Source organism: Anomaloglossus baeobatrachus, chromosome 3, assembly GCF_048569485.1.
Source record: "Anomaloglossus baeobatrachus isolate aAnoBae1 chromosome 3, aAnoBae1.hap1, whole genome shotgun sequence".
Taxonomy (NCBI): Eukaryota; Metazoa; Chordata; class Amphibia; order Anura; family Aromobatidae; genus Anomaloglossus; species Anomaloglossus baeobatrachus.
The window spans coordinates 329642975-329787153 of NC_134355.1; the positions used below are offsets into that span (position 1 = coordinate 329642975).

Below are 144179 nucleotides of genomic sequence, written 5' to 3' on the forward strand. Positions count from 1 at the left end.
GCTCCGAACAGCTTATAAAAATCCGGAGTGAATTCATCCGGTCCCGGACATTTACCAGAGGGGGTGTGTCGAATAGCGGCACTGATCTCTGTTTCCGAAATGTCCTCCTCCAAAGCCCCAGCAAGCAAGACATCCAGAGGGGGAAGGGCAGTATCTCTTACATATTTTCTCATTTTTTCCCCTAACTCCGTAGGGGCGAGGTCCGCAAACTGTCCCTTGATGTTATATAACTTGTCATAATATGATTTGAAGACTTCAAGGATCTCCCCTGGATCGTGTGCGTTCCTGTCTCTCTGCGTCTTAATATATGGAATGTATGAAACGGCAGCCCTAGGATGCAGCAGGCGTGCCAGGGGCGTCCGCATTTATCTGCTGCTTCATAATAGAATCGCTTCATACTTTCTCTCTGATACAAATACCTCCGGTCCAGAAGGTTCTTAAGTGCGGCTCGCTTTTGAATAAGGTCCGCCATGTCCATTGGGGCGAGCGTCTGCTTATGCCTAAGCTCCAATCGGTGAATCTGCTGCAATAATCCGTTCACCTCCTCTGTCCTTTCTTTTTTAAGTCTGGAGCCATGCTTAATCAGCACTCCCCTCAGGACGCATTTCAATGTTTCCCACTGGACCGGAGGAGATGTTGGATCTCCTTTATGTACCTGAACGAAGGACTCTATTGTGTCCTGCAACTCTTTCTGGCATATGTTATCTTTGAGAAGATTGCTATTTAGCCTCCATGTCCATGGGCGCTGGGTGATGGGGGGAATCTGTAGGAACAGGTAGATTGGGGCATGGTCAGACCAAAATATGTCTCCAATTTTAGCTATCGGTTGCCAAGAAAGGGCTCGCTGTCCCACCAGAAAGAAGTCAATTCTAGTGTATGTGTTATGTGGAGGAGAGAAGTAAGTATAGTCCTTACCCTGTGGATTCAGAATGCGCCAGATGTCAATCAGTTGGAGGGCGTGGAGGTCCCGCCTCAAAGAACCCATCTCGCGATGCCGACCTGGCCCCTCCCAGAGGAGGAGTCTACTGCTGGATTTAGGGTAAAATTAAAGTCCCCTCCAATAAGCAGCGTCCCCTCTGCGAAGTCCGCCAGTGTCTTCAGGAGAGATCTGCACGTAGAAACCTGGTTATTGTTTGGAAGATACCAATTTGCAATGCTAAACACCATATTGAAGACCCTCAATTTGAGGAACACGTATCTACCTTGGCTATCTATGCATGTGTCAATGACCATATGCGCAAGCTGTTTATGTATTGCTACTGAAACTCCCTTAGACTTAGCCTCTGGGTTAGTACTGTGGTACCATACGGGGTAAAATCTATCTTTAAATGCTGGTATATTGCCGGTTTTAAAATGTGTCTCCTGCAATAGGAGGATTTGTATCCTCTGCTTGTGCATGGAGTAAAGAACCTGCGAGCGCTGAGGGATATTGAATCCCCTTACATTGAGTGAACATAATCTAAGAGCCTCCATTTCCCCGTCTACAGGTCCCCCAAGGAAAAAAAAAAACAAAAAAAAGGGGGGGGGGAGTGGTGGTGGTGGTGTGTGTAGGGAGAGAGAGAAGGAAGGGTAGTACCGCTACCAAGTAGGGTTAGCGATAAAAAGGGAACTAGTTATAGGTGGGAAGAAAGAAGGGAGGAAAGAAAGAAAAAGGGGGAAAAAAGGAGGAAGAGAAAAGGAATAGGAAAGAGAGAAAAAGAAGAGGAAAAAGAGAAAGAAAAAGAAAAAGAGAGGCCCTCAACAATAGTATCAGGCAGCGATCGTGGGGTCAGTATAACCTACACCTGCCCGCAGCGTGTAGAACCCCGGTGGGGAATAGACTTTCAATAGAAGCCCGTCTCCCCCGGACTGGCCCCAGACCCCCTAAAATGAAGTATTTAAATCTAGAACAATATTTGATGACGACACACCTCCATCCCACTTATCATTGGAATTCAAATAACTGTTATTATTTAACTAGAAAGACATCACAATAGCTATTACGTTCCTGACATTGATGACTCAGGTCATAGCTTGGCCGGTATAAACTCTAAGTTAACTCTAAACTGGCCTGCGAGATCTCAATTCAACAATATGTCCAGACTAGAAAGGACTGATAGATCTCACTCCCCCTCACGTTCCGCCGGTGTCATCTCCACTACTTTCTTTCGCTGTGGGCCCCGATTTCTCCTGCGAGTATTCTCTCGTCGCGGGAGAGGGTTGGTGCTTGACTCTCCGGGGAAACTGTGTACTCGTGGCCACTCCTTGTCCGGGATATGGACGACAGGTAATCCAAGGGCTGCACAAAAGGATGGGAGATCCAGTAGAGAATGGAGCACATGAAAACCTCCAGCATGTCGGACCTGTAATTTAAAGGGGAATCCCCAAGAATACAGAATATTTCTCTGTCGTAGAATGTCCAGTATAGGTCTTAGGGCCCTGCGCTTCTGTAGAGTGTGCCTAGACAAATCCGGAAGTAATTGGACTGGTGTATTCTTAAACATAACAGCGTCCCTTTGCCTAGCTTTGGCCAGGATTTCTTCCTTCTTTTTATACTTATGTACTCTACAGATTACATCCCGAGGATTAGCATTTTCCAATGGTTTGGGGCCCAGTGATCTATGTGCTCTGTTCAATTCCAGGTGGGTATCCCTTGGTAGGTCCAGAATGGAGTTGAACAGACGTCCCAAGGAAGCATCCAGGTCCTGGGGGGCTATGGACTCGGGGACACCCTGTATCCTGATGTTATTACGTCTGCCCCTGTTCTCCAAATCGTCCAATAGGTTCGTCAGGTTCTCTATTTGGATAGCTTGTGCAGCTAGGGTCTGTGCCTGTTGGGAAAGCTGTGCAGACATAGCAGCTGAGCATGTTTCGGAAGTTGTCATGCGTACGTTTAACTGCTGCATTTCTACTTTCATGGACTTAGACTCTACTTTGTATGAAGCCTCCATTCTGGTGATGTACTCCTCCATTTCTTCTCTAGTTGGAATAGCTCTGATACGGGCTTTAAGATCATCCCAGACACATATTTCTGGTCCCCCCTCCCCAGTGTCTCCATCTCCCGGACTGTGTGGAAGAGACCTGAAGGCAGCTGGCATCTTTCCCCTTTCAGGGGATGAGAGGGTTTCGTTTATATAGGAATCCCCCAGCGTGTCCAAGGCATTTACAGGGGGTCTCCTTTCCATCTGTTTAGGCTGGGTAATAGAAGGAGCTGAGCTTATAGGGGCTTCCAATGAGCTATGTACATCAGTATTAAATGGATCATCCCTAAGGCACTTGACCCCTAACTGCTCTGCACTGAGCAATGCCTCCCTGTAAGTCTCCATTGTCTCCTGCGCAGAAGGCACTATGTGGGGGATGTCATTATTATATTCTTGCTGCTGATTACCCGTGTAGGTCTGTTGGGCTGGCTTTAACATCAGGGGTTTCCCCAGTGCCTTACCCCCATCCTGGCCGTCAGCGCCCTGCTCTGCGTTCAGCTCCGTTTCATCCCGGTCTCTCGGGTGGTGATTCCCAGGTGCTGCCGCTGCCGCCATGATGTGAGTGGAAGGGGTCCCCCTGGGCTGCACTTCCTCACCGCGTCCGAGCCTGTCACCGCCGCTGCTCCGCTCTCTCATCACCGTCGCCGTCTGTAGGGCCCTGGGCAGCTGAGGCTGTGTGATAGTGCCGCTCTCCTCCATGCTGCCGGGTAGCGTGGATGTCCCCCGGAGTGCTGCGGCCGCCATTTTAGGTGGGGATGAGGCTCGGCCTGGTCCGGTGGAGCTCCTAAGATATCTTGTAATGCGCGCAGGAGCCGGCGTCCGAAGTTCAGTTTTTGCCCTGCCGCTGTAACTCTTTCTCTTAGCCGGCATTGGCTGTTGTATAGCCGGGTGTGTGTCTCTTAAATTGGGCCTAGGGCCTGTCCGGGCCTGAGAGCAGGGAAGAGCAGCGTCCTCACTCCTCCATTGCCAGGCTCCGCCCTTACATGTAACTTTTTGATTGCATTTTATTCCACTTTTTTGTCAGCTGTATGATGAAAAGACAGTTTTTGCTACATTTTTTGTTTACGGTGTTCACTGCAGGGGTTAACTAGTGTGACAGTTTTATAGATTAGGTTGCTCAAGTAGCAGCGATACTAAATATGTGTATTTTTTTTCCATATAGTTATTGGTATAATTATTTTCATTCTTTATTTTCTAGATATTTTTATCATTGTTGTAAGCTTTTTCCCTACATGGGAAATTACCTTTAATTGCCCTGATCTCTGATATAATTGCAATACATTATATCTGTCAATGCTGCTCTGACAGACGCATTTTTAGATCATGCTTGTAGTATGGTCTAAAAGTCTTTCTGTAACTGGGTGACTTGGTCCGAATTTCCATAGCAATAATAGGGCTCTAACGATGACACCACGGGGGCACCAATTGGATGGGAGTGCAGTCCCTCTTCCAACCTCCTAAATGCCGCAATTGCTATCGATTCAGGCATTTAGTGGGTTAAACAGCCTGGGACGGCACGGGGACCATCCCTGGCTGTGAGAGCCGGGTGTCGGCTGTCATGGAAACTGAGTTCCCTGTGCCCGCACAATCATGAGGATGTACCGGTACGTCCAAGTTCGGGATGTCCAAGGTCGTGAAGGGGAACACTAGAAGTCCCAGAGAGGGGTCATTTAACATTTCTACCTTTTGGAACCCAGAGACGGGTCGAATGACCTGAAGGATTTTAGCTAACATCCTGTAATCACCATCTTTTGTTCTGTAATTAAGGCCATTACTATCGCACCACAGGAGGTTGTTGTTTTCCATTGAGTTTAGCCATTTACTTTCTAGTGAGTTCTATTCAGTTTATTGTATGTCATTTGACCCTCTTTCGGGACTTCAGGGGGGAGTTCGAAATTTCTGGGACTTCTAGTGTTAAAGCACCACTTAAGCTTTTTTTAATTGCACCGCTGGAGTGGCACTTTAAATCTAAGCCCCATGTCTTATACTCACCATCCACCACCTTTGTTTTTTTCCAGCATCGCTCCAGTCGGTCTCCCCAGCTTCAGTGTTTCATGAAGCGCTCCGGATTTGTCAACTCAATACAAGTCTATGAGAGCCTCGATCTGGCTCTCATTGAGATGCACTGAGCGCTGGTGACGTAACTTCAAACTTCTGGTCAGTTATGGGCACAAGATGGCGCCGTGGGATCGAAGCGGCGTCTGTAAAAAATTAAGCTGGTGGAAAGTGAGCATATGACAGGGCAAGGGGATTAATATGCCACTTCAGGGTGGAAAAATATAGCTCAAACAGCCGGAGTGGTGCTTCAAAGGGGTGTGTATGACTTTCTAACATTTTCTTTACGTGGATGGGGTAGAATGAAATGGTAAATGTGTGTGGTAAAAAGCGTGGCCTACACTGTTGTAGTAGAGCACTGCTCACTGTGCCCATCTTTGTAGGTACAGGGGTATCCTCTGGAGCTGGTTAGTGTCGAGGTGGTCTCTCCCCAGGCGGTCCCCACATGCAGGGCCGCTACTGCCCAGTACAGGCGCCCTCTCCGGACAGCCCTGTGCACTGCAGAGCAACTGCTAATCACGTGACTGCGCGCTCAGATGTCTCTGGTCACGTGTTCGCGGCAGTTTTCCGCCTCCTGCGCGCCACCGCCCCCATCCCTGTCACCTGATTGAGTTCGGCCGCCACTTCCGGCAGTAACTGGACAGCTCCTGATTCGTTCCGCCTGGGTCACCGGTCCTGAGCTTGTCAATGGCAGAAACCGTGGCAGATACCCGCCGCCTGCACAGCAAACCACAGAATCTGAATGACGCGTACGGGCCGCCAAGCAATTTCCTAGAGATAGATGTGAGCAACCCGCAGACGGTCGGGGTGGGCCGGAACCGCTTCACCACATATGAAGTCCGGCTGAAGGTGAGCAGAGCTGTGTGGTGTTACCCGGGGAGCACTACCGGAATGTGCAGTCACGTGACCGTGTCCTGTCAGTGCAACCGAGCTGTACAGAGCTGTGTGCAGTGCCACATACCAGCGTGAGGTACCATCCTATACCCCATGGGCACAGTGTACAGACCCATGTGTGCTGTGCCACCTATCACCCTGAGGTTAGTAAGGTGCCATCCTATACCCCATGGGCACAGTGTACAGACCCATGTGTGCAGTGCCTCCTATCACCCCTCTGAGGTTAGTAATGTGCCATCCTATACCCCATGGGCACAGTGTACAGACCTATGTGTGCAGTGCCTTCTATCACCCTGAGGTTAGTAATGTGCCATCCTATACGCCATGGGCACAGTGTACAGACCTATCTATGTGTGCAGTGCCTCCTATCACCCTGAGGTTAGTAAGGTGCCATCCTATACGCCATGGGCACAGTGTACAGATCTATGTGTGCAGTGCCTTCTATCACCCTGAGGTTAGTAAGGTGCCATCCTATACGCCATGGGCACAGTGTGTACAGACCTATGTGTGCAGTGCCTTCTATCACCCTGAGGTTAGTAAGTTGCCATCCTATACCTCCATGGGCACAGTGTACAGACCCATGTGTGCAGTGCCTCCTATCACCCTGAGGTTAGTAAGGTGCCATCCTATACGCCATGGGCACAGTGTACAGATTTATGTGTGCAGTGCCTTCTATCACCCTGAGGTTAGTAAGGTGCCATCCAATAACCCCATGTGCACAGTGTACAGACCTATGTCGGCTGTGCCTCCTATCACCCCTCTGAGGTTAGTAAGGTGCCATCCTGTACCCCCATAGGCACAGTGTACAGACCCATGTGTGCTGTGCCTCCTATCACCCTGAGGTTAGTAAGGTGCCATCCTATACCCCCTTAGGCACAGTGTACAGACCTACGTGTGCTGTGCCACCTATCACCCCTCTGAGGTTAGTAAGGTGCCATCCAATAACCCCATGTGCACAGTGTACAGACCTATGTCGGCTGTGCCTCCTATCACCCCTCTGAGGTTAGTAAGGTGCCATCCTATACCCCCATAGGCACAGTGTACAGACCCATGTGTGCTGTGCCTCCTATCACCCTGAGGTTAGTAAGGTGCCATCCTATACCCTCATGTGCACAGTGTACAGACCCATGTGTGTTGTGCCTCTTATCACCCCTCTGAGGTTAGTAAGGTGCCATCCTATACCCCCTTAGGCACAGTGTACAGACCTACGTGTGCTGTGCCTCCTATCACCCCTCTGAGGTTAGTAAGGTGCCATCCAATAACCCCATGTGCACAGTGTACAGACTTGTGTACTGTGCCACCTAGCCCCTTGAGGCTATGGTGCAGGTTTAAAAATTTGCCACATGCCAATTCTTTCATTATGGGTTTTAACCTTTGCAATACATAAAGTCAATCCACTGAGAATCTGTAACAAAATCCAAAATGAAATTCACACTTAAAAGGAATCTGTCACCAGGTTTTTGCTCATCTGAGAGCAGCATGATGTAGGCAAAGAGATTCTGAATCCAATGATCTATCACTTAGATTACGGGGTGCAATGATTCTAAAGGGGGCTTTACACGCAGCGATATCGCTGGTGAAAGCACCCGCCCCCGTCGGTTGTGCATCACAGGCAAATCGCTGCCCGTGGTGCACAATATCGTTGGGAGCAGTCACAAGGACTTACCTGCCTAGCGACGTTGATGTGGCCGGCGAACCGCCTCCTTTCTAAGGGGGCGGTTCGTTCGGCGTCACTAATCGGCCGCCCAATAGAAGCGCAGGGGCGGAGATGAGCGGCCGTAACATCCCGCCCATCTCCTTCCTTCCTCATTGCCGGCGGCCGCAGCTAAGCTGTAGTTTATCGTTCCTGAGGTGTCACACATAGCGATGTGTACTGCCTCGGGAACGATGAACAACCTGTGTCCTCAGCAATCAACAATTTTTTTGAAAATGAACAACGTGTCAACGATGGACGATATGGTGAGTATTTTCCATAGTTAATGGCCGCTCGTTGGTGTCACACGCAACGACGTCTCTAACTATGTCGGATGTGCTTCACTGAATCCGTGACCCCGGTGATATATCGTTAGATACTTCGCTGCGTGTAACGGGGTCTTTACACAGAGTATTTTCATTTAGCCGAGCAAGAGAGCGGAGAAAGCTGCCCACACCAGGCTTTGTGTGTACATTGTCTACAGACAGTGAACTTCTAATCAGAGGAGGGGGGTGGAGTCAGATGAGTGCCCTATGCACCAGCTAGTCACAGCAATAGCAATAATAATCAATGGGATGATAAAGCCTTCAGTTTAGATAAATAGCAGCACACAATGTGACATGTGACACATCCATTAAGGTCCAGTCACACTAAGCAACTTACCAGCGATCCCAACAACGATAGGGATCGCTGGTAAGTTGCTAGGAGGTTGCTGGTGAGATGTCACACTGCGACGCTCCAGCGATCCCACCAGCAACCTGACCTGGCAGGGATCGCTGGAGCGTCGCTACACGAGTTGCTGGTGAGCTCACCAGCAACCAGTGACCAGCCCCCAGCGCAGCGTGGAAGATGCTGCGCTTGGTAACTAAGGTAAATATCGGGTAACCAACCCGATATTTACCTTGGTTACCACTGCACGGAGCTACACGTGCAGAGAGCAGGGAGCAGCGCACACTGAGCGCTGGCTCCTTGCTCTCCTAGTTACAGCACACATGGGGTTAATTTCCCGATGTGTGCTGTAGCTACATGTGCAGAGATCAGGGAGCAGCGCACACTGAGCGCTGGCTCCTTGCTCTCCTAGTTACAGCACACATGGGGTTAATTTCCCGATGTGTGCTGCAGCTAAATGTGCACAGAGCAGGGAGCAGCGCACAATGCTTAGTGCTGGCTCCTTGCTCTCCTAGTTACAGCACACATCGGGTTAATTAACCCGATGTGTGCTGCAGCTAAATGTGCACAGCGCAGGAGCCGGCACTGACAGTGAGAGCGGAGGAGGCTGGTATCAAAGGTAAATATCGGGTAACCAAGGACAGGGCTTCTTGGTTACCCGATGTTTACATTGGTTACCAGCCTCCGCAGAAGCCGGCTCCTGCTGCCTGCACATTTAGTTGTTGCTGTCTCGCTGTCACACACAGCGATCTGTGCTTCACAGCGGGACAGCAACAACTAAAAAATGGCCCAGGACATTCAGCAACAACCAACGACCTCACAGCAGGGGCCAGGTTGTTGCTGGATGTCACACACACCAACATCGCTAGCAACGTCACAAAAGTTGTTCGTTAGCAGCGATGTTGCTAGCGATGTTGCTTAGTGTGACGGGGCCTTTAGTTCTGTTTTAACCCCTACAGCCTGCTGTACTCAGATAACATAGCAAAAACCTGCCGACAGATTCCCTTTTACACCCTGGTTTTTGATGGGAATTTTTTTTTTCGGTGCTGATATTCCATAATTAACATTTTATGTGGGCATACAACCATAGTGTGAGCAGAGGATACATGTATTGAATTGCGTGTAGATAAAAAAAAACAAAAAAAAGCTTTCCTTGTAAACTGTACCATACATACGGTATGTAGTATAGTTTCCCCCCACGGCAGAAATCTCCAACCTGATTCTCTTCCCTACCTCCCATTTTTCCTTTTGGTCAGTGGCAGTTTAAGGCTATATGCACACGTTGCGTACAGTCACTGCAGACATTTCTGCAGTGATCTGAAGAGCACACGTGCGCTTCAAGTCGCTGCAGAAAATGTCCGTAGTGAAAAAAAAAAAAAGCCGATTCCATGCGCTCTGCCTGCAGCTCCTGCCATAGACAGAGCAGGAGCTGCCGGCAGAGCGCAGGAAAGACGTGACATGTCACTTCTAGAACGCAGCGCTTCGGGCAGCAGCCGAAGCGCTGCGCTCTAAAACGCCACGTGCGCACGGCCCCTGCACAATCTCCATAGACTGTGCAGGGGACGCAGGACGCATGCAGTTACGCTGCGCTACAAAGCGCAGCGTAACTGCATGTATTTACGCAACGTGCGCACATAGCCTAATAACCCAATACTCATGTATTGTACTATAAATTGTCACTGTTCTTTGGTGCCTCATCCCTGAAGATGTCAGCAGATACTTGCTATGGTATAAAGGTTTCTTTCTCCAGGAACTCTTCTATAAATCGGCCAAATCTTTTGCTGCCAGAGAAGTCCAAAAGACTATTTCGGTTTTGTCATATTCACCAATAGAATGTGAAGCCATCATTAGATTGGGACTGTATCAGAAAATCAGTGTCGGGGATACCGTGCGAAGTTCACTTGTATAGTGCGGAATGTGTCAGGCACATGTTATAGAATCCTGACAACAGCGGATATGCTTCTTATATCGCAGACAGGAGAAACCAAAAATCCAACAGGTACCGGTACATATTGAATTATCAGGGGTGGGTATTACAAATAAAATACCAGTGTATTTCTAACCCCATATAAGACACAAAATGTAATTAAAAAAACCCTGAAAAAATGGGAATTTTTATGGCTAAAGTACAAAAAACTTTTATTGTTTACAAGTTAAAAAAACCACTTAAGAAAAATGTTCATAGACACCGGCACTTCTGGGTTCCAAGAAAAGACATAGTTAAGGTACATACAGTTTAGTACCAAAAAATTGCACTGTGAACATGTACCATTGGTGCATACAATTTACTTACTGGAAGGAAAAGTTAGGTGTGAATATACACGATTGAGTATAGTTAAACAACCAGATTTAGATGGACAGAGTACACCACCAGTGTGTGTGTGTGTGTGTATAATATATATATATATATATATATATATATATATATATATATATATATATATATATATATATATATATATATATATATATATATTATACACACACACACACGAGTATTTGCTGTTATAGCGAGAGTGTATATGATACAGAGGAAAAATAAGGAGTCTTTTAACATAAAAAAGACAAAACGGGGTCACACTGATCAAAGTCAATACAATTTACGTGCACAAGACATATTCAAGTGTGAATATGCACCTATTGGTTATAGCAAAACAAATAGTATAAATAGGCATAGAGTGCTTCATAACTCACAATTTTTGCCTATTGTAACATACTTCCACCACTACTGTGGTAAAGCTTCTATTACAAATTCAAACACACAAAAATCTGTTATAGATATACAGATTTTTAAGAAAGCTCAAGGAAGTCAGAAGTAAAAATACTTTTTCTTTATTGAAATATCTTCTCTATTAAAAAATACATAGATACAAAACTCCACTGTATAATACCCATGGACTGGTCAAAACAGGTCAAAAATTAAACAATGATCCCGCATTAACATATGGATTCCAGGATTCATGATGCCCCATAGTTGAAATAAACATATATAAGGCTCTAATGAAAATTCAAACTTCCTTTTTTCCAAATGCAGGGTTACTTAGTAAACAATAGACATAGCTACATCTCATGTGGTAAGTAATTAAGTGCAAAATACCATATAACAATTCCCTATGCCACTATGGGATTCTCAATCTATTTAATACATTCCCAATTATGCAAACGGAATGTAATAGTGTTAGGGTTGCACCATAATACGCCACCCAGCTTTCAATGAGAGTAGTGACCCCACTGAACCACCACAGAGATCACTAATGTCCGTTACCTATTAGGAGACCTGAGATCCACGTCCTGCGACCCCCAACACGTGTTTCGCCTTTTCTTCTTCAGGGGGCGTCAAGAAGAAGAAAAGGCGAAACACGTGTTGGGGTCGCAGGACGTGGATCTCAGGTCTCCTAATAGGTAACGGACATTAGTGATCTCTGTGGTGGTTCAGTGGGGTCACTACTCTCATTGAAAGCTGGGTGGCGTATTATGGTGCAACCCTAACACTATTACATTCCGTTTGCATAATTGGGAATGTATTAAATAGATTGAGAATCCCATAGTGGCATAGGGAATTGTTGTATGGTATTTTGCACTTAATTATTACTTACCACATGAGATGTAGCTATGTCTATTGTTTACTAAGTAACCCTGCATTTGGAAAAAAGGAAGTTTGAATTTTCATTAGAGCCTTATATATGTTTATTTCAACTATGGGGCATCATGAATCCTGGAATCCATATGTTAATGCGGGATCATTGTTTAATTTTTGACCTGTTTTGACCAGTCCATGGGTATTATACAGTGGAGTTTTGTATCTATGTATTTTTTAATAGAGAAGATATTTCAATAAAGAAAAAGTATTTTTACTTCTGACTTCCTTGAGCTTTCTTAAAAATCTGTATATCTATAACAGATTTTTGTGTGTTTGAATAGAGTGCTTCATGTATATAAATGAGTGCTTCTGTAAAAATAATTTTACGTATAAAGCACGTAGCAAAAATATTTTATTATTCTTTTTTTTAAAAGTGGCATAAATTAGGACATAAATGTACTCCAGAACTTTACAGCAGCTAAAGTGTCATTCTTAACATGCCTCTTACTACAGCGGACTCTTATCAAGACTGGCCAGTCTTTATAAATTGGGGCCTTAGGGTGCATTGACACGGAAAGATTATTGTGCACATGTGCTCGTTCTTAAAGGTAACCTGTCACTTGAAAAAGTGCTATTAACCTGCAGATGTGGGGTTAAGCTGCAGGTTAATAGTGCTTGGAACCTGCCCAACACCTGCATATCAAACCGCGCTACCAGGAGGAAATTAACTTTGCTCCTCCCAGCAACTTCCGGATTTCAGTGACTGATCCCAGCACTGACTGACAGCCGGTTCTAATGCTGAGAGGCTGTAAATCAATGTGGAAGGTGCTGTTACATCTGCCGCTCTCGATACACTGAGCGGCAGTCGGTCAGTGAGGGGGGCACGGTTACAGCCACCGCTCTCCATACACAGTGCGGTGACTGATGACGCATCGGTGCCCCCCGATGTCTGAATGCTGCCGGGAAGAAAAAAGTTCATTACTTCCCAGCAACTGGATGTGATGTGGAGGCGCTGAGCAGATTCCAAATGCTATTACCCAACACATTAACCCCATATCTGCAGGTTAATAGCTTTTTTTTTAAATTTATTTATTTTTTTTTCCCACGTGACCGGTTAGGCCGGGTACACATATCCAGCTTTTTGCCAGTTCGACTGATGCGGCGCATGCCAGTACAGTGTATACAGTACACTGGCAGCGCAACAAGCGCCGGTCACATGCTGTCATGTGAACATGTGACCCAGAAGTTGCGGCGCTGCCACTGTACTGTATCGTACTGTACTGGCGTGCACCGCATCCGTCAAACCGGCGAAAAGCCGGATATGTGTACCCGGCCTTACCTTTTTAAAGGTAATCTGACACCAGGTTTTTGCAACCTAATCTAAGAGCAGCATAATGTAGGGGTAGAGATCTTGATTCCAGCGGTGTTTCAGTTACTGGGCTGCTTAGTGTAGTTTTGATAATTACTGCTGATTAATCAGTGATTTTATCATTAGAGGACTACTTGGCGTGCTGCCAGGTAGTCCAGCATATTCATATGCTCTGTATAACTGCTAGATCTGCAGCAGAGAAAACATTGATTTTTATCAAAATGACAACAGGCAGCTCAGTAAGTGATACATCGCTGGAATTAGGTTTTCTGACTCTACATTAAGCTGCTCTTAGAGATGAGATTCACAATTAATGTTTCCATGTGACTAGACCGATGATGAACGACCAAAACATTTGTTCGTCAGGGGAAATGATCTTTTGCGGAACAGTGGCAGTGCGCACTGAAAGATCTATTAACCCCTTTACGACCGCCGATACGCCTTTTAACGGCGGTAAATAAGGGTACTTTTTCCGATCCGCCGCTTTTTAACGGCGGTCGGAAAAAAGGGTCTAGCGCCCCCCAGAGTCAGAAAATTTCCGGGGTCTCAGCTGCCGGGGGTAGCTGAGACCCTGGAGATCATGATTCTGGCCGGTTTTTCCGGTCCCCGCTCACCTGATGACCGGTATACACCGTATACCGATGATCAGGTTACAGTAAATGACCGCGCCGGTAAAAAATCATTTATCTCCCATCTGGCATGATCAAACATGCCAGATGGGAGATAAATCTTTTTCCCGGTTCCCTCCGGTCCCCCGGTGTCCCCAAAGTGCCCCCCCCGACCCCCAACCCCCTCCCGAAAATCCAAGATGGCCGCGCGCACCGGCGATCACAGCAGCGCGCCGGCCGCATTTCCACTGTTCCTATGGTTTCTGTCGCATGTGCCATCACACATGCGACAGAAACCTGCTCCCTAGGCCCTGCCGGGATCCCCCCTACCCTCCCCCTGGTGTCCCCCGGTGTCCCCCGGTGTCATACATACCGGAGCGCTGATCCCCCGCGGCCCCCTCCTCCTTCTCTGCAGACTCCGGTCACATGTGCCGAGCAGATGACAGCTTCCTGTGTTCAGAGAGCTGTGCTGGCTGCTGCTGCACAGAGTCTGCAGCTGTGACCCGGGGAGAGTGGGTGCAGATTCTTTGCACCCACTCTCCTCAAATGGAGGGTCTGCCCTCCTAGAAAATGGGGGATACGTTCCCTGAACGTGTCCCCCATATTCTAGAAGGTCCAGAGGCGACGTGGGACATCCAAATGGATTATTGTGGATTTTTTTTTTTCTTTTCAATAAATTGGTCAATCAGGGAATGTTTGGGGAGTGTTTTTTCAAATAAATTTTTTTTTGTTGTCAATTTTTTTTTTATTACTGTCAATTAGTTATGTCGGGTATCTGATAGACGCCGTGACATAACTAATTGCTGGGCTTGATGCCAGGTGACATTACACACCTAGTATCAACCCCATTCATTACCCCGTTAGCCAACGCACCAGGGCGCGGGATGAGCTGGGGCGAAGCGCCAGAATTGGCGCATCTAATGGATGCGCCACTTCTGGGGCGGCTGCGGCCTGCTATTTTTAGGCTGGGAAGAGTCCAATAACCGTGGCTCTTCCCATCCTGAGAATACCAGACCCCAGCTGTCAGCTTCACCTTGGCTGGTGATCTAATTTGGGGGGACCCCACGTTTGTTTTTTTTTTTTAATTATTTATTTATAAATAATTAAAAAAAAAAAACAGCTTGGGGAGCCCTCCAAATTGATCACCAGACAAGGTGAAGCTGTCAGCTGTGGTTTGCAGGCTACAGCTGTCTGCTTTACCCTAGCTGGCTATCAAAAATAGGGGGGACCCCACGTCATTTATTTTAATTATTTTTTTTTTTTTGGGCTAAATACAAGGCTAGGCATCCTTTAGTGTCACATGAAAGGCACTAAAGGGCGCCAGCTTAGAATATGCAGGGGGGTGGGACGTTATATATGTTTGACATCTATCCATTCATCCATTGTAGCATTTTACGCTGTGTGCCCACAATCAGGGTTTGCAACATTTTGGGCGCAGAGTGTTTTCCCTGCGTCCATAACGCTGCGTTGTGCAGTAGAAGCACAGTGGCAGGATTTTTAGAAATCCCGTGCCCACTGTGTTTCTTTTCTCCGCAGCATAAATCGACCTGTGGCGCAGCTTCCCGAGCCTCAGGATGTCAATTTATGCTGCGGAGATGAGTGTTCTTTGCAGGTAGAATAGAACTAAAGTCCACAGCAGCCTGAACCCAAATCGTGGGCATGGGCAGCTGCGTTCTCCCGTGGACAACACTCACATTTCTGCAGGAGGCTGACACTGGGTACTAGACGCCGTGTCGCTGGATCATGGCCACATAGCCTAAAGGCTACTTTACACGCTGCGATATCGGTCCCGATATCGCTAGCGTGGGTACCCGCCCCCATCTGTTGTGCGACATGGGCAATCGCTGCCCATGCCGCACAACATCGCGCACATGCGTCACACATACTTACCTGCCCGGCGACGTCGCTGTGACCGGCAAACCGCCTCCTTTCTAAGGGGGCGGTCCGTGTGGCGTCACAGTGACGTCACTGAGCGGCCGCCCAATAGAAGCGGAGGGGCGGAGATGAGTGGCCGGAACATCCCGCCCACCTCCTTCCTTCCTCATAGCGGCCGGGAGGCAGGTAAGGGGAGCTTCCTCGTTCCTGCGGCGTCACACATAGCGATGTGTGCTGCCGCAGGAGCGACGAACTACATCGTTACTGCTGCAGTAACGATAATCGAGAATGGACCCCCATGTCACCGATGAGCGATTTTGCACGTTTTTGCAACGATGCAAAATCGCTCATCGGTGTCACACGCAGCAACATCGCTAATGCGGCCGGATGTGCGTCACCAATTCCGTGACCCTAACGACTCCGCATTAGCGATGTCGCAGCGTGTAAAGCCCCCTTAACAGTGAGAAATTTTTTGCTACAGCAACAGTTTTGTGAAGTACCTGTGGATTCAAAATGTTTACTATACTCCTGAATAAAATCCTTGAGGGGTCCAGTTTCCAAAATGAGGTCACTTGTGGGGGGTTTCTGATGTATAGGTGCCCAAGGGGCCCTGCTAATGTGACATGGTGCGCGCAATTTACTTCAACTTTTCCAAAATTCAAATGGTGCTCCTTCCATTCCAAGCCCTCCCATTTATCCAAACAAAGGTTTTTGGCCACATGTGTGGTATCCCTGCGCTCACAAGAAATTAGATAACAACCTGTGGGGTACACGTTTTGTTGTTGCCTCTTGAAAAAGTGAAAAATGTGTCGCTAAATCAACATTTTTGTGAAAAAAATGAAAATTTCAATATGGCAACCTAAGCTTATCAAATTCTGTGAAGTATTCGTGTATTCAAAATGCTCAATATACACCTAGATTAAAGCCTTGAGGGGTCTTATTTCCAGAATGGGGTCACTTGTGGGGGACCTCCACTGCTTAGGCACCTCAGGGGTTCTCCTAATGCAACATGGCGTCCGCTATTGATTCCAGCCAATTTTGCAGTCAAATTGCACTCCTTCTCTTCTGAGCCCTGTAGTGTGCCCAAACAGTTGATTTCCACCACATACAAGATATCAACAAACTCAGGAGAAATTGCGCAATAAATTTCATGGTGATTTTTTTCCTGTTACCCTTGTGAAAAAAAAAGCTACCTGGTTGAAGTAACAATTTTGTGGTAAAATTTTATTTTTTTATTTTCATGGCTCAACGTTATAAACTTCTGTAAAGCACCTGGGGGTTCAGGGTACTCACCAAACATCAAGATAAATTCCTTGAGGGGCCTAGTTTCCAATATGGGGTCACTTGTGGTGTTTTTTTGCTGTTTACGTACCTTAGGGGTCCTCCAAATGCGACATGGTGCCCGCAATCTTTTTCAGCCAAATTTCCTTTCCAAAATTCAAATATTGCTCCTTCCGTTCCAAGCCCTCCCATTTCTCCAAACAAAGGTTTCAGACCACATGTGAGGTATCACCGCGCTCATAAAAAAGTGGGTAACAAACATTGGGGTCACATTTTTGGAATTACCTCTTGAAAAAGTGAAAAAATTGATGCTAAAGCAACATTTTTGAGAAAAAAATGAAAATTTTCAATGTGACAACGTAACGTTATCAAAATCTGTGAAGTACCTGTGTATCCAAAATGCTCACTATACCCCTAGATAGAAGCCTTAAGGGGTCTAGTTTCCAAAATGGTGTCACTTGTGAGGGGTTTCTGCTGTTTAGGTACCTTGGCGGACATGTAAATGCAACATGGTGCCCGCAATCTATTTCAGCCAAATTTGCTTTCCAAAATTCAAATATTGCTCCTTCTGTTCCGAGCCCTCCCATTTGTCCAAACAAAGGTTTCTGACCACATGTGGGGTATTGGCGCGTTCATAAGAAAGTGGGTAACAAGTTTTGGGGTTCATTTTGTTGTGTTATTTCTTCTAAAAGTGAATAAATTTGGGGTAGAGCAACATTTTAGGTAAAATTTTATTTTTTGCTTTTTTTCATTCCACTTTGCTTTAGTTCCTGTGAAGCACCTGAAGGGTTAATAAACTTCTTGGATGTGGTTTTGAGTACTTTGAGGCGTGCTGTTTTGAGAATGGTGTCACTTTTAGGTATTTTCTGTCACTTAGGCCTCTCAAAGTCACTTCAAATGTGATGTGGTCCCTAAAAAAATGGTTTTGTGAATTTTGTTGAAAAAATGGGAAATTGCTGATGAACTTTGACCCCTTCTAACTTCCTAACCCCAAAACATTTTGTTTCAGAAATTGCGCTAATGTAAAGTAGACATGTGGGAAATGTTATTTATTAACTGTTTTGTGTGACATAACTCTCTGGGTTAAGGGCATAAAAATTAAAAGTTTGAAAATTGCAAAATTTTCAAAATTTTCATCAAATTTCCGATTTTTTCACAAATAAAAGCAAAAAATATCGTTCTAAATTTATAACTATCATGAAGTACAATATGTCACGAAAAAACAATGTCAGAATCACCGGGATCCGTTGAAGCGTTCCAGAGTTATGACCTCATAAAGTGACACTGGTCAGAATTGCAAAAAATGGCCTGGTCATTAAGTACAAAACTGGCTTCGTCCTAAAGGGGTTAAACAAACGCTGATTTTTAAGTTTGCTGATCAGCGATTGTTTGTGCCATCGATCGTCCCTTACTCTATTGTAAACCCGAGAAATGGGGGTGAGCTCCTGCATTAGTCAGTTGACTTTCAGGAAAAAATGTGCCTCCTCTAAAGTATGTAGGAAGGGCTTGGTGGAAATTGCTGATATTCTGGATCACATATAAGGCTGTGTGCGCACGGTGTGTTTATTCATGCGTTTTAAACTGCAGCGTAAATGCATGTGTTCTGCTTCCTCAGCAAAGTCTATGAGAAGTCAGCAAATTCCATGCGCACGATGCTTTTTTAAATGCAGCGTTTTGGATACCAAATATTTGACAAAATCGATGCGTTTAAAATAGCAGAATGTCACTTCTTTTGTGCGTTTTGGTTGCATTTTGCACCCATTGACATCGATGTCGGTCTCTGTCTGTCTGTCGGTCTCTCCCTCTCTCTTTCATACTCACAGATCACCGGCGTGGCGCTGCACGGCGTTCACACTGCTTTGGTGGCTTCTCCTGCTTTTGAAAATGCCGCTCATTATTCCATCTTGTATTCACTGCTTCCCCTGCCCACCGGCGCCTATGATTGGTTGCATTCAGACGCGCCCCCACACTGAGTGACAGCTGTCTCACTGCAACCAATCACAGCCGCCGGTGAGTGGGCCTATATCGTGCAGTGAAATAAATAAATAATAAAAAAAAAACGACGTGCGGTTTCCCCAATTTTGATACCAGCCAAGATAAAGTCACACAGCTGAAGGCTGGTATTCTCAGGATGGGGAGCCCCACATTATGGGGAGCCCCCCCAGCCTAAAAATATCAGCCAGCAGCCGCCCGGAATTGCCGCATCCATTAGATGCGACAGTCCCGGAACTCTACCCAGCTCATTCCGAATTGCCCTGGTGCGGTGGCATTCGGGGTGATAAGGAGTTAATGGTAGCCCATAGCTGCCACTAAGTCCTAGGTTAATTATAGCAGTCGTCTGAGACACCCCCAATGATTAACCTGTAAATTAAACAAAATAAACACCTACGCCCAAAAAAATCCTTTATTTGGAATAAAAGACAAAAAAAACACCCTCACGTTCACTACTTTATTAATCCCCAAACAGCCCTCCAGGTCTGACGTAATCCACAAGAGGTCCCACGATGCTTTCAGCTCTTCTACATCGGAAGCTGACAGTGAGCGGCCACAGACCAGGACCGCTCTCTGTGAGCTTCACGCAGCAACTGAAGTGAGTCGCGCCATCAGCGATGACGTCAGTCAGGTTACCCGCGGCTACAGCTGGATCCTCCAACTGTGACAGCAAGTCGCCTGAGTGACTGAAGTGATCAGCGGTGCCGTCACTGAAGAGATTTGCGGTCTCGGGTCGAGGACTCCAGCTGGCCGCGGATCACCTGAGTGACGGCACCGCTGATCTTGCAGCTCACTTCAGTCACTTGGGATTTGCGGTCACCGGTGAGTCCTTCACCGGTGACCACAAATCGGGCCCCGACACACAGACAGCTGCGCAATGACAATGTAGTCGGGTGAAGTTCATCCGAGTTCATTCTGATCGCGTGGCTCTGTCTCGCAGCCAGCCATGCTCTATGGGGATGTAGCAGAGCCGAGTGGGTACGCACTGTCAAAAATGCATCCAAAATGTATTCAAAATGCATGCATTTTGGATATATTTTTTTTTGTCAAACGCAGTGTTTACACTTGTCAAAAACGCTGCAGTTTGTCATTTCAGAAGGCAGTGTGGGCACATAGATCGTATCGTGTGACGCCCGCATTAGGCTATCGTGCGATCGCACAAACGATTGTACCTGCCCCTGTCGTTTGTGCGTCACGAGCAATTAGTTACTCGTGGCGCACAGTCGTTAAACCGCCATCACACGTACTTACCTGCTGAGCGACGTCGCTGTGGGCGGCGAACATCCACTTCCTGAAGGGGGTGGGACGTTCGGCGTCACAGCGACGTCACACAGCCGCCGGCCAATAGAAGCGGAGGGGCGGAGATGAGCGGGACGTAAACAAAGCGCCCACCTCCTTCCTTCCACATAGCCGCGGGACGCAGGTAAGCTGTGTTCATCTTTCCCGGGGTGTCACACGGAGCGATGTGTGCTGCCCCGGGTACGATGAACAACCGGCGCAAAGAAAAATAAACGACTTTTTAAAAATGGGCGACGTGTTAACGATACACGATTTGTAACCGATTTGCGAACGTTCAGAGTCGCTTGGAGGTGTCACACGAAACGACGTCGCAAACTATGCCGGATGTGCGTCACGAAAACCGTGACCCCCGACGACATATCGCACGATAGATCATCTCGTGTGACGCCCGCATTAGAGTATTTTTGTACAGTTTTGATTGCAAAGTGGGAGAGAGAGAAGGGAAATAGGGGAGGTCTGCTATTCCTTAAGACCCCCCCCATGCTTGTTTTCCCTATCGGGAGACTGAGTTGCTGCCAAATCTCTGATGCCGGTTTATCTCTTGTGAGAACACAGAATGAAGCTTTTGAAATCCACCATGCATAATCCTTCGCTCATACACATTTAATGGTTGGTCGGTTCCACAGAAATCGGCACATTTAGTTGACGTTTATCTAATCTGATTTCACCTTCTTAACTTTCTGTGAATCATTGCATTACCCGTAAAGCCATAAATATACTTGTAGTTTGGCATTGTTTCAATCCACGCTATTGCTCCAGTGAATGGGTGACTGTTCCCACTGACGGCAGTCACTGAGACTGGTCGTGATCTCACACTAGTAAGATCCAGCAGTGTGAGATTTTTATTAGGCTGAGGCTATACAATGACATGTGCAACAGTAAATATTTATGTAACTTGTCTGTGACTGGAGCTGGTTTTGTTTTGTTTTGTTTTTTATGTTAAAGGGGTTTTCCAACAAACTACATTTTAATCAATGGATCTTGGAATAATAATTTCTACAATTGGATGTGTTTTAAAAAAAAAAACCAAAAACCTCTGCTGAGATCTTATATACAGTGCCTTGCGAAAGTATTCGGCCCCCTTGAATTTTTCAACCTTTTTCTCACATTTCAGGCTTCAAACAAAGATAAAAAATGTTAATGTTGTGGTGAAGAATCAACAACAAGTGGGACACAATTGTGAAGTTGAACGAAATTTATTGCTTATTTTAAACTTTAATAAAAAATAATAAACTGAAAAGTGGGGCGTGCAATATTATTCGGCCCCTTTAAGTTAATACGTTGTAGCGCCACCTTTTGCTGCGATTACAGCTGCAGTCACTTGGGGTATTGTCTATCAGTTTTGCACATCGAGAGACTGAAATTCTTGCCCATTCTTCCTTTGTAAACAGCTGGAGCTGAGTGAGGTTGGATGTAGAGCGTTTGTGAACAGCAGTTTTCAGCTCTTTCCACAGATTCTCGATTGGATTCAGGTCTGGACTTTGACTTGGCCATTTTAACACCTCGATACGTTTATTTGTGAACCATTCCATTGTAGATTTTGCTTTATGTTTGGGATCATTGTCTTGTTGGAAGACAAATCTCCGTCCCAGCCTCAGGTCTTTTGCAGACTCCAACAGGTTTTCTTCAAGAATGGTCCTGTATTTGGCTCCATCAATCTTGCCATCAATTTTAACCATCTTCCCTGTCCCTGCTGAAGAAAAGCAGGCACAAACCATGATGCTACCACCACCATGTTTGACAGTGGGGATGGTGTGTTCAGGGAGATGAGCTGCGTTGCTTTTACGCCAAACATATCGTTTGGCATTGTGCCCAAAAAGTTCGATTTTGGTTTCATCTGACCAGAGCACCTTCTTCCACATGTTTGTTGTGTCTCCCAGGTGGCTTGTGGCAAACTTTAAACAACACTTTTTATGGATATTTTTGAGAAATGGCTTTCTTCCTGCCACTCTTCCATAGAGGCCAGATTTATGCAGTGTACAACTAGTTGATTGTTGTCCTATGGACAGACTCTCCCACATCAGCTGTAGATCTCTGCAATTCATCCAGAGTGATCATGGGCCTCTTGGCTGCATCTCTGATCAGTCTTCTCCTTATTTGAAATGAAAGTTTGCATGAACGGCCGGGTCTTGGTAGATTTGCAGTGGTATGCTACTCCTTCCATTTCAATATGATCGCTTGCACAGTGCTTCTTGGGATGTTTAAAGTTTTGGAAAAGTTTTTGTAACCAAATCCGGCTTTAAACTTCTCCACAACAGTATCACTGACCTTCCTGTTGTGTTCCTTGGTCTTCATGATGCTATCTGTGCTTTAAACAGAACACTGAGACTATCCCAGTGCAGGTGCATTTTTTCGGAGAATAGATAACACACAGGTGGCTTATATTTATCATCATCAGTCATTTAGGACAACATTGGATCATTCAGAGATCCTCAATGAACTTCTGGAGTGAGTTTTAAAAGTAAAATGGCCGAATAATATTGCACGTCCCATTTTCAGTTTTTTCTTTTCTACAAAAGTTTAAAATAAGCAATAAGTATAGTTCACCTTCACAATTGTGTCCCACTTGTTGTTGATTATTCACCATAACATTAAAATTGCTATCTTTATGTTTGAAGCCTGAAATGTGGGAAAAAGTTGAAAAATTCAAGAGGGCCGAATACTATCGGAAGGCACTGTATGTGCCCCTGCTATCTACTGTATAATTGCAGCGTCTGACCGAACAGCGACATGGTCTAATCAAACCACATCTCCTTGGCCGGGGAGGAACCAAAAGAGTGCACAGACATTACAGCACGGGAATCATACAGACAGTGCCTGATACATGCTACCCTCAGATTGGTAGGTTCTCTTTAAAAAAGACACACACAGTGGTCTATGTCAAGTATGTCGCATGTGACTTGGGACCAGCGACACAAACTCCAACTCAGATGGAAACCTTTTCCGCTGTCGCAGTTCACAACGTGATTCCATAGGAAATCACCATGCGACACTGAACTGTAGCCCTAAGAGAAATAGATTGCTGACGGCAGAGTGAATTCTCTTAAATGGAGCAGATCTGATATATCACAGATTTATTTATACAGATCACTTATAATTTCAGGACCAAATTGTCGTCTGTGGGATCATCCATCTCTTCCCTATAACCACCAGCTGATCAAAGTTGTTTCAGGCCAGCGAAGATTGTCATCTCATCATCACCAGTTTTACTGAGAATTCACAATTCATAGCCAATGTTCAACTTCAATCACTTACCAGGAGAATTAACATCTTACTCTCTCATAAGTGAATTCAGCTTAATATGAGCAGAGAAAGAAAGTTCTGTGGAACTGGTTAATCATCTATTTCTGTTCTGCTTTCCAGAGGGGACTGCAGTACATGTAGGTGAGGTTGCTCTTCAACCAGTGAGCTGCATGCCCTCGCCAATGGCAAGCTCTATTTCACCCAGGAGAAAGGGGAACACAATGGCTGTCATAATTTATCTGTGGGCTCCTGAATTGGTCCATGTTTACAGACGCCCACAATGTACGGTACAGACTTTCACTAAGTGGCTGACAATAGGAAATTTTACGTAGCTGTGTAGTAGGTGATTTCTTGTTAGAACTTTTGCTGTGATTTCTTGGAACAAAAGATGGTGGTGTTCTTGGTCACTAAAGGTGAAGTATTATTGGCGAACTACTTTTGACTACTAGAGGTATGTGCTAAGAAGCTGCTACACAACCCTGGAAGTGAGTAGTTGGAGGATGGAATTGTCAAAATGTAATGTTAGATAGAAAGTGTATGAAAAAAGTATTTAACATGTCACCAATTTTCTTAGTACAGTGGAACCTTGGTTAACGAGAACAATCTGTTCTGGGACTGTGCTTGTTAACCAAGTTACTCGTTCAGCAAAGCAAGATTTCCCATAGGAAATGATTGCAATGCAGACAATTCGTTCCATAACTTGTTAAATGTCCTATCCTGGTCCCATATTGTGCCATTCTACACACGCACATACACGCACGCACACACACATATTATGCTCACCTTACCTTCCGTTCCATCGCTGGCCTCCTGGATCTTGCAGTTCCCCGGTGCAGGATGTGTATCGGGTAACAATCGCGACGAGGGACGAACGTCTGCTGCCAGAGCGCGCACGTCAAAGGCAGGAGCTGCTTGCCTCTGATTGGCCAGCGCACTGACTTTGAGTAACGGCTGACAGCGAAAGTTCCTCCATCGTCGCGATGGTTACCCGATACACATCCTGTAGCGGCGAACTACAAGAACCATGAGGCCGGCAACGGGAAGGTAAGGTGAACATAAAATATGTGCTTGTGCGTGCTTGTGTGTGTTTGTGCGGAGTGCAAGAGCAGGTTAGAGCGCGATGGATGTACGGAACCGTAAGTGTGTGCGGTGAGTATTTTGCTCATACGGAAGCTTGCTCGTAAACTGAGTTACAAATTTACAGCAAGCTTTGCTCGTTAAGCGAAATACTTGCTAACTGTGTTACTCGTTAAGCGAGGTTCCACTGTAAATATATTTCTAAAGGTGCTATTGATATGAATTTCTCACCAGATGTTTATAGCAACCCATCCAATCCATATAGGCAATTAAGTCAAAGCATAGATGTCCATAAATTACGAAGTGATGTGTAATAATGAAAAATAACATGGAAAAAGTAGTGAAAAAACGAAGAGATGTGCAAAAAGTTATGACATTACTGAAATCTAGTAGTAATTAAAAAGCAATCCAGCCACTTACTGAAAAATAGCTGGTTCAAATGACGGTCTATAGAAAGGTGTCTCGTTACCAAGGTGCCACATAAAAAACCTCTTGTGATGGGTAAAGCTAGCGAGCTGTATCAAGACACTTTCAACCTTATTGTTGCAAAACATACCGAAGACATTGGTTACAGAAGAATTTCTAAACTACTGGAGGCTCCAGTAAGCAATGTTTGGGCCATAATCCACAAGTGGAAAGAACAAAATTTCACAGTTACCAGGTGCTCCTCGCAAGATTTCATAAAGAGGAGTGAAAAGAAGTATCAGAACAGTTGTCCAAGAGTTAAGGACCACCCGTGGAGAGCTACAGAGAGACCTGGAATCAGCAAAATAACAATAATACACTCAACCTCCATGGCCTGTATGCATGCTCACCACGCAAGACTTTATTTTCCAATAGAAAATGTATGGAAGAAATTAAGGTTCAAAGATCATAGAAGGAGCCCATGAAACCTTCAGGATTTGAAAAGTGTTTGTGTGGAAGAATAGACCAAAATCACAACTGAGCAATGCATGTGACTAGTTTCTCCATCCAGGAGGAGTCTTGAAGTTTTACTCGCCAAAAAGGCTTTTGTACAAAGTATTACATTTCAGTATGTGTTCAATACTTTTTAATGTCTCATTATTACACGTTTCTTTACATCTATGGTTTGATTTCATTGCCTGTGTGAATTGGATGGGTTGTTACTGACATTAAGTGAGAAATTCATGCCAGTAGTATTTTTACAAACATATTTACTTAGAAAATTGGTGATGTGTTCAATACACTCTTGCCTGCTGTATATAGTAAAAAAAAACAAAAAAAAACTTTGTGAAGAACACGTTTTCTACAGCAGATTTTCAGTTTTATGAATTGGTATGTATGCAGGTCATCTTCTCTGAGAGCATCTTGCAGAATCTAGAATACCAGTTTTAATGCAGTTTTAGGTGGCCATCTGAAATAAGAATTATTCTTACCGATAATTCGGTTTCTAGGACCTTCCACGACAGCATAGGAGGTTGTCTCTCCACGCCCTAATTGGGACAGGAAGTTCAAGAGGTTTAAAAGGACCCTCCCACAGCCAGTGTCTTACAAAGAATCCATAGCATATGAGAAGTACTACACATTCAGGAATACATGAATACATAGGGGAGGGAATTACCTGCTGTCGTGGAAGGTCCTAGAAACCGAATTATCGGTAAGAATAATTCTTATTTCTCTAGTCCCTTCCACGACAGCATAGGAGGAATACCAAAGAATTGATACCTAGGGGGGGACCACAGCCTGCAGGACTTTCCTGCCAAAGGCCAAATCCCTGTTGGAATCCAGATCCAGACGATAATGCTTCGTGAAAGTATGGAGCGAAGACCACGTAGCCACCTTGCAGATCTGCTCAGGGGAGGCCCCTGCCCGTTCGGCCCAGGAGGCAGAGGTAGCCCTGGTGGAGTGCGCCGTGAATCCAGTAGGCGGAGAGAGATGCTGAGCGAGGTAGGCATCTCTAATTGCTCGCACAATCCAGTTGGCGACTGTACTCTTAGCCACCTTCTTGCCCTTATTGCGGCCAAAGGGCTGGATGAACAGGTTAGAATCAAGGCGCCAAGAAGCAGTAACCTCTAGGTAGTGCAACACTATCCGACGGACATCCAAAGAATGAAACACTTCCTCACCCGGAGTCCGAGGATTCTGACAGAAGGAAGGCAGGACGATGGACTGCGAACGGTGAAAATCCGAAACCACCTTGGGAAGGAAGGAAGGGTCCAGCTGAAAAACAATGCTGTCATCTCTGATGGTCAGGTAAGGTTCCCTAACGGACAAAGCCTGAAGTTCGCCGACTCTGCGAGCAGATGTAATAGCCACAAGAAAAGCAGTCTTGTGAGAAAGGGAACGAATGTTACAAGAGCACAGAGGTTCAAACGGAGACTGAGATAGTCCTGTAAGGACCACATTGAGATCCCAGCGAGGCGTCAGGACCCTCTGACGTGGACAGAGTCTACTAGCGGACACAAAGAACCGACGGATCCAACGATGATCTGCCAGAGCCGTGTCAAAGACTGCACTGAGTGCTGACACCTGAACTTTCAGGGTGCTAGGCCTAAGACCTAAGTCTAAACCACTTTGGAGAAAGTCCAGAATCTGCGCAATATTAGGCCGAAGAGGGTCAGGAGGCCGAGAACCACACCAGGAGGAAAATCTCTTCCAGATTTTGTTGTATATACTATTAGTCACAGGTTTACGGTTCTTCTGCAGCGTAGCCACAACTTTGTCAGAAAGCCCTTGGGCCTTCAGTGCCCGGGCCTCAGAAGCCAGGCAGCCAGGTTGAGTTTCTGAGGAGCCGGATGGAAAATCGGACCCTGCGACAGTAAGCTTGGGTCAGAACCTAAGAGGATTGGGCCGTCGATTCCTAGCGTCAGGACCAGGCTGTACCAACTCCTCCGGGGCCACAGAGGGGCCACCAGTATAGTTGGGACCCCCTCGTCTCTGATCTTCCTCAGGGCCCGTGCGAGAAGAGGAAGAGGGGGGAACGCGTAAGCGAGGCGAAAGGACCAACTGTGGCAGAAAGCGTCTACCCCTAACGTCTCGTCCCTTGGGTTCAGGGAGAAATATGTTGCGACCTTGCGATTCCCTGCCGAGGCAAAGAGGTCCACCTCTGGTGTACCCCACCTCGCCACTAGAGAGCAGAACACCGCCTGATCCAGGCTCCATTCCCCCGGATGAACATCCCGACGACTCAGGAAATCCGCCTGAAGATTGAGGGAGCCCTTCAGATGGACCGCAGAAAGGGAGAGCAGAGATTGTTCTGCCCATTGAAAGATTCGGGAGGACACTGATTTCAGGGCGCCCGAGCGTGTACTGCCCTGATGGCGGAGATGTGCCACCGTAGTGACATTGTCTGAATATACCAGGACGTGAGAGTCCCGGACGAGGTCCTGAGCCGCAAGGAGGGCTTCCCTGACTGCCCTGAGCTCCCGGTAGTTGGAGGATTGGGAACTGATGTAAGGACTCCAGACCCCTTGAAATGGGGAATTTGCCACCATTGCCCCCCATCCTCGTAGGCTGGCATCTGTGGTCAGTGTAACCAGGGGACTCTGAGTCCAGGCAACCCCCACCTGCAGGTTGGCGGGACTCAGCCACCAGAGAAGGGAAGAGGAGACGGACCCCGAGAGGCGAAACCTTCTGTTTAGGGATGACGGGAGTCTGTCCCAATGTGCCAGGATATGATCCTGGAGACACTGAGAATGGGCCTGAGCCCACCTGACCGAGGGAATGCAGGATGTCATGGAACCCAGGGCCGACATAGCCGCTCGAAGCGTCGGGCGAGCCTGCCTGCGGAGTTTTGATATTTTGGATAACAGAGCTAACCTGTGGCCCTCTGGGAGAAAGGATGCCTGTCTGTCGGAGTCCAGCAGCACTCCGAGAAACTGCCGAGTGGAGGAGGGGGTTAACTGTGATTTTTTGAGATTGGGAATCCATCCCAGAGACCGAAGGATTCCCAAAGACCTCTCCACATGGTTCCGGAGGGTTGGAGCAGATGGAGCCATGAGAAGAAAGTCGTCCAGATACGGAACTAGACAGATACCCTGCAATCTTATGAAGGCGACCACCTCTGCCATGATCTTGGAAAAGATTCTTGGAGCTGAGGAGATCCCGAAGGGAAGTACATTGAATTGGAAATTAAGTACTTCCTCCCCGTGAAGTACCGCAAACCTGAGGTATTGTCTGTGTCCCGGATGGACGGGTACATGGAAGTAGGCATCTTTCAGATCGATAGAGGCCATCTGATGGTGTAGACCTATCAGGGGAATAGCTGATTTCACTGACTCCATCTTGAACCGCCGGTACCTGACCTGACGGTTTAGACTTTTTAAATTGATAATTATACGGACGTCGCCGGATGGCTTCTTGACCAGGAAGAGACGGGAGTAGTGTCCTACCCCTTCTTCCTGACTCGGGACTGGGGAAACGACCCCCGAGTGTACTAGCTCTATAATCTTTGTGTACAACAGAGTCTGTGAACCCGGTGACGCCAGCGCAGTGACTCGGAGACCCGGAAGAGGGGGGGAAAGGAATTCTATGAGAAGACCGTCCGAGATGATCTTCAGAACCCATTGGCAAGAGGTTATGGACTGCCACTGGGTAAGAAACGCTGAGAGTCTTCCCCCCACCCGGGCCGAGTCACTGTTTGTCCTGCTGAGGACGTTGCTGATGTGGAGGGATGAGGATGTTTCTCCCTCTACCTTTGGGATAGCTCCACCTGCCTGCCTTCCCTTTCCCTCTGGGCTGGGAGGCCTGAGGCATCGAGGGACGAAAGGACCGCTTCCTGTTAGGTCTAGGATCGGGCAAGGCCTTACGATCAGTCGCCTTGTCCAGGATATCATCCAGGGCAGGCCCAAATACTAAATCCCCTTTAAACGGAAGGGAACAAAGCCTCATTTTAGAGGTGGAGTCTCCACTCCAGGCCTTAAGCCAGAGGGCACGTCGGGCAGAGTTAGAAAGCACCGAGGTCCTGGCTGCCAGGCGGACAGATTCCACCGAGGTATCTGCCAGAAAACAGGTAGCCTTCCTAAGCAAGGGAAGGGATTCTAGTAATTCCTCCCTAGGGGTCCCTTGTGAAATATGAGCCTCCAACTGGTCTAACCACCTAATTAGGGACCTGGATACGCAGGTGGAGGCAATGTTGGCTTGAATAGAGGAAGACGATGCCTCCCAGGACCGCTTCATCAAGCCCTCTACCTTCCTATCCATTTGATCCTTCAGTTGGGAAGTATCCTCAAAAGGAAGAGCCGTTTGCTTAGCTACCCTAGCCACCTGAACGTCCACCCTTGGGATCTCCCAATGTAGTCCCGAAGGTTCCAGAGGAAACCGGCGTCTAAGGTCACTCCGTACCCGCCTCTCAGGACATTCCCATTCCTGAGAGACAATATCCAATATATTGGCATGAACTGGGAATCCCAATCGTTTGACTGACTTCAGGCCAGCAAACATTTCGTCCTGGATTGAAGGAAGAGACTGCACTTCCTCTAAACCCATCGTGCTCCGAACTGCCTCAATAAGATCCCCCAACTCTTCTGAGTGAAAGAGAAAGGACAGGTCAGACCCCCCAGATGGAATCCCGTCATCAGGACCCTCAGAGGTGGAATCAGCGTCCTCCTGATCAGAAGGGGTTGACTGGAGTCTCCTCTTTTTTGGAGGAGAGGGTCCAGTAGCAGGGCCAGGAACAGGGCCAGGAACAGGGCCAGGAACAGGGAGAGAAGCCAGTGAGGCCCTAATCTCCTGTTTCATCATGGACCGCAACTCATCTATCAGAGATGGTTGTTCGGCCCTAATAATCTGGTCCGTACATTGCTGGCAAAGCTTTTTATCCCATACTGCAGGGAGCTTCTTTATACAGATGGGACATTTTTTAATTTTGTCCACTCTGTCAGGTCTATCAGGCTTATCGGACTTGTCAGTTTTTTCTGACTTCTCAGGCTTCTCTGATTTCTCATTTCTGTCAGTTTTCTTGGTGGCCTTGTCCTCCTAGAAAACACAGAGCAGAGAGCCATAAATCAACTGATGAGACCTATGTCCGAGGGACCATTCCCCTCCATACTCACAGTAGCAGGGGGCACACTGGGTTCTGCAGAGGCAGCTGCAGCGGAAGACATGACAGGGAGCACGGTCTTACCATGATCTGATGTCTTCGTGGCAGCCCTTATGGAAAAGGGCCTGCCACCCCAGTGACGGTGCACGTTTTCCCCGCCTCCCGCATCCGGTCCTGGGCAGGCCGAGTCACTGTCGGCGTGCCTCCACGCTGCCTCCGCAAACCGGAAGCGCTCGACCGGAAGTCCGCAAGACCGGAAGTCCCGCCCCCGGGAGCACTTCCGGATCGCTCCGGCAGCGTGCATGCGGGAAGCGGCCGGTGGCTCAGGGAGGACGCCGGCCGGGGAGCTCAACAGCCTGCATCACCCCTCAGGAGGATCCGGAAGGCTGGAGTAGCGGTCCCCCACAGCGTGAGGGAACAGCAAGGGAGGAGCGGCGAAGGCCCGACCGATGCTGTCCGGCTGAAGGTAATAGGGGGAAAAAAAAAAAAATATATACTGCAGGTCGCCGGCCACCACAGCATAGGAGAAAAACAAAACCTCTCCATGCCCCATGGGGACAGGAAAGACACTGGCTGTGGGAGGTGGGAGGGTCCTTTTAAACCTCTTGAACTTCCTGTCCCAATTAGGGCGTGGAGAGACAACCTCCTATGCTGTCGTGGAAGGGACTAGAGAAAGAGAGATGCTGACTTGTTATGTACATAGTATATTATGACCTCCAATAGTCACAATTTCCTGACTGCCTGATATAAAACATGACACGACAACTTTCCTATTTCAGGAAACTGAATTGCTGTTCTTAGCCATAAATCTACACAGAGCCATGAATGCTTTCTTTAGTCCACAGGATAGCTAGACACTGTAAGGCCTGCTTAGATTTCGAAATTTTGAATTGCAGGACTACGCACTAAATACAGTTAAAAATTTTGAAATCCTTAAAAATAATTACTGGAACCCCCATCAATCTCAAGATAAGGGTCTGCAGAATTTAGTCTAAAAATGGAGTATTAGTTTAGCATGCTCTCCTGTGCTCTAGTCATTATCTTTATAACTGCTGTGGCTAGCCAAACCCTCCACTCATCCTTCGGCAGTGCCATAGTCACTGAATTTAGTAATGGCATTCTTGACCACAGCTTTATTTAGATCAGAGGTCTCAAACACGCGGGCTGCATGTGGCCCCTAAGGCTGCTTCTTGCAGCCCACAGGCCCATGCCCCCATTGACTATCGTGGCCAGTGCAGGAGCCACAGCTGTCAGCACTTTATTTTAGATTAAGGTTTTGCTGGTGTTGCGCACGCAGAGGCAAGCTCTCTGTGCACTATTCCTCCAATGGAAGCTGCCAGCCAATCAGAGGCAAGCAACTGATGTGTATGACCTCACCTGCTTGCCTCTGATTGCGGACGGCTGCATTGGAAAAATTGTGCAGAGAGAGCTTGACTCTGCACGCACAACGCTCATGTAATACAGTCAGGGCCAGAAATATTTGGACAGTGACACAAGTTTTGTTATTTTAGCTGTTTACAAAAACTTGTTCAGAAATACAATTATATATATAATATGGGCTGAAAGTGCACACTCCCAGCTGCAATATGAGAGTTTTCACATCCAAATCGGAGAAAGGGTTTAGGAATCATAGCTCTGTAATGCATAGCCTCCTCTTTTTCAAGGGACCAAAAGTAATTGGACAAGGGACTCTAAGGGCTGCAATTAACTCTGAAGGCGTCTCCCTCGTTAACCTGTAATCAATGAAGTAGTTAAAAGGTCTGGGGTTGATTACAGGTGTGTGGTTTTGCATTTGGAAGCTGTTGCTGTGACCAGACAACATGCGGTCTAAGGAACTCTCAATTGATGTGAAGCAGAACATCCTGAGGCTGAAAAAAAAGAAAAAATCCATCAGAGAGATAGCAGACATGCTTGGAGTAGCAAAATCAACAGTCGGGTACATTCTGAGAAAAAAGGAATTGACTGGTGAGCTTGGGAACTCAAAAAGGCCTGGGCGTCCACGGATGACAACAGTGGTGGATGATCGCCGCATACTTTCTTTGGTGAAGAAGAACCCGTTCACAACATCAACTGAAGTCCAGAACACTCTCAGTGAAGTAGGTGTATCTGTCTCTAAGTCAACAGTAAAGAGAAGACTCCATGAAAGTAAATACAAAGGGTTCACATCTAGATGCAAACCATTCATCAATTCCAAAAATAGACAGGCCAGAGTTAAATTTGCTGAAAAACACCTCATGAAGCCAGCTCAGTTCTGGAAAAGTATTCTATGGACAGATGAGACAAAGATCAACCTGTACCAGAATGATGGAAAGAAAAAAGTTTGGAGAAGAAAGGGAACGGCACATGATCCAAGGCACACCACATCCTCTGTAAAACATGGTGGAGGCAACGTGATGGCATGGGCATGCATGGCTTTCAATGGCACTGGGTCACTTGTGTTTATTGATGACATAACAGCAGACAAGAGTAGCCGGATGAATTCTGAAGTGTACCGGGATATACTTTCAGCCCAGATTCAGCCAAATGCCGCAAAGTTGATCGGACGGCGCTTCATAGTACAGATGGACAATGACCCCAAGCATACAGCCAAAGCTACCCAGGAGTTCATGAGTGCAAAAAAGTGGAACATTCTGCAATGGCCAAGTCAATCACCAGATCTTAACCCAATTGAGCATGCATTTCACTTGCTCAAATCCAGACTTAAGACGGAAAGACCCACAAACAAGCAAGACCTGAAGGCTGCGGCTGTAAAGGCCTGGCAAAGCATTAAGAAGGAGGAAACCCAGCGTTTGGTGATGTCCATGGGTTCCAGACTTAAGACAGTGATTTGCCTCCAAAGGATTCGCAACAAAATATTGAAAAAAAAATATTTTGTTTGGGTTTGGTTTATTTGTCCAATTACTTTTGACCTCCTAAAATGTGGAGTGTTTGTAAAGAAATGTGTACAATTCCTACAATTTCTATCAGATATTTTTGTTCAAACCTTCAAATTAAACGTTACAATCTGCACTTGAATTCTGTTGTAGAGGTTTCATTTCAAATCCAATGTGGTGGCATGCAGAGCCCAACTTGCGAAAATTGTCACTGTCCAAATATTTCTGGACCTAACTGTAAATAAAGTGCTGACAGCTGTTGCCCCCTGCATCGGCCGCGATAGTCAACGGGGGCACGGGCCGCAAGAAGCGGTGAAGAGGCAGCCGAGGGAACGGGGGACAGCTGAGAAGAATGGTGTGCGTTTTTTTGGGTTTTTTTTTTTTTTTGTTTTTTTTAAAACGGCATATAAGGGGACCGGGATGGGACATTACTACAAGAAGAGGACCAGGAAAGGGCACAATACTACTAAAGAGACCTGCATGAGCAGATTAGTAAAAGGGGACAATGATGGGACACATTACTATAGGATGGGAACATTACTATAGGATGGGGACAGGGCTGGGCACATTACTATAGGATGGGGACAGGGCTGGGCACATTATTATAGGATGGGGACAGGGCTGGGCACATTACTATAGGATGGGGACAGGGCTGGGCACATTACTATAGGATGGGGACAGGGCTGGGCACATTACTATAGGATGGGGACAGGGCTGGGCACTTTACTATAGGATGGGGACAGGGCTGGGCACTTTACTATATTATAGGATGGGGACAGGGCTGGGCACTTTACTATATTATAGGATGGGGACAGGGCTGGGCACATTACTATACTATAGGATGGGGACAGGGCTGGGCACATTACTATACTATAGGATGGGGACATAACTAAAACATGTTGGCCAAAATTACTATATGGTGCTAATTGTAAAACTTGGTTACAAGAAAGGGATAAAATGTAAAAAATAAAAATAAGGCATGACTGTTTTTATCATCAAAAATATTTCTTTTTTTGGGTGAAATCCTGCAATGGTGGTGTAATCTATCAACCACTTGGATGCTGCTGTCACAAATGACAACTAGAGGGTTAAACCGCTGTGGTTATTGCAAAAACTCACTGTGGCCAAACTCACTGTGGCGCCTCCATGCTGAGTGACAGCTGACTCTTCCCGACTCATCCCGAATTGCCCTGGTGCGGTGGCAATCTGGGTAATAAGGAGTTAATGGCAGCCCATAGCTGCCACTAAGCCTTATGTTAATCATTGCAGGCGTCTGAGACACCCCCAATGATTAACCTGTTAGTGAAAGTAAATAAACACATACACCCAAAAAAATCCTTCTTTTGAAATAAAAGACAAAAAAACACCCTCTTTCACCACTTTATTAAAATCCCCAAACACCCCTCCAGGTCTGGCGTAATCCACACGATGTCCCACGACGCATCCAGCTCTGCTACATGAAGCTGACAAGATTAGAACGAAACCAAATAATTGAAATTTATTATTAAATATTTTATTTAAATATGAAGAATAGTGACAAATTAGAAAAACACTAAAATCAGATACAATGAAAGCCAAGTTGCATAACAAACTGCACCATATGAGACAGGAAGGAAGGAATTGCTTCTCAGAGTATTGCTGCACGCCATGTAATGTCCACATGGAAAACGCCCACGGAGAGTCCTTCACCTGTGATCGCAAATCAAGCCGCGGCACACGCACAGAGCCGCGCGATCACAATGAAGTCCGGTGAAGTTCATTCTGATCGCGCAGCTCTCTCTCTCGCAGCCATCCATGCTCTTTTTGAGAGTCCCACTCGGCTCTGCTGCAAGTCTATGGGGATGCTGCAGAGCCGAGTGGGAGTGCACTGTGAAAAATGTGCGTTCTGGATGCTTGCTTTTCCCACTCTGTCTAGGGCAGAGCAAGCATCCCGATTGCTTGAATTCTGCAGGAATTCTCCAGTAACTATGCGTCTCAGAATGCAGCTTTTCGGCTGCGTTCTGAGACGCACATGCAGTGACTTACACTCTGCGGAATAGAACGCAACGTGCGCACATAGCCTTAGGATGTCAGCTGTCATGTACAACTGATACCTACTGGGGATACTATTTATTTAAAAGGAATTTGTTAGCAGGTTTTTGTTATTCAATCTGAAATCAGCAAGATGGAGGAGATATGATGATTCCAGCAATCTCACTTATTAGGCGGAGTATTGTGGGTTCAATAAAATCAGTTTTTTATCACAAGGATATTGTGACTAGAGGTCCAGTTGTCTTGTGCCATATCATCTTCCTGCTCTGTGTAATCTTGCCCCACCACTGATTAGTTTAACAAGAGAATATACCCCAAAAATTTGTAAAAATATAATTTTATTGCTAAAATTTCCCACAAAAACACACCATTTGTATCACAAATGGGCAAAACAATACATATCACCCTAATGTTTTGTACAGGGGTGCTAAAATGAAGCCTCTCTAAATAGACCGCTTCACCATTTTAATCCCCCCATCGACATATATTCAATTCTCTAGTAATGGATAATCCTCTCCCTAAATATTTCAGCCTCCATAAATATAGAATATAAATATTCACATATAACCTAGGAAGCAAAAATTAGAGGACACAGAAAGAAGGAAGAGAAGCCAGAAGATATGAAATGATGGGAGACAGCCCTGTATAATAATCTCACATATATGTGAACATGTATATACAGATATCACAGCCCAAAAGGGAGGAGATTACTCACCTGGGCTGTACATATCTGTGCTAGCAATGCCCAATTAATAACACACAGATACATAAGTACATAGTTGAGAGGCCCCTCTCCAATCCCAAACTATGTAGCAGGGTCCATTGATAGCAATTGGCTACTGATATTATTAATTCAATAAAGCTCGCTACAGTTAAATTATTAACAGCCCCCTAACTTCCAATAACTCCTTCATGCGAAAAAAACTTATTTGCCAGACCATTAGTATAATAATACAGACTATAATACCGAGGCTTATTGCGATCTGAAGAAGGAATGAACAAATCAACAGCAGTTCAAGAATTGCTTTTATTTATTTTTTTTTTTACGCCATCTATGATGTGGTATAAGTGATAAGGCAGATTTATTCTTTCAGTTACAGTAATACCAGATTCAGATAGTTGGGCTTTTTTTTTGGGGGGGGGGAGGTTGATGCTTTTACACACTAAAAACATTTACAAATTTAAAAATATGGTGATGCAAAAATATTTTTTAAGCTGTACTTTTTCTATTTTTTTTTCCCAATGGAGTCATGTGAGGATTGTTTATTCGAGGGATAAGTTGATGTTTTTATTGTTAAAATTTTAAGTTATGTAACTTTTTTTTTTCTGATTTTTGGTAGGCAGAATGAACAAAAACAGCAGGTCAGGTTTATATACCGTATTTTTCGCTTTATAAGACGCACTTTTGTTCCCCCAAATTTTGGAGGAAAGTAGGGGGTGCGTCTTATAAACCGAATATACGGGGGGGGGGTGTACATCAGGGTCCGCTCTGGAGCGCTGGTGACAGCTGCGGGCGGCAGCGTTAGATCTCCTGCTCCCGCTCATATAATATGCACAGCCGCTGTCCATCAGCAGCGTAGTGCTGAAACTGCATCACGCTGAGGGGCTGGTGCAGCGGGGCATATTATATCTGCCTGCGCCCTCCTTTGATCGCACATGATCCCCCCTTTGTTAGATATGGCCCCCGTGCTGCTGCCCCTAGTAAAATAAAAAAAGCTTTACTTACCACCCGCGCTGATCTCCCGGTGTCCTGCTGCTGCTGTCTGTGATAAGGCATGCAGAGATGATATCACTCTGCCGTGCCGATCACATGACCAGCAGCAAGAACCAGGAAGTGAAGGAGGGAGGACTCTGAGCTCAACTGCGAGGAGGCAGACACAGGGATTACAGCGCTGAGAAGGTAAGGAAAGTGTTATATTTTATTATGGGCAGCAGCATGGGGGGCATATCTAACACAGGGGAGATGTGCCATCTATAGTGGCCATGGGCAGCACACATTGGGGCCATATCTAACACAGGGGAGATGTGCCATCTATAGGGGCCATGGGCAGCACACATGGGGGCCATATCTAACACAGTGGAGATGTGCCATCTATAGTGGCCATGGGCAGCACACATGGGGGCCATATCTAACACAGGGGAGATGTGCCATCTATAGGGGCCATGGGCAGCACACATGGGGGGCATATCTAATACAGGCGAGGTGTGCCATCTATAGGGGCCATGGGCAGCACAGGGGGACGTGTCCCAGCACAAGGGGGCTATATTCAATATAAGGGGGCCATATCCAGATTAAGGGGGGCTAATTTTAGGATGGGGGGGGCTATGAGGGACATATATCCTATATGATTTGTTAGACGGACACTGGCATTATAAGATGGACCCCATTTAACATTAAAAAAAAATAATTCTCTTTTCCTTCACCAAATTTGGGGGTGCGTCTTATAAAGTGAAAAATACGGTATATTTTTATGCCATTCTCTGGTATGTTTGACAAGGTAGCTTTATGGTAGCTTTATTCTTTGGGTCAGTGTGATTACAGAGATACTACATTTATATGGTTTTATGTTTTGCAGCTTTTACACACAAACCCAATCAATATATATAATTTGTTGCTTTGCATTGCCATAGTTTGTTATAGATTTTATTTTTCCACTGACGGAGTTGAGTGGGGCTTGTTCTTTTGAAGAACAAGATGTCAATTTTAGGGATACTATTTCTGTAAGAATAAAACACTAGTGTCTTTTGAGGCAAAGATGGTTGCTAATCCCTGCCTAACTGTCCCCGTATACACCCCCATATATAAAGAGATCTTTAGAAAAAGTATTTCTAAAGATCTTTTACCGTATGCTAATGAGAAAGGGCAGTAACCCCCTGGGCGTTAGTTCCCCGGCCAGTTGCCCCCATTAGCATGTTAGTACACCCCTGTGGGCGTGCTATCATGCTAATGAATGCGCAGCGTCAGAGGAGATCTTACTCGCCTATCCGCCACCAGTGCACATAACTCCGGAGTTTGGGTCGTGCGCACTATGAAGCCGGGTGTATGCATCCTGGCTTTAAACTGAAGTAGTGCGCAGGATCGAAACTCCGGTGTCATGCGCAGTGAGCAGAGATCCAGCATCTGACACGATGGCGGCAGAGAGGTGAGTGAGATTATCCTGTGACGCGGCGTATTCATTCGTATGTTAGCACGCCCACAGGGGTGTACTAACATGCTAATGGGGGAGACTGGCCGAGGAACTAACGTTAGCCCAGGGGACTAGTGCCCTCCGTCATTGGCATACAGTAAAAGATCTTAGATACACTTTTTCTGAAGATCCTTTTATCTATGCTAGTGTATACAGGGACGGTTAGGCAGGGATTAGCAATATGCACCCAGAACACTGCGCCTGGCTCGAAGTGCATATTGCACCTGACAGGTTCCCTTTAAGATTTTACTTGAGTTCTATTGTAAAGTATGGCGTTTCTTCATAGGGAAAATGGCTGAAGAATGGTCCGCTCACTTCTGTTTACCACTTGGCATCTTGGAAACCTGAAGCTGTTAAATGTTTAAAAGCCTGACTGTATGAAATACAAAGGGATGTTAAAATAGAATAGTAAGAGTGATTCAAGCTTTTTCTGAGGTTTTTTTTTTTTCTTTTTCAGGCGTTTTTTGGATTTGTTAAAAAAACAAAAAACAAAAAAAACCCGTGAAAAATAAGCTATGTTTACTCAGCCCCTATCAGTGGACATGGCGTGGCTAGGATTGTGGGTCTTAGGATAGTGACCGCTCCTGGCCTCCAGCCATGTGGATCTTGGTGCTGTATATTAGCCGCGTACATTAAATGCACAGTCAGTTTTGTGCGCCGGTACTATTTGTTTTGCTTGGCCCTCGGTTTTCAGTGCCGAGCCTTCTCCATGAATGGCGCTCGGAGGTTGTGCAGCTGTAACACAGTGTGCTTCTTGCTTCACATATTCCACCTCTTTTGTTTGTTTTCCCAAGCTCACTTCTGATGCTCACAGCATTGAGATGCCCTTTTGAAAGTTAATTGGATATTAACATAAGCAATAAACAGTAAGCCAAAGTGAATAGCTTCTTTTTAAACTTTCAAACAACTATTTTAATGGAAATGTAAACCCAGCTGTATCAAGGCTACCTTGGCCTACTTGAAATGGCAATATAAAAGTAGGCTCCATGGCAACCAGGCAGCTTTATGTTTATGTCTATGACTAGTAAAGCAGGATGAAAGAAGCCCCGCAGTATTATTCATTATGTTCATTGGCTTCTAAAAAGCATCCAGCAACAACATAAAGTGGTACTTGACTCTCTTCTAATTTCCAGTGTCTTTACTCTGTTTTCCTTTATGTGGAGAGGCTGGGAGGGAAGGATTTTGGGGACATGCAATTTACGGTGACTTCCTGCAAATTATAAATATTATTTAAAAGCTATATTCAGCCATTTCTTCCTGCGATATAGCCTGCAGTAGTTTATCGGTTTACAGCAGGTATGTTTTACAAGCAGTAAATTAATGGTGAGTTGGTTGTGTACTACAACAAAGCAAAGAATGTCCTAAACAAGACGTTCAGTGAAGAGGGCTTCAGAAAAGAGCTCCGATACCAAGTAGCTGTGTAATCCTCGCTGCATTGTTTCTGGGCAGCTTTTTCCCACACAGGATCCTATACTCTCTACAAGCATTCGAGTGGGTTATTGTGTTTCAATAACAATATATTGAAATGTATGTCATATTATATACATAACACATTTCTGACATTTCCTGCTTAAATTCAAATTTGTCTATACATTTGTATTGTTTTCTCTTTTTTTCCACAACCATAAGGTTATTAGCATCTACCTGCTCATTCTCTAAAGGAAATCTGACAGCAGCATCTACCCCTATTAACTGACAGTGCTGCATTCATCATTAAGCACTGATTTTTACCAAACCCAATGTTAAAGAATTTCTCCCATTAAAGTTTTTATCCTCTTTAAAGAGATTGTCCCATCTAAACTGATAAGTTTACTTATGTATCCTCCTACTGTACACACAGCGCACTGCTATGATTCACCGGTTTCTGAGCCAGAGCGGCGGACATGTAACCTCAATTTGGAGGTTTTTTTTGTTTGTTTTTTTTCAACCAGAACCTGACTAGTGGGCACGGCCTCACTTAATGCAAGTGTATTGTGCAAGGCTGTGCTCACTAGACTGCAATGCCTACTAGTCAGACGTGACCATTCCATATACACATGTATTAAATGAGGCAGCGGCCATTAGTTGGCTCCTGGCTGGGAGCGTACATATTTCAAAATTGGAGTCACATGTCTACCATTCTCTGCTCAGAAACTGGCGAATCCTTGCAGGCCATGATGTGTGCTCTGGGAGAATTCATAAGTTGGCAGTCACATAGAGTGACTGCCGACTTATCATTTTAGACTGGACAACCCCTTTTTAATATAGTTCAATAATCATATTATATAGCATTTTGTACTTACAATTGCTCATTTTAGCCCTTCTCCCCAATTAATTCTTCTCTTTTCCATTAGGTTTATGGCATCAAGTGATTAAAAACAAACTATCTGAATCCTTCTAAGCTCAATGTAGAAACAGGAAGTCTTTTACCTGCATGAGTCATCACTGCAAAGTCCCTGTATGGGCAGATGAGCAGAGTAGCTGGGTCAGAACTTTGAAGAGGGGGGTGACTCATGTAGGGAAAAGAGACTTCCAGTTTTTATGTAGATCTATATTGATTGCAATCTATTAAGAGGATAACTTTGGAAATGCTTCTTTAAGGACATGTTGCCAGCATAGTTGTAAAATCTGTGTTTTAATCTTGTGGTGCTGAATATTCTAGTCAAAAAGGCGACAACTTAGTACAGAGCAGTCTAGTCTTTAAAGCGCACCAATCACCAGGATTTTCCTATATAACCTAAAGCCAGTGCTATACTGGCACTATAGGGCTGATTCTATACATACCTTTAGTTGTCAGCTCGGATGTATAGGTTTTGAAACACAAGCAAATAAAGTTTGTAAAATGAGCAGCTTTTTGAGTGGCGGCACAGCTGTCGATCAGCTGATAGCTGGGGTGGGTATTCATAGTGATTCCTACCTGTCTGTCCTCCCCGTTATTTATGCTAATTATATTATAGAATCGTTCTACTAAGTGACAATTTGGACCTGTGCTGATGTCATGTGACCAGAAGGAGCGGGGCCTCAGCCAACAAAAATAACGTTGCATCCTGGTATCAGCTATGTTGGCTGAGGCCCTTCCCGTTCTGCTCAAAAATCTGCCTCTTGGGAGAAGGGGAGGAAAAAACGGAAAACCGCCCGGGGTGAAGGGTTTAAAGTAACACTGGCTATATAATACTTTACATGGTAGAAAGAAGAAGCGATGACCAGCTGCCACCAGATTCCAGAGAAAGCAGGTGGTCAAAACCCCACAAATGACAGCAAAAGACAAGCACAAGATTTGGTGGCAGCAGGTACTGCAGTTTCAGTTTGCACTGTAAGCCATATAGTAAGTGCTGAAGTTCTACATGTTAGAACTATAAAACATACAACTTTGATGATCAAAAGCTCAAAAACTGAACGCAAACTCTGTTGGGGTTTTTTTTCGTGGGGGGGGGGTTAATGTGTATTCGGTACGAACTCCAAACATTAAACCTCGGGTTCGCTCATCTATAGCAATAAGATGCAGTACTTGGCAGCAGCCACTATACAATGTAGAGGTATGTTGTATTGTATTTCATCACATACCACCACTGATCTAATATTGATGACCTAAGTCATGGCCAATCCTGGTAATGAGAACCTGTGACCAGGTTAAGTGTCCGGATTTTTTTTCTCCTCTTTTAATCAGATTTCTATCCTGAGTAATAATTTTTTTGCTATTTTCAAATCTTCCCTATGGTGTCAATGAGATGGGTCTTTCTATTTAGTGCAAATTTTTTCTTTATCAAGGTGGCGTGGCTCACAGGATTGTGCAGGTTTGTTTCTCTTGGCCGTTCTACATTATTTTATTCTGTGCCATGTCCCCCTCATAAAGACCATAAAAATTATCACCAGATATAAAGACTCGTATCTGTAGAGCTGTATGGCGGATTTGAAAAAGTTGATTGGGAGCAGTAACCTCTTACCGACATTGGACGTACTAGGTACGTCCTGCCTCATGTCAGTATACTCGCTGTCGGGGGCAGCCGGTGGTGAGTTCTGAACATGTCAGCTGATTTGAACAGCTGACCTGTGCGGCCATCAGGCACAAGTGGATCCGCGTTTCACTTGTGCCTGTTAACCCCTTGCACCGCAATGTCAAAATGTGACAGCGCGGTGTACATCGCAGCCATGGTAAGCACTCACCTGGCTCCATCGGAAGTCACGTGACCTGATCACGTGGAGCCGATGGTTACCATGGTAGCACAGAGTCATGTGATGACTCCTGTAGCTATCATAAGTCAGTTCCTTTTACAGCTGGCAGAGCACCGACTCTAAGAGGAGAGCAGATTTTCTGCAGATCAGAACAATGCAGCTGTGATCTACAGAAATGAACCAGCGATCAGACTGCAGATTCTTATAGTCTAGTAAAATAAAAAAGTTAAAAAAAGTTTAAAAAAAAAAACCCCCAAAAACCTAAAAGTTCAAATTACCCCTCATTCACCCCACTGAAAAATAAAGGGTTGAAATTCTTATATATGTGTGTGTGTGTGTGTGTGTGTGTGTGTGTGTATATGTATTTATGTATGATATATATATATATCTCATACATACATACATACACACACACACACACACACACACACACACACACACACACACACACATACATACATACATACATACATACATACATACATACATACATACATACATACATACATACATACATACACACACACACACACACACACACACACACACACACACACACACACACACACACACACACACACACACACACACACACACACACATCATAAACATATTTTTCGGTAGATGGCGTTGCGGCAAAAAAATTCCAAACCCCAAAATTACATTTTTTTTTTTGTCACCACAAATTTCGTGCAAAATGCAATAACTGGTGATCAAAACATAGCATGTATGCAAACATGGTACCTTTTAAAAAATGTCAGCTCGAGACACAAAAAGTAAGTTGTCACTGAGCCCCAGATCCCAAAATATGAGAATGTTACGGGCTTCGGAAAATGCCACTTTTTTTGGACAAACATCTGAAATTTTTTTAACCCCTTAGATAACAGTAAACGTATACATGTTTGGTGTCTACGAACTCGTACAGACCTGTATCATCACAGCGACACATCAGTTTTACCATATAGTGAACACGTTAAATAATATATCCTAAAAAATAATTGTGCAATTGCACTTTTTTGCAATTTTTCCGTACTTGGAATTTTTTTGACTTTATCCAGTACACTATATGGTAAAACTTTATGGTTTCATTTAAAAGTACAACTCTTCCTGCAAAAAATAAGCTCTCATATGGTAAGCTTGACGGAAAAATAAATAAGGTTTGGCTCTCGGAAGAAGGGGAGCAAAAAACAAAAAATGGAAAATCGCCCGGAGGTTAAGGGCTAACTTGTACACTTTTGATGTGATCCCAGGACCTCTTTAAAAACTGTCTAAATAGGATTTGATGGAACTGTTACATATTTGGTCTTCATGTATAGCCATCTTTCATACACTGCCTTGCGAAAAGTATTCGGCCCCCTTGAAATTTTCAACCTTTTCCCACATTTCAAACATAAAGATAAAAATTTTAATGTTATGGTGAAGAATCAACAAGTGGGACACAATTGTGAAGTTGAACAAAATTTATTGCTTATTTTAAACTTTTTTTTTTTTAAATAAGTAACTGAAAATTGTGGTGTGCAATATTATTCGGTCCCTTTCCTTTCAGTGCAGCAAACTCACTCCAGAAGTTCATTGAGGCTTTCTGAGTGATCAAATGTTGTCCTAAAAGACTGATGATAAATATAAGCCACCTGTGTGTAATCAAGTCTCCGTATAAACTGTATCTCCCAAGAATTCTTCATTTGTACCAGGACAATTTGCGGAGAAGACCGGAAGCTCCAAGACTGTAAAAGTTTGGTAGCAATGTGACTATAAATTTCCAATCCCCAAAAAAAGAAAAAGCCTACTATGACTATTAATATGTTAAAAGTTCAGAATAAGGGAAATGCACGGTAAAATGAGATCAATTGGCACTTCTACCTCCTTGTATTGTACTCTTAAACTTGATCTGTTATTTCAGAGATTAACTTTATAGACTTCCGTACTCAGTGTATGAAAATTCTTCTAAACGGTTTTCACAAGCTTGATCTTTGCAGGGTCACTAGAAGAGAGCAGCTAATCCCCTTTTGTAAAGTAATTTGAGAGGAGCGAATTTGAAATGCAAAATATCACCTGCAGAAAAGCTTGAGCCGCGACGCTCTCCATCCTTTACACCCTTCCCCAGCACTGGATGTATAGAGTTGAAGTCGGGTAAAAAGCCAATAGAGATGTAATAAGAGAGACCCGATACCATTCTTAATACCTGATTTGCTATCCTAAGATCTTGGTGACCTCTCTTCTGGAAAGAAATCGGTTATACTGAGCTGCGTATGTCCAGGTTTGACTTCACCTTAATGAGTGGCTTGCTGCTTGTAATTAATCCTGACTCATGTTTTCACAGTTGGAGGGTTTAATAATCCATAAAGAATGTGTACTTGGATTTAGTTTGGGTTTATTTCTTAATTCTTCCCTGGGATAATATTGCAGTTTTGTGTAATTTTAGCATACAAACTAGCACAGAGTTTCATCCAGCAAATCTTCAATTGATATTTGTATTCGCATCCATTGCAGTAAGTGCAGACAAATAGATGCTTTCCATCTCCACAGTATATAGCAAGGTTTGTAAACAGATAAAGCATGATATATGTTGTTCAACTAGAATACCCTAAATAAAAAAATGGGATTGTCTAGATATTGCTTTTATGATTTTTTTTTTTTTGTGGGGGTCACACATGCTTAATAGCTCAGTCCTACCACCTGGATCTACTTGTTGCAGATAGTTGCTGTTTCTGTACAGACCAGCCAGTAAGAATCTTTGCACTAGCACTGAGAAGGCTTGGGCTCCTTTCACATTGCGTTTCAGTGGCTCCGTTGGGGCATATGCCTGAAATCCCGCCCCTCCCCCCACAGAACGTGTTTCGGACATATGCGCTGACAAGGCTATTGAGTATAATGGAGCAGACAAAGCAAGCGTATGCTCTTTCTTGCACCATTTTCGGGTGTATACGTTTTTTGCAGGCGGACACCCGAGCGTAGTCTGCTATGTCTGGGCATCAGCCTTCATAAAGCGTATAGACCCGAAAATGGTGCAAGACAGAGCATACGCTTGCTCTGTCTGCTCCTTTATACTTAATTTCCCTCTTGGCGCATACGTACAAAACACGTTTTGTTGGGGGGGGGGGCGGGATTTCGGACGTATGCCTCAACGGAGCCACTGAAATGCAATGTGAAAGGAGCCTACAAGTGGTTGTTCCATAATGGACAATCTCAACTTAAAGAGAATCTGTCACCAGATTTTTGCAACTTAAGGCTATGTGCGCCTTAGGCTTTTTTCATGCCGTTTTTGCGCTTTTTTTCGGGTGCATATTTGTTTACAAAACTGCATGACTTTGCTTCACCAGCAAAGTCTGAGTTTTCATTTTTGCTGTCTGCACACAGCGTTTTGTTTTTCTTTTTTTGTTTTTTTTAGCTGCGTTTTTGTGGTGCCCACAAAAAACGCAGCATGTCAATTATTCCTGTGTCTTTCACTGCGTTTTTCACCCATTGAGTTCAATGAGATGTTCAAAAACACAATTAAAAACTCAAATTGCAAATATAGCTGCGTTTCTATTACTAAAAACGCAGCTATAAACGCAAGGGGTAAGTAGTACAGTGACGTGTACAGGAAGAGGAGTCCTTCTGTTGGTAAACACAGAAGCGTGAATCCTTCCGATACCGCCATCCCTGCTTTCACCTCCCGTCCGGTGCCATGCCGCTCCCGTCCTGCGCCATGTCTGGACAGGAGGTGGAAGCAGCTGCAAAATCAAAAGTGAACATTAAAAATAAAATGTCATACTCACCTGTCTGCAGACTCCCGGTACATGTCCCCTCCCAGCTCCTCTTCCCGGTACCGCCACCCCTGCTCAGACTGTGTGCAGACTCCCGGGACACGTCTGATCGCTGCAGGACCTGCTGGTGATCAGCTGATGCTATCACCTGACCACATCAGCTGACCGTATAAGTCTCGCGGTGAGGCCGGCTTTTTACCGCCCGGCCAGGTTAAACTATCAGCTGATGTGATCAGGTGACCACATCACTGATTACCGGCAGCGATCGGACGGGAGTCTGCACAGAGGTGTGTAGTTTTGTTTTTTTCTGATTCATCAGCTGATTGTATAAACGGCATTTATACAATCAGCTGATGTGTCATGTGATTCACATCCTTGAACCTGACACATCATCTGATCGCTTTGCTTTCCAGCAAACCGATCAGATGATATTGGATCCGGATTGGACGGCGCGGGACCCTTGACCCAGGATTACTGCGGGGGGGGGGGGGTCTTTATTTCAATAAAGATGGAGTCACTAATTGTGGTGTTTTATTTCTAATAAAAATATTCTGTGTTTTTTGGGGGTTTTTTTTTCTTTACTAGAAATTCATGGTGGCCATGTCTAATATTGGCGTGACACCATGAATTTCGAGCTTAGGGCCAGTTGATCATACACTGCTATCTCTAACCCCATTATTACCCAGCGAGCCACCCGGCATCAGGGCTGCTGAAAGAGTTGGCTACAGCGCCAGAAGATGGCGCTTCTATGAAAGCGCCATTTTCTGGGGCGGCTGCGGACTGCAGTTCGCAGCGGGGGTGCCCAGAAAGCATGGGCACCCTGCGCTGAAGATTCCAATCCCCAGTTGCCTAGCTGTACCAGGCTGGACACAAAAATTGGGCGAAGCCCACGTCTTTTTTTTTTTTTTTTTTTTATAAATTATTTCATGAAATTCATGAAATAATTAAAGGGCTTCCCTATATTTTTGGTTTCCAGCCAAGTACAAATGGGCAGCTGGGGGTTGGGGGCACCCATACCTGCTTGCTGTACCTGGCTAGCATACAAAAAATATGGTCAAGCCAACGTCGGGTTTTTTGTTTGTTTTTTTTACATTTTTGGGCAAAAAACTCCTGCATACAGTCCTGGATGGAGGATGCTGAGCCTAGTAGTTCTGCAGCTGCTGTCTGCTCTCCTGAATACACTAGTGGATGGAGAAAGAGGTTTTTTGCCCAGCTCACCTGTGTGATGGAAGCCAGTAATCCTGGGCTGTGCACGGAGAAGAGGTTTGGAGAGCCAGTCCATGTGCATTGAAATTGGTTGAAGGATTTCACCAGCACAAAACTCCAGGCATTTTGTTCTTTAAAATAAAAATTCCTTTATTTTCTTATTAAAAAGTCCATGCTATGGTGGTCAAGCCCATGTCAGAGAGGACGCGTTTCGAACATCCAGTTCTTATTCAGTCTCTAAACCATCTAGTCACAGAACTGTTTAAAAAGGGCTGAACCCAAACATGTGATCAAATGCAAGGAGAGAGCAAGACAATTACAAAAACATTAACCCCTTGAGTTATATCACTCCATAATTGCTTATAACACTTATATATATACAAAGTTTTTTTAGCCAGATTAATATGCAATTAATATGGGAATTAGAAAAAGTGATGTCAGCGAGAATTCGTACCTGGTGGGACAGTGAAACCTTGCAAGCATATCTTGACAAAAATATGGTTCCCAGGGGACTTCGGCTGAACAAAAGACCCACAGTTGAATTTAATCAAGAATTTGTTGCAAAATGGGACACTATCTTATCTGAATGCTCCAAAAAACTTATTCAATTAATTATAGAACAAGAACGAAATAAAATAGGTGTGTTGGAGAATAAGATTAAAGAAATTGAAGTTTCCCTTGCACAATATTCAGGTCTGGATGCTTATAAGACCACGAAAGACCAGATAAACACTAAAATCATTGCCCTTGAGGATACAATCACTGCATTCAAAGAGAAAAAGTTTGTTCGTGATTTAAGGGACTATGAGGATAATAAAATCTACAATTGGCATAATTCCAGGAGATTTTTCCAAGCTGGTCCCAGATCCATATTGAAAAATCATAAAAGACGTAACAATTCTACTCGTGTCAATTTTTCTTCTACGGACTTTGAAACGACTGATGTGGACTCTACAGACTATAATACTGACACGTCCGATAATAATTTTGACGCCCCATCCACTTCTTCAAGTGTGTCAAAAAACTTGAAAAACCAGCCGTTTTTTCAAAAAAATCGAAAAAAACAAGGAGGAGCGGCCGCAAACATAGAAAGCCATGTGTATCAACACAATCATTACACGAGGGGGAAAAGGAAATGAATATTGATAATAATAATTTTTCTGTTATAAATATGTCGGCATGCATTTTAAACAGCAGTGAAATTAGTGTTTTGAAAAGGGGTTTAAATTTTGTTCCCAACAAGAGGTTTGATCTTTTTAAAACAATACTAGATGTTAATAAGTTTATCCGAAAATTAACAGTAAAAAAACACTTCTTTCACTATGAAAATGAGGTTAATGTTCCTAATGTTTCAAATGCATCAGCTGACATTTTTTTCTCTCCTATGTCATTTAAAGAACAAATGGCTTTACAAGATTTGCATGATTTGTCAAGTGATAGTGGTGCCGGACCCAATCCACATTGTGCGGTTTCCCACTTTAATGTTCCTAATCCCAGTTTTTATCCCATACCTTCGAGGTGTGATCAGATGACTGATTTCCAGAACATAGTAGAAAAGGAATTAACTGCTCTTTCTCATTCACAAGAACCTATGGTTCAAAATTTGTCTAAGACTGAGAAGGATGCGATTATTTCCTTGCAAAAAAACTCTAACATCATAATAAAAAATTCTGACAAGGGGGGGGCAGTCGTAGTTTTGGATACTGGACTTTATGAAAGGGAGGTATTGACTATGTTACAGGATTGTGATACCTACAGGAGAGTCGATCATGACCCCTCTGCAGATATAAAAAAAATCCTTGGAAAAAATTCTAGAAGAAGGCTTACATTTGGGTTTAATTGATGAAAAATTGAGAGATTATCTTAATCCATCTTATTGTTTAATACCACTATTACATGCCTTACCCAAGTCACATAAAAACCAATTTCCCCCAAAAATGAGACCGATTGTCTCAGGTATAGATTCTTATACTGAACATCTAGCAGAGTGGTTGGACAACCACCTTCAATTTCTTCCTAAAATGTCTCCTGGCTATGTCCTGGATAGCAAACATGTGTTGAATATTATTTCTCAGATGAAATGGCAAGATAATTTTAGTTGGTTAACTTGTGATGTGCAATCATTGTATACATCCATTCCACATTCTCTTGCCATTTTAGCGTTGAAAGATTTGCTAAAAAAATATTCTGACTACTCACTTGAATTACAGGACTATTTGATTGACGTAACTGAGTTTTTACTCAAAAACAACTATTTTACCTTTTTAAATAAAGGGTATATTCAGTTACAGGGATGTTCAATGGGCGCACGGTTTTCCCCCTCTCTAGCAGGCATATTTATGTTTTGGTGGGAAGAACAATATATTTTTAATCAGTGCAATCCTTTTTTCTCGGATATAGCACTATATCTGAGATTTATAGATGATTTACTTATTGTATGGCAAAATCCAAACAAAAAAATTGAGGATTTCATATCATATATTAATAATAATGCCCATAATCTTTTTTTCACTTTTTTTCATGATGTATCAAAAATTAATTTTTTGGATATACAATTCCATGGGAAGGGTGATAATGGAGAAATTAATTGCAGTCTTTATAGAAAACCCATATCAGGCAACTCACTATTACATGCGGGAAGTTGCCATCCAAAGCATGTTATAAATAACATCCCTACAGGTGAATATGTCCGTGCTAGGAGATGTTGCAACACCCAAAATGGTTTTGAGGTAGAATGCAGCACTATTGAAAAAAGGTTTTTGGCAAGAGGGTATAAAATGACAAATCTCCAGAAAGCCAAAACCAAGGCAATCAAAGTGAGTAGGTCACAATATTTGGACATGAATAAAACCAGAGATAATCCCCAGAAAGAATTGTCAGTTGTTTTTTCAACAACATACAGTAAGAATTATTATGATGTAATTAAAATTATTAAAAAATATTTACCCATTTTATCTACAGATGACACATTACACAAAATCTTAAAAAATGGAGTTAAATTTGTTTCAAAAAGGAACATTACATTGGGATCCATGTTATCACCTAGTGATCATATGAATAGGTGCGGTTCCACTAAAAAAGAAAAAAACACTGGCAATTGGTTACCTAGCACAGGCTCTTTCAAATGTGGCCACAGATCGTGTGGACTATGCGGTTATATGTCAAATGTGAAGGAATTTTCTTCATTTTACAGATAAAAAAACGTATAAAATAATGTCACTCATAAACTGCAGTTCAGACCATGTGGTTTATTTAATATCGTGTACTATTTGCCAGTTACAATATATAGGCAGCACTTGTCGTTCTCTCAGAAAGAGGATATCTGAACACATTTATCATGTTAATAATGCCACCACCAGAAAATTATCAGGAGCGTCTCAACATTTTCGCGACGCACATGCAGGTGATTTAACAGGCATGAAAGTCAATGCCATTGAAAAAATTCAACTACCTAGAAGAGGTGGAAATTTGAAAGATATCCTCTTTCAGAGAGAAATAAAATGGATGTTTTTAATGGGCACAAGATTTCCGAAAGGTTTAAATAAAAGAAATGAATTGATGTTTGCATATTAATCTGGCTAAAAAAACTTTGTATATATATATATAAGTGTTATAAGCAATTATGGAGTGATATAACTCAAGGGGTTAATGTTTTTGTAATTGTCTTGCTCTCTCCTTGCATTTGATCACATGTTTGGGTTCAGCCCTTTTTAAACAGTTCTGTGACTAGATGGTTTAGAGACTGAATAAGAACTGGATGTTCGAAACGCGTCCTCTCTGACATGGGCTTGACCACCATAGCATGGACTTTTTAATGATAAGAAAATAAAGGAATTTTTATTTTAAAGAACAAAATGCCTGGAGTTTTGTGCTGGTGAAATCCTTCAACCAACTAGTGGATGGAGTATGCTGAGCCTTGTAGTTCTGCTCCCCCTTCCTCTAGCATACAGTCCTGGATGCAGGATGCTGAGCCTAGTAGTTGTGCAGCTGCTGTCTGCTCTCCTGCATACACTAGTGGATGGAGGATGCTGAGCCTTGTAGTTCTGCTCCCCCTTCCTCTAGCATACAGTCCTGGATGGGGGATGCTGAGCCTAGTAGTTCTGCAGTTGCTGTCTGCTCTCCTGCATACACTAGTGGATTGAGTATGCTGAGCCTTGTAGTTCTGCTCCCCTTCCTCTCCCTCCAGCATACAATATTGGATGGAGCATGCTGAGCCTTGTAGTTCTCCAGCTGTCTGCTCTCCTGCATACACTAGTGGAGAATGAAGGAGAACAGATTGACGCAGGAACTAATCAGATTTTTTTTTTTTTCACCAATCTTTAATGGCATTGTTCAGTGATAAAAAAAAAAACCCACAGAAAAACGCAGCAAAGCGCGGTAAAAATGCATGCGCTTTTTCAATGCGTTTTGCGTTTGTGCGTTTTTTAGTGGCCATAAACGCAGCGTTTTTGATGCCACAAAAAGTCTAGTGCGCACATACCCTAGGAGTGCAGCAAAATATAGACCGAGATCCTGATGTCAAAAATGTTTCATGTGCTGCTCGGTTTGACGTAGTTTTGATAAGATCTCTATTTGATCAGTGTGAGGTCTGTATAATTCTGCTCCCACCACTGATTGGCAGCTTTCTGCCTATGCACAGTGTGCTCCGAAAGCTTCTACACTGTGTTCCAAAATATTATGCAAAAAGAGTTTAGGAGTGATAAGGTTAGACATTTTTTGTTTGTCATTTAAACTCATTGATGGTGATGTGTGTCAGGGCTCTTTATATCACTGAAAGCAATTGCAGATACCTGTGCAAGTTAGTTTGGAAGGTGTCCAGATAAAGGCAAGACTACTTAAGGCTGTTCCACATTATTAAGCAGCCTACATTTTTGGCCAAAATGGGAAAGAAAAAGGATGTCGGCTGCTGAGAAGCAACAAATTGTGGCGTATTTAGGTCCAGGCATGACTACAATCATCATTGCCAAGACACTTCATCCTGATCATCGCACAATCAAGAAGTATGTAGCTGATTCACATCACACACGTGTGTGTGCTGATAAGGAAAAATTGAGGACTCTTTCCAACAGGCAATTGCGTCAGGTTAAAAGAGCAGCTGCTAAAATGCCTTGTTATAGCAGCAGACAAGTTTTTGAAGCTTCTGGTGCCTCCAACGTCCCCCGAACAACAAGATGCAGGGTCCTTCAGAGCTTTGCATCTGTGCGTAAGCCATCCTGTCGACCACCTCTATCCACTGCACACAAGCAGAAACGGCTCCAGTGGGCCAAACAATACATGAAGACTGGCTTCCAAACGGTTTTGTTCACCGTGCCATGCAACGCTCGATGGTCCAGATGGATGGAGTAGAGGATGGCTGGTTGATGGACACCCCATGAAAACACGGCTAAGGCGCCAACAAGGAGGAGGTGGAGTAATGTTTTGGGCTGGAATCATGGGGAGAGAGATTGTCGGCCCCTTTAGGATCCCTGAAGGGGTAAAGATGAACTCCATAATCTATGTGGAGTTTCTAAAACAGCACTTCCTGCCATGGTTCAGGAGGAAGAACCGTGCATTCCGCAGCAAGATCATTTTTATGCATGATAATGCACCGTCTCATGCTGCAAATAACACATCTGCATCTCTGGCTGCTATGGGTATAAAAGAGGACAAACTTATGGTGTAGCCACCGTGTTCCCCTGACCTCAACCTCATTGAGAACCTCTGCAGCATCATCAAAAGGATTGTCTATGATGGTGGGGGCAGTTCACATCTAAGCAACAGCTCTGGGAGCGTATTCTGTCCACATGCAAAACAATTGAAGCACAAACCATCCAAAAACTGACAAATTCAATGGACAAAAGAGTTCAGAAGCTTCTTTCAAACAAGGGGTCCTATGTGCAAATGTAACATCACCTAGAATTAAGTTTTGACTTGAAAACTGTTTGATTTCATTTTGTAATAAGCTGATAATGCTTATAATTTCACAAATGACCGTTTTGTTTTTCAAAATAAAAAGGTTAAACTCTGCTGTGCATAATAATTTGGAACATGCATTTTGAGTGTTTAATATTTTTAAAAATATACTGTTTTCATAGGCATTTTGATCAAAACCATTTCAATTATACTCGAATAGTAGATGACTGGAAAATAACAATGACTGCAATTCATAAAGTTAATTTAGGAAAATATGAAAAAATATTTTTTGCATAATAATTTGGAACACAGTGTAGTCAGTGGTGTAGGCGGCATTATTTAGGGCTCCGCATTCAGAGAACCGGTAGGTCTGCAGCAGAAAAAAAACAATGCTTTTTTTTATTTTATAGTCTTTTTGATTTTATCAAAGATGACGTACGATTTTATCAAAGTTGACATAGTTACTTACTGAATATTGAAGAACTGTAACCAAAAAGCAGCTGATCATTTTTCTGCAGGTAATATAGTCATATCTCGGCATGGCTAGTAATGGTACGGGGGTTTAACATTGCTATTCCTGCGCTGCTGCTGGCGGTTTCTCAGCAATTTTTCATTTTTCCAACAAAATTTACAAAACCCATTTTTTTATGGACTACAAAACATTTCAAGTTGGCGTCAAAGACTTGGTGACAGAAAATACCCAAAAGTTACACCATTTTAAAAACTGCACCCCCCAAAGTACTCAAAACCTTATTAACTCTTTAAGTGCATCACAGGAATTTAAAGCAATGTTAAAGGAAAAAATGTAAACTTTTTTTTTTTTTAAACAAAAAATGTTCATTTAGCTTACAATTTATTTTTTTTCACAAGGGTAACAGGAGAAAATGCATTGTACAATTTGTTGTGCAATTTCTCCTTAGTATGCCAATACCCTATATGCGGTGGAAAACTACTGCTTGGCTACACAGCAGGGCTCCGAAAGGAAGGAACGCTATTTGACTTTTGGAGCACAAAATCGTCTGGAATTGATAGTGGACCCCAGAGCCCCTGATGTGCCTAAACAGTGGAAACTCCCCACATGTATCCCCATTTTGGAAACTAGACCCCTCAAGGAATTTATCTCGATGTTTGGTGAGCAGCTTGAACCCACAGGTGCTCCATAGCATTTTATAACGTTGAGCTGTGAAAATAAAAAGTAAAAATTTTCCCACAAAAATGTTGCTTTAGCCCCCAATTTTTTTCAACAGTGTAAGAGGAGAATATGCACCTTACAATTTGTTCTGCAATTTTTCCTGACTACACCAATACCTCATATGTGATGAAAAGCTACTGTCTTGGTTTTACGGCTCAGAAGCGAAGGAGCACCATTTTGACTGGAATAGATTGTGATTGCTGTGTCACATTTGAAGAGCCCCTGACATGACAAAATATCAGAAAACCCCACGTGACCTCATTTCAGAAACAACACCTCTTAAAGAATTTATCTATGGGATTAGTGAGCATTTTTAACCCTCAAGCGATCCATGGAATTGTATAATTATGGACTGAGTAAAAATTACCTTTTTTTTTTTTCACCAGGAAGTTGCTTTGGCCCCAAGTTCTTTAATTTTCAAAAGAGGTTGTCGGGGAAAATGAACAATGCAATTTTTCCTGAGTATGCCAATGTTCTATATGTAGTCAAATACTACTGTTGAGGCAAATTGCAAAGCTCAGAAAGTAAGGAGCGTCATATTGGACTTCGTATTTTGATATAATGATTTGAGGGTGCTATGTCACATTGGCAAAGCCTCTGTGGTACCAGAGCAGCAGAACCACCATAACTGATCCTGACACGCCCAGCTCCAGGGCTGGGGGGTACTCGTTACCAGGCCGGACTAGTTTGGTGATGTCACGGTAGCGTGACCCTCACTGTGTCTTTCAATAATAAAAGGATGATGATTATGATGATGGGAGTTGTAGTTAAAAGTAAAAGTTTGTGATGCCACCTGTGGTACTGTGGCTATGTGGGCCGCCGCTGCTCTGTGTATTTCCCGTGGCAGATCATGATGGCGCAGCTGAGGGGATATTGCTCCCCACAGATGGAGCAGGACCCCAGAGCAACCGTGGGAGAGTCTATTTTTGGGCAACTGATGGGCTTCAGGGTGCAGGGCCAGGATTGTGGACCATAACTGACAAGGACTGCAGTTTCGTTACCTTTTACTTTACTTGATAACCGATGAGGAAGTCCTGGGAGACTGGTACAGGTGGTGATGTTAGTGGTCCGAATAGCCTAGAAGCAGTCGGGGAAGCCTCCCTGGCCAGGTGGGTGTGAGGGCCTATCCACTACGCTCTTTCCTAGTTTTCAGGGCCCCTGCTGCGTTAGCTAGACTGAGGCCCTCTCCTCTGTAATTTGTGGTAATTTTCTCACCCGTATGGCAGGCTGCGCTAGCATCGCAGGTACCGCTTTACTGACAGCGGCTCCCGGTTCCTTATCTGCAGCTTTGCCTTCAGGTAGTCTGTGGGGGCCAGGAGACTTGTAATCCTCCTGCCCTCCAGCTTTAGCTTCCAGGGCTCGAGTACCTGAGCAGCCACAGACTTCGGTGTCTGGTTTCTAGTGTGCCCTTCTGGGGTGAGCTGGCTTAGCCTCACCCCCCAGAGTCTTCCTCTCTTTTTGCCTCTTTGTCAGACTCTGTCCCCCTAGGCCGATCTTCTCTCGGCTCCCCGACCTCAATAAAATCCGGTCTGCTCTCCTCAAACTCCTGGCTCGGACTCCTCTCTCCAACGGTCAACTCCCAACTGTCATTCCTCTAACTCCTCCCCCAGGTCAGAGCTTCTGGGAAGCTTCCTAGAACACCAGGTTTAGAGCTCCCTCTGCTGACTCGGAGTAGGAACTGTGTTGAATGGGTTTTTGTTCTGTGGTATATTATAAAGCACACTAACTGGGTGCCAACTGTTTACAATTACAGTTCTGGATATTCACCGTCCATACCCTACAGTCTTTTCTCAACATATTTGTTTGCATTCAAATAAACAAGTATATTTACAATTTTAACCAATTTACATTTCTTCATGCACTGCTTCACTATTCTTTGTAATGAATGGTAATTTGTCCCTTAGTGCTACATTGGGACCTACGTAGTACTGGTGGTGATCCCTCACTACCCGGTGTGTATACTACCTCAATGTTGCAGGTATGCCTAGCTGGTAGGGTTGACAATCTCCTACGAGTTCTTAAGCATGCTTTACACGGGACGACAGATTGTGCGATTTCACAATCGATCGTACCCGCCCCCGACGTTTTTGCGTCACGGGCAAATCGCTGCCTGTGGCGCACAAACTCGTTTAACCCCCGTCACACGCACTTACCTTCCGGACGACCTCGCTGTGGGCGACGAACGTCCACTTCCTGAAGTGGGAGGGATGTTCGGCGTCACAGCGACGTCACACGGCAGCCGGCCAATAGAAGCGGAGGGGTGGAGATGAGCGGGATGTAAACATCCCGCCCACCTCCTTCCTTCCATTAAGCCGGCGGGTGCCGTGGGACGCAGGTACGCTGTGTTCATCGTTACCGTGGTGTCACACGGAGCAACGTGTGATGCCACGGAAACGATGAACAATCTGCACCCATGAAAATAAACAAGATTATGAATGTTAACGACGAGTACACTACTCACGATTTGTGAGCGATACTGCGTCGCTCAGAGGTGTCACACGAGACGACGACATGCGCTATGCCGGATGTGCGTCACGAAAACCGTGACCCCCGACGACATATTGCACAATATATCGTCTCGTGTAAAGCCCGCATTAGATTCACCATAGGCATGACAGATTTGCCGTTGGCGGGGGGTTGATTCTACGGGTCCACTGCTGATGGGGCATCTGTTTCTGTAGCTGCTTGTTCTTCAGGTTGGTCTTGAGGTTCTACTGCTTCAGATAAGACTATTTGAGGGAAGGTTAAAACAGGTACCACTATGGCTTGGTTCACCTGAGTCCATATTTTGGGGAATTCTCAGAGGATGGTTTGGATTGTCTCTACTTCCTTTTCTATAGGTTGGGGAATTTTATTGGTCTTCTTTCTTAATCTTGTATTGGTTTGGGCATGTCTTCAGGTGATCCCTTGAAACACCTTGTGAAGTTCTTCCTCCATCTTTGCTGATGAGACACACCTTGTGATTGTCAAAGTTTGAAGACATTACTGTGTAGGGCTCAGCTTCCCACTGGTTGTCTAATTTGTGTATCCTCCGCTTTCTTTTGAGGACCTGTTCTCCAGGTGCTAAGGGAGTTGCTGGGGCTGTCTGATTGTAATTCTTTTCTTGTCTCAGTCTGGCTTGGGATAAACTTTTCTCGACACATTCTTGGACATTGCGGTACTATTGCTGCCGCTCAGTATCTCAATCTCCATGTGGTTGGATTGCTTCAGGTGCTAAGACTCCCATGTCTAAGTCTATGGGTAATTTGCCAGGTCTGGCTCGCATCATGTAGGCTGGAGTACAGTTAGTGGAGTTCACCTGTATATGGTTGCATAAGTCTACCAGATCCGGCAACTTCTCTGCCCACAAATTTCTTTCTTCAATGAGCAAAATCTTTAGCAAGTCTATGACCACCTGGTTCATTTTCTCACATAATCCATTGGTTCGGGGATGGTACGGCATCGGTCTGATCTTTTTGCAGCCGTACAGTTGACAAAACTCCTGGAACATTTCCACTTCAAATGCTGGTCCCTGGTCGGTTAGCACTCTTTCAGGGTAACCATAAGGCCGAGTGATTCAAGCATTACCTGGCTTCAGCAAAGTTTACCATCTTCACGGACAACAATCTGCTGACCCACTTGGAGACAGCAAGGTTACAAACTACACCCCTCAATGAATTAATCTAGAAGTGCAGTGATCATATTGACATCACAGGTGTGTCATAGAATTTTATACTATTGGGCAGTGAAGAAAATATTACATTTGTACCCCCAAAATGTTTGTTTTAGCCCCAGATTTTATATTTTCACACAGGGATTGAGTAAAAATGAAGCCAAAATTTGTCACAATTTCTGCAGAACATGGCATTACCCGATATGTGGCTGTACAGTACTGCTTAGCTACAAGGTGAGACTCAAGGGGGAAGGAGAGACATTTTGATTCTTGAAGTATAAATTTTCATACAATAGTTTGCGGACTCTATACATAGCCCCTAAGTGCCAAAAGATCAGAATGCCCCCTCAAGTGACCCCATTTTGGAAATTAAACCCCACTGGGAATTTATCTACATGTGTAGTGAAGATTTTGACTAAATGGGTGTTTTCCAGAATGGATGTTGCTGAGTGAAAAATTGCAAATCTGCCATTGTAGTGCCCATATATTGTGCCCCACTGGTGCTTCTAGGGACAGACACCGTGTAAATTAAATGGGCTCTCCTCACTAGAGAAATTCCAAACTTGTGGATGTTATATGTCGTTTAGGTACACTGTGGGGCTCAGATGGGAGGGAGGCATTTGCATTTGGGGGGACAATTTTGCTGGGTTTCTGTTTTAGGGGGGAATAGTTGTGCTTTTCCAGAGTCTTTGTGCTACCAGTAACATAGAAGCCCCCTATATTTCTGTTTACTATGGATCTCAAAAGAATAGAGGGAAAAAGAAAATGAATTGTGGTAACTAGTTATGCGTGACCCCTACCATGCTCAGGTGCTTGGTACTCAGCCATCAGTTGGATGTTCAGATGGGTTCGACTTGTGTACAGAGTATAATGCAAGTCAATGGGAAACGCAAGCATTTTTCTGTAATTTATAGTCTTTATTCATTTTATTTTTTTTTTCTCTCCTCCACTGATAAATTATATTTTTTAACTCACTGGTGGACACAGACAGAATAAGGCCCCATGTGCAAGAAAAGTATATGCGCCCTTTTTAGTCCAATAACCCCTTTTTATAATGCACAATTTTCCCTGTTTTTGAGGTGGAAATGTGTCCCCTCACCTCTTGGCCCCTGTGTGGTTGCACCAATTGTATGTTCGCCCCTGCTTAAACCCCTTAACACAATACGAAATAACTACGTCATTGCAAGGGTGCTTGTGTATGAAAGAAGGCTCAGGAGTTGAGCTCTCGCCACATGCACTAGATGCCGGCTATAATATATTGCTGTCATCAGTGTCTAACAGCAGCAGCCAGAGCTGAGCTCTGATCGCTTTTGTTAACAATTTAAATGCCACTGTCAATCTCCACTGCAGCATCTAAATAGAGTGGTTGCTCTTGATTGCAATCACCTGTTTCCATTGGCTGGGGGGGTTAATTTAAGAGTTAATGAATTCACCATCATGGTCGTGTTCGAAGGCTGTCTTTGTGCTGATTTAAGAAGATAGTTGCTTTAAAGTAAGTGATGGTTAATATTTTGTGTTACAGACTAATCTGCCAATTTTTAAACTGAAGGAATCTTGTGTCCGCAGAAGATACAGTGATTTTGAGTGGTTAAGGAGTGAACTTGAAAGAGAGAGCAAGGTAAGAAATAAGATTACCCAATGTACATTTCATTACCTGTGTTTAAAGCAGATCTATTACTAGATTTCACAACACAAACCGAATACTATAAATCATAGACTTTGAGAATCCTTAAAATTATGAAGTTTCCCTTCCAAATATTTACATGAGCATCTTGGCAGTGTGAGATTTATTTTGTTTGCTTCATGAAATTTAGTGAATTTTGACACTTATAATTATAATACAATACAAGAGCCATAAGCTGTAAATGTCCGGATCCGCGCAGTTTCAGCACTATTCCCGGGCCCGTTCCGGGCCCGGGATTCCGGCTGCACGATCCGGAATCTGCAATTAATAAAAATGTTAAAAATCAATAAATAAATAGCGTTTCATACTTACCAGACTCTGTCATGGCGGCACACTTGCTTCCGGGTCGCGCTTTCACTTCCTGTGCTGTGCACGCAGTCTCACAGCTTTCCGTGTTTTCCCCGCCCACCGGCCGTCCTCTCAGCTGTGATTGGTTCCTGGCTGATGCGCCCCCCAGCCTGTGACAGTCTCTGCCGCGGTCATCGCTTATCGCGGCTCAGTAATAGACTGCACTCAGAGCGGGCGGTCGTGCTCTATAGCTGCTCACTCTGAGATGTAGCAGAGCCGGATGTGTCGCCGCGGGACTTCTCCTGTGGATCACGTCGGAGCTGCAGGGTGTTTCGGGTTAATAAAATGGTGAAGGAGGAGTGTTTTGTATTTTATTTCAAATAAAGGATTTTTTCTGTGTCTGTGTTTATTTATTGTCACTTACAGGTTTTTGTGATGCAGGTATCTGATAGACGCCTGTACCATCACAAACCTAGGGTTTAGCAGCAGCTATGTGCCGCTATTAACCCCTGCTATTACCCCGACTGGCACCGCATCACGCCAGCGGGAAGAGCCGGTATCGCACACCGGTATGTCGCATCTAACAGATGCGACATACCAGACGGCTGCGGGCTGAGGATATACCAGCCTCCAGCCGGCGTTATCTTGGCTGGATATGAAGATTAGGGGGACCGCACGTTTTTTTTGTTTTAAACTTTCACCGGAATCACACGTGCGAGGGGCTCTGGCAGCACCCGGCAGCCTCGCACGTGAGACTCCGGGCACTGGATAAACAGCACAGATACTGCACGATGGCTGGGGCTGCAGCCGAGCGCTATAACTGTGCTGCCGAGTGTGTTTACCACCGTGACCGACAGTGCACTGCTTTCCCCGCCCACCGGCCGTCCTGGCGCCTGTGATTGGTTGCAGTTAGCTGACACGCTGCCACTCAGGATGGGGGCGTGTCTAGCTGCAACCAACACACGCCGGTGGGCGGGGAGAACCATGAATATTGAATTGTCGGCTCCGGAAGGTAACCGCGTGACCCGGAAGGAGTGTGCCGCCATGACAGCGCCTCGGTGAGTATGCCGCGCTCGCTCCTAGCCCCTCCACAAACGTTTTTAACCCTCCGGATTCCGGTCCCCATTGACTTATATACCGGAGCGAACTTATTTTTAAGTCTGTTAACGACCCGCCAGCCCCGGATTATTGCCATCCCGCTCAACTCTATCATTGAGCATTGAAAAGGAAGATTTGACATTAGACTACAGCTCCTGTATGAAGACATATTGCAGTCATTACATGTGGTCTAAGGATGTCTTCTTTTTAGATCATCCACAGCATAAATCCACAGGTAAAACTATTGATTTTTTTTCAGTGGATCTGCATTCAGATCAACATTGTAATCGAGTGGTGCTAAACAGAGGCTTTTCAGCACTAAAGTTGTAGTAGCAATTGATGTACTATGGACTTTAAAATATACAGCACATTCTTTTTACTATAGTGGAATATACAATACAGGTATAACCCTGCGTAACAAAATTTCATCAAAGTCGAATTTCATCAAAGAAAGGCTGTGTTTAATTAAGTGAATATGTGAATTTGAACATCCCAGTTCACAAGACAATTATTCAATTGATTAATGTATTTCTATATCGGACAATGAAGCAGTCGCAAATGTCAAAAATGAGTGCTTGAGCGTCATTTTCGGTTATACTGACCAGAAACCTCACAAACAAAACCCCACACATTGTCCCCCATCATAGTCTCAGTCTCATTATAATGTTACCAGATTCTGTCAGCATTTAGGTGAGCTATCTGTGCTTATATCCTGATGAGATCTTTAATATGTAAATGGGGATTAAAGGGTCAGTCTGGCACCTAAAAAGTCCTCCTTAAATATTTATCTTTAGCCCCTAACCGCTTGTGTAATTAGCTTTATTGTAAAATGGCCAAACCTTCCTGGACCCATTCAGACGGGGACGATACAGGAAACTACTGTATTTTTTTGGACTATAAGACGCACCCTTTTTTTAGAGGAGGAAAAAATAGAAAAAATAAATAAATTAAAAACGTGGTCATGACACACTGTTATGGGGGGGGGGGGGGGGTCTGCTGCTGCCATTATTATGGAGGTAATAATCTCCCCAAATTCTGTACTCCTATCCCCAATTCTGGGCCCCCATCGTGTGTGTGTGTGTGTGTGTGTGTGTATATATATATATATATATATATATATATATATATATATATATATATATATATATATATATATATATATATATATATATATATATATATATATATATATATATATATATATATATATATATATATATCTCTCCAACCCTGTCCAGGTGTACAGGAATGCCTTTATATACTAAATTTATTTATTGCCTTAATTTTACAGATGTGATGCTCACCTACCTTTGTTTGGTTCTTTCTCTGCACTAGAAGCAAAGTCTCCCATATCTGAAGAGGACCTGCAGTGGTGTAATGAAGAGGCGCAGCTCTGTGCTGCTCTGGTCCACCCCTCTTCATTACATCACTGCAGGTCCTTGTTCAGCTACGGGAGACTTTGTTTCTAGTGCAGAGGAAGGATCAAACTGAAAGCAATGTGAGCACTCAGTACAGAGACTGCGGGCTGTGCTGTGATGGTATGCCGTGCTCTGGCTCTGACACTGCAGTGATCTGCACTTCCTCTGGGCCAGACATAACTGCAGCGGCACCCTGCTCCTGCCTCCTAAAAAGCGGACACAGTCTATCCAGCCACTGCAGGAAGCCGGTGGCTGGAGCACCCATGTGTGTCCACTGTTTACATTAAACAAGTATTGATTTGCTGCTGCTCACATCCGCTTCTAGTCACTGACAGAAGGGCACACGTGGTTTCTCCAGCCGTCTGCTTCCTGCATCAGCGACCCTCCCTACCTACTGTGATCCCACTCCACAGCTGCTCCCTCCCCACAGCTCCCTACCCCGCAGGTACCCCGCTTTGACATTCAGACCATAAGACGCACCCCACACTTTCATCCCAAATTTGGAGGAAAAAAAGTGCGTTTTATTGTCCGAAAAATACGGTAGTAAGTAACTGCAGCGCTGTCCCCTGATGACGACTTGTTTCAGGAGGGGCGATAGATACTGCAGGGAAGTGAGTACAGCCCCAGCCTCCTGTAATGTCATGTTTGAGACTTTTCTCAAATTAAAACATCACAGGAAATACAGTAAAAAGACACATATAGGGAGAAGGGTAGGGTAGTCTAATATATAAAGCTGAATGTACAGTATGTGTGTGTGTATGTATGTCCGCTAAAGGAATCCGCACCGTCGCATTTACAATCACGAAATTTTGCACAGATGCCTCATGTGACCCAGGGAGCGTCGTAGACTATGTTTTGACAGAAAAATTTAACCCTGTGCTTTACAGTTAGTCTCTAAAATCCTGCTGCCATTAAACTGAATGGAGGTGGGAGCTATAGGTTATTAATAGCAACTGTCAGTGGTTGCTATAGGAACACAAACTGTTAGTTGAAGCTTATGCGTGAGGTTATATGATGTCGGTGGAGGGATGAATAGAGAGACAGAAAAAGACAGACAGCCCGGTGAAAGAGACAGCCCGGTGAAAGAGACAGCCCGGTGAAAGAGACAGCCCGGTGAAAGAGACAGCCCGACCGACAGGCAGACAAGGAAAGAGACAGCCCGACCGACAGGCAGACAAGGAAAGAGACAGTTACTATCCCGGGCAATGCCCGGGTACTACAGCTACTCTATAATAAAGTTAAGCACAAAAGTGTTAGAGTTTAAAGATAGAAAGGACATTTTAGGTATCGATCCACCCCTTTAACCCTGCAAAACCAGTGTTTTGACTTAATAAATAGACGTTTTTACACCGTGTGCGCATTCATGGAAAATGGTTCAGGTAGGAAAAGTAGTGTGTGTGTGTGTGTATATGTGTGTATATAATATATATATATATATATATATTTATTTTACTGGTTAGCGTCTGATGTCATATAATTGGCCAGTGGAGTAAGTGTAATGCTCCCTATAGTTTTACAGTTAAATTCAATTTTTTTTTTTCCCTAAAATATCATGTAAATGTATTTTAATTTGAATTTAAAATATGGCAGCCAGCTTTGTCATGTGAGTGAAGAAGTCTAAAAAAAAAAAACCTTCAGGATTGGTGACTCCTAAAGCTTGTTACCAAATAACACAACCTTCTTCCTGAAGTGGTAGAGTTGTAGCTGTTCAGCAAATAATGGGTTATGCTACTTATATTTATATTGCTGCAATAACTAAGTTATAGTTTTAGAATTTTTTAAGATTCTCTGAAAGTGATTCTTTCCATCTATTGGCCTTATTTTGTACTGTAGACATATTGGGTACCATATTGGAAAGACTCAGGACCCCAGAGATGCTGCTGAATAAATTCTGTCCTCCTGATTTCTTTATTTCCTCCGCTTTTTCTTAGGTTGTGGTGCCCCCTCTACCTGGCAAGGCTCTTTTTCGACAGCTTCCATTCAGAGGAGATGAAGGAATCTTTGATGACTGTTTCATTGAGGAAAGAAAGCTAGGACTTGAGCAATTTATAAACAAGTAAGTGTGATCCACTGTGTCTCAAGTGCTAGGAAATGATTCTGCAATGTATAAAAGACTCTGTTACAGGGGGGCACAGTTTAATCCCTGCACTGAATGAGTTAAAACAAATCCTCCTTATTGCTGACCTTCTGTTTGTTGTGTATAGTTAATGTATGCAGATTGCCTGCGAAATTGATGGCGCTGAAACAAATAGTTACGTGCTATACCATAGCTTTCCCTGGTTTCAACATATGCCCTATTGCTGGAACAATGCCGCTTACAAAGCCTGGGTAATCATTTGCATTGATTGCAGATTGTGGTATTATCTCTAGTTGTGAAATGTGCCCAGTGTATTTAATCACCTTCTTCTTTACATCACTGCTGATTTCATGCGATACCTTAATATTTTCATATAATATGTAGGATTTAGGTGTAAATGGATTCATAGAGCAGAATTGCCCTTGAAATATAAGTCATAGTAGTGATGATGGCATTGTAAGACTGTGTCTTAAATTTGTTGTAATTTAATTTTTTTTTTTTTTTAATGTTCTGCAGAGTTGCTGGCCACCCGTTGGCACAAAATGAACGTTGCCTTCATATCTTTCTTCAAGATGAAATTATCGACAGGAACTACACACCGTCCAAAATAAGACATGCTTGACAACCGGAAGCAAGTGAAATCCTATGACTGTAAAACATTATTTTATTATATTGTTGGCATGTTACAATCTGCTGTAATAAATGTAACATTACTAACCTCCATATTACTCCACAATGTTACTTTTCATTTCAGCTCCGGAAGCGGGTTCAATTGCCACTAAAGAATATGATCACACACACTGAACCTCAAGGTGCTTGGACAGGATTCTCTGATGTTGTTTTTTGTTTTTCTTTCTTTTTTTCTTTTTTTTTTTAATACTTGTTCTACGCCAAATTGAAACATGACAACATGTATTTCCAGCACTACAGTAATGATTCAGGCAGTGACAAGAGGCTTGTGTTCATAAAGGGTTCCCTAAATCAGCATGTATGTTGTAAAAGAAGTCATTCGTGATGGAAAGACAAAAGTGTTAACTGAGTTATATTCAGTTGTGTTCAGGTCTTCCATGAAAAGTCCATCTCTGTGGGCTTCGTAGCTTGCCTGACATGAGCCTCTCGCACTAAGAAATGTGAAAGTCCTTATAGTCCGTCTCCCCACGTCAGGAATCTTTCAGCATCTTTGTGGATAATGTCTTATTATTTTGCCATGTCTTCTCTTTTAGTGTTTGTTCATGTTTAGCGTGATCTGGGTTTTTGTTTTTGTTTTTTTTTTTTCATTTGGAAAGTCATTTTTCAATTTCTGCCTTTCCCAGCTGAGGACTTGGATGAAGTAATGTTTGTTGAGGACCAAGATCACTTTTCAGTAATCACTGATTTGATTGTAATGGATGCTCACTATAGTTGCCTTTTTTTCTTTTTATCATAAAAGCTGCTTTCACCTTGGCAGTGATGCTACTTGTGGGATTACTGGCAGTTTGTTCTTAATTGGAAAACAATCTAGCAACTACTTTCTCCCCACACATTATTTATCATATATATCTAGGAATAATTAGATTGGCAGCTAACTAGCACTAACAAAGACTTTCACTAGAATGGTTCTGCTTCATATTATCTTGTGCCACTATCGTACTCTTTATATCTTCACGTGTAATCTTTACATACTGAAATTCCTCAAAGCTTGCAAAAGACTTTATAATAAATGTTACAAAGAAATTTATACAAGTATTAAACATCTTTATATGACTTGTTTGAATTTTTGAAATACAAGTATGAAAATAAAAATCTTTTATTTACAATGTTTTTGCACATTTACTTTTCTGGTGTACCCTGTACTTCTTTCTTTTTTTTTTTTTTTTTTTTAATTCTGTAGCATTTGTTTCTGCTGGCTAACTAATCTTCTGAAGATCACTAGTTAGTTTCTGGCTTTGCAGGTTGTCTGAGTTTTGCATAGATTGTTGCTTAGGCAGACTAATTTAGTTTTGTTCTACTATCCTACACTAAAAAAAATGTATTGGCACGAATTTTTTTTTATATACCGTATTTTTCACTTTTTAAGACACACTTTTGTTCCCCCCAAATTTCGGGGGAAATTAGGGGTGCATCTTATAATCCGGGTTTATATATATATATATATATATATAAGTCCAGGGTAGGTGGGGGCAGCTCTGGAGTGCTGCTAGGGGCTGGTGAAAGCTGCAGGAGAGGCAGCGGGAGATCTCCTGCTCACGCTCATATAATATGCACTGCCGCTGTCCATCACCGTGGTGCTGAAACCGCACCACGGTGATGGGCTGGGGCAGTGGCTGATATTATATGTGCCTGCGCCTCCCTTTGATGGCACATGCCCTCCCGTGTTACATATGGCCCCCATGCTGCTGCTCATAGTAAAATAAAAAACTCTTTTGATCTCCCGGTGTCTCTCTGGTCTACTGCTGCCGCTATGATCAGGCATGCAGAGATGATATCACTCTGCTGTGCCGATCACATGACCGGCACTGAGAACCAGGACGTGCAGGATCTCGGGAGCATGGAGGGAGACACGAGAGAGGACAGCACTGGAGAAAAGGAAAGAGTTTATATTTTTACTACGGGCAGCAGCATGGGGGCGATATCTAACACAGGGGGAAGTGTGCCATCCATAGGGGGCCATGGGCAGCACAGGGGGACGTGTGTCATCCATAGGAGACCTGTGCCAGCTGTGGGAGACGTGTGCCATCTATAGGAGACCTGTGCCAGCTGTAGGGGATATGTGCCAGCAAGAGGGGATGTGTTCCATCAATAGGGGACATGTGCCAGCAATGGGGGACATATGGCATCACTGGGGGACGTGTGCCAGCACAAGGGGGCTATATTCAATATAAGGGGCCATATCCAGATTAAGGGGGCTAATTTTAGGATGGGGGGCTATGAGGGACATATACCCTATATGATTTGTTAGATGGATACTGGCATTATAAGATGGACCCCATTTAACATTAAAAAAAAAGTTATCTTTTCCTTCACCAAATTTGGGGGTGCGTCTTATAATTAGTTGCGTCTTACAAAAAATATGGTATAAACTTAACAATGTTGGCAGTGCAACAGCAAGATAAGAAATAGTGGAATTATCGAAATTACAGGATTACTAGACATGTTAACGATTTGTAAATCATGAAAGGGTGGTAATACAATTTTCAAAACATTTTGACTAGTGATTATTATTGAGCTCTAAAATGCATGAGTGCTCAGCACTCGAATCGAGCAGGTCGGACGCTTATACAGGCTCGACTTCAGTAACAAATATAATGGAAGTAAATGGGAAACTTCAGCATTTTTCCAGAAGACCGTAACAGGAGGGTTGAAGAGGCAGGAAAATCACTGAGATGGTTGGAAACCGCACTCGGAGCAAATGGGAACAGCATGGGGAAGACTTCTGGACACATCTGACTCCCAAATTGCTGCTGGGATCAAAGTCGGAGTATTCACTTTTACGGACTGACAAACATACACAACCGAAGATAGAAAAATGATTGTTAAAGAAAATGTTAAACATTCTTTCCTGTATAATGACTTGTATATAAGGCAAAATTTTAAATAAGATATAAAAAAAAAAAAGTCTCCCATATCTTAAGAGCCTCACCAAATTTCCCTGTCGCCTATGAAAACAGCAGATGACATAGTAGAGGGGGACATAAAACTGTACCCACAGGTAATCACCAGTAAATAAAAAAAAAAAAAAAGCCAGCACTAAATGTGCACTTCAGCACTACAAATTCCAAACTGCACTTATAAAAATTTAGAGATTTTTGGCAAAAAAACCCACCCTGCTATGCACCCCAATTTGGGATGTATTCCACCTGTCTAGATTTTGGCGGTTGGTGACTGTTCACATTCAGTCATCAGGCCTTGTCCACAGGCTATTTACTTCATGCAGCATTTGCTCGGACCTGTCCCGCCCACAGCCATGACTCAGTTATGGGTACGGGATTGAAATAGACCAGGTGAGTGCTGCTAAGAGCAGTTCTACTATTCATATGTGAGGCTGTATGGCACATTTTATAAAAATATTTTAGTGTAGGACTGCCTCAAATGAGATTTGCCATGACGTGGCGAGGTAGCTCAAGAAATTGCAATTTTTTGCCAAAAATCTCAACATTTTTATAATAAGTACAGTTTGGAATTTTTAGTGCTGGCTTTTTGTTTTTTAATCACCAGTAAATGTAATTGTAACACGTTAATACCAGGGCTGTGGAGCCGGTAAGCCAAACCTCCGACTACTCAATTTCCCGGATTACAACTCCGACTCTCATAAAATGCCTTAAAACATTTTTCTCTCTCTCTCTCTCTCTCGGTAAATATAAATAATTCTGCCAATCGTAATTGACCTAAAACAAGTTGGTTTATTCTCATTTCATGTCAGATACTAAGAAAAACATGCTTATGTGTCTTTTTAGCTAGTGTATGTACGCTTCTGGTTTTAACTGTACATGAATCATGTTTGTGATACATTTACTGTAGTAAAATTGTAATATCACTTCTTATATCATCTAGCTAAAGTGCAGCACAGAGTCATCTCAACTAAAAAGTCTAGCTTTCATCAGGATTATAATTGACTTTTATTAAACATTTAATAACTTTTCCAAATTCTTCTGAAAAAATATAACCTTTTGCATTGAATTGATGTTCCCAGTTTATATATTTTCAGAGTCAGTCCATTTTATACCAACTCCAACTCCACCAAAATGGTCACCGACTCTGACTACACATCCCTGGTTTATACCTTCTTATATGGGGTGTGTGTGTGTGTGTGTGTGTGTGTGTGTGTGTGTGTGTGTGTGTGTGAGACATGGTTCTGCATGAGCTGATTAATTTATGAAGGAGGGACTCTAAATCTCACATAGCCTAAATTAAAAGGAAGAGGGACTGTAATACACCCTGTATTAGACATGAAGGAAGGTCTCATACATAGCCTTTTAAAATTGTTAGGCAGGGGGACTCATTGACTCATAAAGCCTATGCACCAAGTGCACTAAATGCAGGGGATGAAAAACTGTTACCCCTGGGGGTATAAATCTATATATGTAATAGAATTGTAGCGGTAGGCCTCATAGACATCCTGAAAAAAAGGTATAAAGGGAGAGCATCATAATCCTCCTCGAAAAATTAAGCGAGGGCTGCATGATGACCTTTTAAAAATTATAAGTGAGTGCCGCCTGTTTACCCTCTTAAAATTTGGAGCAATTGCCGCCTGATGACCCTCTAAAAACTTTTGAGCGAGGGCCACATGATGATATGGTAGTAGAGGTGACGGACAAGGAAAAGTAGAAACCATGATCCGTATACCTTTTTTTTTTTTTTTTTTTTTTTTTATTTTTTGGGAGGGAAGAGATGCATGAGAATACACAGAAAAAAAAACAGAACCTTTGAATTCTCTTTAGGTTCTGCTGCTTTCATTGGTGGGGTTGAGAAGTCTTTTAATCCATGCCTTGTTCATTTTAATAAGTCACCCTGACAGCATTTTCAGTTCACAGGTGGATGCGCCTATCAGTTATGCCCCCAGCATCCCTCAAAACCTGCTCTGACAAAACCCTAAAGGCAGGGCAGCCCAATACCTCCAAGGTGTAGAAGGACCGTTCATGCCACGTGTCCAGCTTGCATACCTAATAGTTGTATAGCACAGAAGAATCACTGAAGACGCTGGTATGGTCTGCTACAGTTAGGTCCAGAAATATTTGGACAGTGACACAAGTTTTGTTATTTTAGCTGTTTACAAAAACATGTTCAGAAATACAATTATATATATAATATGGGCTGAAAGTGCACACTCCCAGATGCAATATGAGAGTTTTCACATCCAAATCGGAGAAAGGGTTTAGGAATCATAGCTCTGTAATGCATAGCCTCCTCTTTTTAAAGGGACCAAAAGTAATTGGACAAGGGACTCTAAGGGCTGCAATTAACTCTGAAGGCGTCTCCCTCGTTAACCTGTAATCAATGAAGTAGTTAAAAGGTCTGGGGTTGATTACAGGTGTGTGGTTTTGCATTTGGAAGCTGTTGCTGTGACCAGACAACATGCGGTCTAAGGAACTCTCAATTGAGGTGAAGCAGAACATCCTGAGGCTGAAAAAAAAGAAAAAATCCATCAGAGAGATAGCAGACATGCTTGGAGTAGCAAAATCAACAGTCGGGTACATTCTGAGAAAAAAGGAATTGACTGGTGAGCTTGGGAACTCAAAAAGGCCTGGGCGTCCACGGATGACAACAGTGGTGGATGATCGCCGCATACTTTCTTTGGTGAAGAAGAACCCGTTCACAACAACAACTGAAGTCCAGAACACTCTCAGTGAAGTAGGTGTATTTGTCTCTAAGTCAACAGTAAAGAGAAGACTGCATGAAAGTAAATACAAAGGGTTCACATCTAGATGCAAACCATTCATCAATTCCAAAAATAGACAGGCCAGAGTTAAATTTGCTGAAAAACACCTCATGAAGCCAGCTCAGTTCTGGAAAAGTATTCTATGGACAGATGAGACAAAGATCAACCTGTACCAGAATGATGGGAAGAAAAAAGTTTGGAGAAGAAAGGGAACGGCACATGATCCAAGGCACACCACATCCTCTGTAAAACATGGTGGAGGCAACGTGATGGAATGGGCATGCATGGCTTTCAATGGCACTGGGTCACTTGTGTTTATTGATGACATAACAGCAGACAAGAGTAGCCGGATGAATTCTGAAGTGTACCGGGATATACTTTCAGCCCAGATTCAGCCAAATGCCGCAAAGTTGATCGGACGACGCTTCATAGTACAGATGGACAATGACCCCAAGCATACAGCCAAAGCTACCCAGGAGTTCATGAGTGCAAAAAAGTGGAACATTCTGCAATGGCCAAGTAAATCACCAGATCTTAACCCAATTGAGCATGCATTTCACTTGCTCAAATCCAGACTTAAGACGGAAAGACCCACAAACAAGCAAGACCTGAAGGCTGCGGCTGTAAAGGCCTGGCAAAGCATTAAGAAGGAGGAAACCCAGCGTTTGGTGATATCCATGGGTTCCAGACTTAAGGCAGTGATTGCCTCCAAAGGATTCGCAACAAAATATTGAAAATAAAAATATTTTGTTTGGGTTTGGTTTATTTGTCCAATTACTTTTGACCTCCTAAAATGTGGAGTGTTTGTAAAGAAATGTGTACAATTCCTACAATTTCTATCAGATATTTTTGTTCAAACCTTCAAATTAAACGTTACAATCTGCACTTGAATTCTGTTGTAGAGGTTTCATTTCAAATCCAATGTGGTGGCATGCAGAGCCCAACTCGCGAAAATTGTGTCACTGTCCAAATATTTCTGGACCTAACTGTATGTAGTCCTTCACAATCTTCCAAAACTTCACTCCTTGTCAGACTACCCCGTCCATCAGGTTCTGAATGCTGGAAGGGTCTAATGAAATTGTCCCAGACCCTTGATAGTGTTCTCCTGCCTCTATTGGACCTGGTGTGTGTCTCCTTCGTCTTTCCTCCCTGGTTGTCCAAGGAACTAGGACCTCTCCCACCAGCGTTGTCAGATGGGAATTTTTGTACTAATTGGTCAACTAGGGCCTTCTGGTATTGCACCATTTTACTTAACCCTCTTTGCCGCAAGATGGAAAGTTCTCTTTGTAGCATGGGTCAAGAAGGGTGAACAACCAGTAATCCGTGTTGGCCAAAATGCGTACAATATAAAGCCTCTTTCACACGTCCGTGCCTCCGGTACGTGTATGGTCAGTTTTCTCACGTACCGGAGACACGGGCACACGTAGACCCATTCAAATCAATGGGTCTGCATTCACGTGCGTATTCTGCCATGGACCGCGTGTACGTGTGGAGCGTACGTGTGCCCGTGTGCTCCACACGTAGACCTGTCCACGTTTTCTCCGGCATCACAGGTGTCACACGGAACACAAACGGACCACACGGATGTGTTCCGTGTGACACGCACCGGAGAAAACATGTATCTGCGAGAAAAAAAAATACCTTTTACTCACCACCTCCAGCCCTGCAGTCTCTGCCGTTGCTGTCACTTGCTGCCGACCGCCGCTCATTATGCTAATTGAATATTCACTTCACTGCGGCCGGAAGCAGCAGCGGGGAGTCGTCAGGACCGGAGACCGAAAATCAGTACCACGGACCGCGACGCCAGGGACAGGTGAGTAGAAAGTTCCCGTTCTCCGTGGGTTATCACGGAGAACACACACGTGCCATACACACGGCACACCGAGGGTAATACGCACCTTTGACACGTCCGTGAAAAACGTGCATGATTTTCACAGACGTGTAAAAGAAGCCTAAGGGTCACAGGACAGGCAGCAGGACACTTTAACAGGCAAGACTTCCCTATCCTCTCCATCTGTTCCATCAACGCTGAACAGATGGGATGAAGCTGTTGTGGGTAGTAGCCCTCTGTAGCACCGACAACCATCTCCGGGCTGGGATGGGTAGTACCACCCTGTGTACGTTCTTTCTCCATCTCCACCTTGTTCATATGCAACGATACTATGGTTTTGTCCTGACGAAGGGGCTAGATTGCCTTGAAACGCATAAACATATAAAACATTTTCAACTCAATCTATTTGGAGTTCTTCTTTCATCGAGGCAGCGCAGAGGAACCGCAATATATCCTGCTCATCTCCTACCTCAGTGTGTATCACGGATCTGCAGCAGGCTGTCACACTCAACTATCCCAGTTGAGGAGATAATCTTGTCTCTACCCTTATTGTAGCCAGTTAAGACCCTATTGCGCTTGTTTTACGGTCTTTGTTTTCTCCCACAAGCCACAATTTCAACTTTTGAAGGGCAAGCAGTCAGAAAATGTGCGTCTTAGTGTTTGGCATGTGAACTGGGTGAGGGACAGTTAGGGGTACTTCTCACATAGCGAGATCCCTGCTGAGTCACAGGTTTTGTGACCTCATCAGCGATCTCGCTGTGTGTGACACTAAGCAGCGACCTGGCCCCTGCTGTGAAATCCCTGATCATTACACAGTGCTGGCTCATTTTTTGCTCGTTGCTCTTCCGCTGTGAAGCACAAATCGCTGTGTTTGACAGCGAGAGAGAAACGATCTGAATGTGCAGGGAGCCTGCTTCTGGAAGCTACAGACACTGGTAACCAAGGTACACATCGGGTAACTAAGCGAAGCGCTTTGCTTGGTTACCCGATATTTACCTTGGGTACTAGCGTCCGCAGCTTCTAGATGCCGGCTCCCTGCTCCCTGCACAAGTAGCCAGAGTACACAGCGGGAAACTATGCTTTGCTTAGTAACCCGATGTGTACCCTAGCTACGAGTGCAGGGAGCCAGCGCTAAGCAGTGTGCGCTGGTAACCAGGGTAAATATTGGGTAACCAAGCAAAGTATTTTGCTTAGTTACCCGATGTTTACCTTGGTTACCAAGCGCAGCATCGTTTCCACTAGTCGCTGGTGGCTGGTCACTGGTGAGATCTGCCTGATCGACAGCTCACCAGCGACCATGTAGCGACGCACCAGCGATCCTGACCATGTCATATCGTGGTCGGAATCGCTGGTACGTCGTTTAGTGAGACGGTACCCTTAAATGCTGTCCTGGAACAAATATATCAGACATTGTTGCTATTCGTGCCTGCGAATGTGCAACAACAGGTGCAGGTGGTAAGGCATCCAAGCCTGCGTCCTGGACAGGGGAATAACAAGCACAGAGGATGAGACAGTGGTGTCACCTGCAGACACTGGTTGTGGACCTAGTCGGCTACTTTGATGACGTGTATGAGCATGCTGGTGGTGGTCAGGCTGATAGTGGTGAGGCCCCTGTTGATCTTGGTACTGCACAGATTACAAATGACTGTTCTTTTATTGCCTGCACTTTCTTGAAAAAACACCAGACTGGTGAACACCTGAGCCTTGACCAGGGAAGTTATCACATGTGGGTGCAATGGGGAACAGTTACCTGCCTTCACCCTCTGGAAACCCCACTGCCTTTTCCTGCTAATATTTTGACATCACTATACACAATCTCCTGTTCCTCATGAAACATGCAGGAAAAGAGGCCAGAGCCAATAAATGGAAATGTAAAGAGCTTCTTGGAGTGTCTGAGTATGGGATGACTTGTCTCTTGAGACTCTTCATTGTGAGAGAAAGGATGATCAGGGTGAGTATTATGTGGCACAAATGCTTAGCTAGTGAGACTAGACCGTGGGGAAAACGGAGGTGCTGGGAAACATACTGGAAGCATCTGCCATCCAACCAACCACCTGTCCACACTGTTCTGGTGTCAAGAGTTCAGGTTGCAAAGTGGGACAGCAAGATAGGTATCGTGGATGAATGGGTTTATTGTGCTCCTGTAGCAGCCACAGTTTCACCCGCCCATGGCCTCGGCCACTGTGTGCACCATCAGCAGCACATTCACTTCCCCGTTCTTTACCACAAGCCTTGCACATTTTAAATTAGCTATATAATATATGCCTACAAACTTCCTGGTTTTAATAGGGAAGAGAAAATATGTTGCCCTTAAAGGGACTTTTCTTTTTAGGTTGCAGCAGTATACCTATTGAAGGACTGTAAGGCAATAAACCCTGCCTTTATGCCTGTAATCCAAAACTATCCCTACACTGAATACAGGTAACAGCAATTTTACTAGAAAAAGGACAGTATGTACCCTTGAAAAGTACTTTGGCTTTAATGGTGCAGCTGTCGCGGGCGGGGAGGAGGGTGTCAGCACACTACGCTCACCCCTTCTGCTCGGGTCCAGCGGCTGCTGCTCAGTGGTGGCTCGAGCTGTGGGCCGGATCCCGGGGGTCCTCGAGCGGCACTCCTCGCCCGTGAGTGAAAGGGGGGTTGTTGGGTGTGGGGATAGTCTATTGTCCGTGACGCCACCCACGGTTGTGGTGATTTCACCACCGCTGCTCAATATGGGGATCCCGGGGATGGTGATGCGGAGCAGCCAGGTGTTGCGTTGCTCCTCCGTGGGTAGGGGTTGGTGATCCCGGGGCCCGGTGATGAGATGGGAGATGCAGGGCCTGGTGGGCGCAGGGACGCGGGGGCAGCGCTGTGCCTTGCGGCACTGTGGTACTCACTCAGCCTGAGACGTTGACACAGTTTTACGGTAAACCACACGGCTGGAAAGACGGTTCCCACGGATGGCTGCACTTGCTCTCCCAGTAGGTAACGGTGATGTCCCTCTGACCTGCACCTGATGTTTCTAAGTTGGTAGCGATGGGTCCCCACCGGTAACCCGCTCCCCGGCTTCAAGCTGGACTGGAGGAGCTCTACTTTGCCCGCAGACGCTGGCCCTGAGGAACTGGTGCCTTGGCGGTGGCGGTGTTCCTCCTTAATGGTTGGACTGTTGCCTTCAATCGGGACTTGGTTGTTGGGGGATCGACGTCCCCTTCACTGACGGATTCGGCAAATTATGGCGACTCCTAGCCTTGCCGGGGTCCGAGAGGCCCCTGCCCTGGTGCTGACTGTCCTTTGCACGCTGCTCCAGACCGCCGGGTCACTACCCGTCCGCGGTCCTTCCAGGAACTCCCGAACAGTCACCCCTCTGGACAGTCACCGTCGTTGCTGACCTTGCTGACCCGATCCTGCACACAGCTGGACCAACTTCAGGCTTTCCACTCTCTTTCTTTCCTGTCACCACTCTTGCTTTCCTCCTTTTCCACTTTACTTCCTTTACTTCACTCCTTGTTGACTCCTTCACCTCCTAAACTGACCTTCACTCTAGCCCTGCCTGGGCTCAACTCCTCTCTAGCCCTCAGCTCGACTTCAACTGCTGGTTTCTCCCGCCTCCAGAGCTGTGAACTCCTCGGTGGGCGGAGCCAACCGCCTGGCCCACCCCCTGGTGTGAATCATCAGCCTCTGGAGGAAGGCAACAAGGATTTTTGGTTAGCTTTGATGTTCCTGACTGGGATGTAGGGTGTGTTGGTGTATGACCTGTGAACCCTGGCTTGCCCAGGGCGTCACACAGCAGTGGTATACAATTACTGCAATAGCAAGTTAATCTTGCCTATATGCCTGCTGTAACTTAAGCTCACCCTCCTAGATCAGCTCTCCCTGAATTGCTTCCAGAGGTAAGTGTGCTGAGCATCGAGTCATTGAGTCTTATATAAGACCCGATGACACGATGCAGTCAGCCAATCACAGTAATGCCAGTAGCCAACATGGCTACGGCATTACCATTTATGGCAGGCAATCTCCGCATGTTGAATGGCTGTCTTGCAGCCGCAAAACATGCAGCGTGGGGACTCAAGCATGACGCTCGAGCACCTGCGATAATTGAGTAACGGAGGTACCTGAGCACCCGATGCTCGATTGAGCAGTGGCAGGCACGCTCGTTCATCATTAATTTTAACTTGTACAGTATTAAGAGCACCATGAGCTGAAATACCTGCACTTACACACCTTGGCTGCAATCAGTGAGGTTGTTAATGATTTACTTAGGAATGTTTTACTATTCTGAATGAACTCCTCAGTTACTGGCAACTCCTTTTGCAATTGCTGACCAATAATATCCCAGATGTGCTCGATCTTAAATCAGTCCGGAGAGACTACAGGCCGCTAAGGTAACATGTTTAGTCAGCGCAGGTTACTCAGGCTAACACAAGCAACATGCGTCTTGGCATTGTCATATTTTAACTAACAGCATGTCCATCTTGAATTGTCCTCATACCTCTTTTCCTGCTCCCTCTTTGACCGGCTACAATCTGGCTTCTGACAGCATCATTCCACTGAATTTGCCCTAACTAAAGTCACCAACGACCTACTAACTGCCAAAGCCAAGCGACACTACTCTGGACCTGTCTTCTGCCTTCAACACAGTAGACCACTCCCTCCTACTACAGATTCTCTCGTCTCTGGGCATCATAGATTTGGCACTATCTTGGATCTCCTCATACCTAACAGACCGGACTTTCAGCATCTCCCACTCTCAAACCACCTCCTCATCTCACCCCCTATCTGTCGATGTCCCCCAAGGTTCCGTTCTTGGACCACTGCTGTTCTCCATCTACACCTTTGGCCTGGGACAGCTCGTAGAGTCCCACAGCTTTCATCATCACCTCTATGCTAATGATACGCAGATTTACCTCTCTGGACCTGACATCACCTCACTACTAACCAAACTCCCACAATGTCTGCCCACTATTTCATCCTTTTTCTCTGCTTGATTTCTGAAACAGAACATGAACAAAACAGAATTCATTGTCTTTCCTCCTCCTCAATCTACACCCTACCTGACATATCCATCAATGTCAATGGCTGCTCACTCTTCCCAGTCCAATGTGCTCGCTGCCTGGGAGTAACTCTAGACTCTGCTCTCTCTTTCAAGCTACACACCCAAGCCCTCTTCACCTTCTGCCACCTCCAACTCAAAAATATTTCCTGGATTTGTACATTCCTTTACCAAGAAGCTGCAAAAACCCTAGTGCATGCCCTTATTATCTCCCGCCTGGACTATTGCAACCTCCTGCTCTCTGGCCTCCCTTCAATGGGTACTTTACACGCTGTGACATCACTAACGATATATCGTCGGGGTCACGGTGTTTGTGACGCACATCCGGCGTCGTTAGCAACATCGCAGCGTGTGACACCTAGGAGCGACCTTAAACGTTCGCAAAAGAGTTAAAAATCGTTGGTCTGTAACACGTCGTTCGTTTACCAAAAATCGTTGTCTGGTCAGTAGCGAGGTTGTTCGTCGTTCCTGCGGCACCACACATTGCTACGTGTGACACCGCAGGAGAAACGAACATCTCCTTACCTGCCGTCCACCGGCAATGAGGAAGGAAGGAAGGAGGTGGGCGGCATGTTCCGGCCGCTCATCTCCTCCCCTCCTTTGCTATTGGGCGGCCGCTTAGTGACGTCGCTATGACGCCGAACGCACCTCCCCCATGAAGGAGGGATTGTTCGGCGGTCACAGCGACGTCGCTGTAAAGGTATGTGCGTGTGACGCTGCTGTAGCGATAATGTTCGCTATGGTAGCGATCACTAAATGTCGCACGAGCGATGGGGGCGGGTGCTATCGCGCACGACATCGCTAGCTATCGCTAGCGATGTCACAGCGTGTAAAGCACCCTTAACAGTCTTGCACCCCTATAATCTATTCTACACTATGCTGCCCGACTAATCCACTTGCTTCCCCGCTACTTCCTGACTGCTCCTCTTTGCCAATCCCTTCACTAGCTTCCCATTGCTCAACGACTCCAATTCAAAACCCTAACCATTACCTACAAAGCCATCCACAACCTTTCTCCTCCTTACATCTGTGACCTAGTCTCCCGGTACTTACCTACACGAAACCTTCGATCCTCACAAGATCTCCTCTACTCCCCTCTCATCTCCTCTTCCCACCACCGCATCCAAGATTTCTCCCGTGCCTCCCCCATACTCTGGAATGCTCTGCCACAACATATCAGACTCTCGCCTACCTTGACAAGCTTAAAAAGTAACTTGAAGACCAACCTCTTCTGACAAGCCTACAACGTGCCGTAACCCTCAGTCGGCTACAGCACCGCACGACCATTTCTACCCTCACCTACTGTATCCTCATCCATCCCTTGTAGACTGTGAGCCATTAAGGGCAGGGTCCTCTCTCCTCCTGTACCAGTCTGTGCCTTGTTTTTGTTTTGTTTATGATTATAGTACTTGTCCATACTATGTATACCCCTTTTCACATGTGAAGCGCCATGGAATAAATGGCGCTATAATAATAAATAATAATTTTAAGATGCAGCTTTGGTGAAATGGTTGTACCACTGGATTCATCACCAAATCAATGTGGCATTGAGCTGGTAATGTAAGATAAACAACTTCCATCAGTTGCGGTATAATCTTGTAACTATCAAAAGGGAACAAAGTTGGGAAAAGCCCCAGTGTGGTAAATAATGCACATATCCACAGATACAAATTATAAACCAAGGAGAAAATCGTGGACAAAAGGTACTGTAATAAAAATGTAAATTTTATTAGGACAATTAATAGATAACACTTATATACTAACAAAACCAACAATAATGTGATAACATAGGTATAAATCACATAAATAAATCAAGTACTAAATGCGCAACAATAATTTACTAATAAACTGAAAAGAAGGAAAATGTTGAAGTACCATACATTCATGTGTATATAAAACCTCAGTAGGTCACAGAATGAGTATTACTGGGAGATTGCCCCGTGTGCCACAAAGAAATGGTACAGTGACCCAAGGAATGAATGCAAGTCTGGTGTAATGCCTGATAAACGGTCCAAGTCTGGCCAAATCCTAGACTTTCAATTCAATTACCCGTACAAAAGCTGTATTAGTGGCATAGGGGGTTCCCGGTAATAAGACCACAATGCGCATTTTGTGTGTTATTGTTGCTCGCTTTGTCAAGAGGAGTACTGTGATTGATGAACCAATCCCTTTTGAACATGTGACTGAGGTCACCTGTTCTGTGTCAACCAATGAAATGGGCTTTGCGACACACACGCCACAGATTGAGGGAAGTTTCGGCGTAAGGATCCAGTGCGCATGTCGGAGCGGGGATGTCTCACCCTTGCTCCCAGACATGTATCCAGGGCTAGACAGACGCCGAAGGAGGGTTGGAAGAGCCCCTCAGCAGGGTAACACACCCGTATCATTATAGAAATATTGCCTGGAGTCCAAGGGTATACATAGCATATACGGATAATGAGGCCCCACTGTTTGAAAACCTTGTAAACATATGCAGTGGCATAAAGGAGAATAAGAGAGGCTTCCAAAGAGTCTGGTAGTTTTCACAAAGAGACATGTTGATCAAATGTCAGAACTCAAAAGGCTGGAGTATGGGAACTGTCAGAAGAAAAAAACGGTATATAAATAACCAAGAGTAGAAACATAACTAACAAACAATATAAGAAAATGAAACATATAAACCTATTGACACGCTTAGAATTCTCACCAAAACGTTCTGTCTTCTCATCAGACCAGAGAATCTTATTTGGGTATGTGCGCACGTTGCTTTTTACCTGCTTTTTACCTGCTTTTTTGCTGCTTTTTCTTCTGCGCTGTTTAATGCCAAAATGGATGTGTTCTTCTATTCAAGCAAAGTCTATGGGAATTTGGGTTTCTTGTTCACACTATGTTGTTCAAAATGCTGCCTTTTTGTGGCAGAACTTTGGTCAAAAACTCAGCTTTGCAGTGCAAAACCCAAATGGCAAAAACAATTGACATGTTGCTTCTTTGAAAAGCTGAGTTTTTGACCAAAGTTCTGCCTCAAAAAGGCAGCATTTTGAACAACATAGTGTGAACAAGAAACCCAAATTCCCATAGACTTTGCTTGAATAGAAGAACACATCCATTTTGGCATTAAACAGCGCAGAAGAAAAAGCAGCAAAAAAGCAGGTAAAAAGCAGGTAAAAAGCAACGTGCGCACATACCCTTTCTCATAGTCTGGGAGTCCTTCATGTGTTATTTTGCAAGCTCTATGAGGGCTTTCATATGTCTTGCACTGAATAGAGGCTTCCTTCGAGCCACTCTGTCATAAAGGCCCGACTGTTGGAGTTCTGCAGTGATAGTTGACTTTGTGGAACTTTCTCCCATCTCCCTACTGCATCTCTGGAGCTCAGCCACAGTGATCTTGGGGTTCTTTTTTACCTCTCTCACCAAGGCTCTTCTTCCACGATTGCTCAGTTTAGCTGGACGGCCAGGCCTAGGAAGAGTTCTGGTGGTCCCAAACTTTTTTTATTTAAGAATTATGGAGGTCACTGTGCTCTTAGGAACCTTGAATACTGCAGAAATGTTTTTGTAACCTTGCCAGATCTGTGGCTTACCATAATTCTGTCTTTGAGCTCCTTGGGCAGTTCCTTTGACCTCATGATTCTCATTTGGTCTGACATGCACTGTGAGCTGTGAGGTCTTATATAGACAGGTGTGTGCCTTTCCAAATCAAGTCCTATCAGTTTAATTAAACAGCTGGATTCCAATGAAGGAGTAGAACCATCTCAAGGAGGATCACAAGCAAATGGACAGCATGTGACTTAAATATGAGTGTCTGAGCAAAGGGTCTGATTACTTATGACCATGTGATATTTCAGTTTTTCTTGTTTAATAAATTTCCAAAAATGTTCTACATTTCTGTGTTTTTCTGTCAAGATGGGGTGCAGAGTGTACATTAATGATAAATAAATGAACCTTTTTGAATTTTCCAAATGGCTGCAATGAAATAAAGAGTGAAAATTTTAAAGGGGTCTGAATACCCACTGTATACATCAAGTTCCTGCACCGTATCTGCAGCTCCTGGCAAAAAAAACATCAAAACGCGATGCGATTTTTGATGCAAATTTTTGGCAGGAGATGCAGATTTGATGCTGAAATTTATACACTATATTCCTGCACCAAATCTGCATCTCCTGGCAAAAAATGCATCAAGACACGATGCGGTTTTGATGCAATTTTTTGCCAGGAGATGAAGATTTGGTGCTGAAGTTTAGAACTCAGTGACCTCACCTCAGGTGAACTCATTGAGTTTAATGAGACTGGCATCTAGTGGTAGAAAACTGTGGGGGGTTTTGCCAAAAGATTATTTTGGTGCTAGAATTTATACAGAACGCAACTGCACCAAGCCTACATCTCCTGGCAAAAAAACGCAACAAAACATGATGCGATTTTTGATGTGAGTTTTTTGCTAGAACATGCAGATTTGGTGCTTAAATTTATACACCAATTTCCTGCACCAAATCTGCATCTCCTGGCAAAAAAATTACATTTTTCTGCTAGATGATGCAGGTCTTATTAAACTCAATGAGTTAACCTGAGGTGAGGTCACTGAGTTCAATGAGTTCACCTGAAAAGAGTTTACAGTTGGGCTACCGTGGGAACCTCCAGCTGTGACCTCAGGTAAACTCAGTGACCTCACTGGTCACAGCTGATATTTTTAGCCTGGGGGGCGCAATACCCATAAGTCCTTCTAGCCTGAGAATACCAGCCCCCAGCTGTCAGCTTTATCGTGTCTGGATATCAAAATTGAGGGGGACTGAACAACATTTTTTAAATTATTTATTTAAATAATCTAAAAACAAGCCTCTTAGCATCCCTCTTATTTTGATGCACAGCCAAGATAAGCACACGGCTGGGGACTGCAGCCTGTAGCTGAATGTTTTATCTGTGCTGGGTATCACAATATCGGTGGAACCTATGTAATTTTTTTAAATTTATTTTTACACCACTATAAGGGCGCAGACAGCATGTGTGATTCCATTTAATCACATATGCTGTCAAACATGGTTGGGAAGCGGTCTGACTGCAACCAATAGCAGACACTGGGACTAAAGACCCCGTTACATGCAGCGACGTATGTAGCGATATATCGCCGGGGTCACGGATTCCGTGACGCACATTCGGCGTCGTTAGCGACGTCGTTGTGTGTAACAGCTCCGAGCGAGTATTAGCGATCAAAAATATTCACCTTATCGTTGATCGTTGACACGTCTTTAATTTTCATAAAATCGTTGCTGTTGCAGGACGCTGGTTGTCCGTCGTTCCTGCGGCAGCACACATCGCTACGTGTGACACCGCAGGAACGAGGAACATCACCGTACCAGCGGCCGCCCACAATGAGGAAGGAAGGAGGTGGGCGGGATGTTACGCCCGCTCATCTCTGCCCCTCCGCTTCTATTGGCGGCCTCTTAGTGACGCCACTGTAATGCCGCACGAACCGCCCCCTTAGAAAGGAGGTGGTTCGCCAGCCACAGCGACGTCACTAGGCAGGTAAGTCCCATGTGACGGGTCCTAACGATGTTCTGCGCCACGGGCAGCGATTTGCCCGTGACGCACAACCCACGGGGGCGGGTGCTTTCACCAGCTACATCGCTAGCGATGTCGCTACATGTAAAGCCCCCTTAACGGTGGGCGAGGGAAGCAGTCAAAATGTATGAGAGTTAATGAGCTGACCCAGAAGCAGAGTGACAGCCACGCGGGAGACTCGGTAAGTATAATTCTTCTGCTTTGCAGCCCCCTAGCCCTTTGTACCACCATTTTACAGCACAATAACCTAAAAAAAAGAGGTTACCCCTAGATGTAAACCAAACAGTGCAAAGGCTAAAACCCAAAAAATACCACAGGACCTCAGTTGATATGCAAAAGTGAAAATAATTTATTATAAAAGATTACAAAATAGGTGAAGCAGCAGAAAGAATGGAAGTGGCAATGATGGAAAAAGCCACTAGAAGGAAGCAGAGTAAAAAACACCAAACCAGCCTCCTAAACACACCCAGTATCAAATAACAAGATAGTAGCCGCGTGTCATGGGGCAATAATGTCACAACAACATGCAAGAAGCAAGTTAGCAGGTGAGTCGCAAAGCAATACTGTCTCAGTACACACCACGAAAGCACATAATGCAAAATAATGCTGTATAGGCTGTGCATGCATAGGAGCAGTTAACCACAATCACTATAACAGTTTAAGCATAAATTATACTGAGCATGTGTAAACAGGGCAGCGCTGTGATGGCATCCGCACAGTAAATAGCTCAATAGCAACAGACTGTGTGTGCCCAGATACAGGACAGTGCAATAAAATCTGCTAACAGGAAAGACATAATAAAGCAGATGAACAGGTGATTAAAGCCCAACTAATACCTTGAGACATGCTGTGTGAACAAGATAACCCTGGGGCGGAAGAAGGCTGGACACACCTCGATGTACGTTTCACCTGAGCAGTTTTGTCAGGAGGTGTGACTATACAGGGACAAGGTACCTTAATATACCCAAGGACTGAGGCCAAAATTAGAACAGGACAAATCAGCGCACTCAATGCCATGTTGTCCCTCCCACCGAAAAGACGTGACTGTAGCGCTCCGAGGATGATGGGAAGGAGGCCATGTGTCATCCCACCCATCCCCATGGCAGAGCAGAAACAGCTGTGCCGGATGGGAGGCCGGGACAGTGCATGCGCATGACGCGTCCGTTTCTGATGGAAACCAGAAAAGTTGATAGGTGAGCCAACCAAAAAGGGGTGCATAATAATATATTGTACACATAAGGCAAAACAGTGCCTATAGAAATTGCAAGAAAGAGAGTAACATTCATACACCTGAACCGTAAGGACTAAGTATGTGTGAGTACTATTTAAATACAAGGGCCTAAAATATACACAAGTTGCATTAATATAATGAATAAACAACAGCAGCACAATATAACAATAATACAAAAATATTTTTGTACAGCAATAAAGATAGACCCATCAATAATAACCAAATAAACCTTGAACACACATATATAGAGATCTCAAATAACAATAATAAGCGCTTAGTCCGAACAGAGACAGGTGATGATGACTTGTGACACCACACCTACCATCTTTTGAAGAAGAGAAAAAGGGAAGAGAAAGTATGCGGCGCACGCAGCATGTCGTGGCAAATTTTATACCACGCCCCTAGCCATGCCCCCAAACCACACCCATTTGACAGTGAGAGATGTTCAGTAGATGCCCCCGACTGTTCATTCATTCATAGTTGTATCATCCAGAACTTTCTCATCTTTATATATGCGTTAGGGATGATCAAATACCTCAAATATTCGGCTTCGCAAATATTTGCAGAATAGGTCGCCACTATTCGAATATTCGCAAATATTCGATGCACAATGTAAGTCTATGGGAAACCCGAATAACAACTATTTGGAACAATTCGGGCTTCCCATAGACTTACATTGCGCATCGAATATTCGCATAGCGGCAGCCTATTCTTCGAATATTCGCGAAGCCGAATAATTTAGGTATTCGATCATCCCTAATAACCGTCACTATATGGCATGTGGTTTTTTTGTCTGTTTTTTGTCTGTGAAACCGTGTTCACACATTGCATTTTTTTGTATTTTGCTGGATCTGCACCAAATCATACAATGATAATCTTCTTTGATTATTGTATTTTTGCTGCATTTTTATGCCTTTTCTCCATTATTTCTTCCGTTTTTGTTTTTAAGTGTTTTTTTATAGTACAGAAAAGTTTGGATTCTCCACTTATAAAAGTAACTGAAGTTTTTGCATTTTTTAAACTCTACATAGAAACCTCTAGAGAAAAAAATCTGCAGACTTCAGCGGCGTCTTTACATGAAATCACCTCCACTTTGCTTGGACAATTAAACAAAGCAGAATTTATGTGCAAAAAAAGCAGCAGAAAAACCTGCCATTTACACTACATGTGAACATGGACTAAATGTCCAATTAGAGTGGATGTGACATCATGAAATCTACGCCCTCGGTGCGTCTAATGACACCGCTGAACTGTGCGGTTTTAATTGGGTTTTTTCTCTATAGGCGTCTTTGTGGAGCTCGAAAAAAATGCTAGTGAAAAAAATGCTGTTTAATTTTTAAACAGAATCAAAGCTTTTCTGTAATATTAAAAAAGCATTAAACACCCGGATTCACATCTGCACCAAACATGTATCAAATGTCAGGGAAAAGGCATAAAAACACAGCAAACACACAAATCAGAGAATATTGCTATTGTGTTGCATGGAGCAGAAAAAACACAACACTTGCGCTATGTGTGAACACGGCCTCAGCAATACATTTTTATTACATTTTTTTGTGGGTTTTGATAGAGAAAAATAATCAATTGCTCCATTTTTTTTCCAGTCCCATAAATAATCTGATTGCTGTGTTTTTTGGCTCTTTACGATTACAGGGACACCAAATATGTCCCTGCTATTTGCTGATTTGTGATGTTTATTATTTTTTTTAAAAAAAGTGCAATCAAAATTATATTACTCTATTTTTTTTATTTTTTTTTTAGTAATTTTATTGTTAGAAATATAAAATATTTTACTTTCCCTCGAGAATACAGGACACAGAGATGCTGCTCTGTACAAGGCATTTCTATGTTTTGTGTTATCTGAGGCTGCAATGCAGGTTCATCTATGTAAAGTCCTTCCACTGACATCATTGAAACTGGTGCCTCCACAGCTACTACAATGAGGGCTGCTGTGATGTGTTTGAAAGTTGCTGGTTTGATTCCAAGGGAGGGGAGGAAAAAAAATATATTTTTGTCATTGTTTCTTCATTTCTTTATAGTAGTTTTATAGGAGCAAAATAATCTATCTATCTATCTTTCTATTGTGGTGCCCCTGAGGCTTCAGGCACCACAGGGTATTGCGCTTGACTTAACGTGCAGTATTTATCCCGAGTTCGGAGGTGGTCAGTGCTGGTTCCACATCACTCATTCACACATACACACCATTGCCCTTTTCTAACTGGGGACCAGGCTAGGGTTGGGTCACATGGATGGCCACCTAATGGTAAGGGCTTTCCCACCCACTAGTCTAGGGACCCAGGAGGGGAGCGGTGATGTCCGGGGAAAGAGAGGAAGTAGAGGAATCAGTTAGTGAGTAGTGAGGAGGAGAAGGAGTGAGGAGCCGGCCTGAGACAGACACAGGCTGGGGGAGTGGAGTTCCAAACAGGAGAACAACAATACCGGTGGACCTGGTGGGACAAAGGAGAACATGGTCGCTGAGGGGATACAGAGTCAGTTCCCCCAGGACTAGCGCAGACGAGGTGCAGAGCCCTAGATTAAGTGGAATTTAAAGTCCTCTTAAGAGGATTTCAAGTCTTCTGCCCCACAACAGCACCCGGGGCAGAGCAGCATGTAAAGCCAGGAGTCGTGACCATAGGGCGGCCCATCAAACTACTCGTGCTGCCTGCTTACCGGATGGTGTTTAAACACCATGGAGAGGGCATCCTGTGTAGCTATATGCCATGGGGACCCATTGGAAACCGGGCAAGGAGGAAGGGCTCACCATCCACAACACTGGCTTCCGAATTATCCGGGATCGGCTGGAGCCCATCTTGGTGAAAACCGGCACTTCAGGGGCGATAATCTGACAGTGAGTAAAGAACTTGAAGCACAGCCCCTATATCATCCCTGTCATTGCTGGCGACGGCGCCCCTACGCTCCGACGCTATAGACTACCACACTCATCATCCTTCCTGGGCCATAGTTCTACCTGTGGAGAGCTGAAACACCCGAGCTGCGTCATACCATGAGCCCCAGAAGTAAGCGACATCCCGCAGCGGAGGCTCTCTTCATAGCCACATACCACAGGTGGCGTCACAAAAGACAACTACTCCCAACATTCTCATACCCATCTTTTATTGACACCTCGGGGCCACGAAGCCGGGCAAGGCCGCTGTGACATTCCAAACCACCATCACCGACCCGGTGATGAGTACAACCCCTGGCCCCATGGGTGCGTTACTATCTATTATCTATCCCTCTTTCTATCTATTTATTTTCTATCCCTCTTTCTATCTACCTATCTAATATCTGTCTATTTATCAGCTATCTCTCTTTCTATCTATCATCTATCGCTCTTTCTATCTATCTATTATCAATTCCTCTTTCTATCTATTTATTATATATCCCTCTTTCTATCTATTTATCGATCTAATATCTATCCTTCTTTCTCTCTCTCTCTCTTTCTCACTCACTCCCCTCTCTCCTCTCTCTCTTGCTGCTGCCTGTAATATAGAGGTCAAGATTACCAAATCCTGTTACACCTCTCATTACAGCAGCAGCTCAATCAATGGTAGAGAGCTGCCTATGGACAAAGATCTCACATGTTCATGAATTCTAGCCCTGTATGGGGAAATCAGAGCAGATGCTTGTCTTCAGTTAATTTGTTTACTGAGGGGAGGAGGTGGGACAACAGCTGTGGTCAACAGGCTTGCGGGAGGTAGTCCTCAAATTGGGACAGTCCTGCTGAATCTGGGACGGTTGGGAGGTATGTGTGAAATTGTAGAGAGGTCAGGGTTAATGCCCACCCCTGCAGAAGTAGCTGGCACTCTGATGGTCTATGTAAAATGTAAGTGTAATGTATAATGTGCATGTGAATTGTATAAAAAGCCACCAGGTGCCAGTGTTGTAGCACAGCTGTCCTGGCACCTGGGTGAGCAGGGAAAAAGTTAAGACAGAGGAGAAGAGCAGCATGTATAAAAGGGTGATATAGGAAGTAGACAGTAGGAGAGAGTCCCTGGAAAGATGTAAAAGATATAGTCCCCACTATGAACATTCTGATCCTATGGGTCACGTCTGTAGCTGTGATGTGCAGGATGCAGTCCGGATTGGTCAACCGTGTCCCCCAAGTAGAAGGGTTTAGTCCTACAGTCATGGGTCTGGCATCTGTTTTGCCTGGCTGCTAAAACTCAAAGAATTCTGCACTCATTGAAAGGTCAGTGTGCCCTCAGGCAGAAGGGTATGGCTGGATGGCTTGGGCACGGATGGGTGAGCCCTGTTGGTTGTTGCCCTTCTTACGTGATAGTGTCCCCTGTGGGTGGAGTGAAGAGGCCCAATGGACTTTATGACCCGGTTCGTGCCAGTGTGAAGTGCAGTGATGGGAGGAGAGGCTTAGAGATGACAGAGAGTACCCAGGTGCCAGAGATATGGACTGCTATTAAATTAAATATAAGAGAAAATATGTAAGGAACCCCTATGGGAAGAATACTGGTACTGGTGAAGCGCAGACCGAGAGGTTGCTGAAAACAAAGGGAAATAATGTTGTTTAAGAGAAGAGAATGTTACTGGACTTTATTTTCATGTGAATGTAATGCTGCCTGAAACTGTTACAGAGTCCTCCTGTGTGTGGTGCAGTGACGGGGAGGGGTTAATGACAGGCTGTGTTGTGACCTGTTGTTCCCCCTACACTCATGACTACAATCACTGCCTGCCCCGTGCCCGCCACCAAAACATGTTGATCAGTGGCCACATAGAAGATCAGATGAGTGTAAACAATTGCATGCATGAAATATAACGTACACTGTTGCAAAGGAGTACCGAAAAAGATATGCAAAGAATAAATTAAAAGCAACATAAAACCAAAATTGGAGAAACTCCACGTATAGAAAGCACCAAAACTACAAAAAGGACTTAAAACTAGAGCTTCATTGAGACCCCGAGGTGAGATCATATCCAAAATGACCATCCAAAAGGGGTCTTTCTGGAGGAGTCTACGTTTTACACTGCCTCCCCTATTTCCCATATAACCTTTTATCACGCCCATAGGATTTGTTCAGACGAGGATACGTTTCAGAAACAATCTTCAATCCTTTTCGATTTCAGAGTGGGGGTTATAAATCTGCCGACATTCGTAGGTTTTTTGACAGGGCCTCAGGGTTATCAAGACAGTTTCTTTTGAATGTTGGCTCTAGAGATGAGCGAACCGGCCGTGGTTCGGCTCGAGTTCGGTTCGTCGAACGGAGGTCTCGTTCGAGTTCAGTTCGGCGAACGTTCGACGAACCGAACTCAAACCAATAGGATATAATGGGAGGCAATCACAAACACATAAAAACGCATTATAAATGTACACATACAGTTACTAAACATTGCCATAACACTTACCGGTCCCCGCGATCCCTCCTGCACTCTGTCTCCTGCCGCTATTTCATCTGATGATCGCTGAATCCTCCCGGTGACCAGCACTGCCAGCAGTGATGCAGGACCTATCGTGACGTCAAAATAGCCATGTGACCAGTCACATGGCTATTATCTCATTGGCTACAGACTGGTCACATGACTATGACGCGTCATGTAGGACCTGTCATTGCACTCTCCGGTCCACGGTGCATATTTGTGTATCGCCGTGTACCGGCGACATGCTCCAGCACACGGTCGACTCCCCGTTCCGTTAGGGACCGGCTGACACAGCCGGTCATTAACGGAGATCACCGTTGCCATAGCAACGCAGTTAGCGGTGACGTCAACGCTAACCGCGGCTCCGGGAGCACAGTTGCTATGGTAACGCGTCTGTCAGCATTACCGCTGTTACCGCTGACAGCCAGCAGCACTGATCACTCACGGAGTGAAGGCTGCACGGGAAGCAGCGTCTTCCCCCATGCAGCAGTGATGGAGCAGAGCTGCATTTGTTGAACGAGAACACAGAAGACCATGGATCGTGGAGGGCTGACAGGGGGTAATAAAGATGGAGTCTCTAATGTGTCTGTGTATTTATTTCTATTAAAGTATTTTTTCTTTGTGTGGTGTCTTTTTTTTAACCCTTTATTGGAGATTTTTAATGGTCAAACGTGCCTGACATTAAGAATCTCTGGCTTAATACTAGCTAGTAAAACAAAGCTAGTATTAACTCATTATTACCCAACAAGCCACCCGGCTTCAGGCCTGTTGGAAGAGTTGGATACAGCGCCAGATAATGGCGCTTCTATGAAAGCGCCATTTTCTGGGGCGTCTGCGGACTGCAATTCGCAGCAGAGGCGCCCAGAAACCTCAGGCTAACCTGTGCTGCGGATTCCAATCCCCAGCTGCCTAGTTGTACCCGGCTGGACACAAAAATGGGGCGAAGCCCACGTCATTTGTTTTTTAATTATTTCATGAAATAAGTGAAATAATTAAAAAAAACGGGCTTCCCTATATTTCTGGTTCCCAGCCGGGTACAAATAGGCAACTGGGGGTTGGAGGCAGCCCGTGCCTGCCTGCTGTACCTGGCTAGCATACAAAAATATGGCGAAGCCCACGTCATTTTTTTGGTGGGCAAAAAACTTCTGCATACAGTCCTGGATGGAGTATGCTGAGCCTTGTAGTTCTGCAGCTGCTGTCTGCTCTTCTCCATACAGACAGACAGCAGCTGCAGAACTACAAGATAAAAGATACCAAAAATAAACGGAAGCCCTTTTTTTATTATTTCATGAATTTCATGAAATAATTAGAAAACAAATGACGTAGGCTTCGTCCCATTTTTGTGTCCAGCCAGGTACAACTAGGCAGCTGGGGATTGGAATCTGCAGCACAGGTTGGCCTGAGCTTTCTGGGCCCCACTGCTGCGAATTGCAGTCTGCAGCTGCCTCAGAAAATGGCACTTTCATAGAAGCGCCATCTTCTGGCGCTGTATCCAACTCTTCTCTTCCAGCACCTGCCTGCTATACCTGGCTAGCATACAAAAATATGGCGAAGCTCACGTCCTTTTTTTGTAGTTTTTTGGCAAAAAAAATAAAAAATGCTTCCCTGGATTTTCCATTGCCAGTGAAGGTAACACCAAGCAGTGGGGGTTAGCAGCCAGTAGCTGCTTGGATTACCCTTAGCTAGCAATACAAAAAATGCAGCGGGAGCCCATATATATTTTTTTTAATTATTTATTTAAATAACTAAAAACAAAATGGGCTTCCCTGTATTTTGATTGCTGGATATCACAGTGCTGTAAAAATAAATCTTTAAAAAAAAATAACGTAGCGCTCCGCGGTATTTTTGATTCTCAGCGCAGATAAAGCAGACAGCTATGGGTTGCCACCCCCATCTGCCTGCCGTTACCTTGGTTGGCAATCAAAATACAGGGAAGCCCATTAATTTTTTCTATTTAAAAAATAGTTAAAAAAAAAATGACGTTGGGTTCCCCCATTTTTAATAGCCAGCTAGGGTAAAGCAGACGGCTGTAGCCTGAAAACCACAGCTGGCAGCTTTACCGTGGTTGGGGATCCAATGTGGAGGTCCACCCAGGCTCTTTTTTTATAATTATTTGGCACATGCGACAGAAATCAGAGGAGTAGGGTGAATGCTGCCGGCGCGCTGCTGTGCGCGCGGCCATCTTGGATTTCTGGGAGGGCATCAGGGGGGGCACTTTGGCGACACCGGGGGACCGGAGGGGATCGGGGAGGAGATTTATCATGTTTGTTCATGCCAGATGGGAGATAAATAATTTTTTACCGGCGCTGTCATTTACTGTAACGTGATCATCGGTTTACGGTGTATACCTGTGATCACGTGAGCGGGGACCGGAAAAACCGTCCTGAATCATGATCTCCAGGGTCTCAGCTAGTCCTGAAACCCCGGAGATTTTCTGATGCTGGGGGGCGTTATTCACTTATTTCTGCCTGTTGTTTATAAACGGCAGATCAGAATAAGGCTACATTAACACGACCGATCCATTTTTGCGGTCTGCAAAAAACAGTCCTTTTTTTTCACGGGTGCATCCGTGTGGCATCCGTTTCCGTTCCGTAGACGGTCCGTATGTCATCTGTTTGTCATCCGTGTGTCTTCTGTTTTTTTTGTTTACTGCAAAAAAATTGAAGGAGGGTAAATGCATAAATTTTCCCAGGATCCATAGCTTCATCCTACATGAGGCGGTCACATGTTCACTCCAGTGCCATTTTCTACTGCTTTTCACAGCATAGAGCGCTCTGGTGATTTTCTTGTGCTTGTGCACTTCATATCAGTCTTTTCTGTCATTATAATGGCAGAAAGACACATAATGTCCCACTCTCCTGCATTTTGTAATTTTGCACCCTTTATTATTATTATTATTATTATTATTATTTATTATTATAGCGCCATTTATTCCATGGCGCTTTACAAGTGAAAGAGGGTATACGTACAACAATCATTAACAGTACAAGACAGACTGGTATAGGAGGAGAGAGGACCCTGCCCGCGAGGGCTCACAGTCTACAGGGAATGGGTGATGGTACAATAGGTGAAGACAGAGCTGGTTGTGCAGTGGTCTACTGGACTGAGGGCTATTGTAGGTTGTAGGCTTGTTGGAAGAGGTGGGTCTTGAGGTTCCTCTTGAAGCTTTCCATGGTAGTGGAGAGTCTGATGACCCTTTGGTGCCTTTCATGTGGCACTAAGGGGTGCTTAGCTTTGTATTTAGCCAAAAAAATGAAAAAAAAAATGACGTAGGGTTCCCCCTATTTTTGTAGCCAGCTAGGGTAAAGCAGACGGCTGCAGCCTGCAGACCACAGCTGGCAACTTCACCTTGGCTGGTAATCCAAAACTGAGGGCACCCCACGCTGTTATTTTAAATTAAATAAATAATTAAAAAAAAAAACACGTAGGGGTCCCCCCAAAATTGGATCACCAGCCAAGGTAAAGCAGACAGCTGGGGTCTGATATTCTCAGACTAGGGAGGTCCATGGTTATTGGACTCTCCCCAGCCTAAAAATAGCAGGCCGCAGCCGCCCCAGAAGTGGCGCATCCATTAGATGTGCCAATCCTGGTGCTTCGCCCCAGCTCATCCCGCGCCCTGGTGCGGTGTCAAACGGGGTAATATATGGGGTTAATACCAGATGTGTAATGTCACCTGGCATCAAGCCCTGGGGTTGGTGAGGTCAGGCGTCTATCAGATACCCGACATCACCAACCCAGTCAGTAATAAAAAAAAAATAGACGACAAACACATTTTTATTTGAAAAAACACTCCCCAATACATTCCCTCTTTTACCAATTTATTAGAAAGAAAAACAAATCCAGGTCTGGTGTAATCCAAGGGGTTGCCATGACGATCCACACTGTCCCAGTCAATGAAGAGCAGGATGTTCCCCATTGGCTGGGAGAGCAGTGCAGTGACCTGAGCTAACATCAATGGGTCAGCCCAGGTCACTGCAGGGGATGACAAGTGCTGCTGTCAGCGAGGTACATTACCTGCGCTGATCTCCTGCACTGCTGACAGCACCTGTCACTGAGTTCAATGACCGCCGCCTTCACAGCCAAGTATCGCGAGCGGCCCATGACGTCACCGCTAGTCAGTCTCGGGTCGGAAGCGAGAGAAGGTGATGTGACAAGCGGCGGCCATTGAGGACAGTGACAGCGCTGAGGTCGGGACTTCATCACCGCAGGTAAGCTGAGCGGGACCATGTGTGCAGAGTGCAGGTGGGTGGAGCCATGTGTGCTGGCGGCGGAGTGCGAAGTGGGTGGCGGTGAGGATGTCAGTGTCGTGGACTGCTTGGCTGGGGACAGGTGAGTGTGAGTGTGAGTGTGTGTGTGTGTGTGTGTGTGTACATGCCGCGTGCAGGAGGGGGCAGAGTGAGCTGAGCGGGGAAGTGTGGGCTTCCTGCACGTAACTAGAATAAACATCGGGTTACTAACCAAACCGCTTTGCTTGGATACCCGATGTTTATCTTGGTTACCAGCTTCTGGCAGGCTGCCAGCGATGGCTCCTGCACACTGTAGCTGTAAAAAGCCCTCCTTTTTGCTGCTAGAACCGTTCTCGAACGTATCTAGAACTATCGAGCTTTAGCAAAAAGCTCGAGTTCTAGTTCGATCTAGAACAGTCCCCAAAATCACTCGAGCCGCGAACTGTAGAACCTCGAACCGCAAAAAAACTAAAAAAACATCACTATAAGAGATAAGGTATGCACACCAGTGACTATGTAAGGGAAATACATGGAATAGCAGAAACTGCTGTGTGAATACTGACTTGAAAAATCCAATAGCGATGTTTTTTTAGGTTTTTTGCACCCAGTTCAGACTTAGAATGGTGTTCCAAACGTTATTCGTTATTGTTAGTAGTTTTTCGTTTGTGAACCCTCCCCACCACACCTATTGCCAATCCATATAATACGCATAAATAGCCTGGGTCTCAGCTTCCCATACACGGTAAGTTTTTTAACTGCATGAGAGGACACACACAAGCTAGGTACCCCAACGTAGAGAAATACTTTGGCGTAGTGTTGGGGCTCTATTGCATTGATCAATTCAGTAGCTAAATTTCTCTTTATTCATATGTTCATGGCAGTAATGCAGATTCCATTTTTCACATTTTCACTCTTACATATAGCTATTGGATTTTTCAAGTCAGTATTCACACAGCAGTTTCTGCTATTTCATGTATTCCCCTTACATAGTCACTGGTGTGCATACCTTATCTCCCCATAGTGATGTTTTTTTAGGTTTTTGCACCCAGTTCAGACTTAGAATGGTGTTCCAAACGTTATTCCTTATTGTTAGTAGTTTTTCGTTTGTGAACCCTCCCCAACCACACCTATTGCCAATCCATATCATACGCATAAATAGCCTGGGTCTCAGCTTCCCATACACGGTAAGTTTTTTAACTGCATGAGAGGACACACACAAGCTAGGGACCCCAACGTAGAGAAATACTTTGGCGTAGTGTTGGGGCTCTATTGCATTGATCAATTCAGTAGCTAAATTTCTCTTTATTCATATGTTCATGGCAGTAATGCAGATTCCATTTTTCACATTTTCACTCTTGCATATAGCTATTGGATTTTTCAAGTCAGTATTCACACAGCAGTTTCTGCTATTTCATGTATTCCCCTTACATAGTCACTGGTGTGCATACCTTATCTCCCCATAGTGATGTTTTTTTAGGTTTTTGCACCCAGTTCAGACTTAGAATGGTGTTCCAAACGTTATTCCTTATTGTTAGTAGTTTTTCGTTTGTGAACCCTCCCCAACCACACCTATTGCCAATCCATATCATACGCATAAATAGCCTGGGTCTCAGCTTCCCATACACGGTAAGTTTTTTAACTGCATGAGAGGACACACACAAGCTAGGGACCCCAACGTAGAGAAATACTTTGGCGTAGTGTTGGGGCTCTATTGCATTGATCAATTCAGTAGCTAAATTTCTCTTTATTCATATGTTCATGGCAGTAATGCAGATTCCATTTTTCACATTTTCACTCTTGCATATAGCTATTGGATTTTTCAAGTCAGTATTCACACAGCAGTTTCTGCTATTTCATGTATTCCCCTTACATAGTCACTGGTGTGCATACCTTATCTCCCCATAGTGATGTTTTTTTAGGTTTTTGCACCCAGTTCAGACTTAGAATGGTGTTCCAAACGTTATTCCTTATTGTTAGTAGTTTTTCGTTTGTGAACCCTCCCCAACCACACCTATTGCCAATCCATATCATACGCATAAATAGCCTGGGTCTCAGCTTCCCATACACGGTAAGTTTTTTAACTGCATGAGAGGACACACACAAGCTAGGGACCCCAACGTAGAGAAATACTTTGGCGTAGTGTTGGGGCTCTATTGCATTGATCAATTCAGTAGCTAAATTTCTCTTTATTCATATGTTCATGGCAGTAATGCAGATTCCATTTTTCACATTTTCACTCTTCCATATAGCTATTGGATTTTTCAAGTCAGTATTCACACAGCAGTTTCTGCTATTTCATGTATTCCCCTTACATAGTCACTGGTGTGCATACCTTATCTCCCCATAGTGATGTTTTTTTAGGTTTTTGCACCCAGTTCAGACTTAGAATGGTGTTCCAAACGTTATTCCTTATTGTTAGTAGTTTTTCGTTTGTGAACCCTCCCCAACCACACCTATTGCCAATCCATATCATACGCATAAATAGCCTGGGTCTCAGCTTCCCATACACGGTAAGTTTTTTAACTGCATGAGAGGACACACACAAGCTAGGGACCCCAACGTAGAGAAATACTTTGGCGTAGTGTTGGGGCTCTATTGCATTGATCAATTCAGTAGCTAAATTTCTCTTTATTCATATGTTCATGGCAGTAATGCAGATTCCATTTTTCACATTTTCACTCTTCCATATAGCTATTGGATTTTTCAAGTCAGCATTCACACAGCAGTTTCTGCTATTTCATGTATTCCCCTTACATAGTCACTGGTGTGCATACCTTATCTCCCCATAAGGAAGCGAGAGAAGGTGATGTGACAAGCGGCGGCCATTGAGGACAGTGACAGCGCTGAGGTCGGGACTTCATCACCGCAGGTAAGCTGAGCGGGACCATGTGTGCAGAGTGCAGGTGGGTGGAGCCATGTGTGCTGGCGGCGGAGTGCGAAGTGGGTGGCGGTGAGGATGTCAGTGTCGTGGACTGCTTGGCTGGGGACAGGTGAGTGTGAGTGTGAGTGTGTGTGTGTGTGTGTACATGCCGCGTGCAGGAGGGGGCAGAGTGAGCTGAGCGGGGAAGTGTGGGCTTCCTGCACGTAACTAGGATAAACATCGGGTTACTAACCAAACCGCTTTGCTTGGATACCCGATGTTTATCTTGGTTACCAGCTTCTGGCAGGCTGCCAGCGATGGCTCCTGCACACTGTAGCTGTAAAAAGCCCTCCTTTTTGCTGCTAGAACCGTTCTCGAACGTATCTAGAACTATCGAGCTTTAGCAAAAAGCTCGAGTTCTAGTTCGATCTAGAACAGTCCCCAAAATCACTCGAGCCGCGAACTGGAGAACCTCGAACCGCGAACCGCGCTCAACTCTAGTTGGCTCTACTAGGAAATACACCTCAGATAATGTCACCAGATTTATCTCCACCTTTAATGCCAACTGGTCTGGCATGTCTAAAATTGTAAAAATTCTAATTTTCTCTCCAGGGAGGAAACAGAGACAAACTCTAGCGCCACCTATTGGAAGTAGCAATTCTACAAGTCAAAAGTGGCCTTTTAACAAGTTTTTTCATATGACTTAGGATTTATACCAGATCAGACACCCAATTTGCAGACACGGTGTTTCTGGATGATTTACCCTCATCAGTGCAAAGTATGGGAACTGATCTGTCTTATGAGAAGCTATAGTGGGGACCACGGGGAAGACTATTCTCCTTGCGGAGACCTGACAAACCAGTTTGGCTGCCAGTGATTGCAGCTATAAGTCCCCTTACTGGCAGCCAGACTGGTTTGTCAGGTCAACGCAAGGAGAATAGTCTTCCCCGTGATCCCCACTATAGCTATTCATAAGCCATATCAGTTCCTATACTTTGCACTGACAAGGTGCAATCACCCCGATACACCGTGTCTGAAAATTGGGGTTCTGATCTGGTATAAACCCTAAGTCATATGAAGAGGCTTGTTAAAAGGCCACTTTTGACTTGTAGGATTGCTACTTCCAATAGGTGGTGCTAGAGTTTGTCTCCTTCCTCCCTGGAGAGACAATTTGAATATTTCCCAGAGGGGCATTGCAGCTATAAGTCCCCTCACTGGCAGCCAGACTGGTTTGTCAGGTCTCCGCAAGGAGAATAGTCTTCCCCGTGGTCCCTAAAATTGTAAAGAAACATTGCCAGTGCGGCTGACTGACAGAGACTTGCGGTCGGTTCTTACAAAGAAACCCTCTATCACATGGCAGCGGTAACGCAGGTTGAGGAATATACTGACACACAGCTATTACATCCCGCCCAGGGGTAAACTCATTTTTGGTAGTCGTGGTCCATGTGATACCAATGTGATATGACTGAAGAATAAGTGTGATTAGATAGGATTCCTAATCAAAAGATAGTGATCACAGGTATTATTGATCCATCCAAAAGTCAGTATCAGAGAGGTGCCCTCTGGTTGACCTAATTTCACCATGATGAAGAGTACGTGTTAGCAGCTCTTGATTATGAGTAAGGAACGCTTACAGTTCAACATATGCAGGAAACTCGTGGTTAGCTAGAAACATGTGTAGGAAACTAGCGATGTAAAATTCACTATGGAGAATATAAAAATAAGTTTTGGGACAGCTATAAATACTGTAGATGCTTTTAAACCCAGCTTAGTGGAAAGGAAAATTCATGATATGTTATGGCCTTATGCCAATATGTTCATAAAGGGGACTAGTGAAACTTGTAGTAACATATCGGGAAATCTAATGCAGATAATATTGCTTTTAGTTTTAATATACATAGTAGTAAAAGTGATTATATTTGTGATTCAACGTTTATCCAAACAAACCAAGAAATCAAAATTTGTGGCAAAGTCAATGATAGTGTCCTATTAAAAGCGATACCTCTTGGTCATGGTATGGTGTTTTCCGAGTGATCTTCCTCTAGTGGAATACTGATGATGGAAAATAATCCCTGGGATCAAGGACCGATTGTGATATCAATGTGTTATGACTGACGAATGAGTGTGATTAGATAGGAATAATGATCAAAAGATAGTGATCACAGGTATTATTGATCCATCCAAAACTCAGTATCAGAGAGGTGTCCTCTGGTTGACCCAATTTCACCATGTTTAAGAGTACGTGTTAGCAGGTCTTGATTATGAGGAAGGAATGCTTACAGTTCAACATATGCAGGAAACTCGTGGTTAGCTAGAAACATGTGTAGGAAACTAGCGATGTAAAATTCACAGCTCATTGCAACATATGCAGGAAACCAGTGGTTAAGCCAGCAACATGTGCAGGAAGCTACTGGTGCACACAGCCGCGTGTGGTCAGGTTACATTACCATAACTCACCAATTGCAATACTCAGTGCACACGACACCACAATGTACGAAATTTGGTATAAAAATACAGGGCTCACTAAGTGAGACAGGGACATTTTTCCAGGACGCTCAAGTGGACGCACTGCGACTGTGATGCAGAGGCCGGGTTGTCTTCCTTCTCACTAATCGAGTCCCTCCGATGAGGAAGGAAGTGCTACAACATACGTTAATGTTGATGCATATTTCTGTTATTGTATAAGATTCTATGACTATAAAGTAGTGATAATGCCTATGTACCATTGATTATTCATGTGCTATTAAAATAAATAATATCTTGCTATAAAGAATCTTAGTATTCGTGCCTGATTAGGATATCAGTGAGCGCTTCGTAAGTACGGGCTTCAACCCCTTTTTAGAAGAATTTAGCAAGACAGTCCACCATGGGGATCTTTCCCATGTGGCGATTGATCTGTTTGTAAGTATATTCTTAAAAAATTAGATTTTAGAAATTCTGGTGGTGATAAAAGTTTCAAGATCTTGAACCACATTACTTGTAATACTGAAACAGTGGTGTATATGGCTGTGTGTCATTGTAATCTCTGCTATATTGGTTGGATGACAAGAACCTTAAGAACACGTCAGAGACATTTGTAACTCTCGTAACACGAAACTAAGCAAGCTTGCAATATATTTGGTTTTTCTATCTGCTGTCATTCTCCTACTGTGAGAGCTTTTGCATAGTGCACAGCTTGTTAGTCTGGAGCTTGGTCACCAAAATCTGGCCAATTATGCACAGTAGTTCCATTTCCATAGAGTTAGCTCCTAACAGTCCAGTCCCCACCATTGGCAGCTTGAAGAGTGTTTCTCATATGCATGGCTCTCATTTTGTTGAGCTATGTGCATGTTCAACTGCACTGTTGTCTCTATTTGCAAAAATAGTAATAATAATGTAGACTCAAAACAAATACAGAGATTATTAATGTGTAGTAGCAGGACTAAGTTTGTTGATCAGTACTATCATTCAAGAAGGAGTGCCCAACACTAGAGATGGCGAACCCGCACATGTTTCAAAACTGGCAGATGTATCAAAATACGGAGGACCCTACGCCATTTTATTCAATTATTTATTTATTTTTACACTCCACAACCAATCACATATGCCAGTACACCGGCAGTCTGACTGCAACCAATTACAAACACTGTAACAGAAGGTGGGTGGGGGAAGCAGTGAATATGCATGGGAGCTAATGAGCGGACCTGGAAATAGTGTGACAGCCGCATGGGAGACTCTGTAAGTATAATTGTCCTGTTTTAATCTCTACTTGGCTTCATTTCAATTTTTTTTTACATTTTTATTGGGCTGCTGAACCTGAATAGTAACACAAACTTCCCTGCAAAGTCCGTGTTCAGGGTCCGTGCACAGACAGTAGGTGTCCATTATGGACCCCGAACTGTACAGTTCAGGTTCACCCATCACTGGTCCACACCAAAAGCAACCAGGAAGTGAGGAGACTGTGTTGCACTGAGCTGCCCCCCATACTATTTGAGAATACCCCTTTAAGGCCCTGTGCGCACTTGCCGGATTTTCCCGCGGATTTCCTGCGGATTTCCTGCATGTTTCGCTGCAGAAAATGTTCATAACATCTCTGCAGTGATTCACCAGCAAATCCTATGGGAAACAAAATGCTGTGCGCACTAGGCGGATTTTGACAGCTGCATGTTTTGCTGCGGGATTCCCGCAGCAAAAACAATTGCATGTCACTTCTTTTCCGCAGGTAGCTGCAGGATTTCACTCCATTGACTGTAATGTAATCGTGAAATCCCGCAGGAAATAACGCAGGCAGCAAATTCTGTGCGGTTCATTGCGTTTTCCTGCGTTATTCCCTGCGGTATTTCGCGTTTTCGGGACATAATGTTCATCACTGCCCTGCATCTTGCAGGGAAGTGATGTCATTATGACAGGATGAAGAAGCGGAGCAGAGAGTAAACACACACACACACATCACAGACACACACAGACATCACAGACACAGACATAGAACACAGACACAGACATATAGAATACACATAGAAAGCAAACGGAAATATAGAAAAAAAACACGTGGGCTTCGCTGTATATTTACCGTCCAGCCGAGGTAAGCACACAGCGGCGGCCCGGTATTCTCAGGCTGGGGAGGGCGAGGGGCACGGTTAATGTCCCCCGCCTCCCTCCCACCTCAGAAACACACACATACAGTTAGGTCCAGAAAAATTTGGACAGTGACACAAGTTTTGTTATTTTAGCTGTTTACAAAAACATGTTCAGAAATACAATTATATATATATAATATGGGCTGAAAGTGCACACTCCCAGCTGCAATATGAGAGTTTTCACATCCAAATCGGAGAAAGGGTTTAGGAATCATAGCTCTGTAATGCATAGCCTCCTCTTTTTAAAGAGACCAAAAGTAATTGGACAAGGGACTCTAAGGGCTGCAATTAACTCTGAAGGTGTCTCCCTCGTTAACCTGTAATCAATGAAGTAGTTAAAAGGTCTGGGGTTGATTACAGGTGTGTGGTTTTGCATTTGGAAGCTGTTGCTGTGACCAAACAACATGCGGTCTAAGGAACTCTCAATTGAGGTGAAGCAGAACATCCTGAGGCTGAAAAAAAAGAAAAAATCCATCAGAGAGATAGCAGACATGCTTGGAGTAGCAAAATCAACAGTCGGGTACATTCTGAGAAAAAAGGAATTGACTGGTGAGCTTGGGAACTCAAAAAGGCCTCGGCGTCCACGGATTACAACAGTAGTGGATGATCGCCGCATACTTTCTTTGGTGAAGAAGAACCCGTTCACAACATCAACTGAAGTCCAGAACACTCTCAGTGAAGTAGGTGTATCTGTCTCTAAGTCAACTGTAAAGAGAAGACTCCATGAAAGTAAATACAAAGGGTTCACATCTAGATGCAAACCATTCATCAATTCCAAAAATAGACAGGCCAGAGTTAAATTTGCTGAAAAACACCTCATGAAGCCAGCTCAGTTCTGGAAAAGTATTCTATGGACAGATGAGACAAAGATCAACCTGTACCAGAATGATGGGAAGAAAAAAGTTTGGAGAAGAAAGGGAACGGCACATGATCCAAGGCACACCACATCCTCTGTAAAACATGGTGGAGGCAACGTGATGGCATGGGCATGCATGGCTTTCAATGGCACTGGGTCACTTGTGTTTATTGATGACATAACAGCAGACAAGAGTAGCCGGATGAATTCTGAAGTGTACTGGGATATACTTTCAGCCCAGATTCAGCCAAATGCCGCAAAGTTGATCGGACGGCGCTTCATAGTACAGATGGACAATGACCCCAAGCATACAGCCAAAGCTACCCAGGAGTTCATGAGTGCAAAAAAGTGGAACATTCTGCAATGGCCAAGTCAATCACCAGATCTTAACCCAATTGAGCATGCATTTCACTTGCGCAAATCCAGATTTAAACGGAAAGACAGCAATAATACCTAAAATATAACTTTTATTAGTTCCTCTAAAAATAGGGAAGGATCACCTTGCCTATGCATAAAAATTCAACTCAGGGATTAATCAATTGCTAAAAATCCTTCAAAATACGGAGAAGGGAGAAGGAGACTCTGGGAGAGGACAGTGAGTCCATTCATAAGGGGTCCTAGACCTGTTTGATGAGGGTCTTTTTGGACTACGCCGAGTATGAGGACACACTGACCATCTGGGAAACAAGACACCAGGAATTGGGTGAGATTGTTCCCTTTCAGACAATACCAGGTTAAGAACTTGAATCTCTGCATTCCTGGATATTGTTTATTTGTTCTAACCGGATGAGTTGAACATTGTTTTTGTGACCAAATGTATGTGGATAATAAGGTCACTAAAAAAACTACCTCCTATTGGCAACTGGAGGATATTCTTGGATGTGATTAACACCACTGCCGTTATTATGAACAGGGTTTGAATGAGCAGTTGTGTGAAAAATCTTGACCATCTCGGTTGAATATATATACATATCTGCCAACACCAATTGGTATTGAGGTGTTTTTGCATTTTCACAGGGTTTGCTGGTCCCTCCAAGTATTTTGGAGGATTTTTAGCAATTGATTAATCCCTGAGTTGAATTTTTATACATAGGCAAGGTGATCCTTCCCTATTTTTAGAGGAACTAATAAAAGTTATATTTTAGGTATTATTGCTGTATTTCAGGTCCTTATAGTTTATATACCATACCAGTGGCTGCATTATATTTAAGACGGAAAGACCCACAAACAAGCAAGACCTGAAGGCTGCGGCTGTAAAGGCCTGGCAAAGCATTAAGAAGGAGGAAACCCAGCGTTTGGTGATGTCCATGGGTTCCAGACTTAAGGCAGTGATTGCCTCCAAAGGATTCGCAACAAAATATTGAAAATAAAAATATTTTGTTTGGGTTTGGTTTATTTGTCCAATTACTTTTGACCTCCTAAAATGTGGAGTGTTTGTAAAGAAATGTGTACAATTACTACAATTTCTATCAGATATTTTTGTTCAAACCTTCAAATTAAACGTTACAATCTGCACTTGAATTCTGTTGTAGAGGTTTCATTTCAAATCCAATGTGGTGGCATGCAGAGCCCAACTCGCGAAAATTGTGTCACTGTCCAAATATTTCTGGACCTAACTGTATCAGACACAGACATATGGAATACACACATATCGCACTCACACACAGACATATAGAATACACATAGAAATAAAACGTACATATAAAAACAAAAAAAAAAAAGCGTGTGCTCCGCCGTAATTTTACCATCCAGCCAAGGTAAACACACAGCGGCGGCCCGGTATTCTCAGGCGGGGGAGGGCGAGGGCCAGGGTTAATGCCTTTCCCCTCCCACGGCCGAGAATATCAGCCCGCAGCTGCCCCAGGACTGTCGCACCCATTATGCGACTGTCCCGGAGTGTCCCCGGCTCTTCCCGATTGCTGTGATGCGGTGGCAATTCGGGGTAATAACGAGTTAATGGCAGCGGATCACCGCCACTAAGTCCTGGCTTAATCATGGCAGCGTAATGAGACAGCTTACATGATTAACCCGTAAGTAAAGTGAAAAAACACACACACTCACACACACACTGAAAAATCCTTTATTTTAAATAAAATAGCAAAAAAGCCCCTCTTTCACCCCTTTATTACACCCCCCAACACACAGCTCTGGCGTAATCCACTGAGGTCCCACAATGCTTGCATCCAGCCGCGTCTGACCCACTGTACTGAATGCAGCCTCGTAACGAGCCTACAGGGGTAACCACAGGTCATTTCTCACGGTCGGTAAAATGAACACATTACCGCTCGGGAGAACTGCAGTGTGTGTACTCACAGGGACTCTATCTGTTGATTGATCTGTCCTCTATCTATTGATTATCTATCTATCTATCCATCCATTATCTATCTATCCCTCTATCTATCCTTCTATCTACAGTCATATGAAAAAGTTTGGGCACCCCTATTAATGTTAACCTTTTTTCTTTATAACAATTTGGGTTTTTGCAACAGCTATTTCAGTTTCATATATCTAATAACTGATGGACTAAGTAATATTTCTGGATTGACATGAGGTTTATTGTACTAACAGAAAATGTGCAATCCGCATTTAAACAAAATTTGACCGGTGCAAAAGTATGGGCACCCTTATCAATTTCTTGATTTGAACACTCCTAACTACTTTTTACTGACTTACTAAACCACTAAATTGGTTTTGTAACCTCATTGAGCTTTGAACTTCATAGGCAGGTGTATCCAATCATGAGAAAAGGTATTTAAGATGACCACTTGCAAGTTGTTCTCCTATTTGAATCTCCTATGAAGAGTGGCATCATCGGCTCCTCAAAACAACTCTCAAATGATCTGAAAACAAAGATTATTCAACATAGCTGTTCAGGGGAAGGATACAAAAAGTTGTCTGAGAGATTTAAACTGTCAGTTTCCACTGTGAGGAACATAGTAAGGAAATGGAAGAACACAGGTACAGTTCTTGTTAAGCCCAGAAGTGGCAGGCCAAGAAAAATATCAGAAAGGCAGAGAAGAAGAATGGTGAGAACAGTCAAGGACAATGGACAGACCACCTCCAAAGACCTGCAGCATCATCTTGCTGCAGATGGTGTCAATGTGCATCGGTCAACAATACAGCGCACTTTGCACAAAGAGAAGCTGTATGGGAGAGTGATGCGAAATAAGCGGTTTCTGCAAGCACACCACAAACAGAGTCGCCTGAGGTATGCAAAAGCACATTTGGACAAGCCAGTTACATTTTGGAAGAATGTCCTGTGGACTGATGAAACAAAGATTGAGTTGTTTGGTCATACAAAAAGGTGTTATGCATGGAGGCAAAAAAACACGGCATTCCAAGAAAAGCACTTGCTACCCACAGTAAAATTTGGTGGAGGTTCCATCATGCTTTGTGGCTGTGTGGCCAATGCCGGCACCGGGAATCTTATTAAAGTTGAGGGTCGCATAGATTCAACTCAGTATCAGCAGATTCTTGACAATAATGTGCAAGAATCAGTGACAAAGTTGAAGTTACGTAGGGGATGGATATTTCAGCAAGACAATGATCCAAAACACCGCTCCAAATCTACTCAGGCATTCATGCAGAGGAACAATTACAATGTTCTGGAATGGCCATCCCAGACCTGAATATCATTGAACATCTGTGGGATGATTTGAAGCGTGCTGTCCATGCTCGGCGACCATCAAACTTACCTGAACTGGAATTGTTTTGTAAACAAGAATGGTCAAATATACCTTCATCCAGGATTCAGGAACTCATTAAAAGCTACAGGAAGCGACTAGAGGCTGTTATTTTTGCAAAAGGAGGATCTACAAAATATTAATGTCACTTTTATGTTGAGGTGCCCATAGTTTTGCACCGGTCAAATTTTGTTTAAATGCGGATTGCACATTTTCTGTTAGAACAAAAAAAACCTCATTTCAATCCAGAAATATTACTGAGTCCATCAGTTATTAGATATATGAAACTGAAATAGCTGTTGCAAAAACCCAAATTGTTATAAAGAAAAAAGGTTAACAATAATAGGGGTGCCCAAACTTTTTAATATGACTGTATCTATTTATCTATCTTTCTATCTATCTATCTATCTATCTATCTATCTCTCTATATCTATCTCTCTATATCTATCTCAGTAGGAAATGATTTTTTTTTTTCAATGTGCTTTATTGCATTGAATGCATTAAAACACATGTACCAACCTGCGGAAAAACCGCACCAAAACCGCACCAAAACGCAACAAAACGCATGCGGATTTCGGTGCGTTTTTTGCGGTTTTTTTTCTGTGGGTGCGGTAATCTTTCAGTGCCTGCGGAATTTTCTTAAAAAAATTCCTTTTTCTAGTGCGCACAGGGCCTAAGTAAAGTTTATCACCAGTGAAAAAAAGGGAATCTTCACATCTTAGATCCTTATGTGCCATGTGTACCATATAGTCCTAGCCTTCAAAACAGGAATGTCATGATTCCTCTATGCAGAGCATCTTGAAGACTAGATGATGCTCTGCTGTGTTTTCCAGGGTTACAGACCTGGCAGTGACACAATTCTACTGTGCAGAGCATCCTGCCTTTGGAGATTCTCTGCTGTGTTTTTCTGAATTACTGAGCAAGCAGCTTGATTGACAGCTCAGGATTCCATGTTGTTGCTGATTATTCAGGTGTTCCACCTTCTTGGTAATTGCTCAGGCTTCTTTATTGAGCATGCTCGCCCAGAACCTTGCCAGTTGTATTCTCTGGTGTGCAGTTGTGCTTTTGGCTTGTATCTCTGCTAGTGTTCTGATCTTTGTGCTCTGACCCAGGACTCTTATTTGACTTCTCTCTGCCTGCTTCCTGTTGCTGTCGTGACCTTCTGCCTTTTGACCTTGGACCTAACCTAAAAAAATATAAAAAAAGGTTTTTGCACCCAGTTCAGACATAGAATGGAGTTCCAAACATTATTCCTTATTTGTTAGTAGTTTTTTGTTTGTGAACCCACCCCATTCACACCTATTGCCAATCCACATGATACGTATATATAGCATGGGTCTCAGCTTCCCATACACGGTAAGTTTTTTAACTGCATGAGAGGACACACACAAGCTAGGGACCCCAACGTAGAGAAATACTTTGGCGTAGTGTTGGGGTTCTATTGCATTGATCAATTCAGTAGCTAAATTTCTCTTTATTCATATATTCAAGGCAGTAATGCAGGTTCCATTTTTCCCATTTCATTCTTACATATAGATATTGAATTTTTCATGTCAGTATTCACACAGCAGTTTCTGCTATTACATGTATTCCCCTTGCATAGTCACTGGTGTGCATACCTTATCTCCATATAGTGATGTTTTTTTAGGTTTTTGCACCCAGTTCAGACATAGAATGGAGTTCCAAACGTTATTCCTTATTTGTCTTTAGATTGAGACTGCCTCAGTCTTTGCATATCCCAAATGTGTTTCATAAGTCACTGTTGAAAAAATGTGTTCCCTCAGCCCTGTCTCACTCATCCCCACCTTCTCCTGCGCCCATTGACGGAGGTTTGGAGTATGAGGTACAGAGGATCATTGACTCTCAAAGGGTTCAGAATTCCCTTCAATACTTGATTCATTGGAAGGGATACGGACCCAAAGAGAGATCCTGGGTTACCGCTCATTCGGTGAGAGCCAGTCGTTTGAACAGGGCCTTCCATCAGAGGTTTCCTGAGATACCTGGGGTCCAATGGCCCCCCTTGAAGAGGGGGTAGTGTCACGATACCTCTGTGCAGAGCAACTTGCAGACTTGAAGATGCTCTGCTGCGTTTTCCTGGATTTCAGTTCTGCAGTGACACGATTCCTCTGTGCAGGGCATCTTGCCTTTGCAGATGCTCTGCTGCTCTTTCCTGAGTTACTGAGCTAGCAGCTTGATCGACAGCTCAGGATTCCAAGTTGATGCTGATTTCTCAGGTGTTCCACCTTCCTGGTGCTCTGGCATTTTTACTGAACATGCTCACCCAGAATCTTGCCAGTTGTATTCTCTGGTTCTGCAGGTGTGCTGTTGGCTTGTGTCTCTGCTAGTGTTCTGATCTTTGTACTCTGACCCCTGACTGTTATTTGACTCCTCTCTGCCTGCATGCCGTGTCATGTCGTGACCGTCTGCTTTTTGACCTCAGACCACACCTGACCACATCTCTGCTTTCTCCTTGAACTTTTTACATGCTCTCCTGGATTTCTGACCCTCGGATATTCACCTGACTACGCCTCTGTTTACTCCTGGTGCGTGTATGTGTTTTCCAGTTTCCTGACCCCGGCTTTCCTGACTACTCTTCTGTCCATACTTCGCATAAGTAGTGGCTAGCATCACAAGGAACTCCTGTGCCTCTCTTAAGGTGGCTTTACACACTGCAACGTCGCAAACGACATCGCTGTAACGTCACCGGTTTTGTGACGTAATAGCGACCTCCCCAGCGACATTGCAGTGTGTGAAACACATCAGCGACCTGGCCCCTGCTGTGAAGTTGCTGATCGCTACAAATCGTTCAGGACCATTCTTTGGTCCTTTGTTTCCCGCTGTGCAGCAAAGTCTCAGTGTGTAAAGGGGACTTAAAACACTGGAAACGAGTGATGTGTCACAATATCATAGGCGCCTGTGGGCAGGGAAAGTAGGGAATACGAAATTGTTTAGTGAGCGGCCGGCTTTTTCAAAATAGTAAAAGCTGCCGCAGCAGTGTGGATGCCGTGCAGCGCCGCGCCGGAGATCGGTGAACGGTGAGTATGAGAGAGGAGGGGAAAATGACCGACAGACTGTGAGAGAGGGACAGAGATAGTGACGGACCGACAGAAAGAATAGAGACCGAGAGGGAGAGACCGGCTGACAGAGAATAGTGATTGACAGATATTGTGACACATCACTCGTTTCCAGTGTTTGACTAGCTAGGTCGTTCTGCAGGTCCGGATCGCTGTTGCGTCGTTGGCCAGGTTTGCCTGTTTGACAGCTCACCAGAGACTCACCAGAGACTTTGTAACGATCCCGGCCAGGTTGGGATCGCTGGTGGGATTGCTGAAAGTCTCAGTGTGTAAAGGGGCCTTTACACAGCACAGAAACCACTTGAATCAGAGCAAGGCTACTATACTCACAGGTCCTTTCCTTTTTAGATACCTAGGTAACTTACAATACCCTTTTTGGCTAAGATATTTAACATATGATATCTACATTCTGTCTATCAGTTCCTGTTGCTGAAATCAGCAGGGAGAAAGTAAAAGGCTGCTTTAAGTCAAATAGTTTCTTGCTCAAGTTCATATTAAAATTAACGCAGTTTTAGCCTGCAAGTAAATTTAGCCAATAAATGGCACTTTTTCATTTTAGATTTGAAACTGATATACTGAGATACAAATTTCAAGAATATTTTACGAGGACTGCTGCTTTTTATATAGAGAAAAATACTCTAAATGTGTAGAATATTAATCTTCTGTGTTTCTACAAAAATAGGTCTGCTTTGGTAATCGTATCTTAATATTTCTTGATTGAACCTCCAATCCTACAAATGTGACCACTGTTTTAGACTCTAAATTATTATTTTTTTTATACATGTTGAATTTACTAAATGTACTAGCATTATTGTGTCATAGACAAAGTAGTAAAATGTTGCTGTAAATAAAGCAAACACACTTTAAAAATGATCTTCCTATAAAACATCATAAATTACTCAAATTCAATATATTTTATTCTCTGTAAAGAAATGAGTACAACTTTAAGCTCACAATTAGAGGACACAGTACAAGAACCATATCACTTGTCTATGATAGTTGAAGTGCTGATTAATTTTAGTGCTAGACCCTAATCACACACCATAAACTAAACATAATGAAACCATTACACTGTATCTAAAGGTAGCGCCATCATACATGTATGGATAACTTTACCAAGATTGTTGGACAATTTTGTTTTAAATAATTATTTTCCAAGTTTATCTTTTCCTTAGTTTAATAATCGCATGTTTAAATGTCCATAGAAGCATGACATGCTAGCAAAGAGCGCCTCTTGCACTTTAGCTGTTTGATTTGGCCCATACTTATTTGCTGACCTTAAAGTATATAAAATGCATACTTCCATCTGACACAGCTTGAATCGACACAGTGATTTTTCCACAGTGATTGGAAAAACATACAGCTATGAACCAAATTATCTTTTAGAGATCTGTTGGCAATTCTGCTGATGGAGCAACACAGCACTATTTTCATCAATAACACCAGTTTACGTCCCCAACGCACTTTCGGGTTCTACTCAAAGAGCTCACTTTAAAACACCATTTTACAACTGAGAAAAAAAATTCCAGATAAGTTGAATATCTTTATAAATATTGTAAGTTATATTACTTATTAAATACAGATCTTGGGTTACATTCTATATTAGAATTCAGAGCTGTATTCATTATTCTGCATTCTATTATTTGGCAAAGCACTGAGTTTTACCTACGGGGTCATTGTCTACACAAATCTTCCTCTGGTAATTCATAAATTGAGATGTGTTTAGTAATAAACCATTCCTCTGCATTATAGAAGCTCAGCTAAACAGTAAAGATTTGTCAGACAGAAAGCTTGCTGATTTGATTCCCTTAACAGAATCTGTCACCAGGTTTTTGCTACCTCATCTGAGAGCAGCATGATGTAGACACAGAGACCCTGATTCCAACAATGTATCACATAGCTTACTAGGTGCAGCAGTTGTGATACAATCAGAGTTCTTAGATGTAACATACAGTAGAGCTCAACTAACTAATCCCACCCACACCACAGTTCTCTGTATACATTGTCTATTGCCAAAGAGCTGCTTATCCGAGAAGGGACATATTTGGATGAGCCAGCAAGTCCCAGCAATGATAATATCCTATTTATATTTATAAAACCATTTGTTTTTAAATAAACAACACACAGCTTAATGGGACTCTGTCACCAGTTTTTTCATGCGTGAACCAATGACACCACCTTTCTTAATGCCTGTACTGCATTACACAAATGTGTTCATAATCCCCTAACTCCCCTTGTATATTACCAAAAATTTTATTTTCTCCTGAGCTGTATGTAAATGGTTTTGGTCCAGTCTGATGGGTGTATTTCCTCGGCATCTGTGCAGCCTCTTTGCCACCAAAAGTCGTCCTGTGGCATTGATTGATGTGGATGATGCATCTGTCATCATCCACATAGCTGACAGCAATCTCACACCTGTGCATTAGCATTGCAGGCTCACGCAGGTGCAGTACTGTGGGCAGAGTATAAAACATAACTGTGCATGCGCCTGGGACATATCATTCTGGTTCCTTTTTTCTGGAACCAATTCCGGAATGACGTGTCCTGGGTGCATGTACAGTTATGTTTCATGCTGTGCCCAGAGTACGCCCAAGAAAACTGCACTTGTGCCAGCCGACGGTACTACTGTGCAGGCACGAGATTTCTTTCGGCTATGAGGATGACGCAGGACGTGTGATCCACATCAACGTAAGCAAGAGGATGGCTTTTGGTAGCGAAGAGGAGATACAGATGCTAAGGAAATGACGCCCATTGGACCTAACCAAAAACATTTACATACAGCATGGGAGAAAACAAAAAGGTAATGTTGGTGGTATACAGGGTTAGGAGATGAAGGACACATTTGTGTAATGCAGAAGAAGCACTCAGAAAGATGGTGCATTGGATTACACACTAAAAACCGGTGACAGGTTCCATTTAACAAAAGACACATCCCTGAACTCAGTATTTCAGTGCCTATCTCCTGCTGTCTTCAGATTGTACTGCAAAAACCTGCTGACAGTTTCCCTTTGACAGAAACTGGCTCCTGGACATAACACAGGGGTAACTTGGGACCAGTAAAATATAAGTAATACAATGTATTCATAATGTTGCTATCTTTTATAGATAGTATATTTATTTATAAGCTATAAATGGTGCTCGCATGTGAACATACACTTTATAGGGACCGTTTTAAAGCATGTGACTTGGTAATATGCAGGTAAGAGATTGCTGCAGATGGCATTGGAGTCCGGAATAGATGTCTCTGGTGAGTATGGTGACTTGGTCCAACATTACCTATGTGACTTTAGATGTATCACATCCATCTATCCTAATATACATGTTCTTTGCACGTGATTCTTGTAGTGCTGGTTTCTCACCAGTTCCTGTGGATTCTGTGTTTTTCTATAGAAGGTCAACAATGTTTATGACAAAACAATATTTCTATGTACATCTTGAGATTTGGGGGCTCTTAAAGGTACTTGACAGTCATCCCCTGGATTTGTAGGCCAAACAGCACAGACTACATCATGTGGCAGATTACAGTTTAATAGTAAGCACATCAATATGATGGCTATTTTTGACAAAAGTTCTCCACAATAATTGTGTTCTTGAGTCTATTTCCTTAGTAATAGATCTGCCAGTAGTCTTCGGTATAAGTGTAAGCTCTTCAAGTTGGTCCTCCATGTTAGATATCACTAGATTTATACATATCTGATAAAAGCCGTGTGATAGGAACATTGCCAATAGTCTTCTTAAAAAAAACTTCCTCTATCGTGCATGGGCTTATAGACCGTAATGCTGGTAAGAGTAGTAGAAGTTTCCCGAACCGGCAGGGCTGTGTAGGATATCTGTGAAACACAATGCAATGTTTAACTGGATGATAAATATATATAATAGATATGCTTTACTTTATGTATTAAATAAAAAAATAGTATGTACATTAGTGTTAAAACATACTTTTTTTTTATTATGAACAGAATCTCTCAGCATATTCTACCCCCACAAACAGAAGTAATCACCCGTTAAAGAGAACCAACCAGCAGGATTTTCATATATAAAGTAAAGCCAGTGCTATACTGACACTAGGATGCTGAATCTAAGCATACCTTTTGTTCTGAGATTGGAGGTTTTATTTCAGAAATATGTGTAAGTAAAGTTATAGCACTTCACTGCTATTTGATTAACAGGAGCAACAGGAAGAGAATATGTGGATTGGGTCTTGCTTCTATTCCATCCTCTGTCTGCCTGGCCTTCCTCCCCCTGTCACCGAAATAGACGTTAATTCTGGTGCAGGCAGACAGACATGGACGGATATAGATAGCAAGACCCGACCCACAGACTCCCTTCCTGTTGCACCTGTCAATCAAATAGCAGTGAAGTGCTGTAAATTTACTTGCACATATTTCTGAAATAAAACCTTCAATCTCAGAACAAAAGATATGGTTAGATTCAGCATCCTAGTGTCAGTATAGCACTGGCTTTATTTTATGTATGAAAATCCTGCTGGTTGGTTCCCTTTAAGTAAAAGTATGCTGATTTCAGATCTATACTTTTACATTCCTGATTCCCTGAATTTTTCTATACCAGTTCACATAGCTATTTGTTCAATTCCTACTAATATATCTCCAGAGACTTTGCCATGGGGTTGAATGGCCTGGTCTATTGGTGAAAAAAGAGATAAAGAAGCTCACAACGTTAATATTGTTCAGGATACAGTGGAAAGTTAATGAATCAGTGCCAATTCCTGGGGTGAAGCTCAGCTACTGTAGAACCATTGAAGAAGCGAGGATTTTCCCCCATATCCATCCATAAAATTAATCTTTATATTAGAAATAAATTAAAAAACAAAAAGAGGGTTAAAACTTATGCGTTTCTGGTGTACACTACGCCCTTAGTTATAGTGTACGCCAGAAATGCGTAAGCTTTTTATCCCCATGATGGATCCTCCTGTTGTCTTTAAATGAACCTGTTCCAAGCAATTCTGGGTGCATATTGCTAATCCCTGCCTAACTGTCCCTGTATCTAGTAGCATAGATAATGCGACCTTTAGAAAGAGTGTTTCCAAAGATCTTTTATGATATGCTAATGAGGCCAGGGACTAGTCCCAAGGGTGTTAGTTCCTGTGTTTATTCCGCCCTCTTAGCATGGTAGCACACCCACCACTGGTGATGCTGCATTGAATAGCATGTTATCACATCCCTGTGGGTGTGCTACCATGCTAATAGGGCGGAATGAACACAGGAACTAACGCCCCTGCAACTAGTCCCCACGCTCATTATCATATCATAAAGGATCTTTCCAAATACTTTTTCTACAGATCTCTTTATCTATGCTACTAGATACAGGGACAGTTAAGCAGGGATTAGCAATATACACCCAAAACTGCTCGTGGTTCTGGATGCATATTGCACCTGACAGGTTCCTTTTAAATAGATTTTTAATAAAAAGATTCATTTTATGGATGGAAGTGCAAAAAATCTTTTTTCCTCAATGGTTTTCTTGTCCATTGGCATACGCCATACAAATGATACGGAAGATTCCAAAATGCTGCCATAGTGGGACAGATTAGGGGATGATGATGAGCAGATGTGAATTTCATATTCAGAACAGCATCCTCGCACCTTTCCAGCAGTTAATTTCTAATGACTCGTTGATATTGGGGACAGACTCTCATTTCCAATGAGACCATAAATTTCTTACATATAATGTGCTGAAAAATGCGAAAATAAATTCCAAGTGACTGAAATGGTGAAAAAAACAGACATAATTGAACCTGTGTTTTGTTTTTACGGCATTCAGGGTACAATAAAAATGACCTGACAAAACGATTATTCTGGCCAGTGCAATTTAGGTTGATATTTATTGCATTTATTTCTGAAAATATCGAAATTTTGGCAAAAATGTTACCATTTTAACATTTTAAATTTTTACATGCTTAACCCTTCACTACCCGACGATTTTCCGTTTTCATTTTTTCCTCCCCTTCTTCCAAGAGCCATGACTTTTTTATGTTTCCATTCATATAGCCATATGAGAGCTTGTTTTTTTGCAGGACGAGTTGTACTTTTGAATTACATTCTGTGCCATATTGTACTGAAAAATGGGAAGAAAATTCCAAGTGCGGTAAAATTATAAAAAAAGAGTGCAAATGTACGATTGTTTTTTTTATTTACCACTATAAAGTAAAACTAACCTGGGAATATGATTCCCCAGGTCAGTACGAGTTTGTAGATAGCAAACGTATACTTTTACTTTTATATAAGTGTCTTACAATATAAGATTAGCCAAGGAATCCAATAAGTAAGGTTAACAATACAACAAATTCCTAAAAATCTATGTTTATTAGATATATGTTAAAAGACTCATCTACAATTATGCACAAAACACTCCCCTTAAGTAGGTATGCAGTACTGCAGTAAATAATCAATGTACCCTGCCACTGCCCCTAATGGAACACCCTACCTGGCCCGGAGGTTGGCACCCTAAACATGCACAAATGGCACCCCCGCTCACCGTCTACTCTCCCTTAAATGTCCCTAGGTATATCTCTATCTCACCATGTGAATACCAACCAATCCACATAGACAAAAAAAAACAACAATAACATCTCTTAAGGGTCCTCAGTGATAATTACTTGACACCCACTTACACTGAAAACAGATTGGGAAAAAACATGTTATTAAAAACTGGTATTACATTGATTGTTTCCTGTAGTACTGCATACTTAACTCCATCTCCCAGTTGTGGGGATCATTGTGTGGCAGTGTGACATCATTTTTTAAGGGGAGTGTTTTGTGTATAATTGTATGGAAGAGGGTTATTTTTTGTGTCTTGAGCTGGCGTTTTTAATGACACCATTTTTGTGTAGATGCAGCGTTTTGATCGCCTGTTATTGCTTTTTAATGCACGTAATTTTGGAGTTTGGAATTTTCATCTCGCCACGCCGTGTACTGATCAAATTAATTGATTTTATATTTTGATAGATCAGGCATTTATGAACTCAGCGATACAAAATAAGTGGATTTTTTTTTTTTTATTTTTAATGGGGCAAAAGGGGGTGATTTGAACTTTTAGTTTTTTAAATTTTTAAATATTTTTTAAAACTTTTTTTACAAGTTTTATTGACTTTACTAGTCTCCCTGGTTGACTTTATGACTGCACGATCCAATCACTTCTGCTGATCAGAGCGATGCTTCAGTATCACTCTGATCAGTAGAAATGCTGTGTTCCTGTGATTTCCGGCGATCTGCTGGCATTCACAGGAAGTGGAGTCATGGCAGCAATAGAGGTCATCATCTGGGTGAATCTCGGATCCACTGGCGTCTGTTAGTCGCACATGTCTGCTGATTAGATCAACAGACATGTGCAGGAATGAATGTGAGCCTGCAGTAACCGGAGGGAGGTGACCTGGGACCTAAAGGGGTTAAACCATTTAGTCATACTGTACAATAAATAACATTTCCCATATGTCAGCTTTTCATATGTACCATTTTTCTAACATTATTTTATTTTGTTAAGATGTTAAAAGGGCTAAAGGTTTAGCAGCAATTTCTATTTTTTTTCCAATAAATTTACAAAAGCTATTTTTTAGGAACCTATTCTGATTTAAATGGACCTTGAGAGGGCTCTATATTGGAAACTCCCCAAATGTGATACCATTTTAAAAACCAAATCTTTTAAATACATCAAAACAGGAGTTTTTTTTAAAACCATTAAGATGCTACACAGGAATTAATGCATAGTGCAAATTAATTTTTTAAACTTTTTTTTTACTCTAAAATGTTGCTTTAGCTCCGTTTTTGTCACTTTTGCAAGGGATTGCTTGACAAAATAGACCCTATGCACTGATTCAAAATCAGGCAATTGCACATTCCTTTCTGGGCACAGTCGAGGCGGTAAAGTGGCGTTGGTGGGATTGGTCCTTGGAATCCATTGTCGGTTTGATTTTGAGGCTACCCTTTAAGGACATAAAGGCTTGTGTTCCTGATGTCGACTTTAGGGCTTGGGAACAAAATGGGTCCCTTCGGGTATCGGATTTATTTGACAGGGGGTCCTTCTTACCCTTCTCTGAGCTGGTGTCTAAATTCAACTTACCCAGGCATATTTTCTACCAGTTTCTTCAAATTAGACACTTTTTAAGCACTTTCCATCTGGGCTCATCAGCATCAAGAGATCAGTTCTTGGCAGACTTTCTTCTGAAGGAGTCAACATCTGCCAAGGGCCTGTCCTTATTATATCACCACTTCACCTCTCAACCGGAAGGACAAACTTTATCATACATGACAAAGTGGGAAAGAGAATTATCACTCTCTTTGCCAACCCATCAGTGGCACGCGGCCTCAAGGGTGGTGCTTGGGTCCTCCACTTGCCTCAACCACTTGGAGCAGATTAAAAAAGTCCACATGGGATGGTATAGGTGCCCAGCTCAGATAGCTAGGTTTGCGCCAGGCTACGCTCCCCTCTGTTGGAAAGGTTGTTGCATGATGGGGAACATGGGGCATCTCTGGTGGTCTTGCCCGGGAATTCTCAGCTTTTGGAATCGGGTCTTCGACCTAATAGCAGAAGTATGCGAGAATAGACTCCCTCCCTCACCCCAAATGGGGATTCTACATATGGGCTTACATGCCTTCCCAGCTCCTATTGCTCAGTGCATTTCTCATATACTAATCTCAGCCAGTGTATATCAGCCAAGTGGAAATCCCCTGAGATACCGGTTCTGGAGGAAGTGATTGCTAGAGTCAACACGCACTTCCAAAATGAAACTCTGTTAGCCAGCAGTGCCTCCCTGGCCTTAAAAATTCAAACATGTTGGGCAATTTGGTCAGCCTCTCGCTGGGCTTCTCCCCCTCTAAAACTGTAACAACCTGGTCGGGTAATAGGTTGGACTGCTAGTCATATAACGTGTCGCTCGGACCAATTTTGTTTCTTTATACACTAAGTTAACATTGTGTATTGTTGTAAGTTACCCCCCCTTCAGTGCTCAATATTTCTGTGGCCCTGAGTCGCCCATTAGGGTGCTGATGTCTCAGCTTTTGTATGATGTTATGCCTTTCTTTTCTGTAAGCCTTTTTCTTCGTGTTTGAAAACAATAAAAAAATGTATGGATTAAAAAAAAAAAAAAGACCCCACAATTTGTTGCCCACTTCCTCCTGAAGAATACCTCACATGTAGTCAAAAAGTTCTGTTTAGACAAACGGCAGGTTTCAAAATGAAGGAGTACGACTTGAATTTTGGAACACAAATTTAGCTGAAATAGATTGAGGGCACCATGTTGCATCTGCAGGGCCCCTGAGGAACAAAAACATCAAAACCCCCCGCAAGTAACCACATTCTGGAAACTAGACCTATCAAGGAATTTTTATAGGGGTGTGTTGAGCATTATGAACCCATAGTTACTTCATCGAACTTTTTAAAATGTTGATGTGAAAACAAAAAATATTTTTTTTTCCGCTATAATTTTGTTCTAGCCCCAAATTTTGTAATTTTTTCACAATGGACTATATGAAAAAACTGATAATATAATTTGTTGCACAATTTCTCCAGAACACAATGAGACCCCATATGTCAACTATGTCAACTAAATCCCATAATGAATTAATCTATTGGTGTAGTATTTTTACTCCACAAACTACACAGAATTTTACAAGTTTGGGTGGTGTAAACAAAAAACTTTTGATTGAAGTTTTACTTTATAGTCAAAGTTTTAATGCACACATGGGGTAATAGGAGAAAATAGACAGGACAATTTTCTATGTAGTTTTTACCAAATGTGGCAGTACCCCCATATGTGGTTGTACACTGATGTTTGAGCACACGGCGTGGATCGGACGGGAAGGAGCTCTACTTGGCTTTTTTTAACATAGATTCTGTTTGAATAGATTGTGGGCGAGCCCCTGAGGTGCCGGGTCAGTTCCTTACTGCGGTTTAGGGCTCAGAAGAAAGAGGGCATTTGAATTTGGGAGCACAGATTAACCTGGATTTTATTTGGGGGGAGGTGAGAGTTATGTCCCCTTTTCATTGTCTTTGTTCTATTAGTAACATGGGAAACCCCTATATTTCTCGTGACAGATTACAGACCTGAGTGGGGGCTGGATTTGTGCAGATTAAGTTAGGGGTATTATTGGTAACATTTTGGGGTTCAGAACATCTTTTGATTGTTTGTAATATATGGCTCGGAGCACAATTTTTTTGTTCTACACTGAGCACTGTAAATCCAACAAATCTGAGATTTAGGCCCTGTGCAGTTTTGATGTATATTTTCAGAAATCTGCAGCAAAATCTGCATGTCCACTGTGAAGCCGAGATAGCCTATGAGAATTCAGAAGTGCTGTGCACACGTTGCTTATTTTTCCCTTGCGCATTTGGTGCAGATTTGATGCAGAAAAAAAAGAAATCTGCACCAAATACGCAAGGGAAAAATACTCAACGTGGGCACAGCACTTCTGAATTCTCATAGACTTTGCTGGTTTCACAATGGACATGCAGATTTTGCGGCAGATTTCTGAAAATATGAGTCAAAATCCGCATCAAAATACGCAGCGTGGGCACAGAGCCTTATACTAAAACCATTACAGAGCCACTGACTTAATGAGAAAGATGGAGACACTGTGGTGTCTGTCCCAGTGGTGTAAATCTTTCTAGGCGGGCATAGAGCTGTGGTCGTCCACATTTGTGCGCTAAAAAGATGCCTGAAATGATGGGACATTGCCAGGCCGGAACAGAGACCAGACAGTCCAAAGTGTCTCCATGTGCCTCATTATAGTGAGAGCAGTAGTACAAGAATAGTTCTTATTTTTGCATAGTCCACCGCATGGTATATATAGAGATATATATATATATATATATATATATATATATATATATTTTTTTTTTTTTTTTGTTGCAATCACACAGTAAAAATACTTTTTTTAATAATATTTTTTGTTGCCATATTCTAAGAGCTGTAACTAGTTTATTCTTTTGGTGAACAGAGCTGTGTGAGAGCTTACTTTTTGCATAATGAGTTGGAGAATTTTTGGTACCATTTTGGGGTATCTAAACTTTTTTGATTGCTTTTTATTCAGATTGTTTAGACATAGAATAAGCAAAACCAACAATTCACTTATTGCTTTTATATTTTTTTTTTTGCACGGTTCACAATGCTGTAAAAGTGATAAGAGCAATTTATTCTTCGGGTCATTATGATTACAGCGATACCTGATTTATATAGTTTTTTTAAGCTTTGCTACTTTTTTACAGTAAACACAATATTTTACAGAAATGTATTTTTTCACCATATTCTGACAAGTGTAACTTTCTTAGTGTTTTGCTGAATGACGTTTTTTTTTTGTGGGACAGTTTGCAGTTTTAAGTTATTCAATTTTTTTCTATATGACTTTTTATTGCTTATTATTCACTTTTTTGTGTCAGTATGATGAAGTTGCATTTTTAATTATTTTATAGTACACTGTTCACTGTACGGAATAAATAGCATGACAGTTTTATAGTTCGGGTCTTTGTAGATGTGGCAATACCAATTATGTATACTTTTTTTGTTTATTTTTTTTACGCAAATGGTGTGTTTTTAGTGGAAAAACGGGATTTCGTGACTGTGTGTCTTTTTTACCTTTTCACAATTTATTACTTTTTTATTTTTATTAATATTTTTCACTTTGATCATTGGTTTCATGCTTTGCAGTACTCTATTATTCTGCACTGTCAGAGTCCTGTCAGTGACTCTCTGATAAAGCTTGTTAGACCCTGCCTTCAACAGGATCTAATAGACCACTGTACCCTGGGGCCATCAGATGACCTCAGGATACCATGGCATCAATCAGGACCCATGGATACAATTGCAAGTGGCAAATCTTGTCAAAGGGGGTCTTTTAACACCCTTTTAACCTTTTAGATACTGCTGTCATCGCGTCAGCAGTATTCAAGAGGTTAATCGGCCCAATCGGTTCCATCACTGGTTTGGGCCAATGCCTATGGATGTCAGCTTATTCCTCCGTTAAAAAGCGGCGCTGAGGAAAAAGGCCCCTTAATAGCCGCTGTTAAAAGGCGTAATAGTGGTCGTTAAGAGGTTAAATTTGTTTCAATAGCAGCTAAATGTTTTACATTATAAAGATACATGAACTAGAAATGAGTGAGGACAGAATGTTGAGAATATTTTGATGTGTAAAAAAAAATGATATGGAATAGTAGTAATTTATTTTTAAGTGGTTTCAGCTACTGGACAACCCCTGCTTGAATGCTAAAGTGTCTGCTCTGATGGAATAGTGAAGATTGCAGCCGATCAATGGCCACTGTTTGGCTACAGCTGTCATGAGACATAACTATTTCACGTGACTGCCTGGAACCGCAGTGCCAACATCACTGGAATGACACTAGTCCGGGAGTTGAGTAGCATGAATGATTTTTTTTTTTACTATTAACACTTTAGTATTTAAAGGGATTCTGTCACTTATAAAAATTCTATTAACCTGCAGTTATAAAGTTAATTTGTAGGATAAAAGCATTTTGAACCTACCCAGTGCCTGCATAGTGAACCCCATTGTGCCTCCCAGCAGGGTTCTGATTTCAGTCACAGGGGCAGCGCCAGTGCTGATTCAGTTATCGCTCTGTGTATGGAGAGTGACAGCTGTAACCACTCCCCAACACTGACTAACATCCCTCTTTAATGCTGAGAGAGCTGTCAATCAGTGCAGGGGGTGTGGTTACAGCTGCAACTCTCTATACACAGAGCAATGACGGAATTTGTCACCCCATGACTGAAACCCAAATGCTGCCTGGAGGATTACAGTTCATTTCCTCCTGGCAGCGGGAGTCAATGTACAGGCGCCAGGCAGGTTCAGAATGCTATTAAACTGCAGATTAACCCCATATCTGCAGGTTAATAGCATTATTCCATGTGACAGGTTCCCTTTAAGCAGGGCTTGTCTATTAGTACACATCCCTTTTAAGGTTTAAAGGTTACATAGTCACCTGGTATGTATGTAACTGTTGAGAGTGAGCTGAGCTTCGTCTTGTAAGGCTGCAATGGCTGCTGCATTCCTGAAACTTCTCAATTCAGAACCACTATGTGTAGGTACTGAAAGAATAAAAACATAGAAATGTACAGTAACACAGTGGAAAACCAATTGGCAAAATTTTGATCAAACTTTTAATTGATATTCCCTATTTTATGTTGTTAATATGCTGACTTATTTACTATCATGGTCATGATGTATAAAATGAGCACGGCTGAGACCCCAATGAGTTTATGACCACGAATATGCAAGTTGCATGCTTGCAGACAAGTAATGACTGCTGGAATTGGCAAGCGGAGCATGATCCTAACGCTGTGTGCATAATACACCATTAGAATTTAGCAAGTGCTGCAGAATTTCACCAAGGGTAGGTAACTTCTTTAAGGCCCTTCACATGAGCTGATATTCAGCAAATAAGTGTTCCGAAGAATGCTCGCTTCAGATTACAAGCCTATATAAACTTGGGGCTGATCACTTTGTGAACAAGAAAACACTCTATGATAAGGTCCATAGAACTCATTTGATAACATGGATATCATGACTGATAGTACATCATGATATTAAGATATCACTTGAGGTGTAAACCCCTTTAAGCTATGTATATGCAAAGGTGTAACTTGAAACTCCTGGACCCCGATGCAAAACCTATATTTAGGTATCCCAACAGTTGGGGTTAATCTGCAGGTTATTAGACTTCTGCTGTGCAGTTATCACACTGAAAACCCCGCTGCTGGGAGGAAATAAACCTTATTACTACCGGCAGCTTCAGGCTTTCAGTCATAGGGGCGCCGCCGATGCAGTTTCAGTCACTGCTCTGTACAGAATGTGTGGCAGCTGTAACCCTACCCCGGCACTGGCTAACAGCTGACTCCATATTGCATTAGTACAGAGCTGGCTGTCAGTCAGTGCTGTATAAGACGTAGAATATTAACTGTATTACTATCGTCAGCGTTGGGCTTTCAGTCATAGAGGCGTGGCTGGAGCAGTTTCAGTCACTGCTTTGTACATAATAGGTGGCGGCTGTAACCATACCGCAACACTGACTGACAGCCAATTCAGTAAAGCATCAGTACAGAACCGACTGTCAGTCAGTGCCATATAAGACCTAACTTTAAAAATGGACAATTCTATCAAAAACGCACTTTTACTATATATTTACATATTTGATCTAGTCATAAGCCATTGGTAACATACCAGCCTTAAAAGTGACAATGCATTTGAGGCAGGCAAACTCAGTTGCGTCTAGTCGAAGCTGCCGAAATCTCGCCACCACTTCCTGCAATGCCTGGATTTCAGCTATGATTTTATTCAGCTTCTGCGAATCTGTGTTATCGTTGTTCATTCCTGAAATCAAAACATATCTAAATGTATAGTTTTCATACCTTTCATTTCTAATCCCCTGCAAATCTCTTCCACTTAACATGTATCTGACAGCCTGGTATAAACTATTTCCACGTCGATTTTTTATGAAAATGATAATAAAGTACTCCTTTGGATGATAACAAACACAGTGATTAGCATTTCAATGATGATACAAGCAGTTATGAATACAACAAGACAACATTATTTGCATTTAAATATAGATTTATAAATGACAGGTATGGTCTATTGTTCACGCAGGATTTGTTATTCTTCACATGTTGTTCATACTCCCGGCAATGTATTTTAATGTTAATTTCTACAACAAAGTCATTAAATTGAGCAGTCCTTACCAGATACAGCCAGTAGCGTGCTAGCATCAACCGGGATGGCCCATTGTGCGATTCCCAGAACAAACAGCTCTCTCCACGCATCTTCCAGGAGCATCAGCTGCCACACAATATATGAATGATAGGTTTAGAAGTACATCAGCCATGTATACGCTCCTATTTCAGGTTCCCATTGCTTGCACTTTAGAACTCTTCATAACTGAATATTTTGCCTCAATTACGCTTTGTTAATGATTTTGAAGATGTGCCGTGGAGATCAGACATATAATACCACCATATATGCAAACAGAGTGGTCTCTAAAGTACAAAATGTCTCATTTAAGGGAACAAATATGTAATGAGAAAGGACAGCACAATATATATAAGGCTGTTATAGGCGAAATAATATGCAGAGTAATGAAATGTTAACAGTGGGGGGATTGGGTAAGCTTTATAATTAGTGAGCAGTGAATACTAAATATTCGAGTTTGGGTTAATCGTACCGAATACCTACTACAATTACAGAATTCGTCACGAGTAACGAACCTAATACAAGTCATGGGGAACCCGAGCATTTTTCTAGGAAATCTTCAAGAAAAGTGCTTGGGTTCCCCCATTGACTTGCATTAGGTTAGTTATTAGTGACAAATACTGGATTAGTACTAGGTATTTGGTACAAATAACCCGATATTTAGTATTCACTCATCACTATATATAATACATTATTTAGGTTATACAAAATCAATTTTGGCATGAACATTAATGAACAAAAAGAAAAAAAGGCAATACAATTAAAATGTTAGCAGTAGATATATAAAAATGAATTTGATAATGCACTAATGGAAGTTAGTTTAGTTCTCCAAACTGATGCTGGGTGGTCTGCTGTCTATTAAACCAAAACTACACTTCTTGTTAGCAACATAAATGTATTTTTTTCCACTTAGAATAAGGACCTTTGCCTGAAACGCGTCCATCATTCTAGCACCATGGATTAAATAAAAATGAACTTTTTATGAATTTACGGATGCTGTAGCTGGATACCTTCTCCGTATTCCTAAAGTAGTATTACAGTATTTGTCACGACTTACAAACTTATTACAGGTCAATGGGGAAACCGAGCATTTTTCTGGGAGATCTTCAAGAAAAATGCTCATGTTTCCCACTGACTTGTTCATTATTCGTGACGAATATTGGAATAGTACTAGGTATTCGGTACCTATAACCAGAACATTTAACTATTCGCCCATCACTAATGATAAACTATCTTAGGCTACGTACACTATCTTTATATTGGGATTCCACATCCAAACAAGCTTCCTTCATCTAATTCTAGGTTAAAAAGTAGCTTAATCCAAAATAAAGTAAAAAAAAAAGAGAATACAAACAAAGGAGAAGTGTTACCTGGTCTTGTAGAGACAATGTGGAGAATGCGGGCACACTCTTTGCCCATTTAATGCTCATAAAGAGAAGCCGTGCTGCAGATTCACATACTGACTCTGTCGCCACTTCATAGAGGTACAGGGGAGCGCCGTTCACTTCATGAGGATACTAGAAAAAGTTACAGTCTTTTTAGTTTAGTTTTAGGTAACTTATTGTACTTGATTACATTGAACATATTCGTTACTGTATAAAATGGTATATAGCTGAATGAGATGTCATTTATTATTCAATTGAATATTGCTTACTCTATATTATTATTATCTTTCTCTGAAACGTTTTCTTCGGTTGGTGCCACCGCCCTCTATAATAGTGACCATGCTGAATGTAGAATAACCCATGCAGATTCATTGTGGTCTCGTCTGTGGTTGTGAGGCCACCACTGATTATATTCATCAGTAGGTTTGAAGGACTCGTTTATGAATACTTACAATGAGGAACTCTAGTTTTAATCAAAGTTTCCCTTTAAAGTTACATCACATAAATTAGTACTCTCAGAGGGACTGCAAACCATAAACTTCAATAAAAGTGATTGTGAATGTGTGACGGAACTCATCATGCTGAGGATCATTGAGGTCAATAAGGCTGGATATCTATTGAACAAACTTTAAGGCTTCACATTTTAAAGGGGCTGTCCGCTGAAAAAAAAAAAGCCCACTCCTTAATCACTGGAATGACCCACAATAAGATAGAAACAAGCCATACTTACCTTACCTACCATAGTGGTGTTATTCCTGCAATGTCAGCGCTGCTTTCCCGAGCAGGTCAGATGACACTGTTGTGTCATGTGATTGCTGCAGCCAATAACAGCATCTCAGATCAGCCACAGCCCTTCAATATTCTGTCAGAGAGGCCATCATCCCATTTAATAGAATAGTATAGGCTGCAGCACTGGCGGACACAGACAGAAAAGGGCCCCTGTGCAAGAATAGTATATGGGCCCTTTTACAGTCCAATAGCTCATCATAATGCAGAATTTCCAATGTGTTGGAGGTGGTGTTGGGCCCCCTTACCTCTTTGGCCTCAGTGTAGCTGCATAGGTTGTACCAATAATGAACTTTAACCTTCCTGGCAGTGTTTGGGTTTCAGTCTTGGGGGGGGTACCAGCATGTGTTCAGTCACCGTCTGCGTATGGAAAGCGGCAGCTGTAACCACCCCGCGCACTGACTTACAGCCGCTCACCATTAGAGGAAGGTGTCAGTCAATACGGAGAGCATGGTTACAGCCGCTATTCTTCATACAGATATAAACAAGAAGACAGAGTATATGTGCAAAAAACTAGACAAATTTTATTAATATGAAGAAACCACAATAGACAATTAAAAACATGATAAGACATCACCAAAATGAATCATCTGGGGGGATGTGGATATTGTTACACAAACAGAGTCATACAGAGTGGTGACTGAAACCCTGCTGGTGTTGGCTCTATGACTGTAACCCCAAGACTGCCGACAGGATTAAAGTTCATTTCCTTCTGTGCAGGTGCAGAATTCAAATGCTATTAACGTGCAGATTAATACCCCATCTGCAGGTTAATAGCATATTTACACGTGACATGTTCCCTTTAACAGTCCAAGAATTAAAACATTAACAGAATTGCTGTCTTTTTGTACATCCTACTTTACAAACAGCAGAATATAAAGCGTTAAAAAAGTCCTATATGTCCATCAGACTCCCCTGCTAAACTCCTTCTGGCTCCAATGCCAATGCTCCGGTGCCCCTGCTGGTCATTTTCAATTTGCAGCTATAAAATAAGGTGCAGCCACAAGATCACTGCAGCCAAATGCCAAGACTGTCAAAGACTTTCAGAGAATTAGTGTTGTATTATTTCTATGCTAATTTGTATTACATTTCCAGAAAACTCCTGTAGGGTTTGTTCACATAGTCCGTTTTTGCTGTGGATTTTTCTGTATCAAAAAAACAGAGAATTCTGTGCACAATATGCTCATTTTATGTGTTTTTTTTCAAGTGTTTTTGCAGCATTTTTCACTTACATTTTTGTTCCCCTTCATTTGAATAGGAAAGAAATGCTGAAATAATTGATATGCAACAGGTTTAGAAAAAAATCTTGCTGGCGTCTGTGTCTGGCTGGTATACTGGAATAATTTTGAGAACTATAGTAGACTGCACTATTCCATACAATAGTATATAAAGTCCTGTTCACACTGTGTTTCTGCAGTGCTTTTGGGGATTCTGCCTGAATCTCCCTAAGGCCTCCTTCACACGTCCGTGTCTCCGGTACGTGTTTGGTCCGTTTCCTCACGTACCGGAGACATGGGCACACGTAGACCCATTAAAATCAATGGGTCTGCGCACACGTGCGTGTTTTGCTATGGACTATGTGTATGTGTGGAGCATACGTGTACCCGTGTGTGTGCCCGTGTGTGCCCACACGCAGACATGTCCGGTTTTCTCCGGCATCACAGGAGTCACACGGCCAGCACACGGACCACGCAGAGGTGATCCATGGGACACGCACCGGAGAAAACACACGTGTTTGTACAAAAAAAAATAAATCTATACTCACCTTCTCCAGCCCTGCAGTCTCTACCGCTGCTGTCACTTGCTACCGACCCCCGCTCATTATGATCATTGCATATTCACTCCACTGCGGGCGGAAGCAGCAGCAGCGGGGAGTCTGCAGGACCGGAGACCGAAGATCAGCACCACGGACAGCAACGCCAGGGACAGGTGAGCAGAAAGTTCCCGTTCTCTGTGTGTTATTACGCATAACACACGGAGAACACACATGTGCCATTAAAACAGCACACGGAGGATAATACGCACCTTTGACACCTCCGTGAAAAACGTGCGTGATTTTCACGGACGTGTGAAAGAGGCCTAAAACAGCATTTAGACAAATTCCCTACAGGGCCAGAGACTGCAATGGCACAACTAGAGTTCAAATTAATTCCGTTTATGTTTTTTTCTTATATTGACCTTTGTTTTGTTTTCTTAAAGGGAACCTGTCAGGTAAAAAAAAACACTATTACCCTGCAGATATGGTGTTAATTGTGCGTTACTGGGGTTCTGACACCATGCGGTTGCTACATCGAGAGCAGGAGGTAATTACCTTTATTCCTTATCATGGGCTTACTGTTGCAGTCATAGGGGTGGCGCCAGTGTGGATTCAGTCACCGCCCTGCACATAATGAACGGCAGCTGTAACCACATCCTGGTACTGACTGACATCCGACTCTAATGATGAGCTGGCTATCAGTCAGTGTCGTGGGTGTGGTTACCTGATTGCCAGGTCCTGCTTTAATTGTAGTGATCCCAGAGCAGTCATCATGATGAAGAGAGGACATAGCACACAGCACTGCAGTCAACAGGAATGTGGTGTCAGGTAGCCCCTTCTGCTATCTCTCAGCTAATGACCCAATAATGCCAGCAGAGAGAAAAGGATGCGCCGGCCCAGGACTACAGGGGATGTACAGCATTATACAGTACAAGTAATGCTGCACATCCTCTGTGCACCTCATAGAGTGGCTGCAAGAGCAGAGCAAATGCCCTATTTTCTCCCTTTTAGCTATACTAATATATGCTAATTTTCTATATTTCTTTATTTTTAACTAACTAAAAGGAGTGATTCAATTTTTTATGTTTTCCAAAAAATGTTAAAGATATTTTTTATTTTTCTTTATTTTACCAATAGGGAACTGACTTGAACCTGCAATCTAAACTATAGCTTGTAATATACTATGTAATATACTGCACAGGATTACTAAAGTGGCAGCAGCGGAGCCTTCAGCAGGACTCTGATTGCCATTGGCAATCCATCAGCATCTTGAGAGGGCCAGTGGGCATCTCAAAGGACAGTTAAATTATGTTTTCAGAGATTTACATGGGCGTTTAAACAGTTAAACAGCAATAATGGATCTAGCTTCAGTTGCTGTTAGGGTTCGCTCACATGAGCAAATAATACGGCAGAGTGCTATCTAATATTTTATCGGATAGCACTCCCTCCAATGTTATACTGTGGGGCAGTGGAGATCTACAATTTTTTTGTTATGCTGATTCGGCATGAGAAAACAATCGCAGTATGTCTTGACAGCGTCCACCCAATCAAGTCTATAAGGGGTACTTTACACGCTGCGTCATTGCTAACGATTTATCGTCAGGGTCACGGTGTTTGTGACACATATCCGGCATCGTTAGCAGCATCGCAGCGTGTAACACGTACGAGCGACCTTAAACGATCGCAAAAGAGACAAAAATCGTTGGTTTTGGAGAGGTTGTCCAAATACCAAAAATCGTTGTCTCGTACGTAGCGATGTTGTTTGTCGTTCCTGCGGCATCACACATCGCTATGTGTGACACCGCAGGAGCGACGAAAATCTCCTTACCTGCGTCCACCGGCAATGTGGAGGTGGGCTGGATGTTACGTCCCACTCATCTCCGCCCCTCCGCTGCTATTGGCCGGCCGCGTAGTGACGCCGCAATGACGTTGCTATGACGCCGAACACACCTCCCCCTTGTGGCTACGGCAGCGATCACCACATATCGCTGGAACGACGGGGGCGTGTGCTATCACGTTCGACATCGCTAGTAATTGATAGCGATGTCGCAGCGTGTAAAGTACCCCTAAGGGTGCGTGCAAAACATTGGACTGCACTCAGACGTCATCCGAGTGCAGTCCGATATATGCCAAGACAGACAAGTGAGAAGATGGAGAAAATAAGCTCTCCATCTTCTCTGTGCTTGTGATCCAATTCTCGCATGAGAGAGAATTGGATCACAGTAAATTACACTAGAGAGTTTGAGCTGACCTCTGACACCAGCTGCATTACATACTGGTACATTATGTAACATGAAGAGTTAATGAAGACTAATAGGCAAATATCCTTTATTTCTTATTTGAGATGGAATAAAATAAATGATTGATAGGAGGAGTACATAGTCTTTATGAGTTGAAATATGCCAATTTAAAATCTAAACTTCTTTAAAGGGGGTTTCCCACAAAGTTCATTTTAAAAGAGATTTTAATCAATAGATCTTGGAAAAAGAATAATTTGCGCAATTTGATGTTTTAAAAAAATGTTCCTGTGCTGAGATAATCTTATATATGTGTCCCTGCTATGTACTGTGTAATGGCTGTGTCTGACCGTACAGGGACATGGTCTGATCATTCCACATCTCTTGTACAGGGGTGAAAGTAATAAAGTATTCAGACATTACAGCACGGGATCACAAATTATTCTTTCTTTCAGGTAAAAAAACAAACAAAAAAAAAAAAAACAGGCAGGAAAATGTTTTACCTCACAAAAAAAATAATCAGCTGTGATACTGTCCTATTTGTATATTCTCTTTTTCATCCTCACCTGTTCAGGAGCTGTGGTGTGATCAGACCATGTTCCTGTACGGCTAGACACATCCATTACACAGTACATAGACGGGACACATATACTGTATATAAGATTATCTTCACACCTTTTTTTTTGTAAACACATCCAATTGTGGAATTTATTATTATTCCAATATCTATTGATTAAAATTTACTTTAAAATTAACTGCGAAAACCTTTATAAGTATAACATTTTTTGTATGTTTTACTTTCTTTTAAGCTAATTCGCACATTGCAGTTTTTAATAATACAGTTTGAAGCAAGAGGGAACCCTGAAAAGTGGAGCCAATATATTATTCAAAGATTCTAATGGAAATGAAACTGCAGGCAAAAAGTGAATAATAAACTAAAGTGTAAATTGGGTCAAAACTAAACTGCTCTTATCACTTTAAAGGGTTATTTCCATCTCCAAGATCATATCCTAATATGTAGTATGGTAAGTGCAATAATAATAATAATAATAATAATAATAATAATATTAACCAATATCTCTGTCAGGCTACCACCAGGGGGAGCTGGAGCCCTGTAGGAAACAGAACTACACAGAGCTGAATCAGCATGGAGGTGGACACACAGTGTGTGCTGGAGCACTGCCCTGCAGAATCAGCCAGAATACAGGCGCCACGGGGCGTGCGGGGGAACGTCAGGCAGGCCTGGTCATACACAGTACGGTAAGAAAGAAGACTGGAGGAACGAGCAAAAGCGGAGTCGAGGTCAGGCCGAGGTCAGTACCAGAGGAAGCAACTGAGTGGGGAGGTAGGAGAAGGGGAAATGACTGGGGCTATTGTGGGAAGGAAGGGGGTGGGATGGAACACAGACAGAGGACAGGGGAAGGACGGATCAGGAAACACTTGCAGGGACCAGCAATCACAGGCAAAGCAGTGCTAAGCAAATAGCTGGCACTGGTTCATCAGAGATGACAGAATTTAAAGCATCCAAGCTCCTGAAGTGAGACCCAAGAGAAGGCTCTGCCCCCTAGCCATGTGAACGGGGAGGTGGAACCATGACAATCTCCAATTAGAAATATATTTCACTATGTTACTTACCTCATGTTCAGGGCATTGCAGGACCTTAGGTATCCATGGTTATGACCACGTATATAGTCACAGTTAGTTGGTTAGTTAGTTGCTAGTGATCATAACCATGGATACCTAAGGTCCTGCAATACTCAGAGCATGAGGTAAGCGACATAGTGAACTATACTACATTATTAATTGGAGGAATTTGCTAATATTATTACACTTACTACATATTGGGATAGGATCTTGGAGATTGGAAAAGCCCTTTAAAGCTTAGGCCCACATTAAAGGGAATCTGTCAGCAGCACAGAATGATTGTCAAACCAAGTATGGTGCTTGGTCCATCATGGTATGGCCAAACATCTCAGTGCATCTTCCCACCTATTTGTTTTTCGTCCATCTCTACCCTTCTCTGGCTCCATAAAGACAGAGCTGTCAATCCAAAAAGTGGTGCTGGGTGGAGATAAAGGGAAAACAAGCAGGTGTGAAGGTGCCCTTAATTATTTAGCCGAGCCAAGGGTGCACCAAGTACTTGATTTGGACAGTCATTCTGTGGTGACAGAGTCCCTTTAAGGTGGCTGCTGTCACTGACACAAAACATGGATACTGTCAGTTGGTCTGATTAAGCAAAGAAAAGGACATTAGTAAAGTCACAGTTTAGCATACAACACAAAGGAATCTCTTAAAAATTATAAATACACACAATTAAAAGCTGGGGGAATTCATCATGAAAGCAATGTTTGAATTCAGTTTGGCTTAAGGCTGCGTCGTCAATATTTTCACCAAATTTATCAGTTTCTCAAGATGCTTTTTAAATTTGATTCACCTATAGATATAACACTTCAATCTGGAACTACGGTACGTTTCATGTTTTTATGCCATCCTTCTTCTATAGCATCTTTTCTAGATGACTTTACAAAAAGTCACAATTTATAGATTTGGATTAAATCTTATTTGCATACCTCCCACACCCAGATTACACACACTTTTGAAAGGTAACCTGTCATCAGATTTGGCGACTAAACTGCGGCCACCATCAGTGAGCCCTTATATATAGAATTCTAGAATACTGTATATAAGAGCCCAGGCTACTAGAACATAAAAAACACTTTTATAATACTCACCTAGGGGACGGTCTGGTCCAATGAGCGTCACCACTCGCGGGTTCGGCAACTCCTCTCTGCTGCGATCTCTATCCTCCTCCTATCCAGCCCAGGCTGGCATTGCGGTCCTTCGCAGCCGCACTTTGATCTGTCCTGCTGAGGGCAGTGTAAAGTACTGTAATGCGCAGTTGTGAGGAAAGGTTAAAGACTGCCCATGCATGCGCACTACAATATTTTGATCTGCCCTGAGCAGTGCAGATCAAAGTGCGCCTGTACAGGACCTCAGTGACGGCCAGTGTGTATGACGACGTAGGACGCATCATGCACGCGGCCCTCAGAAGAAGGAGGACGGCAATCGCTGCAGAGAGGAGGCGCTGGAGCAGAGAGCAACTACGCCCATCGGACCAGACTGCCCCCTAGGTGAGTATTATAAAAGTGTTTTTTATGTTCTACACAGTGGCCTGGGCTCTTATATACAGTAATCTAGAATGCTGTATATAAGAGCTTACTGGTGGTGGTCGCAGGTTATAAGGGAAAAACCTGGTGACAGGTTCCCTTTAAAAGTAGTGAAAGACAGACGTAAAATAGCTGAATTATCTTTTTTACAAAAATGGTCTGCAACAAAATTAGAGACTTAAGGCCCCGTCACACACAGAGATAAATCTTTGGCAGATCTGTGGTTGCAGTGAAATCATGGACATATTGTTCCATTTGTACACAGCCACAAACCTGGCACTGATTGTTGACAATTTCTGCCACAGATCTGCCACAGATCTGCCACAGATCTATCTCTGTGTGTGACAGGGCCTTTAGTAAAAGCCTTGATAAATTCCCCACAGAGTAATAGAAGGAAGCATGAAAGCAGTATGATCATCATTTGGTAATAGTACATTAAAATGTCAGCAATTTATATAATAATAATAATAATAATAATAATAATACGTTTTATTTCTATAGCGCCAACTTATTTCGCAGCACTTTACAATTCAGAGGGGACATGTACAGACAATATGAGACATGACAAAATAACAAAATTCAGATACCAAGAGGATTGAGGGCCCTGCTCGTAAGCTTACAGTCTATGAGGAGATAGGGGAGGCACAAAAGGTGAATGGGGGGGAGAAAAGCTTGTCATATATGGTCCAGCCATCCACATAATAGGGGATTCTAATATAGCTGCGTGAACCGGTGACCACACAGAATTTATACAAGTACAGATACAGAGTGTGTTTAGGGTATTTGTGGACAGATATTTCTCCTTAATGGGGTTATTCAGGACTTTGCTTATTTTTCTCTATGGGTCTAAGCTAACAGGCAAGTAATTCCTCACTACCTGCCTGTTCTGACTGGTGCCAACCTCTGACGGTTTAAGGTGGTCTTGGGCCGATTCTATAGCTTTCGGTGATGTTACATCTACAGAGCAGCTTCTCTTCTTCCTCTCTGCTCTGTTGTTGGGGCGTCAGTGCTGATGTCAGACTAATTGACAGCGAGGTCCCTGCTGCCTAACTGCGGGGAGCCAGCTGTCAGTTAGAATGTCACCGGCAGTGAAGCCCTATATACAGAGCAGACCGGAAAAGGAAGAGCTGTTCTGTTAACGTGAGTTCAAATGAAACAACAGAAAAACTGGAAGGAGCAGCTCATGAATGCTCTGAGCTGGCAAGATCAGTGACGGGCAGAATTGGCAGATAGTTAGCAACGTAATAAAATAATTAAAAGAAATAGCTGCTGTACAAAAGAAAGACACTGCAAGATTATATTATGTAAAGCAAATGGAAAAATAACAACTTAACGTGAATCTATCACCAGATTTTTGCTTTCTAATCTGAGATTAGCTTGATGTAGTGACTGAGACCCCGATTCCAATAATGCGTCACTTACTGGGCTGCATAATGCAGTTTTGATAAAATCACTGTTTTATCAGCAGGAAATGATCACTGTTGCCAGTCCAACCATGCCCCTACCACTGATTGGCAACTTTCCTCTTATGCATAGTGTACTCAGAAAGGTGCCTTTCAGTGGTATGGGTAGGGTTACACAGAACTCAGTATTGAGAGAACTGGTGGATTTGCAGCAGAGAAAACACATAGATACCTCTGCTCTCAGATGGGGTGGAACAACCTAGTGACATATTTCCTTGAAAGTAAATCTGTCACCATGTTTTTGCTACCTCTTTTGAGAGCAGCATAATATAGAGACAGAGACCCTGATTCCAGCGATTTGTCACTTACTGAGCTGTTTGCTGTAATTTTGATAAAATCATCATTTTCTCTGCTGCATATATAGCAGTTATACAGAGCTCATGAATATGCTGGACTACCTGGCCTCTAATGATAATCTACTGATAACTAAACAGTAGTTTTATCAAAACTATAATAAACAGCCCAGTACGTGACACAGCTGCAATTAGGATTAATGATGGGTGGACCCACAGATACCCGAGATCGGAGAGTCCAAACAGGTTTACACTGATTGACCTCACTCAGTTCAATGAGGTGACCAGAGGTCAGGTTACCTGCGATCACAGGGGGAGGACCGTAGGTACCGCCTGCTGTGACTGCAAATAACCTGAGTGATATCACTGCTCATCACTGTGAATCATTCTCTGCCTGAAGCTCACAGCGGGTGGTTATATGCTATGCCCGCACGCTGTCAATTAATGTAGCAGAGCTGGAATCGTCATCTGACCTCATGTGGATTATGACAAACTGGGTGTTTTGGGGTTTAACAAAGGGGTGAAAGAGGGTGTTTTTTGTATTTTATTTCAAATAAATGATTTTTTCAGTGTTTTTTGGTGTTTGTGTTTATTTATTTTCACTTACAGATTAGTAATGGGGGGTCTTATAGACGCTTCCCATTACTAATCTAGGCCTTATTGGCAGCTGTAAACTGTTATTAATCCCTTATTACACCGATTGCCAACGAACCAGGGCAATCATGATCAGGCGAGTAACCATGGGTCTCCCAGCTTGAGAATACCAGCTACCAGCTGTTGGCTTTATCATGGTTGGGTATCAAAATTGGGGGGGACCGCAAGGGGTTATTCTTATTTTCCTACACAGCCAAGATAACACGCATGGCTGAGTGCTTTATTATGGCTTGGTATCATAATATGATGGGAAGCTACGCCAATTTATTTATTTATTTACTTTTACACCAGTCTAGACGCAGACATCATGTGTGATTGAAAGCAGTCAGACACGCTGTCACACAGACTGAGGGCACTGTCTGACTGCAGAGATTTGGTGACTGCCAGTGAGCGGGAGAAGCAGTGCATATGCATGAAGATAATGAGTGGCCCCAGAAGTAGAGAGAGCAGCCTGGAAGCAGTGTACAGCCACGCGGAGACAAGTAATTATGAAGCACTTGCTTTATTCTTATTTTCTTTGATTTTTTTTTTCCCATTACCTGGGCTCAGGGTCGGAGCTTGGGTTCTTTTGAACCCGTGCGGATTCGGACTTTTACAGTCCGGGTTTGCCCATCACTAATCAGGATCTCTGCCCCTACGGAGGAGACTTGCAGCCCTGCAGGTCGGAACCTGCTGCGTCCAGAACGCAGCGGGTCCTGATCATGGGCACATACCCTAAATCTCCCCCCTTATTCCTGGGGCCTCTTCTGAGTCATAGGGCTGGTGCAACATCATTGTTGTGGTGCGGCACATGCATGTTTTTGGAAGAGATTATCAAAAGTGTTTGGGATGCTGTGAGACTGGACCTAGTTAGCAGGGCTATAGTCCACCTAATTTTTTTGCTCGACTCTAGATATATCTGAATTACAGATATAGTACTGCTTACGATAGAAAGTGTCCATTTTTTTGTTAAATATTGGACAAACCATTTTAAAATATAGAATAAAAATATTTAGTGATACCAGAAACTTTTTCGAGAAAAAATAACCAACAATTTACACTACAGCGAAATGTATGAATGTTTGGAAACCCTGAATACATAGAATCTGCTAATGATCAATGACAGAAAGCGTATGAAGCTTACCTTTGGGGTTGGTTGCGCTAGTCCAATTAAGGTCTGTCTCTCAGGGGTGGTTGAAACAGCCGCTAACTCTAGGTTGTGAGGCTCCAGTTGACTGACAGTGGTGAAAAAGGTAGGTGTTGGCAAAGCTGCTGAAGGAAAGTGAGGAGTGGTTCCATTGACATCTTTATGTCCTCTGAAATACAGAGCCACTTGCTTTCGTATGGTGGATGTTCTTGGTCCTCTTTCATGTTGAACAGCTGAAATCAATCCAGTAATCATCTTAGTACTAATCAAACTCATTTGGTAAATTGATGCAAAGAGCAGGCTCTTAGATACTTCAGTTCATTAAAAGGTTAAAATCATGAAAATCTTCCCTCATACTGTGTCCTTGAGAGAACATTTCTTCCTTATGATTTCCTTTTTTCTAAATAACGGCATTAATCTATATTTTACCAGAGCTATGTCAATCATTTTAATGTAGGCTTCTGTTCTTAAGCATAATGCTTTTGATTTTGCTTATGTAAAAAGATACCAGTGACTGTCTCGCTGATTGCTACGAAAATCTTATAATTGGATTTTTTTTTTCTTTTTGTAATATGAGCGACAATAGATGATTGTATATTTAGGCCAGAAATGATCACGTTTCCTATTAATGGGAACCAAACATTTAGTGAGTATTTTAATTACCATCTTTATTCATGTTGACTTCCAAACACTTCTTGAGTCGGCATGCTCGACATTGATTTCTATGTGTCTTGTCAACTGGACACCCACCCTGTAGAGGAAAAAAAGGATTATGTTGTGTATTGTGAAAGGCTGCAACTTTCCACCAATGTCATTTAATTGTTACAAATGCAGATGACAATTCTTCAGCTACTGTATGATCTGTTTAAGGTTTTTTTTCCAGTAAATCTTGGAGAGACATCTAGTAAAAAATATATAATTATTAGAAAAGAAAATATCCTATTGTTCTGGACATAGTCAATGATATTTTTGTTAACAGGACATAACATTCTTATAAAATCTTGTGAAAAACCCAATAAATGTTTTACAAAGTAACTCAATTTGTATTTATTATCTACTGCTGTAAAAGCAATAACTCTGCTTTCATTAAAATTTGCCTAGTCTGAAAGAGTAAAGGTCTCCTGACATATTTATTTTAGAGATGAGTGACTTGATAACATAAGTATCGAATTTCTGTTGAAATTTTGGAAATTCGCTAGAACCAGCAAATTCAATAAATTGCAGCTTTCTTCACATGAAATGCCAAAAATTTCCTCCACCAGTTTATATATTGCAGAACATAGTATCAGTGTTGCGGGTGAGGGACAGATCACAACCGGGGGGCTGCTCAAGTGACGCTCGGGTCCGGGATCGTGCTTGGGGCTCGAGTGGCAGCCGGATCCGGGGCTGGAGCAGCCGTCCGTCGCCAACAAGTGAAAAGGAGTTATTTACAATGGAAATTGTCTGTGACGCCACCCGTGGGTTGCGGTGATGGATGGTGACACCGCTGCTGCCTAGATATGGGGGTGCCCGGGGCTGATGAAGCAGGGCAGCAAGGTGGGATCCCCTCCACGGGTAGGGGAGGTGTAGTCCCGGGGCCCAGGGTATTGTGAGAGATTGCAGGGAACAGTAAACTCACAGTTCGGTTGTCCTGCTGCTGGATGAGGCTGTACTGATGTGTGGAGTCAATAGTTGTTGTGGTGCTGGATAAGGCTGTACTGATGTGTGAAGTCAATAAACACAGAGTCCTTTTGTAAACCAAAGCCGAATGCTGGGAGCCTTTTGGAGGGGTGTGCTCAGGTCCCACACCCAGATATACAGCCAGGGGCCCTTTCTTCCACACTCTCTGTCTGTCTCTTTCTTGCCTGGACTAGTCCGCTTGAACGGCCTCCAGATTGGGTCCCCTCTCTCTCGGCACCGGCGGGCTACAACCCTGCCCTGGTTGGCCTCAGGTTCCCCACAACCAGATCTCCATCGCCTGTGGCCCTTACTGCCACCTAGTCCGGTAGTCAAGGGCTCCAACCCCGACTACCACCTTCTCCAGGGAGCTCCAACTCTCTCTTGTCAGCTCTCCACTGACTACAGCACAAACTGAAAAACTTAACTCCTCTCTGCACTTTCTAAGCTCCTCTCGCTCCCTCCCATTTTCCTGGGAAGGGGGTGAGTAGGGCCTGATTGGCTGGTGTATATCTGTGTGGGGACTGTGTTGGTGCCAAGGAGGATTAACTCTTTTTGTGACTACCTGGTTTTGCCAGGGCGTCACATTCCCCTTGGTTGAATACAGACCGTCCGCGGGCTGCCCGGTCACCGACATTTATTTTTCTGCTTCTGCAATTGAAAAAGATAACAAACAAACATTTCAAAACATTTTTAACGTTACGAAACTGTCCTGTCACCCTCTACCTGTGGTACAGATGGCCTCCTCCAGAACATGAAGACGTTCAACAAGGGTGTAGTCCTTAAACAGTCATTCTTTAAACTTTCAACTTGCGGGTAGCCATCCATGTTCCGCTACCGCTGCTGCGGCCGCTCCCAGTACGGGGCACAGGTTCCGTGCTCCGCCTCCTGCTCAGGAGCCAGGCCCACTCGGATGCCCTCGGCGCCAGCTACGACCGGCCTCTCATACTGCCGTGGGCCCCAACGCTCGGTGGCCTGCTCCTGCTCTCGGCAGGTGCACTCCCACTGTTCCACAGCCGGGACGGGGTATTTGGGAGCGTCCGGCACTGCGGGCCAGACAGACTTCCGATCGGGTTACGCCCCCGGTGCGGCCGGGCGGACTGCCGGAGTCGTCGTCATCTCTGTTGTGGCTGGGCGGACTGCCGGAGCTGACGTCATCACCGTTGCTGCAGGGTGGACTGCCAGAGCCAACGTCATCACTGCTGTGGCCGGACTCGGGGCCGGGAGTGATGTCATCTGGGTTGCAGCCTGGCTCGGGGCCGGAAGAGATGTCATCGGGGTTGTTGTGACATCTTGCTGCTGATGTCCAGAAACGGGTTTCTGCAGAGTCCTGGCGTCCCTGCACTTTACAGTTCTGGTTACATGCCACTCCGTCCTCTCCTCCCCCTTGGTTTTTCAATCGCAGGCTCGCGGGACCCACTGTCCTTTGTGCTTCCGGTTTTGAGAGTCACCGGCTTCTGCCCGCGTCCCCAGCGGGTGGGGCTTCAACTTTGCGCCTTTTTAGGGGAAGAAGAAGATGGTGCCGTTGTTTTGGCGCCAAAGATGGCAGGTAAGATGGCGGCAGGTGAAAATTTTAAAACAGTTCACGGTTCAAAAGAAGGCGCACGTCATCCAGGTCACGGATGGGGTAAGAATCCTGTTTGTGATGCCAAATTATCGTGGGCGGGGGACAGATCACAACCGGGGGGCTGCTCGAGTGACGCTTGGGTCCGGGATCGTGCCTGGGGCTCGAGTGGCAGCCGGATCCGGGGCTCGAGCAGCCGTCCTTCGCCCACGAGTGAAAAGGGGTTATTTACAAGGGAAATTGTCTGTGACGCCACCCGTGAGTTGCGGTGATGGATGGTGACACCGCCACTGTCTAGATATGGGGGTGCCCGGGGCTGATGAAGCAGGGCAGCAAGGTGGGATCCCCTCCACGGGTAGGGGAGGAGTAGTCCCAGAGCCCAGGGTATTGTGAGGGATTGCAGAGAACAGTAAACTCACAGTTCGGTTGTCCTGGTGCATGATGAGGCTGTACTGTTATGTGGAGTCAATAGTTGTTGTGGTGCTGGATGAGGCTGTACTGATGTGTGGAGTCAATAAACACAGAGTCCTTTTGTAAACCAAAACCGAATGCCGGGAGCCTTTTGGAGGGGTGTGCTCGGGTCCCACACCCAGATATACAGCCAGGGGCCCTTTCTTCCACACTCTCTGTCTGTCTCTTTCTTGTCTGGACTAGTCCGCTTGAATGGCCTCCGGATCAGGTCCCCTCTCTCTCGGCACCGGCCGGCTACAACCCTGCCCCGGTCGGCCTCAGGTTCCCCGCGACCGGATCGCCGTCGCCTGTGGCCCTTACTGCCACCTAGTCTGGTAGTCAAGGGCTCCAACCCCGACTACCACCTTCTTCAGGGAGCTCCAACTCTCTCCTGTCAGCTCTCCACTGACTACAGCACAAACTGAAAAACTTAACTCCTCTCTGCACTTTCTAAGCTCCTCTCGCTCCCTCCCATTTGCCTGGGGAGGGGGTGAGTAGGGCCTGATTGGCTGGTGTATATCTGTGTGGGGACTATGTTGGTGCTAAGGAGGATTAACTCTTTTTGTGACTACCTGGTTTTGCCAGGGCGTCATATCAGCAAGGGCCCACTTAACAATGGATGCAGCCATGGAGGCTTCCCTATATTGCTTAACAGCTATCACATCACATGGTATAGCACGGACAATTAGGAAGGACAATCATAGCATGTATAAAAAGCTGAGGCAGAGAATGCAGCTGCTATTTTGGTATGAATCTGGATAGTGCAAGGACATTACAGTTCAGTAAAAAAGATAGGGAGAAAAAGCCATAAAACAGGAGACAAATTCTATAAATAGTATGTATCCGTTTGCACAAACTTCTCCGACTGTCATGGCGGCACTGCGTTGTTCAGATTGCAGATTCTGACACTCTGCCTGATGGTTTCTTTGGTGTCTGGGATCAACACAGGCAGACTCAGGCATCGATCTGATGTGTGCTGATTCATGGGCAGGCTAGCAAGAGTTAATCTCTGCTAGTCTGCTTGCTCCTTTGATTACATGTCACAAGGAGGCCTATCACATCTGCTTCCCTCCTATTTATGCCAGCTATAGTTTGTCTATGTTGATCTGTGAGGTGTGGAGTCCCAGAATCACTGGTGAAAGTTGTGCTTATTGCTTGGTGCGGTTCTGGAGTTTACCCCTGTTGTTTTGTAGCTTTCTTCCTGCTCCTGTTTTTCCTCCTGAATCTCTTTTTGCCTTAACCTTTATCTGTGCGTGCTATGTGATACAGTTTTGGTTTTCCCATGTCTGTCTTCATCTGTGGGTTTTATCTCATCCCTGTCCCGTCCCTCCCAGAAGGAGGGGGAACTACAGTGCCTTGCAAAATTATTCCGCCTCGTTGAATTTTTCAACCTTTTCCCACATTTCAGGCTTCAAACATAAAGATAAAAATTTTAAATTTTATGGTGAAGAATCAACAACAAGTGGGACACAATTGTGAAGTTGAATACAATTTATTGCTTATTTTAAACTTTTATAAAAAATAAAAAACTGAAAAGTGGGGCGCGCAATATTATTCAGCCCCTTTAAGTTAATACTTTGTAGCGCCACCTTTTGCTGTGATTACAGCTGCAAGTCGCTTTGGGTATGTGTCTATCAGTTTTGCACATCGAGAGACTGAAATTCTTGTCTATTCTTCCTTTGCAAACAGCTCAAGCGGAGTGAGGTTGGATGGAGAGCGTTTGTGAACAGCAGTTTTCAGCTCTTTCCACAGATTCTCAATTGGATTCAGGTGTGGACTTTGTCTTGGCCATGCTAACATCTGGATATGTTTATTTGTGAACCATTCCATTGTAGGTTTTGCTTTATGTTTTGGATCATTGTCCTGTTGGAAGACAAATATCCATCCCAGTCTCAGGTCTTTTGCAGACTCCAAAAGGTTTTCTTCAAGAATGGTCCTATATTTGGCTCATCCATCTTCCCATCAATTTTAACCATCTTCCCTGTCCCTGCTGAAGAAAGCAGGCTCAAACCATGATGCTGCCACCACCATATTTGACAGTGGGGATGGTGTGTTCAGGGTGATGAGCTGTGTTGCTTTTATGCCAAACATATCGTTTGGCATTGTGCCCAAAAAGTTCGATTTTGGTTTCACCTGACCAGAGCACCTTCTTCCACATGTTTGGTGTGTCTCCCACATGGTTTGTGGCAAACTTCAAATGACACTTTTTATGGATATCTTTGAGAAATGGCTTTCTTCTTGCACTCTGCCATAAAGGCCAGATTTGTGCAGTGTACGACTGATTGTTGTCCTATGGACAGACTCTCCCACCTCAGCTGTAGATCTCTGCAGTTCATCCAGAGTGATCATGGGCCTCTTGGCTGCATCTCTGATCAGTCTTCTCCTTGTTTGAGATGAAAGCAGGGAGCAGATGGACTGTGACAAGCGGTGAAACACCGCCCACAGCTCAGTGAGTCTGGAAGAATTCAGCCGGCTTCACGAATGTGACGTGTGCGGCACTTGACGGTGACGTCACTGGAGCGGGAACAGCGGCCTGCAATTGCTCCTCTGACAGGCACTATTGCCAACACAAGGTATTAGAGAGAAACATTGTTTCTCAATATAATATCGAACTAGACAATAAAAAATATGGGTGAACCACCCTTTTAAAGGATTCCACCAGGGCCACAGAGCCGGGCACCGCCACCACTGACATCTCTGGACTAGTCCGGCCCAGTTTCGAGTACCCCGACCCTGGGGCGGGCGTGTCATTTAAAATAAGAAATAAATATCGTTCAACTTCACAATTGTGTCCCACTTGTTGTTGATTATAACATTAAAATCAACATAACATTAAAATTTTTAGCTTTATGTTTGAAGCCTGAAATGTGGGAAAAGGTTGAAAAATTCAAGGGGTCCGAATACTTTCGTAAGGCACTGTAGATCAGGACTAGTCAGGAGCAAGTCCAGAAAGGAGACTCAGGCCTCTCCACCATCAGGAGTATCCTTGAGATTAGGGATAGCATAGGGCTTCCTAGCTTGAGGGGCAGCTTAGGAGCCCAAGTAACCCACTATTCCATAGTGATCGTGACAGTATGACCGAACAACAGTGAAAAATGGTTGCCATCCATTTACCCATAGCCATATATTTTGATATTACTGTGACATTACTAAGACTGTACTTGAATTATGGGGGCTTGGA

At 43.6% G+C, this 144179-nt stretch overlaps 2 protein-coding genes across 2 annotated transcripts in view; one reads left to right on the top strand and one right to left on the bottom strand.

Moving 5' to 3' along the window:
• Positions 1-5594: 5594 nt before the first annotated feature.
• On the top strand, positions 5595-66891 carry SNX3 (sorting nexin 3). The gene is made up of 5 exons (XM_075338365.1): positions 5595-5864; positions 60051-60146; positions 64948-65072; positions 65610-65744; positions 65848-66891. The coding sequence occupies exons 1-4, from the start codon at positions 5703-5705 to the stop codon at positions 65713-65715; spliced, it is 489 nt and encodes a 162-aa protein (XP_075194480.1). The 5' UTR covers positions 5595-5702; the 3' UTR covers positions 65716-65744; positions 65848-66891.
• Positions 66892-110709: 43818 nt separating this feature from the next.
• NR2E1 (nuclear receptor subfamily 2 group E member 1) overlaps positions 110710-144179 on the bottom strand; it is a 102764-nt gene continuing 69294 nt past the window's right edge. The window contains exons 3-9 of the mRNA XM_075338366.1: positions 137992-138079; positions 137326-137561; positions 125832-125978; positions 124455-124551; positions 123937-124086; positions 122699-122804; positions 110710-113583 (exon numbers count right to left, since the gene is read on the bottom strand). Of these exons, the coding sequence (XP_075194481.1) occupies positions 113421-113583; positions 122699-122804; positions 123937-124086; positions 124455-124551; positions 125832-125978; positions 137326-137561; positions 137992-138079 (987 nt within the window). The 3' untranslated portion in view covers positions 110710-113420. The remainder of the gene's footprint in view (positions 113584-122698; positions 122805-123936; positions 124087-124454; positions 124552-125831; positions 125979-137325; positions 137562-137991; positions 138080-144179) is intronic.

Coding starts and splice junctions, on each gene's coding strand:
- SNX3 (XM_075338365.1), top strand. CDS start 5,703: ATGGCAGAAACCGTGGCAGATACCCGCCGCCTGCACAGCAAACCACAG. Junction 5,865..60,050: donor CATATGAAGTCCGGCTGAAG/GTGAGCAGAGCT, acceptor TTTGTGTTACAG/ACTAATCTGCCAATTTTTAA. Junction 65,073..65,609: donor CTTGAGCAATTTATAAACAA/GTAAGTGTGATC, acceptor AATGTTCTGCAG/AGTTGCTGGCCACCCGTTGG.